Source organism: Salmo salar, chromosome ssa01 (genome assembly GCF_905237065.1).
Source record: "Salmo salar chromosome ssa01, Ssal_v3.1, whole genome shotgun sequence".
NCBI classification, from domain to species: Eukaryota; Metazoa; Chordata; class Actinopteri; order Salmoniformes; family Salmonidae; genus Salmo; species Salmo salar.
The window spans coordinates 22,078,155-22,205,008 of record NC_059442.1 but is presented as its reverse complement, the minus strand read 5'-3'; the positions used below and the strand labels follow the sequence as shown (position 1 = coordinate 22,205,008).

The following is a 126,854-nucleotide window of genomic DNA, read 5'->3' as shown; positions in this document are numbered from 1 at the left end:
GAACTCATATTATTGGCCCCTGAAGAATAATATTCATATTTTAAACCCCTATTGCACAAGCAATAATCCCACATGGGCCTAATATGTATAGCAAAAAAATATATATATATTGTTATTTAACCTTTATTTAACTAGGCCAAACCCGGACGACGCTGGGCCAATTGTGCGCCGAGCTATGGGACTCCCAATCACGCCGGTTGTGATACAGCCTGAATTCGAACCAGGGTGTCTGTAGTGACGCCTCTACCACTAAGATGCAGTGCCTTAGACCACTGCGCCACTCGGGAACCCCCATATTGCCAGTTTGTTATTTATTTTAATTTTATAAGGTATTATTCACTTGGTTGCTTCTATTGCTATAAAATGTGTGGACTAAAGTAGACCAGATGAAGTGTAGTCCGTTTGCGCGCGTGAGGGTCAAGGTGTGGACTATTGATTGCTGAGGACACACGCGCTGCTGTTAGCTAGATACATTTAAACAAAGTAAAGTTTATTCAATGTGTTTGAGCACTGACGATTTAACGGATCACCTCAACGTAGGCCGTCATTGTAAAATAATAATTTGTTCATAACTGTCTTGCCTAGTTAAATCAATTTTCAATAAAACAACATTTAAAAAATGAAGGCATGAAGGCTCAGGAAGAATGATTTAGTTTAGAATAAAATTATACAGCCAATTATAATAATCAATATTATAACTGTCCATATTTTCTCCCTGTCCATATTTCCCCCCTACAGATTTGATAATACATAATAACGACAATGTTTTAAGGTTACTCTATTATCAAATCAAACGAAAAGTAATCGTTTTTTAATTAGGCTATTTCTAAGGGTTTGTTTAAGAAGATTGAAGTTTCATAGCGCCCTCTCTTGGTTATATTTGTCCAACAATAATAGTTCGGCGCATTTGGTTATAAAACAGCAACCTTTAACATCTATCTATATAGCCTATCTTTATTTTAATGAATAAACTATATACACTCGCTAGACTATATACACACACTCACATTGACACGCCAACACAAAACCCACACACACATTCTGAGACACTACACACACACACACACACACATATATATATATATATATATATATACGCAAACAGACACAACACAAACACATTCACACTCCTTTGCTACTGCTACTCTGTTCTTTATTTTACGCGTATTATTATTTTACATTTTAGTCATTTATCAGACGTTCGTATCCAGAGCGACTTACAGTAGTGGCTGCATGCATTTTACTTACTTTTTTCCCCGTACTTGTCCCCGGCGGGAATAAAACCAATTTGGGACCTTTACATGAGCGGATGTGTGGAGGGGATATGCTGGTTTACATTTAATTACAGAATTAGCTAAATATCTTACATTACGTTGTCCAGTTGGTCATGTATAAAGCAAATTGTCACCCATAAAATGTTTTCCATAATGGCTTTCCTTCAACATTACTTTGTGACAGTCTGGCCAGTCACATTTGACCCTATTTATGTACAGACCTGAGAAGTTTGGAAAGAGGTCAATGACGTTGGCGTTGCAAGTGCCATGCTCTACCAACTGAGCCACACCGAACCTATTATCTATCCTGATGCCTAGTCACTTTACCCTGCCTTCATGTACATATCTACCTCAAATACCTTATTATTATCTATCCTGATGCCTAGTCACTTTATCCTGCCTTCATGTACATATCTACTTCAAATACCTTATTATTATTATTATTAATATCTATCCTGATGCCTAGTCACTTTACCCTGCCTTCATGTACATATCTACTTCAAATACCTTATTATTATCTATCCTGATGCCTAGTCACTATATCCTGCCTTCATGTACATATCTACCTCAAATACCTTATTATTATCTATCCTGATGCCTAGTCACTTACCCTGCCTTCATGTACGTATCTACCTCAAATACCTTATTATTATCTATCCTGATGCCTAGTCACTTTACCCTGCCTTCATGTACATATCTACTTCAAATACCTTATTATTATCTATCCTGATGCCTAGTCACTTACCCTGCCTTCATGTACATAACTCATACCTCTACACAATGATCTGGTACTTCTACTCCATGTATATAGCTCAATTATTGTGTATTTTATTTTGTTCCTCGTGTTACTATTATTATTTCTATTATTATTTTTTTAACTCTCCATCGTTGAGAAGGGCTCATAAGTAAGCATTTCATGGCAAAGTCTACACCAGTTTTATTCGGCGGATGTGACAAATACAATTTAATTGGATTTTTTTACTAACTCCCTGTCATGCAGCGAGTCATTGGCCCAGGCATTTGGGACATTGATAAAATATTTACTGTATCAAGGCGAGGACAGAGTGGTGCCAGCCACGTGCCGTTGGTTGGTTGAAAATCTATTTGACTGTACATAGACGTAAGAACATAACTATCGGTAAAAGCCATTATTAAAGGAGAGTAACCCGTGACATGTTGACGAGGGGCCAACAGACAGTCTTCTTAACTTGGCAATTAGATCGTGCATCTCTTGCTATGTTTAAGGACACGTTTACTTTCATTTATTGAGAAGCATAACATAAGCCTAAATCTGCATGGTTTGGACATTAAAAAGTATTCATTCTGTAATTAAATGTTAAACAGCATATCCCCTAAGCATGTCCTCTCATGTAAAGGTCACATATTGGTTTGTATTATAAAAACAAAACTACAACATAACATTATAATGGCCTTATAACAATGAATTTAGACCATTTCAACAAACTGAGACTTACATATCCTTTGTCCTTTGTCATGTTTGCTTGTATGGCATGAGTGCAGTAATAACTTGTCCAATAGGTGACAGAAAAGGATCCCACACTTTTTTCACATTTCACAGAAGGGTTTGTGCTATAGTTCTTTAGCGCTGGCATCGCAGTGCATTATCCCCTTACAAACTGGTTGGTATGGTCAGCTTAACATAAGGGCACATTATGCTTTGATTTTATGGAGATCTTGGATTCTATTCTCGGACGATTTGTTATTCATACCAGGTACTGGAAACTAAGGGGACAAGGCAGCTCTTGGGATACAATTATTTCTTGTCTGCCTTCATGAATGAAACATTGAATATGATTATGATACTACAGCACTTGAATTTATGTCTCTAGCCCACAGGTGCACAAGTGCACAGCTCCAGGCTTCAAAGGCCACTTTCAAACATTGTGGCCCTAAAGGACCTGAGTTGAATCCTCTAGTAATTTCCACACTAAACATGTCCTTGTGGAACTATGAAGGGAAAACCTCAAATAACCCTGGGGAAACTATCTCAAGGGTCACAAACAGAAAGTGACAGTCTGACTCCTGTGCTATCACAACACACCTTCCATCACGTTTTTACTTCCAAGATGGCGTAGCAGTTCAGACGTTCTTTGTTCTCCTCCTGTCGTGTCCCGTGTATATATATATTTACATACTTTCTTCGCATATCTTTTTACATATTTTTTTCTAAAAACTCAACCTCAAAACACTCTCCTGCAACCCGCCTCACCAATTAAAAAAAAATATATAAAAAAATGATTTACCTCAAATCTGAAATCCACAACAGAAGCTAGCCAGAGGTTAGCCATTTCACTGGCTAACATTGGAGTTCAGCTAGCCACGGTTAGCGGTCCTCAGCTATCCATTAGCTCGAAAAGCTATCGCCAATTTTTATACAGCGCGACTCAGACCAGAGCATACCGGACCTATTCTCTCTCCATATCCCTGGATTTCTACCGCAGGCTCTGGACATTTACACCTGGATCTTGCAGCGAGCTAGCTGCTACCTGAGTGACTATTGGCGAACGTCGGTCCTGGAGCTAACATAAATTATTCCGGAGCTAGCCAGCTGAAGAGTTCCTTCAGCCACTCCTGGGCTACAACCACCTACCCGGACCCGTTTTTACTGCCGATGCGGAGCCCCATCGGGCCTTCACGACTGGACCACCGACGTTATCTGCCCGAGGGAGTTATCCAACTGGCCCCTCCGTCGCGACGTAACCTGATCGCCCATCTGCGGCCCGCTAATTAGTTAGCTATCTTATCGGCTGCTGTCTGAATAGGTCTATCGGACAACTTTCTTGGGCCACTATAACTATAACTATTTTGCCAATTGGACCGGTCCCCTCTACCACACGGAACCCCACTAATCTACTGACGGAAACGCACGAGGTGGCTAAAAACAGACCTCCCTCCATCTTCTACCAGCTTGCTACCTATGGCTCGGCTAGCTGTCTAATTCTCACTGGATCCTTTGATCACTCGGCTAAGCATGCCTCTCCTTAATGTCGATATGCCTTGTCCATTGCTGTTCTGGTTAGTGTTTATTGACTTATTTCACTGTAGAGCCTCTAGCCCTGCTCATTATACCTTATCCAACCTCTCAGTTCCTCCACCCACACATGCTATTACATCTTCTGGTTTCAACAATGTTTCTACAGACAATATCTCTCTCATCATCACTAAATGCCTAGGTTTACCTCCACTGTACTCACATCCTACCATACCTTTGTCTGTACATTATACCTTGAAGCTATTTTATCACCCCCAGAAACCTGCTTCTTTTTCTCTCTATTCCGGACGTCACAGACAACCAATTCTTATAGCTTTTAGCCGTACCCTTATCCTCATCCTTCTCTGTTCATCTGGTGATGTTGAGGTGAATCCAGGCCCTGCAGTGCCTAGCTCCACTCCTACTCCCCAGGTGCTCTCTTTTGATGACTTCTGTAACAGTAAAAGCCTTGGTTTCATGCATGTTAACATTAGAAGCCTCCTCCCTAAGTTTGTTTTATTCACTGCTTTAGCACACTCTGCCAACCCGGATGTCCTAGCCGTGTCTGAATCCTGGCTTAGGAAGTCCACCAAAAACTCTGAAATCTTCATCCCTAACTACAAAGTTTTCAGACAAGATAGAACAGCCAAAGGGGGCGGTGTTGCAATCTATTGTAGAGATAGCCTGCAGAGTTCTGTCCTACTATCCAGGTCTGTTCCCAAACAATTTGAACTTCTACTTTTAAAAATCCATCTCTCTAAAAACAAGTCTCTTACCGTTGCCGCCTGCTATAGACCACCCTCGGCCCCCAGCTGTGCTCTGGACACCATATGTGAACTGATTGCCCCCCATCTATCTTCAGAGCTCGTGCTACTAGGTGACCTAAACTGGGACATGCTTAACACCCCAGCCATCCTACAATCCAAGCTTGATGCCCTCAATCTCACACAAATTATTAATGAACCCACCAGGTACCACCCCAAAGCCGTAAACACTGGCGCCCTCATAGATATCATCCTAACCAACTTGCCCTCTAAATACACCTCTGCTGTTTTCAACCAAGATCTCAGCGATCACTGCCTCATTGCCTGCATCCGTAAAGGGTCAGCGGTCAAATGACCTCCACTCATCACTGTCAAACGCTCCCTGAAACATTTCAGTGAGGAAGCCTTTCTATCGATCTGGCCCTGGTATCCTGGAAGGATATTGACCTCATCCCGTCAGTAGAGGATGCCTGGTTATTTAAAAAAATGCCTTCCTCACCATCTCAAATAAGCACGCCCCATTCAAAAAATGTAGAACCAGGAACAGATATAGCCCTTGGTTCTCCCCAGACCTGACTGCCCTTAACCAACACAAAAACATCCTGTGGCGTTCTGCATTAGCATCGTACAGCCCCCGTGATATGCAACTTTTCAGGGAAGTTAGAAACCAATATACACAGGCCGTTAGAAAAGCCAAGGCTAGCTTTTTCAAGCAGAAATTTGCTTCCTGCAACACAAATTCAAAAAAGTTCTGGGACATTGTAAAGTGCATAGAGAATAAGAACACCTCCTCCCAACTGCCCACTGCACTGAGGATAGGAAACTCTGTCACCACCCATAAACCCACTATAATTGAGAATTTCAATAAGCATTTTTATACGGCTGGCCATGCTTTCCGCCTGGCTACCCCTACTGCAGTCAACAGCACTGCACCCCCCACAGCTACTCGGCCAAGCCTTCCCCATTTCTCCTTCTCCCAAATCCATTCAGCTGATGTTCTGAAAGAGCTGCAAAATCTGGACCCTTACAAATCAGCCGGGCTAGACAATCTGGACCCTTTCTTTCTTAAATTATCTGCTGAAATTATTGCAACCTCTATTACTAGCCTGTTCAACCTCTCTTTCGTGTCGTCTGAGATTCCCATAGATTGGAAAGCAGCTGCCGTCATCCCCCTCTTCAAAGGAGGGGATACTCTTGACCCAAATTGCTACAGACCTATATCCATCCTACCCTGCCTTTCTAAGGTCTTCGAAAACCAAGTCAACAAACAGATTACCGACCATTTCGAATCCCACCGCACCTTCTCCTCTACGCAATCTGGTTTCAGAGCTGGTCATGGGCGCACCTCAGCCACGCTCAAGGTCCTAAACGATATCGTAACCGCAATCGATAAGAAACAATACTGTGCTGCCGTATTCATTGACCTGGCCAAAGCGTTCGACTCTGTCAATCACCACATCCTCATCGGCAGACTCAATAGCCTTGGTTTCTCAAACGATTGCATCGCCTGGTTCACCAACTACTTCTCTGATAGAGTTCAGTGTGTCAAATCCGAGGGCTTGTTGTCCGGACCTCTGGCAGTCTCTATGGGGGTGCCACAGGGTTCAATTCTCGGGCCGACTCTTTTCTCTGTATACATCAATGATGTTGCTCTTGCTGCTGGTGATTCTCTGATCCACCTCTACGCAGACGACACCATTCTGTATACTTCTGGCCCTTCTTTGGACACTGTGTTAACAACCCTCCAGACGAGCTTCAATGCCATACAACTCTCCTTCCGTGGCCTCCAACTGCTCCTAAATACAAGTAAAACTAAATGCATGCTCTTCAACCGATCGCTGCCTGCACCTGCCTGCCTGTCCAGCATCACTACTCTGGACGGTTCTGACTTAGAATATGTGGACAACTACAAATACCTAGGTGTCTGGTTAGACTGTAAACTCTCCTTCCAGACTCACATCAAACATCTCCAATCCAAAGTTAAATCTAGAATTGGCTTCCTATTTCGCAACAAAGCATCCTCCACTCATGCTGCTAAACATACCCTCGTAAAACTGACCATCCTACCGATCCTCGACTTCGGCGGTCATTTACAAAATAGCCTCCAATACCCTACTCAACAACTGGATGCAGTCCATCACAGTGCCATCCGTTTTGTCACCAAAGCCCCATATACTACCCACCACTGCGACCTGTACGCTCTCGTTGGCTGGCCTTCGCTTCATAATCGTCGCCAAACCCACTGGCTCCAGGTCATCTACAAGACCCTGCTAGGTAAAGTCCCCCCTTATCTCCGCTCACTGGTCACCATAGCAGCACCCACCTGTAGCACGCGCTCCAGAAGGTATATCTCTCTGGTCACCCCCAAAGCCAATTCCTCCTTTGGCCGTCTCTCCTTCCAGGTCTCTGCTGCCAATGACTGGAACGAACTACAAAAATCTCTGAAACTGGAAACACTTATCTCCCTCACTAGCTTTAAGCACCAGCTGTCAGAGCAGCTCACAGATCACTGCACCTGTACATAGCCCATCTATAATTTAGCCCAAACAACTACCACTTCCCCTACTGTATTTATTTAATTTATTTTGCTCCTTTGCACCCCATTATTTCTATTTCTACTTTGCACTTTCTTCTACTACAAATCTACCATTCCAGTGTTTTACTTGCTATATTGTATTTACTTTGCCACCATGGCCTTTTTTTTGCCTTTACCTCCCTTATCTCACCTCATTTGCTCACATTGTATATAGACGTATTTTTCTACTGTATTATTGACTGTATATTTGTTTTACTCCATGTGTAACTCTGTGTTGTTGTATGTTGTCGAACTGCTTTGCTTTATCTTGGCCAGGTCGCAATTGTAAATGAGAACTTGTTCTCAACTTGCCTACCTGGTTAAATAAAGGTGAAACCTTTTTTTTTAAATAAAACATAGTCTTGTCACGCCATCCTATTACATCATCCTATAAGCTCACCCTATAACATCATCCTATTACGCCATCCTATTACGCCATCCTATTACGCCATCCTATTACATCATCCTATAATCTCACCCTATAACATCATCCTATTACATTATCCTATTACGCCATCGTATTACGCCATCCTATTACATCATCCTATAATCTCACCATATAACATCATCCTATAACATCATCCTATTACATCATCCTATTAAGCTGTCCTATTACGCCATCCTATAACATCATCCTATTACATTATCCTATTACGCCATCCTATTACGCCATATCACAAAGCTTAGTTCTTTGGATCCTTGTCACCTCAGGGTCATCCACGGTTGCCTGAGAGGGGCATGGAAACAGAGCTGGGCTGGGGGAGGAAAACTTGGTGCTTTCTGCTCTGTGAGAAAGGCGGGACCATCTAACATTCCTTCAAACACCTAGGAGTTGTTGGCTGGAATGTGTTACTTTAAGTTTCACATTCAAAGTAGGATTTCTTTCCACTGTGCTGCATCAGTTTTCACTTTAGTTTCCACCTTTTGAGGTTTTTTTTGCATTACTTTCCTCCGAGGCTCCTTAAACAAAACACTGGGGCCAATAGGTTAAGCTTGCGAATCATCAAAATAAAATGAATAAAGATCCTCTTTCTTCGGAAAGTGATGGGAAAATGTTTGCTGGCAAGTGCCTGTGGTGACAGTAAACATACCAGAGCAGGCCCGGGGTTTGGACTTGCCATTATCTGCCACAGCTGTGACAACGCCTGTTGGCTGCAGGTTTGCGGCTTGCCCCAGTGTGTTTACCTGGAAATGAATGTGAAAAGCGACTAGACGGGGAAGGCATACAACCCGGCTAAATGAAGAGGGAGGACAGCCATAGTGATGTGATTCAGAGGAAGGGGGCAGCAGTTATTACACTGATTCATCCCACTGGGTCCTGGGGCAAACACTGGCGTAAATGGACTAAGGATTTCCTCAAATACGTACCTTTTGATATTGAGAGGAATGCGCTGAGGAATGCCACGCAATAGCCTATGTTTTATGTTTGCTGTATCTAGGGCCTGGTAATTTCATTTGTGATACTTTTCTCTTGTCATGTAAAAAGGAGGCCTAAGCTGAGTGATGCTCTGCATTGATCAAACAAGGTGACTGTCTAGTGTCTCAGTGGACCACAGGAGGAGATATCATGGGACCCAACATCTTGAGATGCTACAGTCAGATGCTCAAAATGTTAAGAGCAAAGGACTTTGAAGGACATAATACAACAAGAGGTGCAGGGTCACGTGTGGAGCGTGCTTTGTGATGTTAGCTTCTGAACCATTCTTATCTTTGTCCGTGAGCCTCTATTTCTGGTGAAATATTGTATGTACAATTGCTTGGACACAACAAACTTGCATATTGCTCCAACATGTTATGTTAAACCATTTGAACTGATGTGTATTAGGGCAAAATATGTAATATTGCCTACATATGCTCTGCTAAACATGTGTATGCAACCAACACAATTTGATTTGATTTATTCATTAGCAGAGTCAATACACATTTAATCACAGACAGAAGGCAATTAAACGTAGGGCCAAGTAGTGCTATGCTAATTAACCTGGTGTGATCCCATGGGAAGAATTGTGTCTAATATCACTTCAACCAGCCCTGATAAACTGTCAGGTACTGTCATTCACATTCACCTGCAATGCTCTAAAATCACAGGCCGCAATCAGGGCTGATTGGAAATTAATCTATCAGTTACTGGTCCATCTAATGGTAAATATTATCAAGGGATTTCTCAAAAAGCTACCTTTGCACTTGTTTTGATGCATATATATGGAATAATTGACCAGCTATTCCTTGTTATCGTCAAATGCAAATTTCATAGCTTCATGTTGTGTTTTTTTAACACATACTGTGTATTATATGATTGAGCACATAAAAGTGCAGACATTGTGATAGTTTGAAACATAACAGCTTATTCTAATCATCACAACAACTTCAGATCTCGAAATCCATTGAGCTGGATCTGAGAAACAAAAGGGACTTGTTTAGAAAACATTCACGTATCAGTTATTCATCTGCCTGTCGGGGGCATTTGGCCATTTCCTTTTCCATCAGTCCCATATCTGCAGCTGTCTTATCTGTATTCTAGGCTGATGGGGAATTTCAAGTTTGGTTTTACCTCTGACACAGCCATGGATGACCTGAGCCTCCACTAGATCCCACTGGCTCAGAGGCAGAAATGCCTCTACCATCACACCGGACTACCTCGGTTTATAAGTAACATCTGGGATTAAACACAATAGAGTGAAATTAAAAGCTGGTGTCTGTGGAGAGCTGATCTCTGTTCAGTCGTCCAGCACCCTTCCTGTATCTTCCGGTGGCCATCCATATGTAGATGTGTCATTTGTAGTGTTTACTGAGGAACATAGCGAGTGTCCCATTTGGGTAAGGAAGAAGGCTCAAACAGATCTGCCTACGTGTCACTCCAGGATCTTGGCGGTAAAGCTTCCCTGCCTGCCCAACAACATAAGTCTCCAATCTGTGTTAGCTTACCCATGAACATCCTTGGCAGTGTCTTAGTGAGCCTGTAAATTTGGCATTTTACCATCCCTGACAGCTAACAGGCCACTGGCAAAGGAGGTCCAATTACACGGTCACTCAACAGATTTGCACCTCATCAGCCTCCTGCAGCTTCGGACAAATATGGCCGTGCCTCACATAAAACACAATGGGGCAGCCACCGCTAAACAGCCGCTCAGCAGGGGAGCCCCCAACAAAACTTCCTGCTCTGCCCTTTCTCCAGGCTACAGCTGCACCAGGGGCCCTTACCCACCCCAACCGGCAAGATGTGGGTATTTCAGGTGAGCAAATATTGCCACTTGCCTAAGAGTTCAATGTCCATCCCATTCTGGGGTGCGTATTGTGCCTGCTTGCAGGAGCGTACATATGGCCCCACGCAGCAGCCCTGCCAGTGTCAAGTCATGTGAAACCTTCAGCCACAGCTGGGCTCAGCAAATCTGCATTTACCAGCATTGAGGAAATCATTCATTATCAAATCAAATTTTATTAGTCACATGCGCCGAATACAACAGGTGTAGACCTTACAGTGAAATGCTTACTTACGAGCCCCTAACCAACAATGCAGTTTAAAAAAATACGAACAAGAATAAGAAATCTCTGCAGTCGTCACAAAAATATAATGGACATTAAAGTTGTGTCACCCTCCACAGTCATGATACTGTAGTATATCAAGAAGTAAACCTGCACATTTTGCATTCTTCTGACTCCAGTGGTCAGAGATTGTGGTCAGAGTTTTTGCTATGCTATGGCATAGCAAAAACCTGACTTTAGTGACAAAACTCATGTTAATATCCAAATTAATTATTTATTCTCTAACATACATGCTACTTTATTTGCCTTTATTGAAAATGGGCATATATGCTACTCCCATGAGTCTCGTCATTAGGCTGTGTTGCGGATAGGTAAACAGGCAGGGAAATTTAAAGTTGATCTTGTCAGCCACTCGCCATTTTTAAAACACCTTTGTCCCTAATACACATACACAAAGGTGTAAATGCCCCCAGTCGTTGCTTTCAATTCTCACATGGGCCTTAATGTGAATAAAAAGATAGGGAAAATAAATAATGTCGGCTGTGAGATTGCATTAGAGATTGGAGACATGGACTTTACCTGCTCCTGTTTGTCCTCCAGGAAGGACAGCAGAAACAAAGACATAGGGAATGTTAAAAGAATACAGAATTAAACCTTTGAAGTAAACATTGTAGCGAAGTCGGTTTATTTGTCGGTTTGATTCAGTGTGTCACATCATTTTGGTTTCCCTTTGGTTTTCCAGGCTACCTGGTAAGTGTGCTTTGGTATATTTTGGATGGTTTATAATAGACTCTATATGCTAAAAAATGTTTTCACACTATGTCATTCTTGGACTGGCTAATCAAATGATGTGTGGCAGGATGGAAGGATGATGAGTGAGTGCTACAGCACAATCTATCTTGAGATGAAGATTTATTAATACGAGCAGAATGCTGTATAATCTTAAAGACATTTCTGATTAGCTTAGATAAAGACTAGGTCTATAACAAAGTGTATTGGGTCTGGTGGTGCGCTATGATATAGAGGGCAGCTGTATCACCCAGACAAAAAAATGTAAAAACCTGAGAGGGTTCCTATGCCATCCTATGTCATCACACTGAAATGGAACCAGCCCACCACAGTGCAAACAAGATCTCTCCCCAAGCCCAGACGAATCTTCTTTGTGAAATGGTTTGCTCTTTTGTTGTTTGTTTGCTTATTTGGTCTTATACCCATGGACACCCGGAATGGAGAAGGAAGGGCACGAGCCATCACTAGACCTCCACAAGAGGTGACGAGAAGTACAGTGAATCTACTGAGCAAAGCTGCTCTCAAATACAAGCAGACATGAGGTCCCCAACAAGACAGACTCCCGTCTCTATGAGCCTTTGTTACATGAAAAAATGAATGGATTTTCCCTCCAAATACTATACTTGTGTGTAAATGTGTAGACACAAAAAGAGGGTGAATTGTGTTATCTGCTGTGTAGGAAAAATATGCATTTCTCATCTAAAGTATCATGAAACATAAGGATATCATACATCACATTGTGTGCAATGTAAGCTGTCTCACAGAGGATTATGTATTTTCCTTTCGCTAAAGACAAAAGCTTTGGTATGTTCAAAATCATATCAAATGTTATTTGTCACATGTGCCGAATACAAGGTATTGTCACGTGTGCTCCCTCTCCAAACTCTAGGTCACTAGGCTGCTCGTTATGGCGCACACCTGTCACCATCGTTACGCGCACCTGCGCGTCATCAGACTCACCTGGACTCCATCATCTCCTTGATTACCTGCCCTATATATGTCACTCCCTGTAACGGTCGTCGTACGTAGTGGACCAAGGCGCAGCGGGTTGAGTGCTCATAGTGACTTTATTTAACACTGAACAAACAAAACAAGAAAACGAACGAACAGGATTGCAGGCTAAACACAGCTATGCAACAACAACTTCCCACAAAGGGACAGGTGAAAACAGGGCTACTTAAGTATGACTCTCAATCAGCAACAACGATGTACAGCTGTTCCTGATTGAGAGCCATACCAGGCCAACAAAGAAATACGAAATATAGAACATAACCCAAAACCCCCGGAATACTCTAACCAAACACCCTTCTACATAAACACATATAATAACACACCCCGAACCACATAAAACAAATACCCCCCTGCCACGTCCTGACCAAACTACAATAACAAATAACCCCTTTACTGGTCAGAACGTGACACTCCCCTTGGTTCCTTCCCCAGGTGTCATTGTTTCTGTTTCAGTTTCATGTCTGTGTGCTTTTAGTGTTTCTTGTTTTATGTTGTGTTTATTTTATTAAAACACTCACTCCCTGAACTTGCAGGATCTTACAGTGAAATGCTTACTTACAAGCCCTTAACCAACAATGCAGTTAAGAAGAATAAGTGTTAAAGTATTTACTCAAATAAACTGGAGTAAAAAAAATAGAAAATAGAAAAATAACAAATAATTAAAGAGCAACAATAAAATAAAAGTAACAAGGCTACATACAGGGGGTACCGGTACAGAGTCAATGTGCGGGGGCACAGGTTAGTCGAGGTAATTGAGGTAATATGTACATGTAGGTAGTGATAAAGTGACAATGCATAAATAATAAACAGAGAGTAGCAGCAGCGTAAAAGAGGGGGGGGGGGGGGGGCAGATGAATCAGAATTAGTTGGGTAACATAGATAATTAAGATGTCTTATCTGCATAATATGCTTATGTGATATACTTCTTATTAGAATGTATCCCTTTGGACTCTGGTGTTGGCAGTTACACTTCTTCCCTCAGCTGGGGCTCAGTCACTTGGGGCCCAGAGAGGGGGGAGGTCAGGCTTGTCTTTTACATGTCTCTGGTGCTATGCAGAATATCAGAAAGGGAAGAGGACAGGATGGAACATTGTCTTCATATGTGAATGTGTCTTTACCTATTCTTAAACCATGTGAAGGGGTGGCGTGATTAATGGGGAACCAATTACTTGTCTCCACAATGTCTGTGCGCAAGTCACTCCCTCCTTTGGCATTGGGGGGAGGTGTATGGCAGTGTATGGAACCATTGTATGTCCTCTCTGATGTTGCACTTATCCTAGGATAGTGTATGACCTAGAGACTCACTCCCCTCAGTGAGCTTGTCCAGGAGTGGGGTCAAGAGGGGGTTTGCTTGAGATGGGAGTATCTAGAGTTGACAATTGAGTTATGCCATTGGATGAGTTGGTGTTTTTGTTCTATACCGTACCAGGAAGAAACGGTTCCAGTTTGGAGTAGGAGGGCCAGACACTGGTCTATATAATGAAAACTGTTGACACAGCAGTTGCTGTCTGCTATGTATTATAGATGTCTTTCATACAAATCTTAACCTTGTGACCATTCTATGTATCTGTTGTTCATCATGTAGGTTGAGAGGGGTGTATCTTGGCTATAAAAGATCTTTGTACTTTTGTGTTGTCACTCTCAATGGTACATTAGAAATAGGGAATCGTTGAAAGTCATTGCTATTGCAAGGCTGTTATTATTAAAGATGTAGTTTAAGTATAACTCTGACTGGTTTGTGAAGTTTGTCTCTCTCCTCATTTGGTAATACAGAAATTAACCACCACAGGGGGCAATGCAAATAGTCCAGGTAGCTATTTGATTATCTGTTCAGGAGTCTTATGCCTTGAGGGTAGAAGCTGTTAAGATGCCTTTTGGACCTGGACTTGGTGCTCCGGTACCACTTGCTGTGTGGTAGCAGAGAGAACAGTCTATGACTAGGGTGGCTGGAGTCTTTGGCAATTTTTAGGGCCTTCCTCTGACATCGCCTGGTATAGAGGTCCTGGATGGCAGGAAGCTTGGCCCCAGTGATGTACTGGGCTATACGCACTACCCTCTGTAGTGCCTTGCGGTCGGAGGCCGAGCAGTTGCCATACCAGGCGATGATGCAACCAGTCAGGATGCTATCGATGATGCAGCTGCATAACGTTTTAAGGAGCTGAGGACCCATGACAAATCTTTTCAGTCTCCTGAGGGGGAATAGGTGTGTTGTGCCCTCTTCATGACTGTCTTGGTGTGTTTGGACCGTGATAGTTTGTTGGTGATGTGGATACCAAGGAACTTGAAGCTCTCAACCTGTTCCACTACAGCCCTGTCGATGAGAATGGGGGTGTGCTCGGCTCTCCTTTTCCTGTAGTCCACGATCATCTCCTTTGTCTTGATCACGTTGTGGGAGAGGTTGTTATCCTGGCACCACACTGCCAGATCTCTGACCTCCTCCCTATAGGCTGTCTCATCGTTGTAGGTGATCAGGCCTACCAACACTGTTGTGTCACTGGCAAACTTAATGATGGTGTTGGAGTCGTGCTTGGTCATGCAGTCATGGATGAATAGGGAATACAGGAGGGGACTGAGCACGCACCCCTGAGGGGCCCCCGTGTTGAGGATCAGTGTGACAGATGTGTTGTTACCTACCCTTGCCACCTGGGGGCGACCCATCAGGAAGTCAGGGATCCATTTGCAAAGGGAGGTGTTTAGTCCCAGGGCCCTTAGAAAGGTATGGTGTATGGTGTTGAAAGTTGAGCTGTAGTCAATGAATAGCATTCTCATGTAGGTGTTCCTTTTGTCCAGGTGGGAAAGGGCAGTGTGGAGTGCAATAGAGATTGCGTCATCTGTGGATCTGTTGGGTCGGTATGCAAATTGGAGTGGGTCTAGGGTTTCTGGGATAATGGTGTTGATGTAAGCCATGACCAGCCTTTCAAAGTACTTCATGGCTACAGACGTGAGTGCTACGGGTCGTTAGTCATTTATGCAGGTTACCTTGGTGTTCTTGGGCACAGGGACTATGGTGGTCTGCTTGAAACATGTTGGTATTACAGACTTAGTCAGGGACAGGTTGAAAATGTCAGTGAAGACACTTGCCAGACGGTTAGTGCATGCTTGGAGTACACGTCCTTGTAATCTGTCTGGCCCTGCGGCCTTGTGAATGTTGTCCTGTTTAAAGGTCTTACTCACTCAGCTACAGACAGTGTGATCACACAGTCGTCCGGAGCAGCTGGTGCTCTCATGCATGCTTCAGTGTTGCTTGCCTCGAAGCGCTCATGGAAGTCTTTTAGCTCGTCTGGTAGGCTCGTGTCACTGGTCAGCTCGTGGCTGTGCTTCCCTTTGTAGTGTGTAATAGTTTGCAAGCCCTGCCACATCAGACGAGCATCAGAGCCGGTGTAGTATTGACGCTTGCCTGTTTGATGGTTCGTCAGAGGGCATAGCAGGATTTCTTATAAGCGTCCGGGTTAGAGTCCTGCTCCTTGAAAGCGGCAGCTCTACCCTTTAGCTCAGTGCGGATGTTGCCTGTAATCCATGGTTTCTGGTTGGGGTATGTGCGTACGGTCACTGTGGGGATAACTTCATTGATGCACTGATTGATGAAGCCAGTGTCTGATGTGGTGTACTCAATGCCATCGGAAGAATCCCTCTGTGCTAGCAAAACAGTCCTGTTGCTTAGCATCTGTGTCATCTGAGTCACTGGTACTTGCTGCTTTAGTTTTTGCTTGTAATCAGGAATAAGGAGGATAGAGTTATGGTCAGATTATCCAAATGGAGGGCGAGGGAGAGCTTTGTGCCCGTCTCTGTGTGTGGAGTAAAGGTGGTCTCGAGTTATTTTTTCCTCTGGTTGAACATGTGACATGCTGGTAGAAATTATTTAAACGCATTTAGGTTTCCCTGCATTAAAGTCCCCGGCCACTAGGAGCGCCGCCTCTGGATGAGCATTTTCTTGTTTGCTTATGGCCTTATACAGCTCGTTGAGTGCGGTCTTACTGCCATCATTAGTTTGTGGTGGTAAATAGACAGATACAGTTGAAGTCGGAAGTTTACATATACCTTAGCCAAATACATTTAAACTCAGTTTTTCACAATTCCTGACATTTAATCCTAGTAAAAATTCCCTGTCTTAGGTCAGTTAAGATCACCACTTTATTTTAAGAATGCGAAATGTCAGAATAATAGTAGAGAGAATGATTTATTTCAGCTTTTATTTCTTTCATCACATTCCCAGTGGGTCAGAAGTTTACATACATTCAATTAGTATTTGGTAGCATTGCCTTTAAATTGCTAAACTTGAGTCAAACGTTTCGGGTAGCCTTCCACAAGCTTCCCACAATAAGTTGGATGAATTTTGCCCCATTCCTCCTGACAGAGCTGGTGTAACTGAGTCAGGTTTGTAGCCCTCCTTGCTCGCACACACTTTTTCAGTTCTGCCCAAAAATGTTCTATAGGATTGAAGTCAGGGCTTTGTGATGGCCACTCCAATACCTTGACTTTGTTGTCCTTAAGCCATTTTGCCACAACTTTGGAAGTATGCTTGGGGTCATTGTCCATTTGAAAGACCCATTTGCGACCAAGCTTTAACTTCCTGACTGATGTCTTGAGATGTTGCTTCAATATATCCACATAATTTTCTTACCACATGATGCCATCTATTTTGTGAAGCGCACCAGTCCCTCCAGCAGCAAAGCACGCCCACAACATGATGTTGCCACCCCTGTGCTTCACTGTGGGAGGGTGTTCTTCGGCTTGCAAGCCTCCCCTTTTTCCTCCAAACATAACGATGGTCATTATGGCCAAACAGTTCTATTTTTGTTTCATCAGACCAGAGGACATTTCTCCAAAAAGTACGATCTTTGTCCCCATGTGCAGTTGCAAACCGTAGTCTGGCTTTTTAATGGCGGTTTTGGAGGAGTGGCTTCTTCCTTGCTGAGCGGCCTTTCAGGTTATGTCGATATAGGACTCGTTTTACTGTGCATATAGATACTTTTGTACCTGTTTCCTCCAGCATCTTCACAAGGTCCTTTGCTGTTGTTCTGGGATTGATTTGCACTTTTCACACCAAAGTACGTTCATCTCTACGAGACAGAACGCGTCTCCTTCCTCCTTCCTGACGGCTGCGTGGTCCCCTGGTGTTTATACTTGCGTGCTATTGTTTGTACAGATGAACGTGGTACATTCAGGCGTTTGGAAATTGCTCCCAAGGATGAACCAGACTTGTGGAGGTCTACAATATTTTTTCTGAGGTCTTGGCTGATTTCTTTTGATTTTTCCCATGATGTCAAGCAAGAGGCACTGAGTTTGAAGGTAGGCCTTGAAATACATCCACAGGTACACCTCCAATTGACTCAAATTATGTCAATTAGCCTATCAGAAGCTTCTTAAGCCATGACATCATTTTCTGGAATTTTCCAAGATGTTTAAAGGCAGTCAACTTAGTGTATGTAAACTTCTGACCCATTGGAATTGTGATAAAGGGAATTATAAGTGAAATAATCTGTCTGTAAACAATTGTTGGAAGAATTACTTGTGTCATGCACAAAGTAGATGTCCTAACCGACTTGCCAAAACTATAGTTTGTTAACAAGAAATTTGTGGAGTAGCTGAAAAACATGTTTTAATGACTCCAACCTAAGTGTATGTAAAATTCCGACTTCAAATGTATATTATCCATGTTGTCGTCCAGCCACAACTCAGTGAAACATAAGATATTACAGTTTTTAATGTCCCGTTGGTAGGATAGACTTAATCGGAGCTCATCCAGTTTATTATGCAATGATTGCATGTTGGCTAAAATGACGGATGATAGAGGCGGGTTACCCACTCGCCGTCGGATTCTTATAAGGCACCCAGACCTACGTCCCCTATATCTCTGTGTCTTCTTCATGTGAAGGACGGAGATTTTGGCCTTGTCCGGTGTCTGAAGTAAATCCTTTGTGTCTGACTCGTTAAAGAAAAAATCTTTGTCCAGTACGAGGTGAGTAATCGCTGTTCTGATATCCAGAAGCTCTTTTCGGTCATAAGAGACGGTGGCAGAAACATTATGTACCAAAAAAGTTACAAATAATGCAAAAAAACACACAATAGCACAATTGGTTAGGAGCCTTGAAAATTGTCAGACTCCAGCCACCCTAGTCATAGACTGTTCTCTCTGCTACCGCACAGCAAGCGGTACCGGAGCGCCAAGTCTAGGTCTAAAATACTTTTAAACAGCTTCTACCCTCAAGCCATAAAACTCCTGAACAGCTAATCAAATGGCTACCCAGACTATTTGCACTTGCCCCCCCCCATTACGCTGCTGCTACTCTCTGTTTATTATCTATGCATTGTCACTAACTCTACATGTACACATTACCTCAATTACCTCGACTAACAGGTGCCCCGCACCTTGACTCTGTACCTGTAACCCCTGTATATAGCCTTGCTATAGTTATTTTACTGCTGCTCTTTAATTATTTGTTACTTTTATTTTTTACTTAACACTTGTTTTTTTCTTAAAACTGCATTGTTGGTTAAGGGCTTGTAAGTAAGCATTACACTGTAAAGTCTACACCTGTTGTATTTGGCAGGTAGCCTAGTGGTTAGTGTTGGGCAATAACCGAAAGGTTACTGGATTAAATCCCGGAGCTGACAAGGTAAAAATCTGTCGTTCTGCCCCTGAACAAGGCAGTTAACCCACTGTTCCCTGATAGGCCATCATTGTAAATGAGAATTTGTTCTTACCTGACTTGCCTGGTTAAATAAAGGTTAAATACAAAATGTAAAAAATTCTGCGCATTTGACAAATAAAATGTCATTTGATTTGAACCTGAAAAACTGCAGCCATCTCTTCCGGCGCCATTGAACCATGTTAAAGACATAATATGGGAGATCAACCACCTCCGTTTGAGAGACATCACAATCATTGTTGAACTGATATCTGTTACATACAGCATTTTGCGAGAGAAAGGCATTTTGGGGATCGTTTCGCCATCTACAAAATCACAATGGAACCTGTGCTTCTCTGGAGCTACAGGTCCCTGACCTGACTTTCCTCTCATGTAAAGCGACACCAAGTGGCAAGGCAATGAGAGGGTTCAATTATGTTGTTCTGCATGTGTCCCGAGGAGGGAGCCATTACACTTTATAAAAGCGCCGTAGAAATGATCACTTGGGGACTGCATCTGGAGTTGATTACCCGTATTTATATAATATATACGTACAAACCTGCTTGATCTGGGGTCTCTGAAATATTTTGAATCGTTTTGATGCACTGCCAAGCCTTCGGCCTACATCACAAGTAACGGAATGGTTGTAAACCTTGCGTGGAGACCAGAGGCTAAGGCCAATTGGTATAAATACAATGCCATTGTATGGAACACTCCTGCCATGGCTACTTCATTTTGGTAAGAAATAACTTACAGTATTTCTCTGTAGTACAGCGGGATATCGAGAACATTCAATTTCTTCCCCACCAAATAGTCCCATGATTGATAGCGTTTCCCATTTCAACCAAACCGATCTTGGGCGCGTTGCTATGCCCAGTAGATCTTACAACACGTGGATATGTATGTTACAGTTGTGCAAAGTAGAAATACTTCGTTACTGTACTTAAGTCGTTTTTTTGGGTATCAGTAATTTACTTTACTATTCATATTTCTGTCAACTTTTACTTCACTACATAAAAAAATGAAAAAAAGTCTACATTTACTCCGATACATTTCCCTGACACATTCGTAACTCGCTACAAAATCAAATCAATCTGAAGCTGGAAAAAAAAGACGAATCATGTTGGAAAAAAAGATGCAAGCAACATCGGCACGCTCATGGGGGAACTTGTTTAGCTAGGCAGCAGGCGACGACATGCAGAGTTGATCCAATCCTCACCAGTTTGGGCAAATCCAAGGGTCCTAACGTGTCAACCCCACCCATCGGGAGCCTGTTAACGTTACTTGCCAACCCAAAACAGTCATCCACAATCATGTCCGACATCGTTCTACCACCACTTCCTGATGAGGATGAACTCCCTTGGCTGTATCTATAATAAATGTTGTCTTTTCTCGGAATGAAGGATTCATCCTACCGGATGAAATGTCTGTTATGTTTACCAACAGTTCAGGAAATACTAGCCTTCAAGATCTCGCCGTCGAACTTAAAAAACAAATTGAGGTAAGCCTACTGTTAGCTAGAATAAAGTTAGCATGCTAGCTAACATGAGTTAACCTAGCTAGCCAACATTTGCTAACGTAACAAGCAGTGTTAGTTGATGTTAGCTAATCCTACACCTCAATAGTTCACTAGCAAGTAGATACCTACTTTAGCTGGCTAAAATGTGCCCAGATTCGGAAGCTTTGTTAGCTAACGCAATCTAACTAAACTGACTTGAGCTAACTAGCTACAGTAGCTAACTAGTAGTTAATAAATCTGGGTACATTTTAGTCAGCTAACGTTAGTCTAGCCGAATACATTTTCCCTAAACACCTGGTCTAGCTAGCTAACTAATGTTAGCTTTCGAATTTTAGCAAACACTCAGTTAGTTAGCCATTTTATTCCTTGTTAGTTGATACAGTTGTTCTTGCCTAGCTAATTACTGTAGACTTAAGTTATTGACGTAACCTACTAGCTAGATCAATTAACAGTTTTTTATCATTGTAATATTAAATGGTCACAAGCACTCACTTACCTAATGTTTATAGCTTTAAAAATAGTATCCTATACCTTAAGTATTTGGTGATGGTAGTTATCTAGCTAAGTAACTATTTATCTTTTCTTATTATTTCAGAGAAAGCATGTACACCATCTTAAGAAGTATGGAGAACTGACAGCAAACACACTGGAGAGAAAACATGCCCCTGAGACGCCCTCCACCATCAAGCAGAGCACATTACTGAAGACAGTGTATCAAAAATCCATTGACAAAGCTGTGGTGAAGTATGTGGTCCAAGGGCTCCAACCATTCGCTGTTGTAGAATAAGAACCATTCAGAGAGTTTGTCCAAGATCTGCAGCCTAACTCAAAGATCGTATCAAGGCCCACACTGCACTCCGGGATTGATGAAGCCTCCAAGGAAATGAAGGTGACTGAGGCCATGAGAGGAATTGACCACATCGCCACCACCACCGACTGCTGGTCTGCAAGAAGACAGAGCTTCATTGGTGTTACATCCCACTGGATAGACCCTGACAGTCTCAACAGATGCTCTGCAGCCCTGCCTGTAAACGGTTGAGAGGATCGCACAACTTTGATGTCTTGGCAGGCGCCCTAAATGACATCTATTCTGAGTTTGAAATCCAGGTTAAGATTGTGTGAACAACAACGGCTCTAACTTATTGAAAGCTTTCCAAGTTTTTGGAGAAGGTGAAAACAACGACACAGTGGAAGCAGTGTGTGGTGAAGCAGCTCAGCCAGGACAGGAAGATGGTGACGAGGAACAAGAGGAGAGTGAAGTAGTGGAGTTTGTTGATGTGGCAACGAACCTGAATGAAGATGGTGGTTTTGAGTACCAGCTGCTAAAGCACCAGCGCTGTGCTTGCCACCTACTCAAATTAGTATCTACAGTCGATGCCCTGAAACCAACATCCAGTGAGGCTTACAAAAAAGTGTCCCATTTGGCAAGTGCCAAGCACTTTGGAACAAATGCGGAAGATACACACTTGCAGCCAAAACGGTTGAAGATGCTTGTGACCTCCAGCTGCTGCGCCCAAATGCTACGAGGTGGAAGTCCTGGTTCATGGCTGTAGAAAGACTCCTGAGGATTGACAAAGGAGAGGCAGCCATCAGAGTTCTCTGCATAGACTTCTAGGTTCCAATGTAAGTAAGGATTATGTGTTTTGTCATAATTTAAGGTCTTGAATGTTGTCTAAATCTGTTGCAGTGTTTTCTGACCTTTTGCTTGGGGACTAATAATTGTTTCACATGTTGTAGCCACACACTAAATTGATCCATTTAGTAAACTACTCATCCAGCCATTGATTACTGCAGTTAAATCAGGTGAAATGGTTAGTAGTCCCCTTTGTATAGTGTTAGGAAACAGAGTATTATTATTATATATATATATTTATTATTATTATTATTATTATTATTTTATTTTTTTACAGGTTCAATCCAGCTGCACTCATCCTTCCTCACAGAGTATGCTTCTACCATGAGCCCAGTCTCAAAGGCCATCAACATCCTGCAGGCTGAAACCAATGTCCAGATGGGGTGGCTACTTCCTACTATCAACCTGCTGATCACTAAACTGGACCAAGTCAAGTTGTCCCTGAAGTACTGTAAGCCTCTGGTGGATGTGCTACAACTGGGACTGAAGAAGCGCTTCAGCCACATGTTTCACGACCCTGAGCTGATCACAGCTGCAATCCTTCTCCCCAAATTCAAAACAACGTGGACGAAGGATGACGCCACCATCAGAATGGGTATGACGACAGTATTTTATTATTCATAAACAGCTGTGTATAGTGTACATTTTGACACTTCATAGATTTGAGAACCACCCATTTAAACTACAATCCTGACTTTGTGGTTCAGTCCAATGGGTAGCCTACTTAGCCCTGTTGCTTGGTTTATATAGATGGGGGATAGGGATGGATTAATGTAGACTCATATCAACATGATTTCTATTGTCATCTTCCTTGTATTTCAGGAATGGACTACATCAAGGACCACCTGGAAGAACCCTTGCTGCAGCTAGGTGATGGCACCAGTTCATCAGATGAGGACATCTTCTCTCCCGAGTGGCCAGCGGTCTAAGGCACTGCATCTCAGTGCTAGAAGTGTCACTACAGACCCTGGTTCGATTCCAGGCTGTATCACAACCGACTGTGATTGGGAGTCCCATAGGGCGGTGTCGTTAGGGTTTGGTCGGGGTAGGCCGTCATTGTAAATAAGAATTTGTTCTTAACTGACTTGCCTGGTTAAATAAAATAAATGAAGACGTCTCAAGCACAAGAAAGCTCCAAACAGCTGGACAGATACCTGGCCTGTTCAGCTGATCATATGGAGTTGCTCAAGTCCTTCCCGGCAGTCTGTAAGCTGTCTGAGGCTAAACACACCCTTACCTGCATCAACTGGCTGTGAAAGGCTGTTCAGCATTGCCGGACTTGTTTTCAGCCCCAGGAGAGCAAGGGTAGATTCCATAAACTTTGATAACCAGCTTTTACTGAAGATCAAATCCTTCAACTTCAAGTAATGACAGCTTAATGCTAGCAAGCCCAAGGACACGGATGCCTTATGCGTTTTGTTCATTTATTAAAAAAATTCACCAGTTATAGATGTCCTTGTTACAAAGGCATGACCTGACACACTGATTTCTAGTACAGTTCCATCAGTGGTGATGTCCTTATTGCTATAGTAAGGTTGGGTGTAGTTCTGTACATGTACTTTTTTTTAATGTATAGGGTTCTATTATAGCATGTTCTTTCTAAAGCAAAGTGATTGTGATTGTCAGTGCTTATGTTTACTGGCAATATTCCTTCATTAAGGCATTCTATTTTGTCTGTAAGATATATTTTGAAGTGTTGCCTATTTGAGAATCCACATAATTAAAAAAAAATCGGAGCTCTTCTTGCATCCGTAAGACTGTTACCTTTCAAAAAAGCTCAAACCAAATAAAAGGTCTGTCTGTTTTGCTTTATGGCTGTTACGTTTCATTTTTTAACTTTTTATACTTAAGTACATTTAATATCAGGTACTTTAAGACTTTTACTCAAGTAGTATTCTAATGGGTGACTTTTACTTGAGTAATTTTCAAGTAAGGTATCTTTACTTTTACTCAAGTGTGGCTTTTGGGTACTTTTTCCACCACTGGTATTTTACATATCGGCTAACCACAAACTCAGCAAAAAAAGAAACGTCCTTTCACTGTCAACTGCTTTTATTTTCAACAAACTTAACATGTGTAAATATTTGTATGAACATAAGATTCAACAACTGAGACATAAACTGAACAAGTTCCAGACATGTGACTAACAGAAATGGAATAATGTGTCCCTGAACAAAGTCTGGTGTGGCCACCAGCTGCATTAAGTACTGCAGTGCATCTCCACCTCGTGGACTGCACCAGATTTGCCAGTTCTTGCTGTGAGATGTTACCCCACTCTACCCCACCCAAGCCCTCACCCTCCGATCCAACAGGTCCCAGACGTGCTCAATGGGATTGAGATCCGGGCTCTTCGCTGGCCATGCAGAACACTGATATTTCTGTCTGCAGGAAACCATGCACAGAACGAGCAGTATGGCTGGTGGCATTGTCATGCTGGAGGGTCATGTCAGGATGAGCCTGCAGGAAGTGTACCACATGAGGGAGGAGGATGTCTTCCCTGTAACGCACAGCATTGAGATTGGCTGCAGATGCACAATCGAGAGCATCCTGTCGGGCTGTATCACCGCCTGATACGGCAACTGCTCCGCTCACAACTGTAAGGCTCTCCAGAGGGTGGTGAGGTCTGCACAACGCATCACTGGGAGCAAACTACCTGTCCTCCAGGACACCTACACCACCCGATGTCACAGGAAGGCCAAAAAGATCATCAAGGACAACAACCACCCGAGCCACTGCCTGTTCACACCGCTACCATCCAGAAGGCGAGGTCAGTACAGGTGCATCAAAGCTGTGACCAAGAGACTGAAAAACAGCTTCTATCTCAAGGCCATCAGACTGATAAACAGCCATCACTAACACTGAGTGGCTGCTGCCAACATACTGACTCAAATCTCTAGCCACTTAATAATTAAAAACTGGATGTAATAAATGTATCACTAGTCACTTTAAACAATGCCACTTTATATAATGTTTACATTCCCTACATTACTCATCTCATATGTATATAGTGTACTCTATACCATCTACTGCATCTTGCCTATGCCGTTCGGCCATCTCTCATCCATATATTTATATGTACATATTCTATTCATTCCTTTACACTTGTGTGTATAAGGTAGTTGTTGTAAAATTGTTAGATTATTTGTTAGATATTACTGCATGGTCGGAACTAGAAGCACAAGCATTTCGCTACACTCGCATTAACATCTGCTAACCATGTGTATGTGACCAATAACATTTGATTTGATTTGACAACAAGCTCTGTCCGCCCCAGACCATGACGGACCCTCCACCTCTAAATCGATCCCGCTCCAGAGTACAGGCCTCGGTGTAAAGCTCAGTCCTTCAACGATAAACGAGAATCCGACCATCACCCCTGGTGAGACAAAACCGTGACTCAGCAGCGAAGAGCACTTTTTGCCAGTCCTGTCTGATCCAGCGATGGTGGGTTTGTACCCATAGGCGACGTTGTTGCCGGTGATGTCTGGTGAGGACCTGCCTTACAACAGGCCTACAAGCCCTCAGTCCAGCCTCTCTCAGCCTATTGCGGACAGTCAGAGCACTGATGGAGGGATTGTGCGTTCCTGGTTTAACTCAGGCAGTTGTTGTTGCCATCCTGTACCTAGCCCGCAGGTGTGATGTTCGGATGTACCGATCCTGTGCAGGTGTTGTTACACGTGGTCTGCCACTCCGAGGACGATGAGCTGTCCGTCCTGTCTCCCTGTAGGGCTGTCTTAGGCGTCTCCCAGTACGGACATTGCAATTTATTGCCCTGGCCACATCTGCAGTCCTCATGCCTCCTTGCATCATACTAAGACACGTTCACGCAGATGAGCAGGGACCCTGGGGATCTTTCTTTTGGTGTTTTTCAGAGTCAGTAGAAAGGCCTCTTTAGTGTCCTAAGTTTTCATAACTGTGACTTTAATTGCCTACCGTCTGTAAGCTGTTAGTGTCTTAACGACCGTTCCACAGGTGCATGTTCAATAATTGTTTATGGTTCATTGAACAAGCATGGGAAACAGTGTTTAAACCCTTTACAATGAAGATCTGTGAAGTTATTTGGATTTTTACTAATTATCTTTGAAAGACAGGGTCCTGAAAAGGGGACTTTTCTTTTTTTGCTGAGTTTATGTTATAGCAATCTGGTGTCAGACGGCACAGTCGATGACAGAGCACGCAATCATTGGTTGATGCACGCAACATCTGAGCAGGGGAGGTAGTGCTTTCAAAAATGTTTTTGATTTGGGGTGCTTTCAAGGCAACTGGGAAGTCGAGAAAAAACTAGGTCAATTCATGAGGTCAGTGATCTTCAGGTCGGAAAGTCGAAGTTCTAGAAACATGACAGAGTTTCGGACATTCAAAACAATTTTCTCAGTCGGAGCTTGTTTTATCAGAGTTCCCAGTTGTCTTGAATGCTCTGAAGTCAGAGATTTCCAAGTTCCCAGTTGGCATACGACCTAGTCTAACCCTACCTCATTGGCATCAGGTGATGGAGACTGGAGGGGGGAAATGTGTTCCTTTTGGACCATTCTTTAGACAAAACACACATTTGTAAATTCACTCTGGCAATTTGCAACAAAAAAAACATTTCTGCCCCCTTTCCCTGTTGGTGAATTGTGCTGAACCTAGCCCATTCATAGATGCCAACTACCTTTAGTGCCTATTGATGAAGGTATCTTCTTCCTTGGGACTTTTGCTAAGAGCCCCAACGCTTGCTCTAAACGTTGACAAGCTTCACTTGGAAACATTAAAGAACGCATCTTTCATATCAGCAATAAATAATTTTCAACCAAAATAAGTTTAAATGACTAAACACCTTAATAGGGTTAGTGTTCCCACAAGGCCTTATCTCAAATGTTACAGGGCTTGTTTACGGAAGACAGAAAAAAGGCAGGTGCCTGTGCTAATTAGCTATCTAGCGTGCTGCGAACACCTGTGTGTAAGCGTAACTGGGGAGGAATTGTAGTTCATCAACGTGGAGGCCCACAGCGTATGGATCAGTGCAAATCTGCTACAGCAAGTATCTTTATTTGAAATAATCTTTCTCTCTGATGTTACAAATATGGACAGCCGTGGCTAAAGCTAACCGCTGAAAACCCTACATAGAGAAGGGATTTTGAGAGCTATGCTGAACGCTACCGCAGCCTGATATTGGACAATTTCTTCGTGGTTTACATTCATTGTTAAATCTGACCTTCTATTCTCATTTCATGGATAACCATGCACTACCCTTGTCTTGGTGTGATGTAGTCTAAGAGTATGCCTATGTAACTTTTATTTGCTGTCTCCAGCCAAACTTTGGGGCTCCTCTACAAAGGACAGATTGGAGGTGACACCCAGACAGAGCACAGGTAAACATGGAAAATGTCCCCTTCATCCCTTTGTCTGGTTCCCAAATAGTACCCTATTTCCTTTATAGTGCACTACTTTTGACCAGGGCCCTGTCAAAAGTATTGCACTATATAGGGAATAGGGGTGCCATTTTGGACAAATGTGTTTATCAATTATGGCAGCCAGAGTGGCTTTGAGTTCAGGCTACTTTACATAACATGTGGAACGGTTACAGATGGAACGGTTGAGCTAACGTGCGCTAATGTGATTAGCATGATGTAAGTAACAGCAAACTTTCCAGGACATAGACATGTCTTATATGGGCAGAAAGCTTAAATTCTTGTTAATCTAACTGCACTCTCCAATTTACAGTAGCTATCCCAGTGGAAAAATACAATGCTATTGTTTGAGGAGAGTGCACAACAACAACAAAAACTTATCAAGGCAAATCTATATTCAAATGTAGGAACTGGGTTCTACAGTTTGAACCCCTGCTGTCTCTGGCTCCACACCACCCCGCCCGGTCATCTAGATGTGTGAAAGTTAGTGTATAAGCTAATGATCCATCATGTAAGACATTCCTGGGAGTGTGTTAACTTACATTTTGTATTACCATATCATTTTTGTATGTTCTCTATAGTTATGTACTTAAATGTATAAATTCGGCACATTTTGGCAGACTTGATACAAAATATTGTCCGGTATTGCAACGCTTCACTTGATCAATCTAAAACTTTGCACACACACTTCTTCCATCTAGTGGCCAAAATCAAAATTGCGCCTAAACTGCAATATTATATTTTGGCCTTTCTCTTGCATTTCAAAGATGATGGGGAAAAAAACAATAATTGTAAACACATGTTTTTTTTGTTTGTATTATCTTTTACCAGATCTAATGTGTTAAATTCTTATACGTTAGTTTCACATTTCCACACACTTCAAAGTGTTCCCTTTCAAATGGTATGAAGAATATGCATATCCTTGCTTCAGCTCCTGAGCTACAGGTAGTTAGATTTGGGTATGTCATTTTAGGCGAAAATGTAAAAAAGGGGTCCGATCCTAAAGAGGATTTATTAAGAACTTCTTTAGAGGGTATGAGTGGTGGCTGATGAGAGAAGCCAAGAAATTGAATCACAACATCATGCTCCTAACTGAGCCGAATTTACACATGATCTCTTTGTGGAGCTGGTGCTTTAGTGTTTAGTTGACTGTCATCCCACTGGGCAAAAACTGGTTGAATCAAAGTTCTTTTCACGTAATTTCTACCCCCAAATCTGTGATTGAATCAACATTGAATCAACGTGGAAAACTGACTGGATTTGCAAAAAGTATCAATATTTCGTAATTTTTGCACCTAAATCCAATGACGTGGTGAAATGTTTTGTTGATTTCACGTTGAAGTTACGTTAGTTGACAACTCAACCAAATGTAAATCAAAACTAGACGAACTGATGTCAGTGCCTAGTGGGATGATGTATACTGTTCGGTAGTCGGAAGTTTACATACACTTAGGTTGAAGTCATTAAAACCCGTTTTTCAACCACTCCACAAAATGTTTGTTAACAAACTATAGTTTTGGCAAGTCGGTTAGGACATCTACTTTGTGCATGGCACAAGTAATTTTTCCAACAATTGTTTACAGACAGATTATTTCACTTACAATTCACTGTATCACAATTTGTTGAGTGGCGTGTGTGACTGGGTGAATGGGGTCAGTGAGCCTTGTGTTGCCTCCCTCATCTTGAAGCAATTTCAGTGGAGCTGATAGCCAAGAGCTCTATCAAAGAGCTCCTCAGCCTAAGGATAGGAGGGGGAGGCTCAGGCTACTGCTCACCAGTAGCCATTAGATGATTGAGTTACAATGAGCCTGTCGTGATTGCAAACTCAACCAATGATCTTGCTGATGAGCAACATTTTGGAACCATCAGAGACATTTGAGACTCCCACGCACAGTACTGTATTCTATTCTGTTCTATTATACTGTGTTCTATTCTGTCCTATTATACTGTATTCTATTCTGTTCTATTATACTGTATTCTATTCTGTTCTTTCTACTGTATTCTATTCTGTTCTATTATACTATGTTCTATTCTGTTCTATTATACTGTATTCTATTATACTGTATTCTATTCTGTTCTATTATACTGTATTCTATACTGTATTTATTCTGTTCTATTATACTATGTTCTATTCTGTTCTATTATACTGTATTCTATTATACTGTATTCTGTTCTATTCTACTGTGTTCTATACTGTTCTATTATACTGTATTCTATTCTGTTCTATTCTACTGTATTCTGTTCTATTCTACTGTATTCTATTCTGTTATATTATACTGTGTTCTATTCTGTTCTATTATACTGTATTCTATTCTGTTCTATTCTACTGTATTATGTTCTATTATACTGTGTTCTATTCTGTTCTATTATACTGTATTCTATTCTATTCTACTGTGTTCTATTCTGTTCTATTCTGCTGTATTCTATTCTGTTCTATTCAACTGTATTCTGTTCTATTATACTGTATTCTGTTCTATTCTACTGTATTCTATTCTGTTCTATTCTACTGTATTCTGTTCTATTATACTGTATTATATTCTGTTCTGTTATACTGTATTCTGTTCTATTATACTGTATTATATTCTGTTCTATTATACTGTATTATATTCTGTATTATACTGTATTCTATTCTGTTCTATTATACTGTATTCTGTGCTATTATACTGTATTCTTATGTTCTATTATACTGTATTCTATTCTGTGCTATTATACTGTTTTCTGTTATATTATACTGTATTCTATTCTATTCTACTGTATTCTATTTTACCCCATGTTCACTCTAACTTGGGACGCAAAAGAGTGGCCAAATATGATTGTTACGTTTCATATAACCATGCATTACAAAACAGCATTGTTGAATACTCAATTCTGATTGTCTTGAATGGCTTTCTAGAGTGTACATTATACAGTACATTTGGTTATGCTTTGATAAAGTGTGAAAGATTGACTTTACAGACCGTATCTCAGGTAAACTTACGGTCTTGCGCTTCTTTCTGCCCAAAGGTATCTTCACTCGTGACCGGATAGGCCTTTTGGCCGTTCCTACAGACAGCATCACTGTGCAGAGGGAGGAGATCTTTCCTACAGACAGCATCACTGTGCAGAGGGAGGAGATCTTTCCTACAGACAGCATCACTGTGCAGAGGGAGGAGATCTTTCCTACAGACAGCATCACTGTGCAGAGGGAGGGGTCTTCCCTACAGACAGCATCACTGTGCAGAGGGAGGGGATCTTTCCTACAGACAGCATCACTGTGCAGAGGGAGGGGATCTTCCCTACAGACAGCATCACTGTACAGAGGGAGGGGATCTTTCCTACAGACAGCATCACTGTGCAGAGGGAGGGGATCTTTCCTACAGACAGCATCACTGTGCAGAGGGAGGGGATCTTTCCTACAGACAGCATCACTGTGCAGAGGGAGGGATCTTTCCTACAGACAGCATCACTGTGCAGAGGGAGGGATCTTCCCTACAGACAGCATCACTGTGCAGAGGGAGAGGATCTTCCCTACAGACAGCATCACTGTGCAGAGGGAGGGGATCTTTCCTACAGACAGCATCACTGTGCAGAGGGAGGGGATCTTCCCTACAGACAGCATCACTGTGCAGAGGGAGGGGATCTTTCCTACAGACAGCATCACTGTGCAGAGGGAGGGGATCTTTCCTACAGACAGCATCACTGTGCAGTGATAGGATAGAGGTGTCTAACTCACAATTGTGATCTCTACAGTGCTGTAGGGTGTACATCACTAGCAACACGCAGGCAGGCTCACACTGGTACAATCTTATTGATAAGGCCATTTTAGGACAACTGCCATTCTATCAATCCTCTCTTCTAGCTCAACATGAAAACACATACAAGCTCAGATCTCAATCTTGTTTGGAAAAAGGTCCTTTCATTACTCAGCGCCCTGGTCTTGGAATTTCCTCCAAGCCAACCTAAAATTCCAGGACCTGGTGTCCCTGGAGGAGTTCAAAGGACAAATAGATGAACAGGTTGTTGAGACATGTAGTTTCTAGTTGTCACTAGTTTGCTTTGCCTTATGTAAGGAAGCATGTTTTATTTCACACACACCACACACACGGTAGGCCGTCATTGCAAAATAAGAGTTTATTCTTGACTGACTTGCCTAGTTAAATAAAAAAAACATCCACTGTTTGTTTGCTGTTGTATTTGTGTTGTTGCCAGTGTCTTCTGTCTGTGTTGTCCGTTTTGTCTTACATAGTTTTTGTTTGTTTTGTTTTTTAAATCCCAACCCCAAGGAGGAGGCTATTTGTCTCTTCGCAGGCCGTCATTGTAAATAAGAATTTGTTGTTAAGTGACTATCCTGGTTAAATAAAATCCTCCCAATGGCCAGCGTCCCTGCACAGAGGCAAGGGGTCCTCCCAACGGCCAGCGTCCCTGCACAGAGGCAAGGGGTCCTCCCAACGGCCAGCGTCCCTGCACAGTGGGAAGGGGTCCAGCAACGGCCAGCGTCCCTGCACAGGGAGGGGTCCTCCCAACGGCCAGCGTCCCTGCACAGAGGGAGGGGGTCCTCCCAACGGCCAGCGTCCCTGCACAGAGGGAGGGGGTCCTCCCAACGGCCAGCGTCCCTGCACAGAGGGAGGGGGTCCTCCCAACGGCCAGCGTCCCTGCACAGAGGGAAGGGGTCCTAGCAACGGCCAGCGTCCCTGCACAGTGGGAAGGGGTCCTAGCAACGGCCAGCGTCCCTGCACAGTGGGAAGGGGTCCTAGCAACGGCCAGCGTCCCTGCACAGTGGGAAGGGGTCCTCGCAACGGCCAGCGTCCCTGCACAGTGGGAAGGGGTCCTCCCAACGGCCAGCGTCCCTGCACAGTGGGAAGGGGTCCTCCCAACGGCCAGCGTCCCTGCACAGTGGGAAGGGGTCCTAGCAACGGCCAGCGTCCCTGCACAGAGGGAAGGGGTCCTCCCAACGGCCAGCGTCCCTGCACAGAGGGAGGGGATCCTCCCAACGGCCAGCGTCCCTGCACAGAGGGAGGGGATCCTCCCAACGGCCAGCGTCCCTGCACAGAGGGAGGGGATCCTCCCAACGGCCAGCGTCCCTGCACAGAGGGAGGGGATCCTCCCAACGGCCAGCGTCCCTGCACAGAGGGAGGGGATCCTCCCAACGGCCAGCGTCCCTGCACAGAGGGAGGGGATCCTCCCACGCGCATGGTCACGGCCAGCGTCCCTGCACAGAGGGAGGGGATCCTCCCAACGGCCAGCGTCCCTGCACAGAGGGAAGGGATCCTCCCAACGGCCAGCGTCCCTGCACAGAGGGAGGGGATCCTCCCAACGGCCAGCGTCCCTGCACAGAGGGAGGGGATCCTCCCAACGGCCAGCGTCCCTGCACAGAGGGAAGGGATCCTCCCAACGGCCAGCGTCCCTGCACAGAGGGAAGGGGTCCTAGCAACGGCCAGCGTCCCTGCACAGAGGGGAGGGGATCCTCCCAACGGCCAGCGTCCCTGCACAGAGGGAGGGGATCCTCCCAACGGCCAGCGTCCCTGCACAGAGGGAAGGGGATCCTCCCCACGGCCAGCGTCCCTGCACAGAGGGAAGGGATCCTCCCAACGGCCAGCGTCCCTGCACAGAGGGAAGGGATCCTCCCAACGGCCAGCGTCCCTGCACAGTGGTAAGGGGTCCTCCCAACGGCCAGCGTCCCTGCACAGTGGGAAGGGGTCCTAGCAACGGCCAGCGTCCCTGCACAGAGGGAAGGGGTCCTCCCAACGGCCAGCGTCCCTGCACAGAGGGAAGGGGATCCTCCCCACGGCCAGCGTCCCTGCACAGAGGGAAGGGATCCTCCCAACGGCCAGCGTCCCTGCACAGTGGTAAGGGGTCCTCCCAACGGCCAGCGTCCCTGCACAGAGGGAAGGGGTCCTAGCAACGGCCAGCGTCCCTGCACAGAGGGAAGGGGTCCTCCCAACGGCCAGCGTCCCTGCACAGAGGGAAGGGATCCTCCCCATGGCCAGCGTCCCTGCACAGAGGGAAGGGATCCTCCCAACGGCCAGCGTCCCTGCACAGAGGGAAGGGATCCTCCCAACGGCCAGCGTCCCTGCACAGAGGGAAGGGATCCTCCCAACGGCCAGCGTCCCTGCACAGAGGGAAGGGATCCTCCCAACGGCCAGCGTCCCTGCACAGAGGGAGGGGATCCTCCCCACGGCCAGCGTCCCTGCACAGAGGGAAGGGGATCCTACCAACGGCCAGCGTCCCTGCACAGAGGGAGGGGATCCTCCCAACGGCCAGCGTCCCTGCACAGAGGGAAGGGGTCCTCCCAACGGCCAGCGTCCCTGCACAGAGGGAAGGGGTCCTCCCAACGGCCAGCGTCCCTGCACAGAGGGAAGGGGTCCTCCCCACGGCCAGCGTCCCTGCACAGAGGGAAGGGGTCCTCCCAACGGCCAGCGTCCCTGCACAGAGGGAAGGGGTCCTCCCAACGGCCAGCGTCCCTGCACAGAGGGAAGGGGTCCTCCCAACGGCCAGCGTCCCTGCACAGAGGGAAGGGGTCCTCCCAACGGCCAGCGTCCCTGCACAGAGGGAAGGGATCCTCCCAACGGCCAGCGTCCCTGCACAGAGGGAAGGGGATCCTCCCAACGGCCAGCGTCCCTGCACAGAGGGAAGGGGATCCTCCCAACGGCCAGCGTCCCTGCACAGTGGGAAGGGGATCCTCCCAACGGCCAGCGTCCCTGCACAGAGGGAAGGGGTCCTCCCAACGGCCAGCGTCCCTGCACAGAGGGAAGGGGTCCTCCCCATGGCCAGCGTCCCTGTGAAGAATGGAAACAATCCTCCACAACCACAACCTATCATCCCCATGGTGGCACCATTGTGGTAATGGGATGGTGTAGTGTATAATCCCGCTGCAGATTTCTATTCCAAGAGAAGACGTAATTTATACCTTGTCTAATTAGTAAAGATATTGCCATTGTGAGAGTATGAGAATTAGTTGTGATAGATCAAATGCCTGCTACTCATGTGAGTTTATGGCTGTAATACTTTCATGCGTTGTCTACTTAAAACAGGTTTAGCTCTAGGATTCCCTTTGACTGCCTTGTTACAGAATGTCAGAGCGAAATTGTCCTACCTCTCAACTGGTGATTGTTCTGTATGGTAACATGAGCAGTGTGGCCTGACTTCCCCCTTATTACAGATGTCCGGTATAGATATGTTGAGCATCCTGCTATGATGTCTATCACCAAGCTGGAACACTCAGAGGCCAACCCTCAGAGCCAGACTTGCAGTTGTCCGGTGTCTTAGCCTGAGATGTCTGCTGGCTCAGCTGGGTCTTTGGGATTGGAAAGGTTAATGAGGAGGTTCATCTACCTGAGGATAGAGGCATATCTGTCTGGAAGCTGTTATTAATATTATTTATAGAAACAATTGAGTGGAATAATATTTTTATCTGCGGCTTGATTTACATTGTTATTGTCTTCTTCCTTAGATTGACCGGGATCCAACTCTGCACAGATGGGTCGACAAAACTGAGCCCATGTCTGACGTATACACTTAAATTCAATTCAATTTAAAGCAGTGAAAGACTGTTGTATTTCAACTGTGAGAATGGTCCAAATCATTTAAAAACAAGCTTGCACCACCACCTCCACCGATGAGGATGTATGGATATCAGGGGAACTCTGGTAGTCTCCCCAAAGGAATGAATCCTTACTATATGAAAGGTGAATAATGCTTTATCTCCAAGACTGTACCAAAGCTGCATATCTGGACCCTGCTTGCACTTGCTATAGCTTACATTATGGCAATTAAGGTCAAAGTGATTAAACTGCTAAGTACTTTTTGTGGGATAGGAAAAAACCCAGGATTAATATGAAGAAGATGTGCTCACCAAGGGATGTAGGAGGCTTGGCTTTACCAGATGTTAAATTGTCCAATTTACCATTTGAAATGGCTAAATTGGTGAAGCAATGGGGCAAAATGGGTGCTGGCTTGGATTGGATAACAATAGAACGGGAACTAAGTTATCCTTCCACCCCTGTTGATACTCTGTTACATAGTCTTTACAGGGGAGAGGTCTGTTGATACTCTGTTACATAGTCTTAACAGGGGAGAGGTCTGTTGATACTCTGTTACATAGTCTTAACAGGGGAGAGGTCTGTTGATACTCTGTTACATAGTCTTTACAGGGGAGAGGTCTGTTGATACTCTGTTACATAGTCTTACAGGGGAGAGGTCTGTTGATACTCTGTTACATAGTCTTACAGGGGAGAGGTCTGTTGATACTCTGTTACATAGTCTTACAGGGGAGAGGTCTGTTGATACTCTGTTACATAGTCTAACAGGGGAGAGGTCTGTTGATACTCTGTTACATAGTCTTTACAGGGGAGAGGTCTGTTGATACTCTGTAACATAGTCTAACAGGGGAGAGGTCTGTTGATACTCTGTTACATAGTCTTACAGGGGAGAGGTCTGTTGATACTCTGTTACATAGTCTTTACAGGGGAGAGGTCTGTTGATACTCTGTTACATAGTCTTTACAGGGGAGAGGTCTGTTGATACTCTGTTACATAGTCTTTACAGGGGAGAGGTCTGTTGATACTCTGGTACATAGTCTTTACAGGGGAGAGGTCTGTTGATACTCTGTTACATAGTCTAACAGGGGAGAGGTCTGTTGATACTCTGTTACATAGTCTTTACAGGGGAGAGGTCTGTTGATACTCTGTTACATAGTCTAACAGGGGAGAGGTCTGTTGATACTCTGTTACATAGTCTTCCAGGGGAGAGGTCTGTTGATACTCTGTTACATAGTCTTACAGGGGAGAGGTCTGTTGATACTCTGTTACATAGTCTTACAGGGGAGAGGTCTGTTGATACTCTGTTACATAGTCTTTACAGGGGAGAGGTCTGTTGATACTCTGGTACATAGTCTTACAGGGGAGAGGTCTGTTGATACTCTGTTACATAGTCTAACAGGGGAGAGGTCTGTTGATACTCTGTTACATAGTCTAACAGGGGAGAGGTCTGTTGATACTCTGTTACATAGTCTAACAGGGGAGAGGTCTGTTGATACTCTGTTACATAGTCTTACAGGGGAGAGGTCTGTTGATACTCTGTTACATAGTCTTTACAGGGGAGAGGTCTGTTGATACTCTGGTACATAGTCTTAACAGGGGAGAGGTCTGTTGATACTCTGTTACATAGTCTAACAGGGGAGAGGTCTGTTGATACTCTGTTACATAGTCTAACAGGGGAGAGGTCTGTTGATACTCTGTTACATAGTCTTACAGGGGAGAGGTCTGTTGATACTCTGTTACATAGTCTAACAGGGGAGAGGTCTGTTGATACTCTGTTACATAGTCTTTACAGGGGAGAGGTCTGTTGATACTCTGTTACATAGTCTTACAGGGGAGAGGTCTGTTGATACTCTGTTACATAGTCTAACAGGGGAGAGGTCTGTTGATACTCTGTTACATAGTCTAACAGGGGAGAGGTCTGTTGATACTCTGTTACATAGTCTTACAGGGGAGAGGTCTGTTGATACTCTGTTATATGTGGATTTTCACATCTTAAACAAGGACACTCATCGTGGCACAATCCTAGGCTACAGATAGGAAAGAAGTCTGTGTACTGGAAACAGTGGCTATTGAAAGGAATTCATACTATAGGTGATCTGTACAATGAAGTTTTAATGTCATTACTCATATGCTACAAAATATGATGTGGGAGACAAGGGACATTTCTGGAAATATTTATTAACCGGCTATCAACAAAATCCAGCAAATAACCCAATAGCTGAGTATTTGGAATTGCCCAAACAATAAGCAGTCATATTTTACTCAATATTTAGTCATCTGCAGAGTAAAGACTGTAAAAACCTCAGAACAATATGGCAAATTGACCTTAAGTGTGAAATTGAGGATGATACCTGGTTGAAGATCTTGTCCAGCTCAGGGAGGAACATAAGGGAAGCCAGGGGGAAACTTACTCAATAGAAGATACTACATAGGTCTTATTGGACCCCAACAAGGCTTCATCAGATGTGGCTGACAAACAGTTCTCTGTGTTGGACATGCCAAAAAGACACTGGGACATTTGTACACGCAATATGGTAATGTACATTACTGCTACCTTTCTGGAAGGATGTTTTGAAATGTCTGGAGGAATGGTTGGGCTTAACAATTCCAATTTCACCGAGAATATCTCTTGGGCGATAGAACAGAGTTACCTAATGTAACAAAGTAGGAATTTGCACTGATGACTGTTGGTATGGTTACCGCAGCTAGAGTAATCCTTAGATTTTAGAAGGGTCATTCCACTCCTACTCTGAAACAGTGAATATAGTCAATGTTGGAGGTACAGTTGAAGTCGGAAGTTTACATACACCTTAGCCAAATACATTTAAACTCAGTTTTTCACAATTCCTGACATTTAATCCTAGTAAAAACGCCCTGTCTTAGGTCAGTTAGGATCACCACTATTTTAAGAATGTGAAATGTCAGAATAATAGTAGAGAGTGATTTATTTCAGCTTTCATTTCTTTCATCACATTCCCAGTGGGTCAGAAGTTTACATACAATCAATTAGTATTTGGTAGCATTGCCTTTAAATTGTTTAACTTGGTTCAAATGTTGTGGGTAGCCTTCCACAAGCTTCCCACAATAAGTTGGGTGAATTTTGTCCCATTCCTCCTGACAGAGCTGGTGTAACTGAGTCAGGTTTGTAGGCCTCCTTGCTCGCACACGCTTTTTCAGTTCTGCCCACAAATTTTCTATAGGATTGAGGTCAGGGCTTTTTGATGGCCACTCCAATACCTTGACTTTGTTGTCCTTAAGCCATTTTGCTACAACTTTGGAAGTATGCTTGGGGTCATTGTCCATTTGGAAGACGCATTTGTGACCAAGCTTTAACTTCCTGCCTGATGTCTTGAAATGTTGCTTCAATATATCCACATAATTTTCCTACCTCATGATGCCATCTATTTTGTGAAGCGCACCAGTCCCTCCTGCAGAAAAGCACCCCCACAATATGATGCTGCCACCCCCATGCTTCACAGTTGGGATGGTGTTCTTCGGCTTGCAAGCGTCCCCCTTTTTCCTCCAAACATAACGATGGTCATTATGGCCAAACAGTTGTATTTTTGTTTCATCACACCAGAGGACATTTCTCCAAAAAGTACGATCTTTGTCCCCATGTGCAGTTGCAAACCGTAGTCTGGCTTTTTTATGGCGGTTTTGGAGCAGTGGCATCTTCCTTGCTGAGCGGCCTTTGTTATGTCGATATAGGACTCGTTTTACTGTGGATATAGATACTTTTGTACCCGTTTCCTCCAGCATTTTCAGAAGGTCCTTTGCTGTTGTTCTGGGATTGATTTGCACATTTCGCACAAGTACGTTCATCTCTAGGAGACAGAACGAGTCTCCTTCCTGAGCGGTTTGACGGCTACGTGGTCCCATGGTGTTTATACTTGCGTACTATTGTTTGTACAGATGAACATGGTACCTTCAGGCGTTTGTAAATTGCTCCCAAGGATGAACCAGACTTGTGGAGGTCTACAATTTATTTTCCTGAGGTCTTGGCTGAGATCTTTTCCCATGATGTCAAGCAAAGAGGCACTGAGTTTGAAGGTAGGCCTTGAAGTACACCTCCAGTTGACTCAAATGATGTCAATTAGCCAATGACATTTTCCAGAATTTTCCAAGCTGTTTAAAGGCACAGTCAACTTTGTGTATGTAAACTTCTGACCCACTGGAATTGTGATACAGTGAATTAAGTGAAATAGTCTGTCTGTAAACAATTGTTGGAGAAATTACGTGTCATTGTCATGCACAAAGTAGATGTCCTAACCAACTTGCCAAAACTAAAGTTTGTTAACAAGAAATTTGTGGAGTGGTTGAAAAACGAGTTTTAATGACTCCAACCTAAGTGTATGTAAACTTCTGACTTCAACTGTAGCATCTTATGAGCAAACGTTTGATAGGATTACTGGTAGAAACAAGTTGTCTGGATGTCATGCACAATGTTTTAATGCTGTACAATGTTTTTTTTTTTAATTGTAAAAAGGAAAAAATAAATAACTTTAATAACAAAATACTTAAAAAAAAGAATAATTTAACTCTGAAATTAGATTTGAAGGTTGGAGAAATCTAGTTTTATGACACACAGAAACTGAGACTCAATAGTATGTAAAGAAGTAGAGTTTTATTAAGTGTATTTACTAAAATATACAAAACACTGACACCTGCCAATCCAGCGGCAACACAGACAAGAACAGGAAAATACAAATAGATCCACCTCCATTCTCCCAGAATAACGACCAGTAGAGCCTGAACCAGGATCTATGCTCCCAGTTAATAGCCCACCATAGGCTTTCGGCTACAGCTTCCTCTGGGCATAGGGACTGCTTGAGATGGACACAGGCGTTGAAATGTAGTTAATGGTCGTCAAATCAAAATGTAATTACGGGTGAAACATACTTTGGTAACTTTGGAGGAGACATAAAGCAGTCAAAAGCAGTACAGGAATGTTCATTGAGAAACCAACAGTGCACTGCACTGACATATTCCAGGAATCGGGCTGTATTCACTGTGATATTCAAGGTCAACTCCATGAAAGTAGAAGATAAGGAAAATTTACATTTTATAGAAAAACACAAAAGATTCTCACAATAGGCTATTCTTTCCAAACACTCACCAATGAGTAAAATGTGTTTCTCATCTCTCCGTTTGCTTCACAAATTCAAATGAACGGATAGAACAATGTTGTATACCTTGAACCCATGCGTGGTATTGGCATGATGAAGCCCTTGTAATGAAGGCTTGGTCCCCCATGATAAACCCCGTAGTAAGCCCATTTCTCAGTCCCTCCTGTTCAGCTGGTGTAGCCTGATACAAGGACCTGGAGTGGCCTTGGTTCAACCAAGCCTCTTTCACATATAGTAGACATCTACTGTAATACCTTGAAGGTGTGGTAGTCCCATCACCAGTTTTGCTTTCAACCCTGCTTGCTTGGAATGTACGTAGTAAATCCATTTAGTCAATGAAGTAGAGTGAGCCACAATGATAAGACTGTCATTATAAAAAACGATTAGTTATTGGTCATGGTCTGTGAAAAAACAGGAAAATGGAACATCAATAATATCAATGAGTTGGATGCAGTCTTTTGTCCCTCAGATTTTCGATTTACTTGCTTATATGATAGGTGCTCTACTAATGGCTTTGTATTGCAGCCCTTTTCACAAACTTTATACTACTCACCTACTGTAGGAATTACTGTATCAAGCTCTTACCACAAACGTCAAGTTGTGATGCAGTCAACCGTTTCTGTCCTTTGGTAGTTTTCTCCAGGGAACCTGATGAGGCAGCGCTAACTTTTCAACTTCAAATTGTTAGGGTGGATGGTAGTATAGTGCAAAAAATGTAGCCCCATTAGTAAAATATAACATACAAATGAGAGTTCCAGTTTCATACCGTCAAGGACTGTAAAAACAATCTTGGTATAAGCACAAAGTTATGTTTGCAAATACCTAAGCATTCCAATCTTTCTGTGGATACAAATCCCTTGTAAAAAGTGCCCTTTAAGCTCACTCTGTAAGCCCTTCACAGGTAGAATAGCATACAATTACTTTCACTCCCTATGTTGAGGACATTGTATTTGTTAATTGTCCTTTACCTTGCAATAATGATGCATTTCCTTAAAGGAGCAATGAAATTGAGCTTCATCATAGAATGATTCTACAACATAAAAAAAAAAAAATGTAATGTAAAAAAAGTCCTTCACCCAACGTTTTTGGTTACACTGCCGTGTCATAAAGAGAATCAGGCGCCTCCACAGTGCCACCTGTCTGTTCCCTGTGGCAGTGTCTAACCATAGAGTCTTGGGTCAGAATGTCTCCCTGTCACACAGCCCCTGCACAGGGGTGTCTGATCCTTTCCCAACCATTTTTAAAGGGAATGCTTCCAAAGTTCCATAACCTGCAGAGGTTCCTGTGGTTTTCCTCTTGACGACAACTGTAGCCTGTAAGATGTCCTCCAGGCCACTAGGGGTCCTCCTCCATATCGTCCAGGTTGGGCGCCATGATGAAGTGTTTTGGGTGGATCAGGCTGTGCTCGTCTGCATGCTCCTCCCAGCGCACATCATCACTCTCGTGAGTGATGTAACGCTCGCCACGCCGTGTCTCAAACTCCCTGAGGTCCAGCCATGTCTGGTAGTCCTGAGAGAGAGGGAGAGGAACAGGAGTTATAGCAGGGATCCAATACAATGTCTGCCCTTTTCTAAGTCACATTATGAAACATGTGGGAATGTTTTGTTAGATGTGCCAGTGCCCTGCTTACAGTATAAATTAGGCTAATATGTATTACCTGTAGCCAAGGATGGCTGAGGGACTTGTCCACACTGTACCGCTTCCTCATCTTCACTTGTAGGAGGTTATTAATGAGATCAGTAGCTGTAAGAGGAATAGAGATGTAATGTTAGTCTCGAATTGAGGTAGACATGCAACATCAGTGCTGTCTCTCTACCCACACGTCTGGATCTACCAGCGTGGGTTTCAGACCCTGTGGCTCTTTTACGTGTGGTTTACATGATTCACTGACAAATCTCCCTGCAGCCCCATCTAAATATCCCCCACATAGGCCTACACTACTGTATATGAGAAATCATAGTTCAACTTGGTGGGGGGGGGGCCCAGGACCCGAGTTTGCAAAACCCTTGTCCTACAGCAGGAAATGTGAATTATTATGTGGATTATAATTAATGGACATTTTTGTAGTGGTTGATAGATTTTTTGTAAGGGAAAATCAAGTCAGAAATGTCAAAGTGGAAAATATAAACTTTAGAAACCTTTTTAAACCTCAAATACACTACTAGTTTTAAATTTCATGCATTGCAGGAACGTTTTCCTGCAACAGTGCGATCAAATTAAGATCCTACATCTGTAGTTACGTTACACACTTTACAGAGATGTGTGTCGTCACTTAGCATTCATGCATTTAAATATTATTAAACAGCCTGCCTTCCTTCCTTCATACCTTCTGCAGAGATCTCCTTCCATGGCTGGGGTGGGTACATGAAGGCAGCGTTCTGGATCTGATCGTTAATGTCCTCGTCCTCGTTGAAGGGGAAGGTGCCACTAAGGCTGACGTAAATTATGACCCCCACTGACCACATGTCCAAGGAGCGGTTGTAGCCCTTACTACGCAGCACCTCTGGGGCCAGGTAGGCTGGGGTACCCACCACCGAACGCCTGAACGACTTCTCACCGATGATACGGGCAAAGCCAAAGTCACACAGTTTAACCTGCCAGGACAAAAACAAACACACACATGAGAATGCTACATTGTCTCCTCCACACATTTTATACACATACAATAAATATTTTACTACAAAGACTACTGGTTGTTACCTGAGGGAAGGGTTCTGCTGAGGCCAGCAGCACATTCTCAGGCTTCAGGTCACAGTGGACGATGTTCTTGAAATGCAGATGTCTCAAAGCCACCAGGATCTGTCACAGAACATAGCCCAAAGCCCATGGGTTAGCTATATCAAACCACATCATACCACACAACGACCCATTCATATAACCTTATGGACTCAGTCATAAAATATGTGTAAATAATGGGAGTTGCATTAGTATTTTGGTAGTTAACTAAGCTATTTATAGGTTGGTCACTTTCTTAGGTTCCTTATAAAGACATGATCTCATCTCTGCTGTAGTTGCTACCGCTGCATGCATGTTTATCTGTGGTCCTCTAACCACTCCACACTGCTGCCTGACTCCTGACTTTGACAAAGTCCTGATAAACCACATCAGAGCCAGGCCTGCTGCTAACTGTCATGTGCAGCTCCATGCCTAATGGACCAGCTCGTGTTTGGCCCCGGGGCCCCTCTCTTCTAATTAGCCCACAGACCAGAGCAGAGCAGCGCACCACTACGCCACCGCAGGCTGTAATCCACCGGGAGGGACACGGCGATGATGCCATCCAGACCAGCGCGCCAAGTAAACAATCCCCCCCATATCCACACACCGCAAGAATAAATAGGCCCAGGGTTGAGTCTACTACAGATTGTATAAAGAAAGGGAGAGGGAGGAAAAGAGGGAGAAAGAAAGTGAGAAAGGACAGAGAGATGGAGGGGGAGTTAGAGATGAGATAAGAGAAAAGTGGAGCAAGCAAGAATGGGAGAAAGAGACAGACCTGTGTGACCAGGAACTTGGTGATGCGTTCTGGGAGCTTGCTCTTCTCACTGGACAGGATCATCTCCAACATGTCTCCATGGAGCTTCTCCATGACAACAAACACCCTCTCTGGCGTCTCGAACATACATTCCAGGTTGACGATGCCAGGATGGTGAAGGTTCTAAACGAGGGAGCAAACCTCAGAGTCAACATTCTATACTGTACCATATTTCAGTGTCACCGTTTGAAACTCAGCAAGAATGACTACTGTATTAAAAACAAAAAATAGTGTTAAGTGAGAAGTAGGGATTTGTCTGAAGCTGAAAAAGCAAGGAAATACACGAGCACCACAATCCCTACTTCACCCATGCTCTACCAAGGTTTTCCAGCACACAGCTTTGACCTACTACAGTAGTTATGTTGGTCTATTGTACTTCAAACTATGTGGAGGCAGGATGCTTAGGATTCAAACCTTTTCAAACAGCCTAATTCATACTCTTAGAGGTGGTGTTCCCCCAATAATGTGATTTGTACAACACACAATTTAAAGTATTGGATTCTTCACACACCATACTAATCCCAGTCCGCTACCTTTTTCAATCGTTTTAAAATTATATGAAAGCATACTTTGAGCAAGTTGTTATGCTTGTAGTAATGTGATGGCTGCCTGTATTTCCTTAAACCTTTATTTTATCACAACAGTTGTAGTGTGTTGAGCACTGTCACTCATATATAGAGGTCTATAGAGCCTGTCTGCATTCCTGATTTCTGTAACCGTTAGCTTACCTGTGTAATATTTACATAAGCTCAGAAACACTTGTTTTGCAAACATGGTTCAGTTTTATCAATTGCCGTGCTGATCAATGGGCAGGTTATTACCTCTGTCAAATGACTATGTACCTTAAAGTTGTATGTATTTGTATTTATTTTTTGCAATAAAGATGGTGACGCTACAATAATACACATTTACAATAGGCCAATATCTAAATATACATACAGCCTAATGAGATACAGTGCATTCGGAAAGTATTCAGACCCCTTGACTTTATCCACATTTTGTTACATTACAGCCTTATTCTAAAAATGATAAAATCGTTTTTTCCCTTCATCAATCTACACAATATACCCAATAATAACAAAGCAAAAACTGTTTTTTAGAAATGTTTGCAAATGTATTAGAAAAAAAAAGAAATACAGAAACATTTACATAAGTATTCAGACCCTTTACTCAGTACTGTCCCGTTCTGTGAGCTTGTCCCGTTCTTGCTCCTAGACGTTTCCACGTCACAATAACAGCACTTATAGTTGCCCGGGGCAGCTCTAGCAGGGAAGAAATTGGATGAACTGACTTGTTGGAAAGGTGGCATGCTATCACTGAGCTCTTCAGTAAGGCCGTTCTACTGAAAATGTTTGTCTATGGAGATTGCATGGCAGTGTGCTTGATTTTATACAACTGTCAGCAACAGGTGTGGCTGAAATAGCAGAATCCACTAATTTGAAGGGGTGTCCATACACAGTACCAGTAAAAAGTTTTTCTTATTTTTACTATTTTCCACATTGTAGAATAATAGTGAAGACATCAACATTATGAAATAACACACATGGAATCATGTAGTAACCAAAAAAGTGTTAAACAAATCAAAGTATATTTTATATATGAGGTTCTTCAAAGTAGCCAAACTTTCACTTGATGACAGCTTTGCACACTCTTGGCATTCTCTCAACCAATTTCATGAGGTAGTCACCTGGAATGCATTTCAATTAACTGGTGTGCCTTGTTAAAAGTTCATTTGTAGAATTTCTTTCCTTCTTACTGCGTTTAAGACAATCAGTTGTGTTGTGACAAGGTAGGGGTGGTATACAGAAGATAGCCCTATTTGGTAAAAGACCAAGTCCACATTATGGCAAGAACAGCTCAAATAAGCAAAGATACAGAACATTTCAAGAACTTTTCAAGTTCAGTCGCAAAAAACGTCAAGCGCCATGATGAAACTGGCTCTCATGTGGACCACCACAGGAAAGGAAGACCAAGAGTTACCTCTGCTGCAGAGGATAGGAGTTAACTGCACCTCAGATTGCAGCCCAAATAAATGCTTCACGGAGTTCAAGTAACAGACACATCTCAACATCAACTGTTCAAAGGAGACTGCGTGAATCAGGCCTTCATGGTCAAATTGCTGCAAAGAAACCACTGCTAAAGGACACCAATAAGAAGAAGAGACTTGCATGGGCAAAGAAACACAAGCAATGGACATTAGACTGGTGGAAATCTGTCCTTTGAGATTTTTGGTTCCAACCGCAGTGTCTTCGTGAGACGCAGAGTAGGTGAATGGATGATCTCCACATGTGTGGTTCCCACCGTGAAGCATGGAGGAGGTGGTGTGATGATGGGGGGGATGCTGGTGAAACTGTCTGATTTATTTAGATTTCAAGGCACACTTAACCAGCATGGCTACCACAGCATTCTGCAGCAATACGCCATCCCATCTGGTTTGCGCTTAGTGGGACTATAATTTCTTTTTCAACAGGACAATGACCTAAAACACACCTCCAGATTGTGTAATGGCTATTTGACCGAGGAGAGTGATGGAGTGCTGCATCGGATGACCTGCCTTCCACAATCACCCGACCTCAACCCAATTGAGACGGTTTGGGATGAGTTGGACTGCAGAGTGAAGGAAAAGCAGCAAACAAGTGCTCAGCATATGTGGGAACTCCTTCGAGACTGTTGGAAAAGCATTCCAGGTGAAGCTGGTTGAGAGAATGCCAAGAGTTTGCAAAGCTACAAATCAAGGAAAGGGTGGCTACTTCGGGCCAAAGAGTTCAATCTTGGTTTCATCAGACCAGAGAATCTTGTTTCTCATGGTCTGAGAGTCTTTAGGTGCCTTTTGGAAAACTCCAAGTGGGCTGTCGTGTGCTTCCGTCTGGCCACTCTACCATAAAGGCCTAATTGGTGGAGTGCTGCAGAGATGGTTGTCCTTCTGGAAGGTTCTCCCATCTCCACAGAGGAACTTCTAGAGCTCTGTCAGAGTCACCATCGGGTGCTTGCTCACCTCCCTGACCAAGGCCCTTCTGCCCCGATTGTTCAGTTTGGTTAGGCGGCCAGCTCTAGGAAGAGTCTTGGTGGTTCCAAACTTCTTATATTTAAGAATGATGGAAGCTACTGTGTTCTTGGGGACCACCAATGCTGCAGAAATGTTTTGGCACCCTTCCCCAGATCTGTGCCTCGACACAATCCTGTTTCGGAGCTCTACGGACAATTCCTTTGACCCCACAGCTTAGTTTTTGCTCTGACATGCACTGCCAACTGTGGGAGCTTTTATAGACAGGTGTGAGCCTTTCCAAATCATGTCCAATCAATTGAATTTACCACAGGTGGACTCCAAAAAAGTTGTATAAACATCTCAAGGATGATCAATGGAAACAGGATGCACCTGAGATCAATTTTGAGCCTCATAACAAAAGGTATGTATACTTATGTAAATAAGGTATTTCTGTTTTTTTAGTTTTAATGAATTTGCTACAATTAAAAAAAAAACTGTTTTTGATTTGTCATTATGGGGTATTGTGTGTAGATTGCTGAGGAAATTGTTATATTTAATCAATTTTAGAATAAGGCTGTAACGTAACAAAATTTGGAAAAAGTCAAGGGGTCTGAATACTTTCCGAAGGCACTGTATATAAGGAAATCAGTCAATCAATTGAAATAAATGAATTAGGACCTCATCTATGGATTTCAAATGACTGGGCAAGGACGCAGCCATGGGTGGGCCAATCAGATTGAAGTTTTCCCCACAAAATGGCTTGATTACAGACAGAAATTCTCCTCAGCAGCACCTCAGACAATCCCGCAGGTAAAGAAGCAGGATGTGGAGGTCCTGGGCTGGTGTGGTTACACGTGGTCTGCAGCTGTGAGGCCGGTTGGAAGTGCTGCCATACTCTATAAAACGATGTTGGAAGCGACTTATGAGAGAGAAATTAACATGAAATTATCTGGGAACAGCTCTGGTGGACATTCCTGCAGTCAACATGCCAATTGCATGCTCCCTCAAAAATTGAGCCATCTGTGGCATTGTGCTGTCTGACAAAACTGCACATTTTAGATTGGCCATTTATTGTCCCCAGCACAAGGTTCACCTATGTAATGATCCTGCTGTTTAATCAGATTCTTGATATGCCACACCTGTCAAATGGGTGGATCATCTTGGAAAAGGAGAAATTCTCACTAACAATGATGTAAACAAATTTGTGCACAAAATTTTAGAGCAATTAGCTTTTTGTGTGTATGGAAAACCAACACTTTACATGTTGCGTTTATATTTTTGTGCAGTATATAGTATAGACAGTGCTTTTGGAATATATTCAGACCACTTCCCTTTTTCCACATTTTGTTACTTTACAGACTTATTCTAAAATGGATTAAATATTTTTTTCCTCATCAATCTACCACAATACTCCATAATGACAAAGCGAAAACAGGTTTTTAGAAATTGTTGCAAATGTATTAAAAACAAAAATATACTGTGTGTGTGTGTATAGACAGCACAATGCCACAGATGGCTCAAATATATATATATATATATTAGTTGAAGTCGAAAGTTTACATACCCTTAGGTTAGAGTCATTACAACTTGTTTTTCAACCACTCCACAAATTTCTTGTTAACAAACTATAGTTTTGGCAAGTCGGTCAGGACATCTACTTTGTGCATGACACAAGTAATTTTTCCAACAATTGTTTACAGACAGATTATTTCACTATATCACAATGTATTTCAAGGCCTACCTTCAAACTCAGTGCCTCTTTGCTTGACATCATGGGAAAATCAAAAGAAATCAGCCAAGACCTCAAGAAAATAAATAAATAGTAGACCTCCACAAGTCTGGTTCATCCTTGGGAGCAATTTACAAACGCCTGAATGTACCACGTTCATCTGTACAAACAATAGTACGCAAGTATAAACACCATGGGACCACGCAGCCGTCAAACCGCTCAGGAAGGAGACTCGTTCTGTCTCCTAGAGATCAACGTACTTTGGTGCGAAAAGTGCAAATCAATCCCAGAACAACAGCAAAGGACCTTGTGAAGATGCTGGAGGAAACAGGTACAAAAGTATCTATATCCACAGTAAAACGAGTCCTATAGTGACATAACCTGAAAGACCGCTCAGCAAGGAAGAAGACACTGCTCCAAAACCGACATAAAAAAGCCAGACTACGGTTTGCAACTGCACATGGGGACAAAGATTGTACTTTTTGGAGAAATGTCCTCTGGTCTGATGAAACAAAAATAGAACTGTTTGGCCATAATGACCATCGTTATGTTTGGAGGAAAAAGAGGGAGGCTTGCAAGCCTTAGAACACCATCCCAACTGTGAAGTATGGGGGTGGCAGCATCATGTTGTGGGGGTACTTTGCTGCAGGTGGGACTGGTGCACTTCACAAAATAGATGGCATCAAAATTATGTGGATATATTGAAGCAACATCTCAAGACATCGGTCAGGAAGTTAAAGCTTGGTCGCAAATGAGTCTTCCAAATGGACAATGACCCCAAGCATACTTCCAAAGTTGTGGCAAAATGGCTTAAGGACAACAAAGTCAATGTATTGGCGTGGCCATCACAAAGCCCTGACCTCAATCCTATTGACAATTTGTTGGCAGAACTGAAAAAGCATGTGCGAGCAAGGAGGCCTACAAACATGACTCAGCTACACCAGCTCTGTCAGGAGGAATGGGCCAAAATTCACCCAACTTATTGTGGGAAGCTTGTGGAAGGCTACCCGAAATGTTTGACCTAAGTTAAACAATTTAAAGGCAATGCTACCAAATACTAATTGAGTGTAAGTAAACTTCTGACCCACTGGGAATGTGATGAAAGAAATGAAAGCTGAAAGAAATCATTCTCTCTACTATTATTCTGACATTTCACATTCTTAAAATAAAGTGGTGATCCTAACTGACCTAAAACGGGGAATTTTTACTTGGATTAAATGTCAGGAATTGTGAAAAACTGAGTTTAAATGTATTTGGCTAAGGTGTATGTAAACTTCCGACTTCAACTGTATATTATTTTAATAGAGGCCCAGTTTCCCAAAAGCATCTTAAGGCTAACTTCATCATTAGAACCTTCGTAGGCACATTGTTAAATCTCAGAGCTGTTTCCCAAAACCATCATTACTACAGTTGCACTTGAAAACACTCGTTATTTACCGACTGCCTCAGACCACTTATAGAACAGCTAACCGGATCTCCGCTAAACATAGAATCAAGATGTTTATCTGTCTCTCTGTGACTGCCAATAACATATGTGAGAACTCCTTCAAGACTGTTGGAAAAGCATTCCTCATGAAGCTGGTTGAGAGAATGCCAAGAGTGTGCAAAGCTGTCATCAAGGCAAAGGGTGGCTACTTTTTTTATTTATTTTTAATTTGTATTTATTTATTTCACCTTTATTTAACCAGGTAGGCAAGTTGAGAACAAGTTCTCATTTACAATTGCGACCTGGCCAAGATAAAGCAAAGCAGTTCGACACATACAACAACACAGAGTTACACATGGAGTAAAACAAATATACAGTCAATAATACAGTAGAAAAATAAGTGAGGTGAGATAAGGGAGGTAAAGGCAAAAAAAGGCCATGGTGGCAAAGTAAATACAATATAGCAAGTAAAACACTGGAATAGTAGATTTGTAGTGGAAGAAAGTGCAAAGTAGAAATAGAAATAATGGGGTGCAAAGGAGCAAAAATAAATAAATAAATACAGTAGGGGAAGGGGTAGTTGTTTGGGCTAAATGATAGATGGGCTATCTACAGGTGCAGTGATCTGTGAGCTGCTCTGACAGCTGGTGCTTAAAGCACTTTGAAGAACTTTGAAGAATCCATATATGTTATTTTGTGAAGAATGATTCCATGTGTGTTATTTCATAGTTTTGATGTCTTCACTATTATTCTACAATGTAGAAAATAGTAAAAATTATGAAAAACCCTGGAATGACTAGGTATGTCCAAACTTTTGAATGGTACTGTACATCTTTTAAACTTCCTAAAAATGCATATATTCACCTTTCATTCAGAACCTAAAATTAACCTAACTTCAATGTCTGAAAAATACATATTTTAAATGTAAATTTGCTTACTGGGTTCAAATTTTTCGGTAACATACTGAAAAGTAACTTGACACCGTTGATCAGTCAGCGCAAATTTTGATTAAAATGGCATGAAGAAAATTTGATTGATGACAAAGGAGGCAGTGTACTGAATTAATGCATCATAAGGTAAGAGCTTGGGTTTGTTCTGGATGCTCTAACAGCGACGTCTCAGTCTTGTGTGTTGATCTAGCTAATTGTGTTCACTTACTACAATGCACAGCCCATGCGCTACTTGCATGTGCATTGGCCGGGTTTAGATTCAACAGCTTTTTTATCAACTACAGTTTGTGTTGTGAGAGGCTGGTCTTGGTTGAGGAAATGTAGCTTAGCTAGCAGTTGTTTGTGCTGAAACTGACATCTGGCTCCACATGATGCTAGCTAGCCAGTTGGACAGTAACATGCCTGAGTAGCGTGGCAGTTTCCCAGTTAGCAGCGTTTCCCAAAGTTCAAAAAGTTTGATGTTGACAATAAACTTTACTAAGCTAGCCAGCCAGCTTTGCTTTATGGAAGAATGTAGCTATCTATGATATATTATCAACATTGCGTTATGGTCTATGATCTATAAAGCTATGTTACAGTCTCGTTGGCGTGTACCTGTAGCTACTGGCTATAGCAGCGGGGACGTTTGCTAGCTTACTTGTTTGTGCTCTGATTTAGTCCAATATACCTAGCTAGCTAGCTTCCTTTGCTTGTAGCTTGATTATCATCCGACTGGTGTTAGCTAGCTAGCTGTTGCTGGTCCCGGTTTTAGAAATCTGAGATTCTGAAAATATATTAGCAGTGTCAGAAAATATATTAGCAGTGTCAGAAAATATATTAGCAGTGTCAGAAATGCTACAGAAAGGTAGCACATCGTTGGTTCTCTATTGGCATGTGAGAGTGATAAATTATACATTTAATTAAAACTTTTGCCCCACAAATGCATTCAGTCCAAAAAGTGGCAAGTCTAATGTTCTCTTTATGGACGCTGTAATCAGACGCCTAGATATTGAGCTAGGTTTGGGCAATACATTTTATTTTTTCCTAATGCTAACGACTGTGTTAAAAATCCGGTATGTGGTTCTCGGTAGCTTCAATCAATCCCTACTACAGTCGGCTATAATACATCTGACTGGTACGACATGTTCTATGTGGTACCTGGAGAATGGCCACTTCATTCCTCAGTTGGCTCTCCTGCTTGGTAGGGAACCTCATTTTGTCAATCACCTTGATGGCAACATCTCTTCCAGTCTTTCTGTGTTTCCCTGCCAACAGAAATAAATAAGTGTGAACCGTGTACATACAGTAACAATTATAAAAAGTATTTGGACACCAGTTGCAGATAAGGGGTAAAGAAAATCAAGCACACAGCCATGCAAAAATCTCCATAGACAAACACTGGCAATAAAATGGCATTACTGAACAGCTCAGGGACTTTAAACGTGGCACCACAATAGGATGCCACCTGTTCAACAAGTCAGTTTGTCAAATTTCTGCCCTGCTAGAGCTGCCTCGGTCAACTGTAAGTGCTGTTATTATGAAGTGGAAACGTCTAGGAGCAACAACGGCTCATCCACGAAGTGGTAGGCCACACAAGCTCACAGAATGGGACAGCTGAGTGCTGAAGCACGTAAAAATCGTCTGTCCTCAGTTGCAACACTCATTACTGAGTTCCAAACTGCCCCTGGAAGCAACGTCAGCACAAGAACTGTTTGTCGGGAGCTTCATGAAATGGGTTTCCATGGCTGAGCGCAAGCTTAAGATCACCATGTGCAATGCTAAGTGTCAGCTGGAGTGGTGTAAAGCTCACCGCCAATGGACTCTGGAGCAGTGGAAACACGCTCTCTGGAGTGATGAATCACGGTTCACCATCTGGCAGTCCGACGGACGAATCTGGGTTTGGCGGATGGCAGGAGAACGCTACCTGCTCGAATGCATAGTGCCAACTGTAAAGTTTAATAGAAGAGGGATAATGGTCTGGGGCTGTTTTTCATGGTTCGGGTTAGCCCACTTAGTTCCAGTGAAGGGAAATCTTAATGCTACAGCATACAATGACATTGTAGGCTTTTCTGTGCTTCCAACTTTGTGGCAAACGTTTTTGGAAGTCCCTTTCCTGTTTCAGCATGACAATGCCCCCGTGCACAAATCGAGGTCCATACAGAAATAGTTTGTTGAGATCGGTGTGGAAGAACTTGACTGGCCTGCACAGAGCCTTGACCTCAACCTGACCTCGAACACCTTTGCGATGAATTGGAATGCAGACTGTGAGCCAGGCCTAATCGCCCAACATCAGTGCCTGACCTCACTAATGCTCTTGTGGCTGAATGGATGCATGTCCCAAATGCAATGTTCCAACATTTAATGGATAGCCTTCCAAGATCAGTGGAGGCTGTTATAGCAGCAAAGGGGGACTAAATCCATATTAATGGCCACGATTTTGGAATGAGATGTTCGACGAGCAGGTGTCCACATACTTTTGGTCATGTAGTGTATATACAGTATCATAAAGATTGATATGTTTTGGTTTGGGTTGAGAGAATACAATTAATCAAAACATGGATATCCAGGCACATACCTCCATACACAATCCCAAACTGACCAGATCCTAGAACCTCGTCAGAGAAGATCTGGTACACCGAGCTGATATCCTACAGAGTGGAAAACGCTTTAGTATTACTAAAGTTTATTACATCTATTAGTAAAGGGTAATGCTAGTGCTAATACACATTTAACTGTGGGTTTACACTGCTATATGTTTACACTGCTATATCATCAATTGAATAGATGTCGTTGTATTGGTATGGTCTTTGAGATGCCAAATAGGTCACTTTCACTCAATGCAGAAGTATAGCACACATCAATATCCCCATTTCCCATAACAAGGGTATCTGTGACTGTCTTTAAAAAAAAATTCATACAGTTTACATGCAGTGTTTAATGGTCAATGAAGAATGCAGAAGTAAAAGAGGAAAATGTATAACTGCACACACGCACATACAGAGAAATTGTGCAAGATTGTCCGTAAAAGTTACCATACTCACCACATTCTCCTTTATCTGGCAGTTCGACACAGATATGCTGACAGACAACTCCTGTTCTGGTGGAGGAAACAAAAGTTTTCACTTTAAACAGTACAAATGCACAAAGTACTCAATGTATACCTAACTTATCAAAAACAGAGATACATTTCTCATGTTTTCACGTCCTTAAAGCCTATCACAGCTGCTTGGACTACACACAGCAGATACAATAATGACCCTTTCAAATTGATTAGGAAAGATATGTGTTATTGAACGGCATAACTATGTGTTGCATTTCATAGTAAGTGTTATGGGAGCCTCCCTGAGGCCAATATTCAGTCATGGGGTTTTAAAGTCACGTTTTACCACACAGTGGCGCAGCGGTCTAAGGCACTGCATCTCAGTGCTTGAGGCGTCACTACAGACACCCTGGTTTGAATCAAGGCTGTATGACAATCGGCTGTTATTGGGAGTCTCATATGGCGGCGCACAATTGGCCCAGCGTCGTCCGGGTTTGGCCGGTGTAGGCCGTCATTGTAAATAAGAATTTGTTCTTAACGGACTTGTCTAGTTAAATAAAATAAATTAAAACATAGTAATAGTAATAATGAATGAAAAATAATCTTATGATCAACAATGTGTGTCCTCCTGTATTTGTCATTGAGTAAGAAGCATAGTATTGCACTGTTGGGCACGAGGCTGAGTCTCTGCAGCTTGTTGTTATTTCAGGGTGGTTGGATAGCGAGGGGTAATAGAGTGGTGGGCCTCATCTGTTTGGCATTATCACCCTCACAATCTATCTGATTTACACCACAATTCATGGCCAGCTAAATGACCTCCAGGGGCGCTCATCTCATCTCCACTTTAACACAAATACATTACCAAACATTAAATCATGCCCTGGTGATTGTGGGCACTGAACCACAAGTGTGTTTATTTAATAACCTAAAGGTAAAAAAATACCACTAATCTGATTCGGCCATCTTCATTATTAGATTAAGGTGCATTACTGTATTGGATGTAATGGAAGAGGAAGGTGCATTTTAACACACACATATAATCCCCTGAATCTATGTCAGGTTTCAGGTGTCCGCCATGTGCCCACAGGTGAGCAACAGGTTGAATGTGCCACCTTGACTCTATAGCCCCTAAGATCATCATAATTATTAGAATCAAATTCATTATCATCCATCATCATCATCATAGGAGGGAAGAGGTAAACCATGGCTTCTCAATTCAAGGCTCTGCTGTGTCTGTAGGTAGTCATATCTGGTGATGTTCCTGTGTGGCTCAGTTAGTGGAGAATGGCGCTTGCAATGCCAGGGTTGTGGGTTCGAATCCCACGGGGGACCAGCTACAAAAAGAATAATGCACTCACTACTGTAAATCTCTCTGGATAAGAGCGTCTGCTAAATGACAAAAATGTCAAATGCCATTGTCGTTATCTCAAAACAAGACTGACTGCTTACTCACTTCAGAACATCACCTCACCTTACTTGACCTTAACTCAGGATTCAAGCATTTAATGGGGACTCTTTTGGCACACATATAAAAATCAAACCACTAAATTACCACAATATGGGATTAGCCATTTTATGTGCATAAATAGTACTATTTCCATCGCTCACATAATCAAATTTCATACCACCTTTCCAGTGCTAGTGCCATTATCTACAATGTGTCAAATATATGCCAATGCTACTTCCAATAGAAATAACTAATGTATACACGCATGATCAGTAGCCTAAAGCGATGTCTACCATGTTAACAGTAGAAAATGGTCCTGTACTCACTGTGGTCCTTGCTCTGCCCGGCTTTGGTGGCCACACTGGGCTGGGGCGTGGCAGGCATCAGGGCCTGCCGGATGGCCTTCTCCCAGCCCTGGGCCACCTCCATGCCCATGCCTGAAGCTGCCAAAGCGGGGCTGTCGTAGTGGACCCCGTGGTTCTCCCCTACATAGTAGACCATGGTGGAGGTGATGATTTCAAAGCAGTGTGGGTTGCTGCTCTGGGCTAGGCTGCTAAAGTCGCTTGACTGTTCCACCTGCAGGATCTCTGAGAGAGGGATCTCCTGTGAGCCATGAGGGAAGGAGGGAGAGAGACAGACACCAGGGTCATAACAGACACAAACAAAGAGAGCCATGCCATCACCGCTAGTGATTGGGGAGAGAGAGACACAGAAGACAAATACAACCATGATAGACAGAAAATACCACAGCCTAGTGAACAGTCAAACTGAGAAAGAGAAGTCACTGAATCAATCACTAGCAAGACAGAAAGTCAGATCAGATGGAAGCAGACACCAAATCCTTTGCAGAGTTCAGAGGTAACTGCTGAAAAATGCTCTTCCGCTTAGCACGCGTACCAGAAAGAGTAACCCAAAGTTAGACCAAGTCCCTTCCCACGGTGTAGTGTATCCACAGCCCCTGCCTAGTGCACAGCCTCTGTCTGACAGACCCTTACAGAAGTGGCACGAGGGACAGTTTGAGCACACTTTAAAAGTCCTCTTTCCCTCCAGCCTCACTATCAAATGCAAATCAAAGAAGAAGAAGGAAGTCCCTAGCCAATAGGAGCCCCTGCAGTGCCTCGCCCCCATTGTCCCACCCCCCGTCTCCTCTGGGTCCCCTGAGGGCGGCTCACCACAGAGTATCAGATGAAGTGGTTAGTAGGGCCGGCCCACGTGAACCAGGCCTGGGCCCATTGAAGAGAAGAGGCCCCATGATTACAAGGCAGGACACGAGAGCCCCATCTGAGCACGAGCCGCGCTGCCAGCCACTGAGACGCAAGACACGGTGACCACTGTTCCACAGACTATCGGACAACAAAAACCCGGTGCGGGGGGGTTGGGGAGAGGGGCGGGGGAGCTAGAGACAGCGTGAAGCCCCTTACCCCCATAAAAGGGTTTTGGAAACCACAAGTACAGGGGTCTCATCTTCAAAAGAGAAGCCTATATGACTTCCAAATGTAGAAAATGGCAATAATCTGATGCATCGACACACAACCACCACCGCTAAACAGATGAATGGAGGTAGAGAGAGGAGAGGAGAGGACAGCCACATGACAGGAGAACAGGAGAGAAGGAGAGAGAGAGACAGTGGGGGAAAACACCCAAGAGACTCAGAGGCTACGGTAGATATCCTAATGTGACCACTGGCTCAATCTATGGATCACACACTAGCAACAAATAAAACAGAACGACTCATATGACGAGATCTGAGAGAATAAGAAAGAACACATCGGCGAACAGCTAGTCTTCAATTAGTCTTCTGAGTGCTATGCTAAGTGGCAAGTTGATAATAAACGACCATATAAAGCTGCCTCTAAACACACCCTGAACGTCTCAATCCCAGCTGTATAAAAGACTGGGGTTTCCTCTCCACTGTTTCACTGCTGGGAAGATGGAGGGTGTGTCCGTCACAGCCGTAACACTCGGACAGTGGAGCTTTAAAACAGAATAATATTAGACGACAGCCTGGCAATTAGGTGTCTACCTACATACACACACGTTCTCTCTCACTTTCTCTCTCTCACACACACACACACACACACAGAACGTGCTACATCTCACAAAACAAAAGTTGTTAGAAACCATAGCACCATAAACACCATCCCACTGCGTCACATCTCTCGCCACAATCAGGGGAGGCGTCAAAGTAACACACCCACACTGTACAGAGGCTGGGACAGGCTCACAGTGGCAAGACTGTACTGAACATGTGGAAGCCTTTACACAGAGGGAACGAGGACTGCCTGGCCGCCTTAGTCCCAAGTGTCTAATTACACAGCTATTAAGCCCCTGTGGCATGGTAAAGACTGCCTACGCCACTGGTGTCACCGTGGAACTGTCACACACTCTCTGAAGCTGGAGTTATAGCATTTGGAAATCAGTGTCAAAATGCATAAATCAAATGCATTCGAACTTGACAACAAAAGTTTATGGTGAAGGTTTGGTAAGACATTTGAAAGAGCATATCTGATATGAGTGATGCAACTTGTTACAATGTATTGTATAAATGTGTTGGACGTCCCTTTCAGGCAGATTTCCCCAGCAAAAACCCATAACATTTTCATATACAAATACTGCTGATGACAACGTGGCTGTAGAAAAAAACTTTCACTCTGCGACCGTGGAGAAATGTCAGTGTACTGCCTGTGAAACCACAGGAGGCATGCTGGGGGATTTTCTCTGTGTATTAATGGCCCACTGTAGTTTACAGTTGCGACACAGCAGCCCCCAGTCTTAGTCACACCATTACATACACCATTACATTGGGCAGGCCCTTTTAACACACTATACACCCAAGACATTAAAACACATTTTTATATATATATAAAAAAATCTGGTTGATTTATTTAGGATCAATTCAGCGTTTGGTTGAAACCATTTGGATTTAGACAGTGTATAGATTCAGAGAATTACTGATCTGTTTACGTTGTTCTGTGACATCAATGTAAATGCAGACTCTGGTGCCCATTTCATTCTGCCATGCCTCTGCCTCTGTCAGGTAATAGATGATGTGTGGTGTTGCTCTCTCACCTTATAGAACTTGGCTCCAGTGTCGTTCTGAAACAGGCTGAGGCTCTTGGTGTCCAACCTCCAGTAGTGTCTCTTCCTCAGGTTATCTCTGCTGGTGTAGTGGACCATCCAGCCCTCCCTCACCATGGTAGAGCTCCTCCTCTTGGTCTGTTTGATGGACTGGACCACCCGCATCAGAGGGATGTTACTGCTGGTGGATGGGCTGGACACACACACACACACACACACACACACACACACACACACACACACACACACACACACACACACAGCACTTTTTATGAAAACATTTGTCACAAAGTGCTTAGCAGAAACCTGGACCTGAGCGTGAGAAGAGCAAGCAGAAGCAACAATGGCAAGGACGAAGGTCTATAGACCCAGACATGTTTGATAACTACATGGTCTATGTTTACACAACTATTACATAAGTCAAACTTAGCTCAAATATGTCCCAGTAATGTAAGGTGTCTTGCTATATAATACCTGATGGCCTTGATGGGCTCCTCGTCCTTCTCGCGGTCCAGAAAAGGAGAGTCCATATAGAACATCTTGTCGTCTGGGGTTGAAGGTTCGTCAGAGTCATCCAGTAGTCCTCTAGTGCTCTCCACATCACTACTGTCCACCTCCATGGTACTGTCAGAGTCAGGCCCTGGGCTGGCAGGCTCTGTGGACACACACGATCACACAAATATGAGTATGTCCTTCAGTTACATCTTACCATGATAAATGGACATGGAATGTGAAAATAGGACAGCAGAAATTACCTCCATTGAAGGAAACCTCGCCCAAGCAGTCTCTTGGTACCTTTGATGCACACCGCTTATGGCAATTGAATTTACAATCTGAAAAGAAAGTACAGAAAACATGGATTTAATAACACAACATGGAGCTCTAGAGGAAGAAAGGTAAAGAGGTCTAGGCAGATATGGACATAGAGACATACAGACAAACAGAGACAAAGGGAGGTGGCACCTCACCTTTGCACTGCATGCCCTGGCGGAAGAGGCCCTTGAGCAGGCGTTTGCAATACTGGCAGATGGTTGGCCGCGTGTAGGTGTGGATGGCGAAGGTGTGAGGCACCTTGACTCGCCCCAGCACCATCTTCTCCATCCAGATGGGCCGGCCACTCCACGACAGGATCCTCTTCCCTGCCTCCTGGTGGCAGCGCTGTTGCAGGAAAAGATGGGAAGGAGGCAGGGAGTGAAAGAAATAAAGGAGAGAGGGAGAGGCAGATGGAGCAAGTGTGGTAACCACAGAATGTAGGGATGGAGAGATTTGTAGCCAGTGGGAGTGAGGGAGAGATGAAATAAACCAGGGAAGGAAGGAGATAGCAAAAGAGTGAAGAAGATGAGGGATGGAGGGACCAAAAAGGACCAAATACACAAACATGGGCTAGAATTTACAAGGGTTTAATTTAATTGGCCTAATTGTATTTTCATGGACCTTTCATAAGCATTGGTCACCAAGGAGAATATTCCATCCAGCTAGCCTCAAACAAACATGTTTCATATGCTTAGGGGAGGCCATCATATCATCCAGTTAATCAAATTCAATTTGCTGTGTCTTTGTGGTGTTTCACATCAAGATAGTAAGATACTCCAATAGATTTGGCTGACAAACATAGACAATTGACAAGAAACAACAAGGCATGACCTTGTAGTTCATTTATTGCCAACTGACAAATGTGTCTCAATCGGAATAACAGTTAGATTACGTCAAAAGTGAACAGAATTTTCAGCCAATCACATGGAACCTATGAGAAAGTATGTGGCTAGAACTGGTTAGTAACTGTACTGTAGATAAAAATCCTACGGTACTTTCACAAGGGGCGTAGACGGACAATGTTGCCGCCTTGCAAGCAATAAACTGTGCTTGGGTGTAACTTTATAAGGGATTGTATTTACATAGCCCCTTTCACTGGGTCTTAAAGCTATTTGTATTGTGCAGAATGTATCTTTACCACAGGACATCTCTCTACACCAATGGAAGCACAGGTCTTACCTCCTCCGGGACTACCACCGCATGTTCAGTGGGACCGGGGAGGGGCCGGGGGACTGAGAGCGAAGGGCCCGGCAGGGACACGTTGGACAGACGTCTCTTCCTCACCCCACTGCAGTTGTTGGGGATCTTAAAGGCGCAGCGCTTGTGGTAGTTCAGCCCACAACCTGGAAGTACACAGGACACAGTGGTCCCTAATTACACATGAAGAACAAAACACATATTGTACAGTACCGGCTATACAGTCGTGGCCAAAAGTTTTGAGAATGACACAAATATTAATTTTCACAAAGTCTGCTGCCTCAATTTGTATGATGGCAATTTGCATATACTCCAGAATGTTATGAAGAGTGATCAGATGAATTGCAATTAATTGCAAAGTCCCTCTTTGCCATGCAAATTAACTGAATCCCAAAAGAACATTTCCACTACATTTCAGCCCTGCCACAAAAGGACCAGCTGACATCATGTCAGTGATTCTCTCGTTAACATAGGTGTGAGTGTTGACGAGGACAAGGCTGGAGATCACTCTGTCATGCTGATTGAGTTCAAATAACAGACTGGAAGCTTCAAAAGGAGGGTGGTGCTTGGAATCATTGTTCTTCCTCTGTCAATCATGGTTACCTGCAAGGAAACACATGCCGTCATCATTGCTTTGCACAAAAAGGGCTTCACAGGCAAGGATATTGCTGCCAGTAAGATTGCACCTAAATCAACCATTTATTGGATCATCAAGAACTTCGAGGAGAGCGGTTCAATTGTTTTGAAGAAGGCTTCAGGGCGCCCAAGAAAGTCCAGGAAGCGCCAGGACCGTCTCCTAAAGTTGATTCAGCTGCGGGACCGGGGCACCACCAGTACAGAGCTTGCTCAGGAATGGCAGCAGGCAGGTGTGAGTGCATCTGCACGCACAGTGAGGCGAAGACTTTTGGAGGATGACCTGGTGTCAAGAAGGGCAGCAAAGAAGCCACTTCTCTCCAGGAAAAACATCAGGGACAAACTGATATTCTGCAAAAGGTACAGGGATTGGACTGCTGAGGACTGGGGTAAAGTCATTTTCTCTGATGAATCCCCTTTCCGATTGTTTGGGGCATCCGGAAAAAAGCTTTTCCGGAGAAGATAAGGTGAACGCTACCATCAGTCCTGTGTCATGCCAACAGTAAAGCATCCTGAGACCATTCATGTGTGGGGTTGCTTCTCAGCCAAGGGAGTGGGCTCACTCACAATTTTGCCTAAGAACACAGCCATGAATAAAGAATGGTACCAACACATCCTCCGAGAGCAACTTCTCCCAACCATCCAGGAACAGTTTGGTGACGAACAATGCCTTTTCCAGCATGATGGAGCACCTTGCCATAAGGCAAAAGTGATAACTAAGTGGCTCGGGGAACAAAACATTGATATTTTGGGTCCATGGCCTGGAAACTCCCCAGACCTTAATCCCATTGAGAACTTGTGGTCAATCCTCAAGAGACTTTGGATGTCAGCATTGGGCTTGATACACAGCAACATTTCATACCCAGTCATCTTGAGAGATCTTAAGACATGTATTAAGACATATTTGTGATGACATCTTGAGATATATTAACAGGTCTTAAGAAGGAAACTAAGTAAATGAATACAGTAGGAAAGCACTACTTTGAATCTACCCACCAGCTTCTTTCTCTTAAACGTCCACATGAGGGCTCTACATGCAGTCATTTGATCTCATCCTTCCTCATAGAAAGCTTCAAATGCTTTTCAAAGATATAGCAGGGAATAAAATAGATCTGAGCAAATAATCACAAATCACATGCAATTCTACATTCCACAATTCCACATTTAATTGCAATTTCACTAGGAATACCAGTCCAAATCTTTCATCCTATTGGAGCGCCTGTTGCATTCTTGTCCCGGCTGGCCCTGGGGCAGGTTGTGTTATACTGAGGGACAGGCTGGATCCATCAGAGAGGGTTAGAGTAGAGCAGCAGCACATGCTTTCTAAAGAGCCTTTGAAGGCTGAGTCCAACGCTTGGCATCAGCACACTGGGCTCCATTCAAACATCTCTTCAAAGACCTTCTTTAGTAATGGGAGGAAGTCACACACTCCACTGAGGCTTCCTGCTGCACGGCGCTACCAGCCTTAATCTAACTCTCAGATTGGACCAAGAGAAGGGCATGCTTGATTTGTGTGTGTATGAGTGTACGAGTCGGGTAAACATTTGACACCTTGGCTTTCGGTTCACAGTGCACCCCAGCCTTGATGTGAGACAGAGCTTGATGTGTGTGTGTGTGTGTGTGTGTGTGTGTGTGTGTGTGTGTGTGTGTGTGTGTGTGTGTATGCGTGTGTGTATGCGTGTGTGCTTACCTTCACATTTGAGCCCCTGCCGGACGAGGCCCCATAGCATCTCCCCACAGTAGTCACAGAAGGTAGGGGCTTTGTATGAGTGGACATAGAGGGCATGGGGCCGGATCTGGAAGTCCTCTACTGTGGCTAAAGCTGCAATTCAGACACAACTTAAAAACATGGCAAACAAAACTAAAGCAAAACAAATAAACTTCAAACACAAAAACCCTGAAACCAAATAATGAAAATTACAAAAAAATGAAATAACAATTATACTACACAAAAATATAAACGCAACATGCAACAACTTCAAAGATTTTGCTGAGTTACAGTTCATATCAGGAAATCAGTCAATTGTAATACATTCATTAGGCCCTAACATATGGATTTAACATGACTGGGCAGGGGTGCAGCCATGGGTGGGGAGCCAGGCCCAGCCAATCAGAATGGGTTTTCCCCACAAAAGGGCTTTATTACAGACAGAAATCCCCCCCCCCCCACGATCACGCAGGTGAAGAAGATGGATGTGGAGGTCCTGGGCTGGCTTGGTTACACTTGGTCTGCGGCTGTGAGGCCGGTTGGACATACTGCCAAATTCTCTAAAATGACATTGCTTATGGTACGGCTTATGGTAGAGAAATTAACATTAAATTATTTGGCAACAGCTTTGGTGGACATTCCTGCAGTCAGCATGCCAATTGCATGCTCCCTCAAAACTTGAGACGTCTGTGGCATTGTGTTGTGTAACAAAACTGCACATTTTAGAGTGGCCTTTTATTGTCCCTAGCACAAGGTGCATCTATGTAATGATCATGCTGTTAAATCAGCTTATTGATATGCCATACCTGTCAGGTGAATGGATTATCTTGACAATGGATAAAATGCTCATAAACAGGGATGTAAACAAATTTGTGCAGAACGTTTGAGAGAAATATGCTTTTTGTGCATGTGGAACATTTCTGGAATCTTTTATTTCAGCTCATTAAACATGGGTCCAACACTTTCCATGTTGCATTTATATTTTTGTTCAGTATAGTTAAGAGGTTTAGGGCTCCATTTTCGGCTGGCACTACAGCTGCGCAAGTGCTAAACGCTCACTTGTTTTCAATTTCAGCATGTTAAAACTGCCGCTCTTGTGTTTTCCACCGCATTCACCAGGTTCAGCAAGTTTCCTGTCTAATATCAGCTCGCTTGCACTGATGTGGGCGGAGTGGCAGTATTTGAGGTGTGTCCTTTAAGAACAACGAAAAGCAGGTCTTAGCAGGTCAACCATGGTTGGTAATGGCATGGATTTTGTGAGCGGGAGCACAACCTATCCAGCCGTGACACACAGTGCCCTTGAGCTAGTTAAATAAATGTTAAATAAAAAAAAAAAATAAACAGCTCATGGAACAAGAGAGATGTGTTTTTTGTACCTGTAACCCTCGTATTTATTAACATAAAAAACAAAAGCTGTTTCTCATTTGGGACTCATTTAATTAAAAATCAACCAAGTATAGACCTATAGCCTCCCCTGCCTCAATGAAGGCTGTTTTTTTTGTCCTGCCCAATGTGTTCGCCAAGTAGCCAAGCCTATCAATGAAGGTTTTGGCTCGTGAGACTGCTTTGAAACGAATCTTAATCACCAAAGCTTTATTAAAAGATCAAGTTTGGGAGCAGCAAACCAGTGACTGGACATCTCCTTTTTATCTATGTGTTGTGTAGGCCTACAGTACATTATTTTAGCCAGCTTCTGTTTTGGACGTGTGTAAAAAACCCTCCATGTAGGCTACATGTGTCCATATGCCCATCATTAACAGAGAGATGAGATGATGCTGTTCACCCTTGTATTTAGAACTTATCTTCCTGTAACAATTACTTGTTTTCCATTTCATATGATTAAAAACCAAGCCCTTACTCTAGGCCTATAGGAAGGTAGTTGTTGTGGAATTGTTAGATTACTTGTTAGATATTACTGCACTGTCGGAACTAGAAGCACAAGCATTTCGTTACACTCGCATTAACATCTGCTAACCATGTGTATGTAACCAATAACATTTGATTTTATTTTATTTATAACGAAGGCTGGTTCAACAGCAATCCGCTGTGTCTTCTGACCAAGCTATTTACAAATATTATTGTTGTTTAAAAAAACGGATTGCTTATTTTTCATTAAATTTGATTAAAAACCAGCTGCCATGCAATGGAATTTAGGAGCCGTCTGCTATTTCTGGAGAAGTGTGAATGCGATCTGTAAGATGGTTCCATTACGTTTTTTTAAACATTATACTGTATTTGGGACATTCTCTTAATATTCTCTTTTTCAGCTTCTGTGAAAAGTTTGTATGTGCGTAAAACCCTCCATTGTCTGCGTTGTCTTAATATTATATGCCTACAGGGAGAAATGATGGAGCCTTGCTTATTGACAATGTTTGGCATATCCATGGCTCAACCATAATGCAATTTACAGTAGGCTAGCCCCTATATCAGTGTAAATGCTATGTTTAACAATATATTTCCATATTGAAACCAAGCAATTACTTAGAACAATGTGGACTGAAAACATGTTCAACATATTTAGCAAAGATGGGATAGGCCTGCATTTTGTTATTTTGTTTCTGTAGGCTTTTATTTATTTTATTTACCAAACTAGGCTATAATGGACTACAATGGAATTGATGACAACGCAGTACATAAAATACCATAAATACGCAACTTAAAGCAACCACATATTTAGCCATGGAGCACGTTCGGAATGGCCAGTGAGGAAACAAGCCTCCAACTTGTTTATTCATTAAAACCCAGCCTTTACGCGCCACAGCCAGCTACTGCGCCCATAATTCCTGAAGTCAAAACAGCAAAAATATTTCCGACAGCCCTGGACCTATAGCGCTACCGCTAGCTCAAATATGTACCACTGCGTTAGTTTGTCAAAAAAGAGCGCTGAGTGTACACTGTAATATAAAGACATTTTATGCTGTCTTATCAGCCGGTAATAGTCAGATGATTTACTGGACCATCGACACTTGTGTTATTGGTATGTCTGTGTGTATAAAACAAACTATAACTCAGATCTAGGGAACAAATTGTTCACATAGTGGAGTGAATGCATCCATATCAGAGAGTCTGACCTGGGAAGTAACTTAGAACAGGCAGTTATGTACAGTAAGAGATGCTGGAGGGGAAAGCTGTTCTGTTCCGAGGTCGTGGTTTCTCTCACTAGGGCTCAGTGCTATACCATCCCATTAACAGCTCAGTCCTATACCATCCCATTAACAGCTCAGTGCTATATCATCCCATTAACAGCTCAGTGCTATAACATCCCATTAACAGCTCAGTGCTATATCATCCCATTAACAGCCCGTCGCAGATCGGAGGTTGGGTTAAATAACATTTCAGTTGAATGCACTCAGTTGTTCTAGGTATCCCTTTTCCCATTAACAGCTCAGTGCTATAACATCCCATTAACAGCTCAGTGCTACAACATCCCATTAACAGCTCAGTGCTACAACATCCCATTAACAGCTCAGTGCTACAACATCCCATTAACAGCTCAGTGCTATAACATCCCATTAACAGCTCAGTGCTACAACATCCCATTAACAGCTCAGTGCTACAACATCCCATTAACAGCTCAGTGCTATATCATCCCATTAACAGCTCAGTGCTATATCATCCCATTAACAGCTCAGTGCTATATCATCCCATTAACAGCTCAGTGCTATAACATCTACTTACAGTAGGAGGCGGTACTGCAGAAACTAACAACAGGCTACAAGGTTGTCTACAACATCACCTGTTTCAGAGTGGTATGGCATTACAGAGCACACTAAAGACCACTGAGACAGACAGTCTCATTCAACAGAACAGGACCAGAGAAGACCACATCCCATTAACAGCTCAGTGCAATATCATCCCATTAACAGCTCAGTGCTATATCATCCCATTAACAGCTCAGTGCTATAACATCAGACAGTCTCATTCAACAGAACAGGACCAGAGAAGACCACATCCCATGATAACGATGCTCTTTAATCAGCGAGCTCATGGTATGGTTTGGTTTGTTTCCTATCTGGACAGAAACACAAGGTAGGCCCAGCCATTACCCAGGGGACTTTTCTCCATCTGCTGCTGTGGTTTGTGTTGGAGTGATATGAGTGAGGTAATTCTTGGAAGGGACAGTTAGTTCACAGGAGTGACTCATCTAAGATGTGAATAAGAGATCGCTATTCGCTACCAAACCTATGTGATTGCATCCCCCCCAGCACCGGAGAGAAAAGAGACAAATCTCTTTCTCACAGTTCTTTTGCAATCATTTATGCTGTTGTGGTTTTCCCATTGACCAACAAGGGAATCATAATCTTTTACGGCAGAATTTAGGTGTAAAACCCTGCGTAATGTCACTAACTATTTGTGTGTGTTTTTGTGTTTCAGTGAGTGTTTTCTCTGATCCAGTTTTACAATAAGACCAAGTTGACATACCAGTATCCCATGAAGGATGCACCAGGGACATTCTCAGAAGCTGTTGCCATGACGAGATGCAGCTCTGAACAACAAATGTGACATCTATCCACTTAGGGAATAAAATTCACTTTACTGACAATCCCCAAATACCTGGAAGAGAGAACATTCTTTGGAAGATAAAATAGAGAGAAAGAGACACCAGGAAGAAAGAGAGAGCAAAACAGATGGCTGCGGCCAGGAACACAGATGTGCGATAGATAGACATACCAAATTTGATAGGCCTCCACAGATCACCTTATGACTTCACTTCCTACTGCAGGTCCTTGGACTGTCAAATCTAAAGGTCCAAGCTTAAAAAGCAGCACTGTTGATTTCCATGTTATCATATGGACACACAGCACCTCCATATGAATAATATCTATTTCATTAACTAGCTATATAGATTAATTTAGTTGCTAATGAACTCGGGCACATTTTGAGTCGAACTTCAAAGCGTATAAAGAACTCAAGAAAGTCACATGCCACCACACTGGTCATAGCTCCCTGGCAAAAACACATGAAAGAAGGCATTCATGGGCTTTTCAAACACATTGAGGAAAAAAAACGCACAGCCTATTAACGGCCTCAACTTTATGAAATGGTTGTTGAGATGTTTTGCATCAAACACCATAGAAGATTGAGCCAATAAAGAGTTTTTCACGAGCAGCAGGCCTGACATCAATGGGATGTCTGTTTGTTTTCATTTTTGACTAATCCGGCATCACAAGTGTCCATCAGACATAATTCAGAAGTTATAGTCTGTAACATACATCGGCGACTAAAAGTGCTATAAAACAAATATGTACATCCATTTTGTATGCCATATCCTGTCAAATAAGAGAGATGCTGAGTGAGAAACAAACAGTGAGTGGGATTCTTGGACCAAACAGCCCTCTCTCCATGTCCAACCCCCTGGTTAGGGATGGCCTGTCCACTATTTCCAGTGCCGCCCTGCACAGTCCAGCATGTTTATACTCAGTGGGTCCACTACAATCACTTACTGCAGAGAAAACAAGCCAGGCCCTTTGAGTCCAGCACCAAGAGAACCCTGAGCTGTTTGTCTCTCACAGACACAGAACTGAACAACAGGTCTCAAAGAATTTATAGGAATCAATGGTGTCTTTAAAGTATTTAATTCATGTAAATTAGAAGCAACTAAGGGAAGGATAAATAGTATGATTAAAAAATTCCTATTTTCAGTGTGCCAGACTAGCACAGCAAAGCATATCGGCGCTTGCATTGCACAAGTTTGACACATGTAGATCTCCTCAGCAGATGTAGACCAACTACAAGGCTAAGACGAGGAAGCAGTGTGGGTGTAGAGCTTATGGTTGTGACAATACTCTGACCTCACACAGCCATCCAGGTGCAACACTGAGGCTGAAACCTGTCAACAGTCTCAACCCAGATGGAAGGAGACAGAGGAAACCAGAGGTCTCCTGGATACAGTCATTTGGGGCTCACTGCTAAACACCAGCAGATCAGATCCATCCGGCCGCAGAGTTATTTCATGTCTGGATCCATGCAGACAATGCTTCCAGTTCTACCCCGGAGAGAGAGAGAGGGAGGAGGGGATGTCCAGTCCAGGTGGTGGGACTGTGAGGTGCTTCCCAATGGAGACAGATGGAACAGAAAAGAATGCCTTTACGAGCCAGTGTTTGTTAGACTCAATAGTCAGCAGGAAACTGAAATCATCTGTGACAGGAAAAGAGAGGGGAAACTAGCCACCTGTGTCTCTGGAGGTGAGCTTTAGATAGGCGTGAAACAGCACTGTACAACACACAGGTTTGAATTACACAAAATGTTGTTTACTAAATTAGTACATATAAAGTCAAAAAGTTAATAAAAGCCGTTAGGGTTGAACCCAGATCAGAACTACTCACCAGAGAGCACCACCTCTATCAGATCTCCCTCATGGATATCTTCTGCTGACATCAGCCTCTGGAGGATGTTCTCAGAGGTCAGGTCATGGCGGAAGAGCAGGATCTTGTCATACATGCCAAAGAAGCCACACTCCGGGAACTGGCGAGGAAGAAACAGAAAAACGCTTGTGAGTATCCACTATATCCAGAACGCAATGGCTGGAACACTTATAATCTACTGGCTCGACCAACAATATACCCACAATAACTCATATACACTTTTTGAAATTGGCATCAGCTGACCAAGACCCTGTCTTAATAATATTCATTCAATAGTTGTTTACTCTTTCTTTTCCCCTTCTCATTTGGTTTGGGGACATTTATGATTATGTTCAATGCGGTTTGCCATATTTACTGGACAAGTGCTACTAATTTATGGTTGGCCCCCATCTGATAAATATAAGTTTATATTGTATACAGTACTGTACAGAGCTCCTTCTCTGACTCACGGAGTAATGGCTGCCTTTATACAGTCATCGTTGCCAGAGCCAGCAAGCCTGTGGTGTAGGAATGGAACGGGGGTGTGTGTGTGGAATGAACATTAGGCTGAATATCACCACAGAGAGAGAGAGAGGGAAACACAGCTGTTTAATCCACACAAGCTACAATGAGTCACACACACACACACACACACACACACACACACACACACACACACACACACACACACACACACACACACACACACACACACTCCTGCTCCCATGAACTACTTCCTGTGGCTCACGTCAGCAGTCAACGTGGAGGATGCAGGAGAATTCAAAACACACTGGCTCAGGAAGGGAGCTCACATTCAAACATCTTTATCCCCTGAAACACTGAAACAGTGGAATGCACTGATTACAGCGGAAGGAAAAAACAATCAAATGGCTATTCAATATAGCATGCCACTCTTCTCCATACAGCAATACAAGTAGGCAGAGTGCCAATAGGGGTAGGCTATTGATAATGAAAAATATCAAAACCGCTCTGACATAGCCATTGTAATAACTTTTCTAGTCGACGATGTGGAATAGTTACTGTCAGTAATCATTTAACTATTGCAGAAATTCTATCCAGCAGCATTAGGAGCAAAAGGACAACTAAGCATCTGCTAGAAAAGACAGAACTGTCTTTCTCGTCTTGCTAGCTTTGGTTCTCAGCAGGCAGTCTGGGGTGAGCTCACTTCAACAACGCTCTCCAGTAGCTGTGATGTAACCTCCAGCTTTGCAGTCCGTAAGGGCTGGGCCAGGTAATGCTCTGGACTCTCAGATAATGGCCCAGGCCGTCAGACAGCAAGCAGTGAGGGAAACAGGAGGTTAACATCCTGAGTGGAGTGACAGAGGAGCAGCAGCGTCCTGCAACACAGCCAGGAAGTAAGCCAAATCAATACTGAGTCACTTCCCGGTCCCAGACCCACAGTTTCTACACAACTTCCACTGCTCGTGTCAAGACACACAGGTTAAACACACACAGGTTATACACATACATGCACACACTCACTAAATCACTGGCGTGCGCACACCCACACACCTGGCTACAGCATATCTTCTTTTCATACACACAAATCCATTGTGGTGTCATGTAGCAAAGTGGACATTTCACAACCTCTACTGAGGTTTCTCAGTCCAACATTTCCACTGGACATGGAGTTCTGTACAAGAAAAGTAGCCTGTCTCTTGCTATGCCTGACTACACTGTATTACAGTGTAACCATGGATCTTTCACTCACCGTCTTCCCTCGCAGGGGAGGTCATGTCCTCTGCCTGGCAGGAAAACGATGCCCCGTTTCTGTGAAGGGCAGCAATGCCTTTTTTCACTCCTCTCATCTCTCCCTTCATGAAATTATAAAGTGTGTTTCCCCAACCCTTCTGCCAGTCAGCCAGTCAGTCAGCCAGCCAGCCAGCCAATCAGCCAGCCAGCCAGCCAGTCAAGAGAAGCCTGCCTTCATCAGCAGTGTATCAGCCATATTCAGATGTAAGGGTCGATAGGGGCTGTCAGGGAGGAAGAGAGCCAGAGAAGGGATGGATGGATGTAGGGGGCCATCCTGGTGGAGGCCCCCTACAGAGCTGCTTCTCCCTGCCAACATGGCTACTCTGGCAGGCTCACCTAACACAGCTGCTTCCCTGTCAGGGTCACACACAATACCCACGGAACAATGTGAGCAGTAACACAACGGCCAACGAGGCCCACGGGCACCAGAGCTGGCACACGATACAGCAGAGAGGGGAACAGCTGGAGCTCCTAAAATGCTTCTCTCCAGGGTGGTGGAGCCACGGCTGCAGGCTGACACCAGGAAAGAGGACACCAGGAAAGAGGACACCAGGAAAGAGGACACCAGGAAAGAGGACAGCGTTAGGGGCTACACTGACAAACTATGCAAACTGCTTTTAAATGAGCATAAACCAGAATTATTGTACTGTATTAACCCCCCCCCCCTAAACAACACATTCAATGTGCCTAGTTCCCAGAGCAGCAGAGCATAGCCTTGGCCCAGTCATGTAAACACTGATAAACTCCTGTGTTTAAAAGGCCTCCTTTATGCCTAATGCATATGGAACATGAAGGCTCTGTCTGTTAGCAGCTGCCTTACATAACTGCATGATCATCCAGCGCTCCCGGCTGGCCTAGGCTCTGGTCTAATCTGAGGCGGTAGCTCTTGCATCTAGTCTGCCTTTACACACAGCAGACCAGTCTGCATCTCCTCCTGTAGGCCTAATTCAGTCTGATTCAGGTCCATAGACGGAAGCGTCGCTATGGTCTGTCTAGCCTAATCCACCCATGGCCAGTACTAGGCTTCTAGATGTGTCTAGTGGGAAGGAGGGCTGAGAAGGCTGGGAAAAGGGACAGGGAGGGTGCTCATACACACCATAACAATGACCCCAGTGTTAGGGCTGCTGCCTCTGGCTTTAATGGAGCTGAGATAAGCTGGGGTCCTGTGGAGAGCAGGGAACAAAGAGATAAGATTCCTCTGTGTGTGTGTGTGTGTGTGTGTGTGTGTGTGTGTGTGTGTGTGTGTGTGTGTGTGTGTGTGTGTGTGTGTGTGTGTGTGTGTGTGTGTGTGTGTGTGTTGGCCCTGGCTGTGAAGACAGGGTGCTGAAAGGAGGGTGTGAGAGCGAGGAGAGCTCAGTGGATAGGGATCTTATGATAGCTGCCCTGCTTTCCACAAGATCCCACTTCACTGGGCTTGGTATTTTCATCGCTTTGGGATTTTAGGAGGATTACAAATGTTTATCCAAATGTAGACATTACTAAACAATATCAAGAATGTTTACTTTTACACAGCTTCATGTTTCCAAAACAACAGACACATCCTAATCCCTGTCATACTTTAAAGTGATTCATTGCATGGCTCTAGCATTGTCGCATCCTTCCGGTGTCCAGAGTGCCTTGTCAGGGTGAGGTTTTCCTCCATACGTCTGACAGGTAAAGTCCCCCCTTATCTTCGCTCACTGGTCACCATAGCAGCACCCACCTGTAGCACGCGCTCCAGCAGGTATATCTCTCTGGTCACCCCTAAAGCCAACTCCTCCTTTGGCCGCCTCTCCTTCCAGTTCTCTGCTGCCAATGACTGGAACGAACTACAAAAATCTCTGAAGCTGGAAACACTTATCTCCCTCACTAGCTTTAAGCACCAGCTGTCAGAGCAGCTCACAGATCACTGCACCTGTACATAGCCCATCTATAATTTAGCCCAAACAACTACCTCTTCCCCTACTGTTTTTATTTATTTTATTTTGCTCCTTTGCACCATATTATTTTTTACCTCCCTTATCTCACCTCATTTGCTCACATTGTATATAGACTTATTTTTCTACTGTATTATTGACTGTATGTTTGTTTTACTCCATGTGTAACTCTGTGTTGTTGTATGTGTCAAACTGCTTTGCTTTATCTTGGCCAGGTCGCAATTGTAAATGAGAACTTGTTCTCAACTTGCCTACCTGGTTAAATAAAGGTGAAATAAATAAAAAGAAAGAAATAAAATAAAACATTCCTAATCTCCAGACCCGGGGCCCTGGGACCATCCCCCTCCACTCCCCCTCCTGCCCTGCTCTGAGACCTGGCCAGCTGGATTCACCTCCTGTTGGCATTTACTGCAACACTTTCCACTGCACGTAGTTCCCATTCCAGCTGCATGCAGCTCAGGTCTACAGATTGGTACAGTTCTGTATTGGGGAAAGGGCTGGGTAGAGGGCTGTGGAGAGAGCTGGGTGGAGAGAGCTGGGTAGAGAGCTGTGGAGAGGGCTGGGTAGAGGGCTGTGGAGAGAGCTGGGTGGAGAGAGCTGGGTAGAGAGCTGTGGAGAGGGCTGGGTAGAGGGCTGTGGAGAGGGCTGGGTAGAGGGATGTGGAGAGGGCTGGGTAGAGGGCTGTGGAGAGGGTTGTGGAGAGGGCTGTGGAGAGGGCTGTGGAGAGGGCTGTGGAGAGGGCTGGGTAGAGGGCTGGGTAGAGGGCTGTGGAGAGGGCTGTGGAGAGGGCTTGGTAGAGGGCTGTGGAGAGGGCTGTGGAGAGGGCTGGGTAGAGGGCTGTGGAGAGGGCTTGGTAGAGGGCTCTGGAGAGGGCAAGGTAGAAGGCTGTGGAGAGGGCTGTGGAGAGGGCTGGGTAGAGGGCTGGGTAGGGGGCTCTGGAGAGGGCAGGGTAGAGGGCTGGGTAGAGGGCTGTGGAGAGGGCTTGGTAGAGGGCTGGGTAGGGGGCTCTGGAGAGGGCAGGGTAGAGGGCTGGGTAGAGGGCTCTGGAGAGGGCTGGGTAGAGGGTTCTGGAGAGGGCTGGGTAGAGGGCTCTGGAGAGGGCAGGGTAGAGGGCAGGGTAGAGGGCTCTGGAGAGGGCAGGGTAGAGGGCAGGGTAGAGGGCTCTGGAGAGGGCAGGGTAGAGGGCTCTGGAGAGGGCAGGGTAGAGGGCTGGGTAGAGGGCTCTGGAGAGGGCAGGGTAGAGGGCTGGGTAGAGGGCAGGGTAGAGGGCTCTGGAGAGGGCAGGGTAGAGGGCTGGGTAGAGGGCTCTGGAGAGGGCAGGGTAGAGGGCTGGGTAGAGGGCAGGGTAGAGGGCAGGGTAGAGGGCTGGGTAGAGGGCTCTGGAGAGGGCTGGGTAGAGGGTTCTGGAGAGGGCTGGGTAGAGGGCTGGGTAGGGGGCTCTGGAGAGGGCAGGGTAGAGGGCTGGGTAGGGGGCTATGGAGAGGGCAGGGTAGAGGGCTGGGTAGAGGGCTCTGGAGAGGGCAGGGTAGAGGGCTGGGTAGAGGGCAGGGTAGAGGGTTCTGGAGAGGGCAGGGTAGAGGGCTCTGGAGAGGGCTGAGTAGATGCCTCTGGGGAGGGCTGGGTAGCGGGCTGGGTAGGGGGCTGGGTAGGGGGCTGTACGTCTCCATTTTTGGGACCATGCAGCCCATGTTAGGAAAGATCATGGGGGCATGAGAACAGAGGAGGGAAGAGAACACTGTACTTAATAGATCCAAAATAGGGAATAGCCTGGTGATTGTTAAATGTATGCATGACTGTATGAATGACTATAAGGCACTTTATATGAAAGCTTCTGCTGAATGGCATATATCATATATTGATTGTGTATACAGTACCAGTCAAAAGTTTGGACACACCTACTCACTCAAGAGTTTTTCTTTATTTTTACTATTTTCTACATTGTATAATAATAGGGAAGCCATCAAAATTATGAAATAACACACATGGAATCATGTAGTAACCATAAAAGTGTTAAACAAATCAAAATATAGATTTTAGATTCTTCAAAGTAGCCACCCTTTGCCTTGATGACAGCTTTGAACACTATTGACATTCTCCCACTAAGTGCAAACCAGATGGGATGGCGTATCGCTGCAGAATGCTGTGGTAGCCATGCTGGTTAAGTGTGCCTTGAATTCTAAATAAATCACAGACAGTGTCACCAGCAAAGAACCCCCACACGTCCTCCTCCATGCTTCACGGTGGGAACCACACATGCGGAGATCATCCGTTCACCTACTCTGTCATCAAGGCAAAGGGTGGCAACTTTGAAGAATCTCAAATATAATATATTTGATTTGTTTAACACTTATTTGGTTACTACATGATTCCATGTGTTATTTCATAGTTTTAATGACTTTAATGATTATTCTACAATCTAGAAAATAGGAAAAATAAAGCATAAAAACTGGAATGAGTAGGTGTCTAGTACTATATATATATATATATATATATATATATATATATATATATATATATATATATATATATACACATATATACACACACACATACTCACAGTATATTGATCATATTGATTGGTTGCACTGAGGCACTTGCATTGGCAAGCTCTATCGTAGCTGTGTTGTTGTTAGGCAATAAAGATGACTGAAGTAACAGAGTTGCATCCAGGCTGGTTAGAGAAATGGCACACACATCTTGTGTCAGGTCCCATAGTGACTAAGCATGGCCTTTGTAATCAACACACACTGCGGGGCTAACAGCACAAAACCATTCAGCCCTACTCTGCACAAAGAGACGCAGGCGACCACACACACACACCAAAGACGCCAACATGACGAATCAATGTGTGAGGTCCGAGCGGCCCACTGGAAAGCAGAGTGGAAAAGAGCTTCACCACGGTAAGCCTTTGTTAAACTAACTAATCTGCCATTGATATGCTAAATCCCGTTAGAGGCAGAAAGAGAGGGAAGGGAGGGATGGATGGGGCAGACGAGAAATATGATACATTTCAATGAGTTCCAAAAACAAATAGTCTCAGAACAGACATGGAAAATCGAGTGTGACACACCGGTTCTGGTTTGAATGAACCCCCAGCCCCCCTGTCAGGCTGGTCAGGCTGGTCAGGCTGGTCTCTGACAAACCAGATTTACTCACTGCTTAACTGCAACACATTTCAAAAGAACACTGAATTTAAGATGCTACTGAATTTGAGAATTGATGTTGTCATAAATCACCCATCATGATTGGTGTATCTTAACATGTATAGTGATCAGTGACACCAATGTAAAACATTCCTTCAATGTGTTAAAAGGTCAAATATTTTCTAACTCGGGGAAGGAAATGGGATGTGTAGTGCATGCTCTATGCTGGTGTGTGTGTATGTGTGTGCATCTATATGTGTGTGTGTCTGTGTGTCTGTGTGTGTGTGTGTGTGTGTTAGCGTGTGGGGATCCAAAGGGTATCAGTGATCAGGGCGAGAGGAGGGTGGTAACAGGGAAACCCTGTCAGAGAGGAGAGAGGGGAGCTGGCAGGGTCTGACAGATGGACACATGATTACACTGAGGAAGGTGTGCTGTCTGACCCGGGCTGCCTGACACCTTTATGAGGCTGGCCCTGGGCCAGTCTACAGTGATGGACAGCTATAGCACAGGCTTTGTTTAACCAAACCCATGTTTCAACAAGCAACTGGTACTGCTATTTGGCTGTGTAATATGAAGGATGATACTCAAGGAGAACATGAAACCAAATAAACCAAATTAGCTAAATATGGCTGATTTAAGATGAAAACCTCAACCCTGTTATGGTCAATCCTGTTACTTTATTGCCACTCCTCTCTCTCCAGTGGTGGCAGGTAGCCTAGCGGTTAAGAGCGTTGGGTCAGTAACCGAAAGGTTAAATCCCTGAGCCAGCAAGGTGGTAAAATCAACCATTCTGCCTTTGAGCAAGGCAGGAAAACCCCCAACAACACTTGCTCCCCAGGCGCCGATGACATGGACGGAGTCAGAGGGGTTGAGTTGAATGCAGAAGACACATTTTGGTTGAATGCATTCAGTTGTGCAAATGAATTTCCTTCCCTTACTCCACTAGTAACTCTGCAGCAACATACAGAGAAGTGAGATCATGTGATTCCTGTGAGGTAATAGCCTCTACACCAGAACTAAGCATTACATGGTCAATATTATTATATATATTTTACCTTTATTTAACTAAGCAAGTCAGTTAACAACAAATTCTTATTTACAATGACGGCCTAGGAACAGTGAGTTAACTGCCTTGTTCAGGGGCAGAACGACAGATTTTTACCTTGTCAGCTCAGGGATTCAATCTAGCAACCTTTCAGTTACTGGCCCAATGCTCTAACCACTAGGCTACCAATATGTTAGGGCCACAATCATTTCAAAACCACAGAAGACTTACAGTTAACATTTAGTAGAATATTATTGGGTTGTTTCAGGAAAAGAGCACAGTTTGTGTCCATTTGATATTTTAAGTAGAAATTGTGCACCAACATTGAATTAAAAGCCTGTTTAAAAGCCACCCAAAGGACATCCAGCCAACTTGACACAACTGTGGGAAGCACTGGAGTCAATAAGGGCCAGCATCCCTGTGGAAAGCTTACAACACCTTTTAGAGTCCATGCCCAGAGGAATTGAGACTGTTCTAAGGGCAAAAAGAGGCCAAAAGCCTAAAAGCTGAATCCAGTTTAGCTGGAAGGAATAGGTGATTATTACATATAAAACCTTGAATAGAGAAATCAGAGTTTAAAGTGTTGAAGAAATTGAGTCCACATTTTAAAAGTACTGATAAGAATTGGATTGGATGCGTAGCGCAACGCTGAGAGAGGAAGAATAGAGGTGATTAATGCTAACAAAGAGGAAGAGAAACAGGAGTTGCTTTCTGTTTGACACCAGTCCGTTTCTGGAGTGTAAAGCCAGTAAACACTCTGCCCAGTAATAATACATAAAGTTAGGAAAGGCTAATCCTCTGTGTGTTCTCTCTCTCTGGTGGAATGCTTTACGCATTGTTGAACTGCCATCGCCCCATACAAACGAACATATATGTTTATCTACTGAAATGAAAAAAGACTTGGGTAGAAAAAGGAGACATTGAAACAAATACAGAAATCTGGGCAATACATTCATCTTAATGGAATTCCCTTTACCAGATAAAGTACGATAGAGAATACTCCATCTCTGAAAGTCTAGTTTAAGTTTGTTAATCAGGGGAATAAAATAAAGTTATCATCCAGGAGAGAGGACAAGGTACGGGTGATATTGAGCCCTAAATATTTAATGCCAGACTTGGACATACGAAATGGAATGGTCTCCTGCAGAATTTCTAATGCTAATTCATGAATAGGCCAAAAATATCCTCTATTACTTTTAGCAAACACTCAAATCACATTGAGTGCAGTGTTGTAGGTTCACCAAGGTGCTGAGCGCCAGAGGTGAGACCATTTTTAAATGTATCCTTTATTTAACCAGAGAAGTCACATTGAGATTTACATCTCTTTTTCAAGTAAGCTCTGGCCACGATAAAGCCCAGCACAAGACTGGAGTGTGAAACGAGGTGTTTTAATCTGCCATAATGCAGCCATTCATAGCTGTGTATGACATTGTTTATCAGCACAAAAAACAGCCTGGCCCTTCAACCTCAAACCAACCGCACAAGATGTTATTCAGTTGTTTTAGTGGCCTGGTGAACTAAGGTGTCTTGATGAAGCCATAGAGGAAGCAGACCTTAGAATATTGATTGTGGATGTGTCACTGTTGTCATGTTGTGGTGGTAAGGCATTATAGATGGAGCGATTGGTCAGAGAAGGATCAACTACAGGTTAAAGGTTCAATTCCAAATGTGACTCAGTGGCTTGAATGCAAAATGTGGAGAGGAGCAGAGCTGCATGTACTGTGTTTTTTAAGTGCAAAGGAGCAAAACTATGAATCCAAGTGAGACTGAAAGTCTACGACAAAAAGGAAAATTGTTTTGATGTCAAATGCAAAACTGTTGTTTAACTTTGTGGCACATGTCACGGACCACATCAGTGGAAAATGTGCTGAATACACAGTCCAAAATCTGCACATAGGAAAAGCTAATTGTGCTCTATGTGGCATAGGGGAAAATAATTGGAGTGTAAGAGTCACATCAAGCACATTTAGTGGAAATGGCAAACTGTGTTAATTATTAAATGAAGTTTCCCGCTGTCTCTAGTGAAATGATTGCATTGGTCTTATATTAGATGATTCATATAATTGGTCATATTATAGCACACATAGCCAAGAGAGCACTAACATAAGCCACATGTGGAAACAACAGTATTCATATCGAAACCCACCTCCTGGCAATGAAACATTTGGCACTTGGTTCTACTTAATATTATTGGTTGGACGTTATACCGTATATACCGTACACCAGGGTATTGGGAAATAGCCATGGGATGATTTTCATATACCGTCAAAACTTCACTACCATTCAAAAGTTTGGGGTCACTTAGAAATGTCCTTGTTTTTGAAAGAAAAGCACATTTTTTGTCCATTAAAATAACATCAAATTGATCAGAAATACAGTGTAGACATTGTTAATGTTGTAAATTACTATTGTAGCTGGAAACAGCAGATTTTTTATGGAATATCTACATAGGCGTACAGAGGCCCATTATCAGCAACCATCGCTCCTGTGTTCCAATGGCACGTTGTGTTAGCTAATCCAAGTTTATCATTTTAAAAGGCTAATTTATCATTAGAAAATCCTTTTGCAAATATGTTAGCACAGCTGAAAACTGTTGTTCTGATTAAAGAAGCAATAAAACTGGCCTTCTTTAGACTAGTTGAGTATCTGGAGCATCAGCATTTGTGGTTTCGATTACAGGCTCAAAATGGCCAGAAACAAATAACTTTCTTCTGAAACTGTCACGTCCTGACCAGTAAGGGGGTTATTTGTTATTGTAGTTTGGTCAGGGTGTGGCAGGGGGTGTTTGTTTTATGTGTTTCTGGGTTTTTGGTTTATGTTCTATGTTAGTATATTTCTATGTTTATTCTAGTGTGTCTATTTCTATGTTTACTTTCTTGGGTTGACCTTCAATTGGAGGCAGCTGTTCCTCGTTGCCTCTAATTGAAGGTCCTATTTAGTAGGGGTGTTTTTTCCTGTCTTTTGTGGGTGGTTGTTTCCTGTTTTGTGTATGTTGCACCTGGCAGGACTGTTTACGGTCGTTTTGTTATTTTGTTGATTTAGAGTTTAATAAAAGTGAATATGAGCACGTCACACGCCGCGTCTTGGTCCCCATTAGACGACCCGTATTACAGAACCACCCACCATGACTGGATCAAGCGGCGTGCCCGGGCAGAGATGGACACCTGGTCGGTATTGGAGTGGATGGAGAGAAGAAACTGGACTTGGGGGCAAGTTATTGAACGTTATCGGAGCCTACCAGGGAAGAACGAGAGGCAGCCCCCCAAAGAATGTTGGGGGGGGGCACACGGGTAGTTTGGCTGGGCCAGGGGTGAGCCCTGAGCAAACTCCCCGTGCTTATTGTGGTGAGCATGTGCCTGCTTCTCGCACTCTCTCTCCGGTAAGCCTCCACAGTCCAGTACGTCCTGTTCCTGCTCCTCGCACTAGCCATGTGGTGCGTGTTACGGTTCTGGCGCCTCCTAAGTCAGCCCCACGCACCAGGCCTTTAGTGCGCCTGCCCAGTCCAGTACGTCCTGTTGCTGCTCCACGCACTAGCCATGTGGTGCGTGTTACGGTTCTGGCGCCTCCTAAGTCAGCCCCACGCACCAGGATTTAGTGCGCCTGCCCAGTCCTGTATGTCCTGTTGCTGCTCCTCGCACTAGCCCTGTGGTGCGCGTCCCTAGTCTGGCGTCTCCAAAGCCAGCCCCATGCACCAGGCCTTTAGTGCGCCTGCCCAGTCAGTACGTCCTGTTCCTGCTCCTCGCACTAGCCCTGTGGTGCATGTCACTAGTCTGGCGCCTCCAAAGCCGGTCCCACGCATCAGGCCTTTAGTGCGCAGTCCCCGTCTAGAGCTTCCGGCGACAGTGCCCCGTCTAGAGCTTCCGGCGACAGTTCCCCGTCCAGTGCTTCCGGCAACGGCCCACAGTCCGGTGCAGCCAGAGGGGTGTTTTTTCCTGTCTTTTGTGGGTGGTTGTTTCCTGTTTTGTGTATGTTGTACCTGGCAGGACTGTTTACGGTCGTTTTGTTATTTTGTTGATTTAGAGTTTAATAAAAGTGAATATGAGCACGTCACGCCGCGTCTTGGTCCCCATTAGACGACCCGTATTACAGAAACTCGTCAGTCTATTCTTGTTCTGAGAAATGAAGGCTATTCCATGCGAGAAATTGCCAAGAAACTGAAGATCTCGTAAAACGCTGTGTACTACTCCCTTCACAGAACAGCGCAAACTGGCTCTAACCAGAATAGAAAGAGGAGTGGGAGGCCCCGGTGCACAACTGAGCAAGAGGACAAGTACATTAGAGTGTCTAGTTTGAGAAACAGACGCCTCACAAGTCCTCAACTGGCAGCTTCATTAAATAGTACCCGCAAAACACCAGTCTCAACATCAACAGTGAAGAGGCAACTCAGGGATGCTGGCCTTCTAGGCAGAGTTACAAAGAAAAAGCCATATCTCAGACTGGCCAATAAAAAGAAAAGATTAAGATGGGCAAAATAACACAGATACTGGACAGAGGAAGATTGGAAATGAAGTGTTATGGACAGATGAATCTAAGTTTGACGTGTTCGGATCACAAATAAGAACATTTGTGAGACGCCACATTTTTTTTAAAGATGCTGGAGGAGTGCTTAACGCCATCTGCCAAGCATGGTGGAGGCAATGTGATGGTCTGGGGGTGCTTTGGTGGTGGTAAAGTGGGAGATTTGTACAGGGTAAAAGGGATCTTGAAGAAGGAAGGCTATCACTCCATTTTAATTGGAACCAATTTCCTCCTACAACAGGACAAGGATCCAAAGCAACGCTCCAAACTATGCAATAACTATTTAGGGAAGAAGCAGTCAGCTGGTATTCTGTCTATAATGGAGTGGCAAGTACAGTCACTGGATCTCAACCCTATTGAGCTGTTGTGGGAGCAGCTTGACCGTATGGTACGTAAGAAGTGCCCATCAAGCCAATCCAACTTGTGTGAGGTGCTTCAGAAAGCACGGGGTGAAATCTTTTCAGATTACCACAAAGAATTGACAACTAGAAAGCCAAAGGTCTGCAAGGCTGTAATTGTTGCAAATGGAGGATTCTTTGACGAAAGCAAAGTTTGAAGGACACAATTATTATTTCAATTAAAAATCATTACTTATAACCTTGTCAACATCTTGACTATATTTCCTATTCATTTTGAAACTCATTTCATGTATGTCTTCATGGAAAACAAGGACCCCAAAATGTTGAACGGTAGTGTATATCTTTGAAGTTTTTGAATACATTTGAATATTTATAGCTATTTTTAAGTAAATACCTGCAGTCAACTTCTGCAATACGTTAGGACAGGTATTCTCAAACTGAGGCACCCCCAAACAGTCCATTTAGATTTTCCAACGGGGCTATACATTTGGTTGAGTAGCCTTGTTTCACTGCCAAAAATAAAATTAAACCATCTAGCGAAATAACAACACAATGTCAAATACAGGTAGCCTAGTCAAATAATTAACATCCAATCACATTAACCATTACTCTCTCATGGGAATTCCACTTGGGGTTGACTTATATTGGGAGTAGTGCCTTTCCTCAGCCACAGTGTGTTATATGTACAAAAGTACTATCTCACAACTCTATGAAACCTTCACTCTTGCGCAGACATTTAGAAACAAAACATGCCAATTTGAAAAATAAGCCACGGGTGTTTTTTGAGCGAGAATTAAGATGACTTTTGAGCAGTTAGACATGTATAAAAGCAACAGATACCATTAATAAGAAGGGGCTAGAAGCATCTTATTCGGTGAGCTATCGAGTGGCTAGGACAGGCAAGCCCCATACTATTATGAGGACTTAATTCTTCCTGCTGCCGCAGATATGGCTGGGGCAATGCTGGGGGAAAAGGCCAAAAAAACTATACAGACAATGTCTACATCAACACTGTTTCACGATGCATCAGTGACATGGCAGTAGATGTTATGAAACAATTACTGCTTCGCATACAAGTCAGTGAATTCTATGCGTTACAGCTGGATGAGTCAACAGACGTGTCGGGCCTGGCACAGCTCCAGGTATATGTCCGTTACGTTTATGGGGGGTCAATTAAGGAAGACATCCTCGCCTACAACCACTGGAAACCAGGACAACAAGTACTGGACAGCTTTGTGACATCAAATGGACTTTGGTGGTCAAGATGTGTTGGTATCTGTACTGATGGCGCAAAAGCCATGACAGGGAGACATAGTGGAGTGGTAACGCGCGTGCAAGCAGTTGCTCCCGACGCCACTTGGGTACACTGCAGCATCCACCGAGAGACTCTTGCTGCCAAGGGAATGCCTAACAGCTTGAAAGACATTTTGGACACTACAGTGAAAATGGTTAACTTTGTTAAAGCAAGCCCCTGAACTCTCGTGTATGTTCTGCATTATGCAATGATATTGGCAACGACCAGGTAACGCTTTTACAACATACAGAAGTGCGCTGGTTATCAAGGAGCAAAGTATTGACACTTTTTTTTTAATTGACAGACTAGCTTAAAGTTTTTTTTACTGACAATAATTTTCACTTGTCTGACCGCTTGCATGATGACGAATTTCTCACACGACTGGCTTATCTGTGTGAATGATCTGAATCTAGGATTACAGCGACTCTCCGCAACTATATTCAATGTGCGGGACAAAATTGAGGCTATGATTAAGAAGTTGGATCTCTTCTCTGTCTGCATTAACAAGGACAACACACAGGTATCCCATCATTGTATGATTTTTTGTGTGCAAACGAACTCAAGCTTACAGAAAATGTCAAATGTGATATAGCGAAGCACCTGAGTCAGCTGGGTGCGCAATTACGCAGGTACTTTCCCAAAACGGATGACACAAACAACTGGATTGGTTATCCCTTTCATGCCCTGCCTCCAGTCCACTTACCGATATCTGAACAAGAGAGCCTCATCGAAATTGCAACAAGCGGTTCTGTGAAAATGTAATTTAATCAGAAGCCACTGCCAGATTTCTGTATAGGGCTGCGCTCAGAGTATCCTGCCTTGGCAAATCGCGCTGTTAAGACACTGATGCCCTTTGCAACTACATACCTATGTGAAAGTGGATTCTCGGCCCTCACTAGCCTGAAAACTAAATACAGGCACAGACTGTGTGTGGAAAATGATTTAAGAATATATCCCAACATTGCAGAGTTACGTGCATCTTTTAAAGCACACCCTTCTCATTATTCACCATTTTTGATGAACAAATAAGGTTTTATATGTAAGATGTCTAAATAAAGAGCAAACCTATTGATTATTATTTGTGCCCTGGTCCTAAGAGCTCTTTGTCACTTCCCACGAGCCGGCTTGTGACAAAAACTCACACTCATTCTTATGTTTAATAAATGTATCGTATAGTGTGTGTGTGTGTGGCAGGCTTACAATGATGGCAAAAAACTGACCCTGGTGCTAGAGGGGGTACGCAGCTGGAGGTTGAATGTTTGAAGGGGTACGGGACTATAAAAAGTTTGGGAACCACTGCGTTAGGAGATAAAGCAGATCGCTTTCTTAATTTCGCCTGTCACATCATTTTTCATTGTGAAGCTTACCTTAGTTCCCCAGAACAGCAGCCAGTCACGTACGTGTACGTTGTAAAGAGCACAACAGGAGAAAGTGGGAACTGGTGAGTCCATATCGTTCTATATCTATCGGTGAGTATCTCTCTGTTGTGCAGCGCACATGAGGTGATGAAGTTACACTGGTATGACATTTACTACTAAATGTTTGCCATCAGATATCTTAGAACTGTCTAAGATGTGCTATACTCTCCAGCTGTGTTTTTGGTGACTTGTTAGTTTGATAATTAAATGGCTGAATTAATAAGGAGACGGGTTTCTGCCGTGTTTGAGAAGGCAAAGAGCTCTGGATATGTTCTGTACAGCGGCCATTTTTTCCATATGGTTCCCACTAGCATTTTTTATCTCCTCTCTTTAATTCTCCCCTCTGCTCCATGTACACATGCTGTTCTTTCTTCAGACAAGCATGCATCACAACCTTCTTCATTTGCACAATTTCTCTCCTTCATTTTCACTTGTAAATTTCCACACTCACCGAAAATGGCTACTATATATACTTGTATAACGTTATGAGCTGGATTTGCCTGTCTGCAATTAGTTTGTTTGTTTGCGCTCATTAGCATTTAGCTAAAGGCATCCATGAGAATTCGCTATTATTTGTGCTCATTTTGTTAGCATTCTGGTAATAGATGCCCAATGGCTTTTTTTGTCGTTTTCTATGCTGGTAATACCGTAAATCCCGGGATGGCAGAAGAACGGAATGACGGTATGAAAATCTGGATACCGCCCAAGCCTACTGGACACATTATACAAAGAATTTCAGGAGGAATTTGAGCAGGCAAAGAGGCTGGAAGGAATACGAACAAGCTGCTCATTTTGGAGCATAAACATGGTCTATCCACGAGCATCAAAATTACAAGACAGACTAGTACACAAGTGAAAATATAAAATTTCTGTTGGCAGACTACTGCTTTTAGGCATCTTAGTTCAGATCTTTGATGTTCATTACAAACCACTTGAAATGTCAATGTGTTTGGAGTGTTTTGTTGACCATAATGTGCTTTTCAGGGCTACCCATGACTGGTCATTTACCATGTAATTTGCTTGTCTAATTCCGCTAGAACAGTCCTCTTGATCGTGTTCAAAAATAACAACACAAACACCATCTCATTGAGCTTTCATGAAAACAAGCGCAAAATTCATCCCTCTCTCTTGACAACATTGTTTATCAGTGAGCCCCCCACCCACAATGGGGCAGCAGCCATTGTTCAGAAAGAATAGTGGTATTCATGACTGATCCATACAACACACCCGACTGCTAGCTGGATGCTACAAGCCCTGAGGACAGTGTCAATAGTGTACGAAAAGGTCAAGCGTCCACAATCCTTTGATTCTTTAGGAGATTTATGTCCATTTGTAAAGCTAATGAGTAGGCCACACTAAGCCAAGGGGTACCACAGGACACGTAAAGCACAGTAGCCTAGAGTAGATGCATGCTGCTTCCCTGGAGCTTGAGTGTGTTGATAATCTATAGAAAATGCATCTGTCCATCTTCCTATATACAGTACATCCTTTATACTGTACATGCCGAGTCAGACCGATATATAATGCACTGCTCCCATAATCTCTGAGGCCAGGCGTCTGACGAGCATGTGCCTTCCCTTACACCAAGCCCAGTAGCCAGTGGATGGAGAGAGAGCGAGGGGGGTGTGGGGGGGGTCATGCTTCCTTTCTATAGTACATTACATAAAACTATTCGCTCCCCATTTTGCAGGCTGGAGCCAAAGAAAACACACTACAGCTGGAACAGAGGGGCAGAGAGGCAGAGAGACAGCGAGCAGCCAACTGCACAGTCCATCTGCAATAGCACTATAGTCTTCATACGGTTCACGTTTCACACATACTGCTGTTTTAGAGAGTTGGTTGGTCCTGTAACTATCAGCCTCCCTCTCCCCATCTCCCTCCCTCTCTCTCTCTCTTTCCCTTTGTTTATCCATTACCCTCACACATTCTCATATTTACTTTTCTGCAGGCCATAGCAGCTACTTTCCACAGCAGGAAAAATAAACAAGAAGAAAATCCATCTTGGTAACAAACTGAGCCCAGTGCAAAGAGATGCGGTGGAAAGGAAATTCATGTGGCGGGGGAGTGTTGATGGGTTTTTAGACGTTCTTCTGGCTCGAGGTTATGACCATAACGGCAGTTCCACGTGGTATGACAATTCAGATACATCTGAAAATGAATGACAGTGTAGTCCTATGGAAAAAGTGAATATTAACAGTTTTGAATGAATCAGTGCACAATAAGGTAGTTTGTCTTAGTGAGAAGACCATGGAACTAAAAGCCACACTTTTCTAACATTTACCATGTATCTGTTCAGGACAGGATTTGGAATAAAAAGGCAGAACTTGCACATTCCACTCTGTCTGTGGGCAAAGGTCACCATAATGACAGAGTAACGTATTGTCTGAGCAACTTTTCAGAGCGCTATACTAGCTCCTTCTACAAATGTTCACAATATTTCAAGAAAAGTGTGAACACCACAACCTTATAGGTTCAGTCCACTCTGTGAGATGAGAAAAACAGAGATTGAAAACATGCCAAACCTTCATATGTAACTAATTCAGTGCTGGTGTGGCGCCCTTACCTCGAGAGCCCTGTACATACCAAGTGCTGACAAGATTAAATTACAGTGCAAACCAGGGAGCTTAGGTCTAGGCCTCTCTCAAGAACCCCAGAGCAGTGCTGTCATGAAGAGAGGCCATACACCTGTCAGCATGGACCTGCTTCCACTAGCATGACAAACCGTAGGAGCTACTCCCATTACTTCATTTACATTTGGGATAATGATACTCCTCTCTTCCTGTTCACAGCGGTCTTACTGCTTCAATTTGAGACTCTTCCAACTAAAACCCACGGACCTTTAGCCAACATTGTGCTCTATTACTGCCCTTTCAGCAGTGTGGATTTATACTCAAAACTACTCAACACTAAGGAAGTGCATTGGAGATGTTGTATCCACTGTGTCTATTAAAACCTACCCTAACCAGAAACCGTGGATAGTTGGCGGCATTCGCTCAAAACTGAAAGCGCGAACCATCGCATTTAACCATGGAAAGATGACTGGGAATATGGCAGAATACAAACAGTGTAGTTATTCCCTCCGCAAGGCAATCAAACAAGCAAAATGTCGGTATAGGGACAAAGTGGCAATTCAACGGCTCAGACACGAGACGTACGTGGCAGGGTCTACAGGCAATCACGGATTACAAAAAGAAAACCAGCCACGTCACAGACACTGACGTCACGCTTCCAGACAAACTAAACATCTTCTTTGCCCAGTTTGAGGATAATACAGTGCCACCGACGTGGCCCACTACCAAGGACTGCGGGGCTCTTCCTCTCCTTCTCTGTGGGCCGACGTGAGTAAGACATTTAAATGTGTTAACCCTCGCAAGGCTGCCGGCCCAGACGGCATCCCTAGCCGTGTCCTCAGAGCATGCGGACATTTTCAATCTCTCCCTATCCCAGTCTGCTGTCCCCACATGCTTCAAGATGGCCACCATTGTTCCTGTACCCAAGAAGGCAAAGGTAACTGAACTAAATGACTATCACGCCATGACACTCACTTCTGTCATCATGAAATGCTTCAAGAGACTTGTCAAGGATCATTTCACCTCCACCTAGGGTTGCACATTTTGGGAAATATTCAGAGGAGAGACAGAAAAATAGCTTCTATCTCAAGGCCATCAGACTGTTAAACAGCCATCACTTATACAGAGATGCTGCTGCCTACATACAGACCTGAAATCATTGGCCACATTAATAAATAGATCACTAGTCACTTTAATAATGCCACTTTAATGTTTACATATCTTGCATTATTCATCCCACACGTATATACTGTATTTTTATACCATCTATTCCATCTTGCCTATGCTGCCCGGTCATCGCTCCTCCATATATTTCTATGTATATATTCTTATTCCATCACTTTACTTAGATTTGTGTGTATTAGGTAGTTGTTGTGGAATTGTTAGATTACTTGTTAGATATTATCGGAACTAGAAGCACAAGCATTTCGCTACACTCGCAATAACATCTGCTAAACATGTGTATGACTAATACAATTTGATGTTGCCTCAAGAGCAACAAGTGCTCCAGTCCAGTCCTCAGTGGAGAGGAGATAGTCACTACTTGGTGGCCAGCTCCTTAACGAGTCCTTAACGAGAGCTGTTTGAGAGCTGAGAACTACGGTCCATTCTTTACAGATGACAGAGAGAGACTGGCTCCCTTCCCCTGGTCGTCCCGTGAGTGTATGAGCGAGTGAGTGTGTCCGGGTTCTGGGAGGAGGAGTGGAGAGGAGGAAGGCTGAGTCACAGGATCTGCGCTCTCTAAGGAAGAGAGGAAGAGAGCAGTGTGATCTGAGCAGCTCTGCTAGGCCCTGAGCTCCGAGTTATGGGCCCATGGTGATGCTTCTGCAGCCCAGTGAGCCTTGAAGATATACTATGAACACTTTCTCCTCTCTGTCTGTGGATGACAGGGGACTAGTGCCGGCCAGGTGGATCTGATTCTGAACACAGTGTAAATAATCGTATGAGGATTTTGCTTTAGGCAAAATGATATTGACGGTGATCCATAGCTTATCTCTGTGCTCTGTTAGCACAAAGAAACATAAGTCCACTTCAAAGGGTTATTCCTGACCATCTTCACTGTTTATCAGTTTAAACGCTGAAAAGAAAACAGGAGTCTAAACAAAACACAGAATACATGCAGACGTGAGTAAAATGAGGTCAACATTTTGTAAAAATCTATTTTGTTCATGATCACTTTCATTCACAGAGACAGACAGGAATAAAAGCAACTGCAGTGGACTGAAAATCCATTTGGACATTGCCAGAGCCACACAGACGACTAAATAAGCCACTGAACACACTGTACTCTTCCACTAACCGCAGGCAGCTGATTGAGAAGCAGGAGAAAACAGAGCCTGCTGTGGAAACAGGGAGAGGCTCTGGAGAGGGACTTTAGTTAAGCGCATACAGGCTGTGGAGACATTGTGACAGATCAAGCCAACTGACTGACTGGCTAGATCACTTGTGGTCGAGACAAAAGTAAACACAACATAAGTTAAACACACACGGGATCAGAGATGTTGAGAGACATTATTGTTTTGGTTTCATTTGCTTTTTAAACCTCTGTGAGATCAGATCATATCTATTGTTGCTCAATGTCACAATTAAAGTGTCATACATGTCCTTTATGTTCTCAATGGGTTATGGGTTTAGTGCTGCCTGGTATCGAGGCCCTGTTGCACTTCCTCTGCCACCTTGTTATCAGCCAGGTAGATCACTCACTGATCTGACAAACAGGAAAGGAAAACAGTGCTGAGAAAACACCTCAGAGTGCAGCATTTCCAACCTGCCCCCCACCACCTCGGGGATCGATCATATTGTTTCTGCGCACCAACAGTTCCCCCATTGTTACAGTGTCTCCATGACATCTGTGGACACTGACCTCCATTCTTCTGCCGAGACCAGTAAATGATGGTTTAACTGGAAAGAGACACGACAAATGAACCAACCTAGGGCCAGGCCTGACTCCTGACTCCTCTCTCTCTGTGGACATGAAAAGGAGTGAACTTTGCAATGGGCCAACCTGCAAGTGCCCTCAGCATTGGTGATGGCTTTAATCCATTAAGGGTGCTGCTGAGGTGGCCAGGCCAGAGAGTGCAGACAAGGTGGAATGCCTGTCTGTGCAGAGGGGGAAGTATACTGTAACTCCAAGACTGAGTGAGCAGCCGTCAGACAAATCAATGAGGGAAATGTGACATCCTTCTATAAACAGGAATACACTGAACACTGGTAGAAGATTTATGAGGGGACGTTACTTTAGTTTCTCGTTCTATATCTGTCCCCAATCATTTCACATTGGCTGTACTAAAGGAATAGATCAGCACAATTATAAATCTAAGTTTGTTTGAGGATAATTACTTTACAGCAAGGTTATTATAGTAAACAAAAACTGAAATTAAAATGAAAACTAACTGTGATTTTTTGGGGGGTTCACGGAAATAAAATAATTAACAAAATCATTTGAAAAACTAAAACTATCTTTGACTCCAAAACTTAAAAAAATTAAAACTATTATGAATTAAGTTCAGTTCTATTATTTTTTCTAAACATTGGGCAAAAATCAAATGGCGTTTTCAATCAAATAAAATGTTTTTTAAAATGGATACAACTTCAACTAAAAAAACTAGCAAATCAGGTCTGGAAAACTGACTGAAACTAAACTGAAATGTAAAAACGAATAGAAGTAAAAACGAATAGAAAAACAAAACTATAATAACCGTGCTGTACAGTATGTGCTTGAAAATCTATACACATGCACATTTATTATAATCACCGTTTGAACCCCGACTTTGGGGATTAGAGAAATACTAGATTATCTCTAGCTACCATTGTACAGACAGAGTACAGTTAGAGGATGGTGAAGGACATCTGTGAATTCCATGGCTGGGTCTGGCTCCTACCACACAGCAGGGTAGAAGCTTTTGGTGATACAGGTATCCCTCTGTTGCAGGATTCATATATAACCATAATGTAGTCTGCACCAGCCTAAAAATATTTTACATTGAAATATAAACATTTAAGCTGGTAAAATGAACCCTAAAATCAGCCTCCATCCAGAAGCAATTCCCCTAATTTACAACACTGACATGATGACTGAAATGTGAACTTGGTTTTTCTGAGAAGCTGCCGAATGTGATTTCCAGGAAGTGGCTTGCCCCATGTATATAACACATAGCTGAGCCCAAACATCCTCAAGATGAAATCTGGTTGTTCCATAGGAACATGCAGATGTGTGCTAAGCAGAGCTGGGCTGAGCAGTTCAGGACTATGGAGGAGGGGATTGGGAGAAGGGGGTGGCCGTGATTTATTTCCTGCGAGTTCCAGTTAGTTTTGGCCATTGGGAGAGGAGCACTCTCCAGTTTCCATCTGCACTCTCTCTCTTTTTCTGTTTTACCCCTTTTCTTTCACCCATGTTCTGAGTTCATCTCTCTGTCTCTCCCTCTCTCTCTCTCTGGGATTTACACAGGCCTCTATTACCTTGGCAACAACTGACCATGTTGACATCTCTCCTCCATATGACTCTAACAGGAGAATGATAAAGCAGAGAAAGTGTGTTACTAAGCAGAAAGCAGTTCTGCTCCTGTCGCTCGGACAAATCCTTTAATCCTTAATCGAATATGTTGTCAATATTAGGTGTTAGCTTAGCTATAGAAGAACATGTCTGCACGGTTTCACATTGTACATCCCTCTGACCTTTAATGATGTGCCACTCATTCTGACCACCATACTTACGTTAAGCACCACACTGTCTTTAACCACAACAGCCATACAGCACACAGTACAGTACACGGTACAGTACACGGTACAGTACACGGTACAGTACACGGTACAGTACAGTACATCATTTGAGTGTGCGTTGTGCGACTTAAGTGTCATAAGCTAATGAGGTAGTAAAAATATAAACTCAACATGTAAAGTGTTGGTCCCATGTTTCATGAGCTGAAATAAAAGAACCCAGAAATATTCCATACACATAAAAAGCTTATTTCTCTGAAATGTTGAGCATTTCTCCTTTGCCAAGATAATCCATCCACCTGACAGGTGTGGCATATCAAGAAGTTGAACAGCATGATTATTACACAGGTGTGCTGGGGACAATAAAAGTCCACTCTAAAATATGCAGTTTTGTCACACAACACAATTGTCACGTCCTGGCCAGTATAAGGGTTAATTGTTATTGTAGTTTGGTCAGGACGTGGCAGAGGGTATTTGTTTTATGTGGTTCGGGGTGGTGTTTTGGAAAAAGGGTGTTTGATTTAGTATTTCCGGGTTTTTGGGTTATGATCTTTGTTTACGTATTTCTATGTTTATCTAGTTAGTTGTATGTCTATGTTTGGTTAATTGGGGTGGACTTCCAATTGAAGGCAGCTGTGTGGTGTTGCCTTTGATTGGAAGTCCTATATTAGTTGGGTGTGTTTGTTTGTTTAATTGTGGGAGATTGTTCTTGGATTGCTGTGTTGCCTGCAAGACTGTTATTTTGTCATTCATCGGTTTGTTATTTTTGTATACGTGTTTGTTTGTTTTTTTCCTTCTTTTCCCGTAAATAAAGAAGATGAGTATACATGTCCCTGCTGCGTTTTGGTCCTCCATAACCGACGAAAACCGTGACAACAATGCCACAGATGTCTCAAGTTTTGAGGGAGCGTGCAATTGTCATGCTGACTGCAGGAATGTCCACCAGAGCTGTTGCCAGATAATTTTATGTTCATTTCTCTATCATTAGCGGCCTCCAACGTCATTTGAGAGAATTTGGAAGTATGTCCAACCGGCCTCACAACCGCAGACCACATGTAACCACGCCAACCCAGGACCTCCACATCTGGCTTCTTCACCTGCGGGAAGTCTGAGTCCAGTCACCCGGACAGCTGATAAAAGTGTGGGTTTGCACAACCAAAGAATTTCTGCTCAAACTGTCAGTAACCGTATCAGGGAAGGTCATCTACGTGCTCGTCGTCCTCACCAGGGTCTTGACCTGACTGCAGTTCAGCGTCGTAACTGACTTCAGTCTGCAAATGCTCACCTTCGATGGCAACTGGCACACTGGAGAAGTGTGCTCTTCACGGATGAATCCCGGTCTCAACTGTACCGGGCAGATGGCAGACAGTGTGTATGGCGTCGTGTGGACAAGCGGTTTGCTGATATCAACGTTGTGAACAGAGTGCCCCATGGTGGCGGTGGGGTTATGGTATGGGCAGGCATAAGCTACAGACAACGAACACAATTGCATTTTATCGATGGCAATTTTAATGAACAGAGATACTGTGACGAGATCCTGAGGCCCATTGTCGTGCCATTCATCCGTCGCCATCACCTCATGTTTTAGCATGATAATGCACGGCCCAATTTTGCAAGGATCTGTACACAATTCCTGGAAGCTGAAAATGTCCCCGTTCTTCCATGGCCTGCATACTCACCAGACATGTCAACCATTGAGCATGTTTGGGATGCTCTGGATCGATCTATACGAAAGCATGTTCTAGTTCCCGCCAATATCCAGCAACTTCGCACAGCCATTGAAGAGGAGTGGGACAACAATCCACAGGCCACAATCAACCGCCTCATCAACTCTATGCGAAGGGGATGTATTGCGCTGCTTGTGGCAAATGGTGGTCACACCAGATACTGACTGGTTTTCTGATCCACGCCCCTACCTTTTTTTAAATGTATCTGTGACCAACAGATGCATATCTGTATTCCCAGTCATGTAAAATCCATAGATTAGGGCCTAATGAATTTATTTAAATTGACTGGTTTCCTTATTCATTTATTTTTTATTGAGCCTTTATTTAACTAGGCAAGTCAGTTAAGAGCAAATTCTCATTTACAATGACAGCCTACCCCGGCTAAACCCTAACCCAGACGATGCTAGAACAATTGTGCGCCGCCCTATGGGACTCCCAATCACGGCCGTATGTGAGACAGCCTGGAATTGAACCAGGGTCTGTAGTGACGCCTCTAGAACTGAGATGCAGTGCCTTAGACCGCTGCACCACTCGGGAGCCCTTATATGAACTGTAACTCAGTAAAATCTTTGAAATTGTTGCATGTAGCGTTTATATTTTTGTTCAGTGTAAATCATCCCAAACAAATGTTGTACGTGGCAAATCAAACTACAACACTAGGGTGTGTACTGTTCCATACATCAAGGCTGTGGAAATCCCTTGATTATAATTGGTTATTGTGTTGTTGTCTGGTTGTTGTTACCCAAATCCTACTGTTTTCACTATGCTGTTTTATGCTGTTCAACTTGGGGGCTCCTGAGTGGCACAGCGGTCTAAGGCACTGAATCTCAGTGCAAGAGGCAGTCCCTGGTTCGAATCCAGGCTGAATCAAATCCGGCTGTGATTGGGAGTCCCATAGGGCAGCGCACAATTGGCCCAGCGTCATCCAGGTTTGGCTGGGGAAGTCCATCATTGTAAATAAGAATTTGTTCTTAACTGACTTGCCTAGTTAAATAAAGGTTAATAAATAAAACTTGACTCATGGAGTGTTCGCTTCTTATTAAAAGGCCTTTGTTCAGCTAATTACACAAGCAGCTGAGTTACTCTACTGCACTAACAAACCAGTAGGAAAGCTGTGAGACAGCAACATTTCACAGTACAGTATTTCCAGCTACAGCGAATATGTTCAGAACAGAGCAGGAATATCCTAGGGGTAAGGTAGAGATGTTCATAAAACTGCCTTTTGAGGAAAAGTTGTATTTTTTTCCATTGCCTTTGCCAAAAGGACTTAAAATGTCCTTCCTCTTTGCAAGCTTTATCATCCCCTCTGACAGTCCGAGAGGACCGATAACTTGAAGGCCAAGGTACACTGTAAACCCTCCATTTTACATCCAACACTTTCAATGTTTCAACTGACGAGGCAACGTTTCCCAACCTTCGCCTCCAAACATCACCACCTGTTATTTAATCCTGCAGTTACAGGATATTAAGGCATGTCAAGCACGCCATAAACATAGCTTAACATCCTATGTCAAGCATGCCATAACCATTACACAATCCTCTACAATTTGGCAGAAGTGATACAAAAACCCAGTGCTATAGCTGAAAATATTTTAATTTTATGGCATCCCATCCCAACAACATCACATCATCCTCCAAGTATGCCTGAATGGGAAGCGGAGGAATGCTTGTTGGCTGGCCTGGCAGGCTGCTGGAGACAAGTCATTCTCAGGGAGTCGTGAACCTTTGTTCCGTGGTTGCTCCCTCTCTGGCTGCACGAGAGGACTTGAGCAACACCAAACAGGAAGCGGCTCCACAAGCGGACGCTATCGCTGTTTATCCCCCCATTCATCACCCCCAGACACCCCAACCAAATAGCCAGGGCCAGGGAGACAGACCCAGAGTCTGGTGGCAGGCAGTCACAGATAGAGAGCCAAACCTGGGCCACCTGGTGCCCCTCAGGGTGGGTCATGTCACTCACTCCCTCTGCTGTGTTTCCTCATAGTCCCAGAGGAGCATGGTCTGAGTGGGTGAGGGGTGGTGCTCTCACGCCAACTGATGATACTCTAAAAAGGGTCAGCACCCCCATCATCTCATTGACTGAAGTGGAGCAGAGAGGGCAATAGCTATGCAGAGGGCTTCAGAAAGAAGTTATAATCTACGATAAGCTCTAGGATCAGGTTATCCCAAGGTCAATCTTAATCATTACGAGGTATTGTAAAAGTTCCCTTAACGGTCGGTTACCTATCTTAACCATAGAGAGCCAAAACAGACCTTGGATCAGTGAATAAGGGCAACTTCATTGCACATCCCATGGGGGCCCTGTGGTTTGGCAGTCAGTTGGATGATGAATGAGCTGCATGGAGTCCATAGAATACACAGCTATTATAACTGATTGCATTCTCTAACTAGTCAAAATGAGGGTTCAGCCAAGAGATAAATGGTCAATGCTGATTATACAGATTGAAATACCACAGGGAAACGTCTGTAAAGTTAACAACGCAAGTCAATGTGTGTATTCAGTGGAAACAAGGGAGAGCAATGACATTGTCAATCTAGGACTAGGCCAAGGACAAAGCAAATTAAAATCTAATACTAATCTGTTTTAAAAAAATTGAAGGGAATCAACTGCTCCAACAGCGTATACTCCTGACTGATGTTGCTCCATGTTTGTTGCCTGGCTCAGTGACTTACTGGTGGATCACCTACCCATTAAAAACTGTCCCTCAGTGGGGCACAGGTCTGTCCAGACTCTATCTACTGAGATATTAGAGCATAAAACACTTTCCCTGTCCGCTCCCCGGTGACACCGAAATCCTGGGTTCAACTTCATACCTTTCAGACCATCAGTAATCTAACTGCCTGTAGCTCAGTACCTGAAGCAAAGATATGCAAATTCTTGATATCATTCGAAAGGAAACACTTTTAAGTTTGTGGAAAAGTGAAATGAATGTAGGAGAATATAAGATCTGGTAATATGTACACTGCTCAAAAAAATAAAGGGAACACTTAAACAACACAATGTAACTCCAAGTCAATCACACTTCTGTGAAATCAAACTGTCCACTTAGGAAGCAACACTGATTGACAATAAATGTCACATGCTGTTGTGCAAATGGAATAGACAACAGGTGGAAATTATAGGCAATTAGCAAGACATCCCCAATAAAGGAGTGGTTCTGCAGGTGGGGACCACAGACCACTTCTCAGTTCCTATGCTTCCTGGCTGATGTTTTGGTCACTTTTGAATGCTGGCGGTGCTTTCACTCTAGTGGTAGCATGAGACGGAGTCTACAACCCACACAAGTGGCTCAGGTAGTGCAGCTCATCCAGGATGGCACATCAATGCGAGCTGTGGATAGAAGGTTTGCTGTGTCTGTCAGCGTAGTGTTCACAGCATGGAGGCGCTACCAGGAGACAGGCCAGTACATCAGGAGACGTGGAGGAGGCCGTAGGAGGGCAACAACCCAGCAGCAGGACCGCTACCTCCGCCTTTGTACAAGGAAGAGCAGGAGAAACACTGCCAGAGCCCTGCAAAATGACCTCCAGCAGGCCACAAATGTGCATGTGTCTGGTCAAACGGTCAGAAACAGACTCCATGAGGGTGGTATGAGGGCCCGACGTCCACAGGTGGGGGTTGTGCTTACAGCCCAACACCGTGCAGGACGTTTGGCATTTGCCAGAGAACACCAAGATTGGCAAATTCGCCACTGGCGCCCTGTGCTCTTCACAGATGAAAGCAGTTTCACACTGAGCACGTGACAGACGTGACAGAGTCTGGAGACGCCGTAGAGAACGTTCTGCTGCCTGCAACATCCTCCAGCATGACCGGTTTGGCGGTGGGTCAGTCATGGTGTGGGGTGGCATTTCTTTGGGGGGCCGCACAGCCCTCCATGTGCTCGCCAGAGGTAGCCTGACTGCCATTAGGTACCGAGATGAGATCCTCAGACCCCTTGTGAGACCATATGCTGGTGCGGTTGGCCCTGGGTTCCTCCTAATGCAAGACAATGCTAGACCTCATGTGGCTGGAGTGTGTCAGCAGTTCCTGCAAGAGGAAGGCATTGATGCTTTTTGTCCAGGTCTGGGAGGAGATCCCTCAGGAGACCATCCGCCACCTCATCAGGAGCATGCCCAGGCGTTGTAGGGAGGTCATACAGGCACGTGGAGGCCACACACACTACTGAGCCTCATTTTGACTTGTTTTAAGGACATTACATCAAAGTTGGATCAGCCTGTAGTGTGGTTTTCCACTTTAATTTTGAGTGTGACTCCAAATCCAGACCTCAATGGGTTGATAAATTGGATTTCCATTGATTATTTTTGTGTGATTTTGTTGTCAGCACATTCAAGTATGTAAAGAAAAAAGTATTTAATAAGATTATTTCTTTCATTCAGATCTAGGATGTGTTGTTTAAGTGTTCCCTTTATTTTTTTTGAGCAGTATATATATATAGATCTGGTAAAAGATAATACAAACATGGTATGAATGCCATATTGGGAATTTAGCCAGGACACCGGGGTTAACACCCCTACTCTTATGATAAGAGCCATGGGATCTTTAGTGACCACAGAGAGTCAGGACACCCGTTTAACATCCCATCTGAAAGACAGCACCCTACACAGGGCAATGTCCCCAAGAGGAAATAGACCAGAGGAAAGAGTGCCTCCTACTGGCCCTCTAACCCCCCTTCCAGCAGCATCTAGTCTCCCATCCTGGGCCCAACCAGGACCAACCCTGCTTAGCTTCAGAAGCAAGCCAGCAGTGGGATGCTGTGACAGACTATCCTCAAACAATAGCATGGTCTTTTTTTGCTCTAATAGCTACTGTAAATTGGACACTGCAGTTAGATTAACAAGAATTGAAGCTTTCTGCCCATATAAGACATGTCTATGTCCCGGAATTGGCTGTTGTTTCTAATGTCATTCACGTCACATTATCGCATATTGAGCAACAACTGTCCCGGTTTAGGGACACCGGTTCCGTAGATGTTAATAGAAGGCCAGCATCCCAGGGTCACCTCTTCACTGTTGCGTTGAGACTGGTGTTTTGCGGGTACTTTTTAATGAAGCTGCCAGTTAAAGAATGCCAGTTTTAATGCTTCTTTAATTAGCACAACAGTTTTCAGCTGTGCTAACAATTGCAAAAGGGTTTTCTAATGATCAATTAGCTTTTTAAAATGATCAACTTGGATTAGCAAACACAATGTGCCATTGGAACACAGGAGTGATGGTTGCTGATAATGGGCCTCTGTACACCTATGTAGATATTCCATTAAAAAAATCTGCCGTTTCCAGCTATGATAGTCATTTACAACATTAACAATGTATACACTGTACTTCTGATCAATTTGATGTTATTTTAATGGACAAAAAAATATATATTTGAAAAACAAGGACATTTCTAAGGGACCCCAAACTTTTGAACGGTATTGTATATATTTTAGTACGAGCAATTTCGGAGTATAAATATATAAACAGTACCAGTCAAATGTTTGGACACACCTACTCATTCAAGGGTTTCTCTTTATTTGTACTATTTTCTACATCGAAATAACACATATGGAATCATGTAGTAACGACAAAAGTGTTTAACAAATCAAAATATATTTTAGATTTTAAATTCTTCAAAGAAGCTACCCTTTGCCTTGATGACAGCTTTGCATTCTCTCAACCAGTCACCTGGAAAACTTTTCCAACAGTCTTGAAGGAGTTCCCACATGCTGAGCACTTGTTGGCTGCTTTCCCTTAATTTTTTGATCCAACTAATCCCAAACCATCTCAAATGGGTTGAAGTCGGGTGATTGTGGAGGCCAGGTCATCGGATGCAGCACTCCATCACTCTCATTCTTGGTCAAATAACCCTTACACAGCCTAGAGGTGTGTTTTGTGTCATTGTCCTGTTGAAAAACAAATTAAAGTGCAAACCAGATGGGATGGTGTATCACTGGAGAATGCTGTGGTAGCCATGCTGGTTAAGTGTGCCTTGAATTCTAAATAAATCCCAGACAGTGTCACCAGCAAAGCACCTCCACACCATCACATCTCCTCCTTCATGCTTGACGGTGGGAACCACACATGCGGAGATCGTCCGTTCACCTACTCTGCGTCTCACAAAGATACGGCGGTTGGAACCAAACATCTCAAATTTGGACTCATTAGACAAAAGGACAGATTTCTACCGGTCTAATGTCCATTGCTCGTGTTTCTTGGCCCAAGCAAGTCTCTTCTTATTATTGGTGTCCTTTAGAAGTGGTTTCTTTGCAGCAATTCGACCATGAAGGCCTGACTCATGCAGTCTCCTCTGAACAGTTGATGTTGAGATGTGTCTGTTACTTGAACTCTGTGAAGCATTTTTTGGGGCTGCAATTTCTGAGGCTGGTAACTCTAAAGAACGTATCCTCTGCAGCAGAGGTAACTCTAGGTCTTCCTTTCCTGTGGCGGTCCTCATGAGAGCCAGTTTCATCATAGCGCTTGATGGTTATTGTGACTGCACTTGAAGAAACTTTAAAAGTTCTTGAAATGTTCCGGATTGACTGACCTTCATGTCTTAAAAGTAATGATGGACTGTCGTTTCACTTTGCATATTTGAGCTGTTCTTGCCATAATGTGGACTTGGTCTTTTACCAAATGGGGCTATCTTCTGTATACCAACCCTACCTTGTCACAACACAACTGATTGGCTAAAACGCATTAAGAAGGAAAGAAACTCCACAAATTGACTTTTAACAAGGCACACCTGTTAATTTTACATTTTAGTAATTTAGCAGACGCTCTTATCCAGAGCGACTTACAGTAGTGAATGCATACATTTTATACATTTCAATTCATTTCATACATTTTTTCCCCCCGTACTGGCCCCCCTGTGGGAATCGAACCCACAACCCTGGTGTTGCAAACACCATTCTCTACCAACTGAGCCACAGTGAGTAATTGGAATGCATTCCAGGTGACTACCTCATGAAGCTGGTTGAGAGAATGCCAAGAGTGTGCAAAGCTGTCATCAAGGCAAAGGGTGGCTACTTTGAAGAATCTCAAATATAAAATACATTTTGATTTGTTTAACACTTTGTTCTATTACTTCATCATTCCATATGTGTTATTTAATAGTTTTGATATCTTCACTATTATTCTACAATGTAGATTAGAAAATAGTAAAACTAAAGAAAAACCCTGGAATAATTAGGTGTGTCCAAACTTTTGACTGATACTGTGAAGTTTCTTAGGAGCCAGAAACAGAGCTGCCATGTCTGTCGGCGCCATCTTGTTGATGGGTAACACAAAGTAGAGTGCCTATTTAGCAGATGTTAATGTAAGCAGCATATTTTAAAGTAATAACACTTTTAAGGTTAATGCAAACAGACAGTTTTGATTTTTTTAAAGCATTTTCTTCATATCGTATTTATGACCAGAGATCCCGAGAACTAGTTAGTGAGTATCATCAAAACCCATAAAGAACAACAACATTACACTGGCCTGGGGGAATGTGAATGTTAACTACATTCCGTTACAGAACATAAGCGAGACACTCAATGATTAATTCAATATTCACTTTGTTGTACAATTAGCACTGGTGGTTATATGGGCTTTAGCAATTTTGAATTGTTCTCAGTATGTTCCTTTTATCAAATCAAATTGTATTAGCCACATGCGCCGAATACAACAGGTGTAGACCTTACCGTGAATGCTTACTTACGAGCCCCTAACCAACAATGCAGTTTAAAAAAAATACGGATAAGAATAAGATAGCGATGACCAGCTAGCTCAGGTGTACTGAATGGGACGTGTCAGCTCAATGCAGATGTAGGATCTTAATTTGAGCCAGTTTGCAACAGCGGGAAAAGGAAATGTGAATTATTATGTGAATTACAATTAAACTGAAATTTCTGCAGCAGTTGATACATTTTTCATAAGGGAAAATCAAGTCTGAAATTTCAATGTGGAAATTACAAGCTTCAGAAGCCGTTTTAAACCTCAAATACACTACAAGTTTTGCATTTCCCGCATTGCAGGAATATTCTTCTGTAACAGAGTGATCAAATGAAGATCCTACATCTGTAGCTCAAAGCTGCTCCATTTTCTGAGAACAATGAATCTCTGGAGAGGAAGAGATTACAGAGTATTTGCATTCTAGAGGTGATGAGTAAGGGGAGGTGTGAAATGAACAAAGTATCTATAAATGTGACTGTGTGGGCAGCCAGGAAGCACAGAGAAAAATATCACGTTTTACCTCCTCTTTCTAACTACAACCCTCATGACCCCATTTCTCCAAAACACCTGATCCCTGTGACTCCACCCCTCCATTTTCTCTACCCATTAGACCTGATGGAATGAGTTCTATAATCTCATCTCTCACTCACTTAGTCTCCGATTAACTACAGACACAAATAGAGTAATCTTCATTATGGGTGTAAGACGATAATACAATAGGTGAATGTGTGAATGCCATTTCATTAACACGGGTGTCTGTGATAAGAACATCCACATATAAGAACAGTAGGGCCTACACCAGATCCATCAGATAGGAATCCAAACACACAAAATGGAGAGAGAAAAGCACAAAATGTCATTGAGTAACAAATATCAAGAGTGAGTAAGACTTATACCATACATTTTTGTCATTTGGCAGATGTTCTTATCCAGAGCAACTTACAGTAGTGAATGCATACATTTCATGCATTTCTTTTTTTTTTTGTACTAGCCCCCCGTGGGAATCGAACCCACAACCCTGGCGTTGCACACACCATGCTCTACCAACTGAGCCACAGGGAAGCTATACATAACCTTAGAACAAACTGTATGTTTTATAAGCTGACTAACCATCCACTCTAACTATTCCCCAGGTCGTTGCTGTAAATGAGAATGTGTCCTCATTCAACTTACCTGGTAAAATTACATGAAAAAAGTACATGAAAAATATATATTACAGTACCAGTCAAAAGTTTGGAGACACCAACTTATTCAAAGGTTTTTCTTTATTTTTACTATTTTCCACATTGTAGAATAATAGTGAAGACATCAAAACTATGAAATAACACATATGAAATCATGTACTAACCAAAAAAGTGTTAAATAAATCTAAATAAATGTTATATTTGAGATTCTTCAAAGTAGCCACCCTTTGCCTTGACAGCTTTGCACACTCCTGGCATTTTCTCAACTTGCTTCACCTGGAATGCTTTTCCAACAGTCTTGAAGGAGTTCCCACATATACTAGGCACTTGTTGGCTGCTTTTCAATCACTCTGTCGTCCAACTCATCAAAACCATCTCAATTGGGTTGAGCTCGGGTGATTGTAGAGGCAGGTCATCTGATGCAGCACTCCATCACTCTCCTTCTTTGTAAGGGTCAAATAGCCCTTACAAAGCCTGGAGTTGTGTTAGGTCATTGTCCTGTTGAAAAACAAATGATAGTCCCACTAAGCGCATACCAGATGGGATGGTCTATCGCTGCAGAATGCTGTGGTAGCCATGCTGGTTAAGTGTGCCTTGAATTTTAAATAAATCACTGACAGTGTCACCAGCAAAGCACCTTTAGTAGTGGTTTCTCATGCAGTCTCCTCTGAACAGTTGATGTTGAGATGTGTATGTTACTTGAACTCTATGAAGCATTTATTTGGGCTGCAATTTCTGAGGCTGGGAAATCTAATGAACTTACCCTCTGCAGCAGAGGTAACTCTGGGTCTTCCTTTCCTGTGCCGGTCCTCATGAGAGCCAGTTTCATCATAGCGCTTGATGGTTTTGCGACTGCACTTGAAGAAACTTTAAAAGTTCTTGAAATGTTCCGTATTGACTGACCTTCATGTCTTAAAGTATAATGGACTGCCGTTTCTCTTTGCTTATTTGAGCTGTTCTTACCATAATATGGAGTTGGTCTTTTACCAAATAGGGCTATCTTCTGTATACCTCCCTACCTTGTCACAACACAACTGACTGGCTCAAACGCATTAAGAAGGAAAGAAATTCCACAAATTAACTTTTAATAAGGCGCACTTGTTAATTTAAATTCATTCCAGGTGACTACCTGATGAAGCTGGTTGAAAGAATGTCAAGAGAGTGCAAAGCTGTCATCAAGGCAAAGGGGGTCTATTTGAAGAATCTCAAATATAACATATATTTTAATTTGTTTAACACTTTTTTGGTTACTATTTCATAGTTTTGATAATCTTCACTATTATTCTACAATGTAGAAAATAGTCAAACTAAAGAAAAACCCTGGAATGAGTAGGTGTCCAAATTTTTGACTGGTACAGTAATATATAAATATACAGTGGGGGAAAAAAGTATTTGATCCCCTGCTGATTTTGTACGTTTGCCCACTGACAAAGAAAGGATCAGTCTATAATTTTAATGGTAGGTTTATTTGAACAGTGAGAGACAGAATAACAACAAAAATATCTAGAAAAACGCATGTCAAATGTTATAAATTGATTAGCATTTTAATGAGGGAAATAAGTATTTGACCCCTTCTCAATCAGAAAGATTTCTGGCTCCCAGGTGTCTTTTATACAGGTAACGAGCTGAGATTAGGAGCACACTTTTAAAGGGAGTGCTCCTAACCACAGCTTGTTACCTGTAAAAAATACACCAGTCTACAGAAGCAATCAATAAATCAGATTCCAAACTCTCCACCATGGCCAAGACCAAAGAGCTCTCCAAGGATGTCAAGGACAAGATTGTAGACCTACACAAGGCTGGAATGGGCTACAAGACCATCGCCAAGCAGCTTGGTGAGAAGGTGACAACATTTGGTGCGATTATTCGCAAATGGAAGAAACACAAAAGAACTGTCAATATCCCTCGGCCTGGGGCTCCATGCAAGACCTCACCTCGTGGAGTTGCAATGATCATGAGAACAGTGAGGAATCAGCCCAGAACTACACGGGAGGATCTTGTCAATGATCTCAAGGCAGCTGGGACCATTGTCACCAAGAAAACAATTGGTAACACACTACACCGTGAAGGACTGAAATCCTGCAGCGCCCGCAAGGTCCCCCTGCTAAAGAATACATATACATGCCCGTCTGAAGTTTGCCAATGAACATCTGAATGACTCAGAGGACAACTGGTTAACGTGTTGTGGTCAGATGAGACCAAAATGGAGCTCTTTGACATCAACTCAACTCGCCGTGTTTGGAGGAGGAGGAATGCTGCCTATGACCCCAAGAACACCATCTCCACCGTCAAACATGGAGGTGGAAACATTATGCTTTGGGGGTGTTTTTCTGCTAAGGGGACGGGACAACTTCCCCGCATCAAAGGGACGATGGATGGGGCCATGTACCGTAAAATCTTGGGTGAGAACCTCCTTCCCTCAGCCAGGGCATTGAAAATGGGTTGTGGATGGGTATTCCAGCATGACAATGACCCAAAGCACACGGCCTAGGCAAGAAAGGAGTGGCTCAAGAAGAAGCACATTAAGGTCCTGGAGTGGCCTAGCCAGTCTCCAGACCTTAATCCCATAGAAAATCTGTGGAGGGAGCTGAAGGTTCGAGTTGCCAAACGTCAGCCTCGAAACCTTAATGACTTGGAGAAGATCTGCAAAGAGGAGTGGGACAAAATCCCTCCTGAGATGTGTGCAAACCTGGTGGCCAACTACAAGAAACATCTGACCTCTGTGATTGCCAACAAGGGTTTTGCCACCAAGTACTAAGTAATGTTTTGCAGAGGGGTCAAATACTTATTTCCCTCACTAAAATGCAAATCATTTTATAACAAAATAAAGGGAACACTTAAACAACACATCCTAGATCTGAATGAAAGAAATAATCTTATTAAATACTTTTTTCTTTACATAGTTGAATGTGCTGACAACAAAAACACACAAAAATAATCAATGGAAATCCAATTTATCAACCCATGGAGGTCTGGATTTGGAGTCACACTCAAAATTAAAGTGGAAAACCACACTACAGGCTGATCCAACTTTGATGTAATGTCCTTAAAACAAATCAAAATGAGGCTCAGTAGTGTGTGTGGCCTCCACGTGCCTGTATGACCTCCCTACAACGCCTGGGCATGCTCCTGATGAGGTGGCGGATGGTCTCCTGAGGGATCTCCTCCCAGACCTGGACTAAAGCATCCGCCAACTCCTGGACAGTCTGTGGTGCAATGTGGCGTTGGTGGATGGAGCGAGACATGATGTCCCAGATGTGCTCAATTGGATTCAGGTCTGGGGAACGGGCGGGCCAGTCCATAGCATCAATGCCTTCCTCTTGCAGGAACTGCTGACACACTCCAGCCACATGAGGTCTAGCATTGACTTGCATTAGGAGGAACCCAGGGCCAACTGCACCAGCATATGGTCTCACAAGGGGTCTGAGGATCTCATCTCGGGTACCTAATGGCAGTCAGGCTACCTCTGGCGAGCACATGGAGGGCTGTGCGGCCCCCCAAAGAAATGCCACCCCACACCATGACTGACCCACCGCCAAACCGGTCATGCTGGAGGATGTTGCAGGCAGCAGAACGTTCTCCACGGCGTCTCCAGACTCTGTCACGTCTGTCACATGCTCAGTGTGAACCTGCTTTCATCTGTGAAGAGCACAGGGCGCCAGTGGCGAATTTGCCAATCTTGGTGTTCTCTGGCAAATGCCAAACGTCCTGCACGGTGTTGGGCTGTAAGCACAACCCCCACCTGTGGACGTTGGGCACTCATACCACCCTCATGGAGTCTGTTTCTGACCGTTTGAGCAGACACATGCACATTTGTGGCCTGCTGGAGGTCATTTTGCAGGGCTCTGGCAGTGCTTCTCCTGCTCCTCCTTGCACAAAGGCGGAGGTAGAGGTCCTGCTGCTGGGTTGTTGCCCTCCTACGGCCTCCTCCACGTCTCCTGATGTACTGGCCTGTCTCCTGGTAGCGCCTCCATGCTCTGGACACTACGCTGACAGACACAGCAAACCTTCTTGCCATAGCTCGCATTGATGTGCCATCCTGGATGAGCTGCACTACCTGAGCCACTTGTGTGGGTTGTAGACTCCGTCTCATGCTACCACTAGAGTGAAAGCACCGCCAGCATTCAAAAGTGACCAAAACATCAGCCAGGAAGCATAGGAACTGAGAAGTGGTCTGTGGTCCCCACCTGCAGAACCACTCCTTTATTGGGGGTGTCTTGCTAATTGCCTATAATTTCCACCTGTTGTCTATTCCATTTGCACAACAGCATGTGAAATTTATTGTCAATCAGTGTTGCTTCCTAAGTGGACAGTTTGATTTCACAGAAGTGTGATTGACTTGAAGTTACATTGTGTTGTTTAAGTGGTCCCTTTATTTTTTTGAGCAGTGTATATATAAATATATATATATATATATATATATATATATATATATATATATATCATGATCTAATAAGCAGTCTAATGTATGCTATCAGTTGGATAGGAACATCTGAATGTGAATCTGAAATCTGTATTCTGAGCCAAGGCCACTCCAAACAAATGGAATCAGCAAACTACCTTTGGTTCCATTTTCCAAATTTGCTTTTGCCTCTTTCTAGCCAGTGGTACATGGGCATCCACTGTTTGTTGATACAGCCTATATGTTCAAAGACTTGTCTTATGCAGGGGCCATAACCCAAAGTCATTACCAAGAGCCACCATTGTCATGGAAAATAAACTGGCTTGAACATTACATCACGGATGGCTTTGAGAGGAATAAACCACTGAGTGGTTCAGTGTTAGTGTCGCCAGTGAGAGTACACCACAATGTAAATAGCTGATGCTACTAGATCGTGCACGCCAACCGGAGAGGCTTCACTGCTGCCGAGCGTGCTGCTGCGGTGCATAAAACTCACTCTGTGCACGAGACACAGATGTCTGCTTCACAAAAACAAAGCGTAAACAGAGGAGTATGGCAGAGAAATGGCAAACCACAGATGCTATGCATTTCAGGGCAACACTGTCTGCAATATAACTGTCTCACTGTTCATTTAAACTGTGTTCTTTCAACTTGCAACCACAGCAAAGAATACAGAACAACATTCCAAAGAGCAGTGTTAAGGAAATATGCCCCTGATTTACTTAGCAGTATTCTTGATGGAAGACTTTCCAAACTTTCTAGAAACTTGAAATTGAACCACAAAAAGACAACTAAGATTTTAGGATTTACAGTGAATTTGCTTTCTCTTGCTCAGGCCTATCGATTGCATTTCATTCTATAAATATTTGTATAAGTCAACCATTTTTCACTCTGTCATTATGCATTAGCTGCAGTAGGTCAAGTGTTATAACAAGGAAGGGATGTGTAATTACCTTTTGGTCGACTATAGAGCAGACCAGGTCTTTGACAGCAGACAGCGACAGGTCATGGTTCTCCAGGTTCACCATCTCTCTGGTCAGGCCAATCTGGAGGAGGAAGGACACTCCATGGAAAGAGCTGCGGGAGTTGGTGGGGCTGGGAGCGCTGTGAGTGTGACTTCTGTGACTCCCGTTGGACAGGCGGCTGTAGAGGGGTGCTGGGGGGCTTGGCGATGGTGAGGGAGTCGGAGGCAGGACTGGGAGTTGTGAGTGGAGGTAGGCTTTAGGAACGGACGGAGGAGTTGAGCTGCTGCAGGCAGACATTGGGTTTCTTCCAATGGCAGAGATGACGCAAAATGTAAAGTAATGGAACTGTCAGTGATGCCTTGTTAAATGAGGCACCACTGAAACACTAAGCACAGACACCTTGAAGAAACACTCAATACTCATTCTAGGAGACATGAAATGCAAGGTCTTCAAAGTATCATGAGCAGTGTTAGTCAACAGCAATAGTCAAACTTTCCTCCCCATTGACTTCTCAGACAGATACCTGGCAATCAATTCATGGACAAAGCCTATTGATTGCACCAAATGGCCTCCGCTCACTCTTCAAGGCTAGAGATGTGTGCAGTATGCACTGTGGATGCTCCGGACGTGGTAGATCGATTCCCCAACGCTCACTGCAAGAGGCGGTCACCATTCCAAACGTCATGTTCTTGAATGGTGTCCCCTCACAGTACTGGAGTCAGAAATCCGCCCTGACCACAGAAAACCTGTCACAAAACAGATGCAGTAAATGTAATGATGGTAGAATATAATGTGTTTGGGTTTGTGGAAATGGAAGTAGGCTATAAAAGTCGTAATTTTACATTATTCAACCTAACTGAACAAATTCAGCAAAAGAAATCATGACGTCAAAGCTGAGAAGGCTATGCAATAACAATACGAGCTGCAATTTACGGGAAATAAACATGGTAAGGCTAAGGTTTGCATACAATAAACAAATTGAATAATTGTAGACCTAATTTTAAACTTCGATTATATTGTTAGCAACACTTAAAATGTAGGTGCGCAAGTACAAACAATGCATCACGTTTTAGAACCATACATTAGGGCATGTTATCTAGTTATCTATTCTCATGCAGAACCAACATCTGGAATCAAGGCTTCTCAACATCCTCCCGCTTTCGATTGAACTGCTGGCAGAAAACTACGTGTCCACGAATGCCAACCAAACAAGTTATACAACACCTGGTTTTGCAGTGAAAGCTTCTTGAAATATTATTCACTATGAATTAACTATTCCAATCGTATATACACGTCTAAAATAACATAGACCTACATTACCTTCACCTTCTGAATAAGGCAGCATTGGATCCATGGACAGTGGACAGTAAAAACTTCTCCAAAAACTCCCAACAATCGAAGAAAACGAAGATTCAATTTGCCTTATCGCTAAATCATACAAATGCGCAACAATGTAACCACATGCATTTGTGCAAATGTTTAAACGCGCGCTAAGACTCACATTACCGAGTTCTCCGCTTTTTGAAACTTTCTCTTGTAGTCTATTCGTTGTTGTCAGATAGTAAATTCATGTGCATTTTATTATCGTCCCAGCTGTGACTTCTCCCCCTATTCTGACAGAAAAAAACAGGAGAAAGGTTCCTGGGGCTTGGAGTTCGATCACATATTTGCTTTATTGGGTTTCCATCGGTGAAGAGAAATATTCAAACTACAACCTCACAAATGCAATGGCTTCTCTAAAATGTTCACTTTACATTGCGCATGCCTCTTTCATCTACAGCCTTTCCGTTATTCGGGCTGATGCAGGAAAAAAACTAGTTACACGACCTCGATTGGTTCAGTTCTGAAAATAAGTTGCCGACAAAGGAGAAACATGTTAACATTCTTTACACTGTCGCAGTGTTGCTTCTAATATTGTTTTGGAGAGGATGGTGACATGCATCAGCCACTTATTGTTTCATATCCAAATATGGAACTGGCAACACATTATGAATGTATAGATGTGTAATAACTTTACAATAACACATTCGTTAACTTTTATCAATGTTCCTGAATAACTAAAAATTCATAATGAAGTAACACATAAATATATATATACGCACACACACATATTACCCTGCATCCCCTTCACAATGAATTGGGGTTATAAAAATGATACAATCTGGAACAAGGTTATATATATATACACCTTTAAGATGTAACTGCAATTTAATCTGTCAGTCATATTTGCCATGTCCAATGCAACCAGCATACATAAAACAAGTTAAGGTAGAAAAATTGTCGCTATGATGACACATTTATGAACATGTTTATTAACAAAGTCATGAATCCACAGCGCAGAACCTGTGACATTGAGTCAATACTGTGGGAAAGAGGGGTCTATCTTCTGGGCCCAGGCCATCAGCCCTCCACAGATGTCTTTAACAGTGACAAAGTCCACTTCAGAGCCTGACATCTTCTCCAAGACCTGAACTGCCTTCTGGGAGTCATTACCCAGCTTACAGATCACATATACTGCAGTATGGAAACACAAACAGATCAAATTGATGAGTAGCTTCAATTTCCTGGCATCTCACAGGATTACCACATCTGGTTGACTACGTGAGACTAGGTGAGTTGAATATATAAAATGGGCAAGAAATATTCCTTGTTTGATGCTCAGCTAGAAGCAGAGTTATGGGATGGTATTGTAATTCACTATTGGATGTGTTATGGACATATGAAACGTGAATCAATTTGAAACTTAAGGGTGTCAGGTGTACTAGTTCAACTAAAGGTCTGTGTTTACTGTTTACACGGTCATTCCCAGAATTACCAATTCAAATAGTTCATTAATAACAACATATAAACAGGCTTGCTGGAAATACACTCTGCAGAAAAAAAGACCATGATGAGTATTCAATAAAAAAAAAAGAAGCCAGCTGTTCACGATGACAGTATATTTTTGTGTTGGAAAAATAATTACCTAGCAACTCCACCTCCCATCATTGGCTGTCCAAAATAGGTGAATACTCTCACAGGACAAGGCTACACAGACTTAATTAGCACTCAAATTACCACTCTTTTGTTCAGTGAATATGGGGCTGCTCCATACACCTAGCTAGCTACTGACCTGTGTAGCTAGATGAAGACCTATTCTCAGTCATATTACCTGGGACCTGGGATTCATTCGACATCTGCTCTTTCACTCTGCCAATTCTCTCCTTCAGCACTCGGATATGTTCGCTTTTCCTGTCCTCTAAACTGGATAGAGGAATGTCTAGCAATGATATAAGGAAATGAAACATTACTTAACGCAGCTCAGAACACTTATGAAAGCACAGGGATGACTGACATCATTAACAGCAGTATCTATATCCTCCTCACTAACTCCATATCTTACAAATGGTAACTATATAGCTAGAGGAGTACAATGAGAGGAGGGCATTCAGCCAGCATAAGGATACTGAGGGAGGTGGGCAGGTGACATATATCCACCTCCACTAGAGGGCGAACATCCAGCAGGAGATGAGCAGCTGTGTTGTCCACTATAGATTTATACTCCTGGCAATAGAAAGGAGAAATTTCAATGGTTGTCAGTGGTCACCTACAACACTCACTTTGTTAGACAGTGTAGTGTTTAAAAGGTCTGCCACATGTGAATTAAAGTTGCTGGTATTTTGTGAGATGACACAAAGATGGCACAAAGACTGGTTGAGTTGCTTAGGCTAATCACCATATGCATGGCACAACTGGCTGCCTTCTTTGAGTGGAGTTGGGTGGAGTAAGTTTTTTCACATTATTTCAATTATAGGAAATAAAACTGTTTCTGACTCCATGCCTTAAATAATCTCTATTTTAGGCCAATCAATCATGATCTTCATCTTAATGGCTCAATTCTTTTGAAAACTGTAATTTAGCAGAAACCCAAACAACTCCTAAACCACCACCATTTCTGTCAGTTTTCCGTAGAAAACGTACAGTCCAGTTTTAGTCATTTCCCATTTAGGGTTGGGTCAGCTTTTAGATTTAATCTGGGTTTATGAATGCACACGAATCACAGAAAATCAAGTGTAATCATAATTATAAAACAGAAAGTAATCAACTATACTCTACCTGCACTGTTACCCTCTGGTCTTTGGAGAGAAGGCTTAGTCTTCGACACTGAAAGAAAACCCAGAAAATATTAGGTAAATATTCAAAGCAAACATTGAAACTAAAATTGTCCTATAATTGATGGAAAATATATTTTTTTAGTTGAGCTAAGTACGGAAAACTCCTTTTGACATACAGTGCATATCTCTGCTATTTATCTAAATGATGGATAATTAACACATTTTCCTGGCACAACATTCCATGTGCTACGTGTAGTTCTAAGCCGTCAAAGGTGTAGTGATGACACTCACTCTGGTCATTTTAGATTGGGACATGACACCTCCTCTTACTTTAAAATGGTAACCTCACCCCTTGAACTGTATTAAATTGCAACTCAATATGCAAGATGTTTGCCCACTTGGCCCTCTTCTCAGTGACCCCTGACCTTATCTGTGGCAGCAGACCCACAGAACTTCTCATAGTCCACAAGGTGTGTGACAGTGGGGTTCTCTCCACACACAGCACAGCTGGCCTGCTTGGACCGCAGCCTGATGGACCGGAACTTGGCATCCTGGGCGTCAAACATCAACAGCTGTTGACCACAGGAAGCTGTCACACTCGGTCAAGGAAATTAGTAAAGTATATTCAGAAACAGACCTCAAAAGGTCCAGAAATGTTACAGAATTTCCTCTCTTTTAGTCAAGCGTTATCAGATGGGCATGAAGAAAAACACTCCTTCCTTCCCGTGCTTCATCCAGTCAGCACCATGACTAAGCAGAAAGTGTTGTTTCATTGTACAGTAGCTAAGCAGTGGGGCAGTGGAGTGACTCAGGGAGCTTTCACTGGGAAGGATACAGCCCTGTCCTGAGGCGATCTTCAGGACCTCCAACGCTTGGAAGCATCCCATGATCCCTGGCACTGAGAAAAAAAAGAGTGAAACATCAACAATCAATTCCTCTCTCTACCTAACAGTGAAGACACAGATTAGAAGAGGACTCACCTACTCCTAGGATCCCTCCGTCAGAGCAGTTGGTCACCATCTCTGGGGGTGGAGGCTTCGGGTACAGGCACCTGTAGCAGGGGCCTCCACGGTAGTTATACACTGTCAGCTAGACACATTTACATTTTAGTCAGTTAGCAGACGCTCTTATCCAGAGCGACTTACAGTAGTGAATGCATAGATTTCACACATTTTTTCTTCTTCTCCGTACTGGTCCCCCGTGGGAATCGAACCCACAACCCTGGCATTGCAAACACCATGCTCTACCAACTGAGCCACACTGGACCAGACAAGAGGGGTTTACTATGCACAAAGGAGAACCAATAAACATATTCCATTTACTAGTCAGTCATCGATGTAAATCCAGTTAGGATGTGGGGACTAAAATGTAACTAGATCCTTACCTGGCCCTCCATTCTCAGGGCACTGGCAGATACTAGGGGCTTGCCACTGAGGACACAGGCATCATTCACCAGATACCGAGTGGGAACGTTGTCTGAACAGTCAGCCACAATGTCGTACATGAGGTGGATAATGTCAAGGAGTAAAAATGCAGTGATTTTCTTCCCTCAAAAAGTCAGTGTTATGGTAAATGTTTGACTCTTGGATTTGATGACATGGAAATCCTGTATGACAAACAGTAAAACCTATTCTTTACCCCCTGGAAGATAATAGAAGGCACAAGGCTGATACGGAGGATACTGTTGGATGAGCTGTAAGGCATTCTCTGGAGACAGCTGGAGGTGGTAGGGAATGCATTCTACTGTGGAGTTCAACCTGTACACACATAAAAAGGACAGACAAGGCCATTCACATTCAACCCCTGATACTCATTTTGGAGAGCAAGAACTACTGCACAAAATATAGGCTCGCCAATTCTCTTTTCCTCTGAATGACAAAACCTTAGACGCCCTCCAGTGATTTGTTTTACTTTTCCTGTTGAATTTTTTTTTCTCCAAAGTATAAATACCCCCACTTCTGCAATGTCATGAGGCATCTGGATCACCTATTGAGATGTGCCTTTTGTTAAGTAAATCAGGAGTTAAATGAGGTGAAAAGGAGACAGGAGCAGGAATTTAACATTCAATTGCAATGCCATTAATGTACTGTATGTACACTAACAAATAAGAGTGGTGACTATAGCTATAGAGTTATCTGAAAGCAAGCTATTGCTGTTTGAGTAAATGGCACCACCAAGTGGCTATAGCTATGCTGTGGAGGTTCATCACAGTACTGCAGCATCAGTGAGTGAAAGACCACAATAAGTGCTTTCGAAAATAAATAAACTGGGAAAGATAGTTGAGTATTCGTGGACAGTCAAAACAACAGTGTAATACAACCTGTGACAATGTAGTGAGATGGCAGTGAATGCACCAACTTATGGTAGGCCTACATGCCAGTGACTGACATGATTACAGTCCATCCTAGCTTTTTCAAACAGAAATTCGCTTCGTGCAACTCCAACTCTAAAAAGTTCTGGGACATTGTAAAGTCCATAGAGAATAAGAACACCTCCTCCCAACTGCCCACTGCACTGAGGATAGGAAACTGTCACCACCGATAAGCCCACTATAATTGAGAATTTCAACAAGCATTTTTCTACGGCTGGCCATGCTTTCCACCTAACTACCCCTACTGCATTCAACAGCACTGCACCCCCCACAGCTACTCGCCCAAGCCTCCCCCATTTCTCCTTCTCCCAAATCCATTCAGCTGATGTTCTGAAAGAGCTGCAAATTCTGGACCCCTACAAATCAGCTGGGCTTGACAATCTGGACCCTTTCTTTCTAAAATTATCTGCCGAAATTATTGCAACCCCTATTACTAGCCTGTTCAACCTCTCGTGTCGTCTGAGATTCCCATAGATTGGAAAGCAGCTGCTGACATCCCCCTCTTCAAAGGAGGTGACACTCTTGACCCAAATTGCTACAGACCTATATCCATCCTACCCTGCCTTTCTAAGGTCTTCGAAAGCCAAGTCAACAAACAGATTACCGACCATTCGAATCCCACCGCACCCTCTCCGCTATGCAATCTGGTTTCAGAGCTGTTCATGGGTGCACCTCAGCCACGCTCAAGGTCCTAAACGACATCGTAACCGCCATCGATAAGAAACAATACTGTGCTGCCGTATTCATTGACCTGGCCAAAGCTTTTGACTCTGTTAATCACCACATCCTCATCGGCAGACTCAGTAGCCTTGGTTTCTCAAACGATTGCGTCGCCTGGTTCACCAACTACTTCTCTGACAGAGTTCAGTGTGTCAAATCGGAGGGCCTACTGTCTGGACCTCTGGCAGTCTCTATGGGGGTACCACAGGGTTCAATTCTTGGGCCAACTCTTTTCTCTGTATACATAAATGATGTCGCTCTTGCTGCTGGTGAATCTCTCATCCACCTCTACGCAGACGACACCATTCTGTACACTTCTGGCCCTTCTTTGGACACTGTGTTAACAACCCTCCAGACGAGCTTCAATGCCATTCAACTCTCCTTCCGTGGTCTCCAACTGCTCCTAAACACAAGTAAAACTAAATGCATGCTCTTCAACCGATCGCTGCCTGCACCTGCCCGCCTGTCCAGCATCACTTCTCTGGACGGTTCTAACTTAGAATTTGTGGACAACTACAAATACCTAGGTGTCTGGTTAGACTGTAAACTCTCCTTCCAGACTCACATCAATCATCTCCAATCCAAAGTGAAATCTCGAATTGGCTTCCTATTTCGCAACAAAGCATCCTTCACTCATGCTGCCAAACATACCCTCGTAAAACTGACCATCCTACCAATCCTCGACTTCGGCGATGTCATTTACAAAATAGCTTCCAATACCCTACTCAACAAGCTGGATGCAGTCTATCACAGTGCCATCCGTTTTGTCACCAAAGCCCCATATACTACCCACCACTGCGACCTGTACGCTCTCGTTGGCTGGCCTTCGCTTCATAATCGTCGCCAAACACATTGGCTCCAGGTCATCTACAAGACCCTGCTAGGTAAAGTCCCCCCTTATCTCCGCTCACCATAGCAGCACCCACCTGTAGCACGCGCTCCAGCAGGTATATCTCTCTGGTCACCCCTAAAGCCAACTCCTCCTTTGGTCGTCTCTCCTTCCAGTTCTCTGCTGCCAATGACTGGAACGAACTACAAAAATCTCTGAAACTGGAAACACTTATCTCCCTCACTAGCTTTAAGCACCAGCTGTCAGAGCAGCTCACAGATCACTGCACCTGTACATAGCCCATCTATAATTTAGCCCAAACTACTACCTCTTCCCCTACTGTATTTATTTATTTTATTTATTTTGCTCCTTTGCACCATATTATTTATATTTTATCTCTGAACTTTCTTCAAACTACAAATCTACCATTCCAGTGTTTTTCTTGCTATACTTTATTTACTTTGCCACCATGGCATTTTTTTGCCTTTATCTCACATAATTTGCTCACATTGTATATAGTCTTATTTTTAATTTTTTCTACTGCATCATTGATTGTATGTTGTTTTACTCCATGTGTAACTCTGTGTTTTTGTATGTTGTCGAACTGCTTTGCTTTATCTTGGCCAGGTCGCAATTGTAAATGAGAACTTGTTCTCAACTTGCCTACCTGGTTAAATAAAGGTGAAATAAATAAATTAAATAAATAAATGTATCAGCCTGTGCAGGCCCCAGTAGCCTCGTGTACCTTCTGACAGCATGGGCAGCAGACTGGGCCTTGGCCTGGCCCTGGCTGTCTTCTCCATGGAGTACCTGTCTGTGCAGGTTACTCAGTTCCACCTCGTCATAGTCCAGAAGACCCACACGCCCTGGGGTTATAGAGGGATGGACACATGTTATAACAGTGTACACACACATAAGTATTGCATATCCCTAAAGGTTCACAGGTCTATTACATGTGTAGGCCTACCTAATACTTTGTGAAGTTATGCTATCCTCAAATGCTTTGTTGATTTGTATTGATTCAAGGGACTTGTTCTTCTATTTGGATGTACAGCATATGAATCATTGACCATTACTGAGGGTACAACTTACTGAAATTCTCTTTCCCCACATTTTTACCTACCAATTCCTGCTGCAGCTAGATACTGTGCCAGGGGACAGCCTAGTCCTCCACACCCCACAACCAGCACTGATGTCTGGGAGAGGTTTAGCTGACCTGCAGAGATCAAATGATGGGTTCAATAGTGTTTTTCAACAGTGTTTTACTCAAAGATTGGGTGAAAGCTGCCATTATTACCTTGTACACCAAACTCTGGCAGTATAAGCTGTCTGCTGTAGCGCATGATGTCTTCATTGGACAAGGCTGCCTTGAGTTTCAGAGGTGGAAGTGTTGTCACTTTCTCCTGCAGATCTATCAAACTGTTCTGATTTCAGTGGCGAAAGGGTGGAGGTTCAGAATACGTTAAAGTTGTTGTCATTATTTTAGACAATAACCAAATATAACATGTCAAGGGATATAAAGTCAATTGATTTGTAAGCTAGTTAGCCTCGCGAATCTATCCATCCAAATCTCCTCTTGTTGACTCAAACTAAAGAGGTCTTCCTCACTGCTCAAACTCTGAATCATATAGCTATTATAACGTGCGCTGCTGCTAAATAGCCACTGCAAGCACGAGGCTACAGCTACCTCCTGATAGTCAATGTAAAAGCTAAAGAGAGTCATAGGCCTACCTTTTCTAATGCCAGTTTATTCTTCAATGCAACTATCTCTTTTTCTTTCTCCATAAGCCGTGCCTTCAAGCAGGAAACCTCTTCCGCCATTGCTACAATACGATAGAAAACTGTCACAACGTTGCTGGCTGTTACTGTTTCAGTGATGTTTGTGGTGATTTGTAGCACTCGGTACTTCCTGGTCTACAGAAGAGGCCCAGTGTAATGAGACCACGTGCCAGTTGGAGGTGCGTTGCAGCGCCACGTTGAATGTAGCGGGTTGATCAAGGCACTACAAGCGCTGCTGTCACTGCGCAGCTTCGTTCCCACTGTTTGATTACTTTACTAGTAGGTCTATAAGCCGCTTAGGTCATTTACAAATGGGAAATGTACGTTTTGAATTCACTTTGAAAGGATATACTTACATTTTTACTGACATTAGTTTACTTTTATTATATGATTGCCATACCTAAAATGCAGATACATTTAGGGATGCAAGCTTTGTTCAAATGTTATAATCAGTAATATCATAAATTGAATTGAAGCCTTCATTAAAAAAAATCTAACATTAAACCAAAGGGAAAATTTTACAAACCAATAATTCATAAATAGACCCTCTGCTCTCTCTGGCGCCTTGGGATAAATAAATAAATAAAAACAATGACGCACTGAAGATTACACGGAGGAGCGCCTCGGAATGTTCAGTGAGAGAAACCGCGGCGATGGTTGAACGTCTCCCCAGTCCGTTTATGCATGTGTTTTATGTTGTAGGAATTTGTGCAACATTTGTCGATAATATCAATGGACAGAAGGCACAGATCCCATGGACACAAGAGAAGGTAGGCTATAAAAACACTACATTATATTGTTCAATGATTATGTGAGCATGTTCTTGTTGCTTTTATTTTAAAAAAAGTTACCTGTTTTCATTTTCTAGATTACGTTTTCTATTGCATGTATGATTGTTATAGCCTAAATTAATAAAACATGTTATTTTTCTATTGTAACAAGATTGCTGGGCTGCCTGGGAAAAATTCCCAAGGGGGAAAATGCAATGAATAGATGGGCAATGAGATAAACACACAGGCAGTATCTAGAATATTTTCCACATATTGACATTTCATATTTATAATGAATAATATTGCAAACCATTTATTTTCAAAGTGGGTTTGTAGCCTAGCTACTAAAATAGTATAATCCATGCAAAGTAACAATAAAGCACAGTCTGATCTCAAATTGTATTTTATTAGCTGTTCACTTGCAATACACTCTTAGAAAAAATGGGTTCCTAAAGGTTTTTTTGGCTGTCCCTATAGGATAACCCTTTTTGGTTCCAGGTAGAGGCCTTTTGGGTTTCAGGTAGAAGCCTTTTGGGTTCCATGTAGAACCCTCTGTGGCAGGTTTCATCATGGAACCCAAAAGGGTTCTACCTGGAACCAAAAAGGTAATTCAAAGGGTTCTCCTATGGAGACAGCTGAATAACCATTTTAGGTTCTAGATAGCACCTTATTTTCTAAGAGTGTAGATGTTGTGTAATTCCTTTGTGACGCAACGCGCTTGGCCATGCAGCTCCATGTTGTTCATCCTCTCTTCTCTTTGTCTCGTTGCTATGGCAGCACAGTCATCATCATTGATCCACCAATTGCAGATCTTGATATTTATAGATCTTAAGTCAAACCCCTTTTACCACAGGAGGCTGCTGAGGGGAGGATGGCTCATAATAATGTCTGAAACGGAGCGAATGGAATAGCATCGAACACATAGAATCCATTCCCCTGCAGCCATTACCATGAGACGGTCTTCCCCAATTAAGGTGCCACCAACCTCATGTGTGACCCATGGTGTGAGCCCATTCCCTGCAGCGTTCATCTAGGAAAGAGATATTCTAATACAAGATCCTTACGGTATTGGTTTTAAATCTCTGTGATCATAACCAGTTTACTACTCTATTGCATTGGTTAATAGCCCATGTGTTACTATGTTATTAGCCCACTGTGTTATTACCTTCTGTAAAAGGCAGCGGGTAGCCTAGCGGTTAAGAGGTTGGGACAGTAACCGAAAAGTTGGTGGTTCGAATCCCTGAGCTGACTAGATGAAAAATATGTTGATGTGCCCTTGAGCAAGGCACTTAACCCTAATTACTCCTGTAAGTCGCTCTGGATAATAGTGTCTGCTAAATGACTAACATGTAAATGTAATGGAGGCTGCTGAATGGAGAGAGAAGAAAGACCATGCTCCTTCCAGGATGAAGTCCCAGAGAATCCACACAATAATCATAATCATCTCCTCAGCCAGATCACCACATGCCAATTATACCCTGAAACAATAGAGAGCTACTGATCTTCAGAGCACAGTGTAGGCTACAAGGGAAGGGTGATGTTATTCTCTCATTCACCACCTTTTTTATCACTGTGCTGGCACTCAGTCCCGGTTACCAGGACAACAGATGATCACTGCACAAGAGGAAGGTGACCTTTGAGACCAAACGAAAACGATCTGGGTCAGTGGAATACCATCAATACCCTATTTAATGTCCATGTGTGTTTTTCCAGAATGATATTTAAGCTGAGTTTGTTATAGACAGATTCAGGACCTGTTTGTTTTCTCCCTTATTATCTCCTATATTTACATTGAAGTCATTTACAGTAGTGAGTGTATACCTTCTCTTTCATACTGGTCCCCTGTGGGAAACAAACTCATAACCCTGGCTTTGCAAGTGCCATGCTCTATCAACTGAGCCATACATGACCAACTGTAGTCTTTGATTTGATGATTGGGTAACCCTGTCGGATGATGTGTAGCTTGTCTTGATGATACACATCAGCCAGACAGAATATACAGATGATCATATAGCAAGGTGTTGTAAACAACAGACATCAAAATAACACATTGGAGCAATTCATAATGGCCAATTAACTGACAGTTTGAAATCCTACAGTACATCATGTACTGATAGATATCCCACAAAGCTACAGTATTAAGAGACCGTGATGATCTGTGCATCATCTGTATTTCCTGCCTGTTCCTCAATTTGAATGTATCACTAGAGGAGATTTCCCTTTTTCTTCTTTGAAGGTCTGCACATTGCAACTGTAGCACAATGTTCTTTCACAGTATCTAAACTGTATATTTCCTTCTACACACTGTAGATACTGGAATAAGATGGTAGTGATTAGCAATGGTATTACTTTCCCTGCATGGATGTCTTTATTGATAGCTTTGTGAAAGGTTGAAGCCTAGCGGTTAAGAGCGTTGGGCCAGTAACCGAAAGGTTGCTGGTTTAATTGCTCCTGTAAGTCGCTCCGGATAAAAGCGTCTACTAAAACGTCAAATGTTTAAATTAATCGAACTCCTTGGTTGAATTAACAACGATTAATGAGGAGATTTATTGCATTTGTGATGCCTTTTTTCAATGACAGAGTCTCTGCCAGGGCTTCTCTCAACTATAACAGCTGGTAAGGAAACCCACAGGCTGATCCTCATGGATATCAGAGAAGCAGTCATAATTCTGATTCTCTTGTCTTATCTTGTCCCTCTCGTCTCCTCTCATCTTTTCTGCCTAGATTGGCCACAAGCCCAGCACCCTCAGCTCCAGTGACATCACCAGGGTCTTGTCACACACAGACTTGAACCAGATGTGGCAGAGGGACCTCAGGCCTCTGCTAGTGTCACGGTACCCCAACTCTGCAGGTAGCCTGGCAGTGCATCAGGTCGGTATCCCCATGGCATGTACAATCAGCTGTGTGTGGTCTACTTATAACGTCATAGAGATGATTAGACTAGTCAATCAATGTAGGAGAGGGGTTTTAGTCAGTTCTTCTCAGTCAGTTACCAGGATGACGTTTGGTAAGTGTTTCCCAATGCTTTGTCTATTTAACTGTGCAACGTGTGTCTCCCAATAGCACATCAAGAGCACTCTGGGTTCTCTGAGGGCAGGCTGGGATGTTAAGGAGGACACGTTTGAGTCACTCACCCCTTACGGTCCCATGACTTTCAACAACATCATCGCTACCCTCAACCCCTCCGCCAAGCGCCGTCTGGTGCTGGCGTGCCACTACGACTCCAAGTACTACCCTCCCCAGTGGCATGGGCGTCAGTTCCTGGGTGCCACGGACTCAGCTGTGCCCTGTGCCATGATGCTGGAGCTTGTATAGGCTCTGGACCACGAGCTAAAGACTCTAAAGGTGGGGAAAGGTTGAGAATTTTCTCATATGTCCACTTTAGTCTGTACAATCATTTATATAATGTAGAATAGTTTTCTGAGCAATATTAAATCAGAAAAGTTTGTAAAACCCACTCAAAGTTTTTACACAGCTGTAGCCAAGATCAACAAAGAATTGCAGGATGTTGAGAAAAGAAAAGAGATGGAATTCACTTAGCAGTCACAGTCTGAGGGGATGGGTCCCGAGTGACAGGGACTGCCATATGGCCTGGCCAGGGGACATGTTTCTCTGACTGTGCAGATAGTGCCAAAGGCCACCATGAATACCGATTTCTTCATATAGCAGTGTTTTGTTTAAACCAATAGGTGGCAGCAAAGTTAAAAGTTCACACTACTAGTTCCCAAAGTACTGTGTGTAGTACTTTTATCTTTTTCACCCCCCTTCTTTTTCTCTCCGTCTCACTCTCTCTCTCACTCTCTCATTCTCTCTCAGGAATCCAATCCCAACCTGTCTCTCCAGCTATTGTTCTTTGATGGTGAGGAGGCTCTGTTCCAGTGGACCGCTACAGACTCCCTGTACGGCTCCCGCCAGCTCAGGAGATGGAGAACACAGCACACCCACCTGCAGCCACAGACACCAATGAGCTGTATTGTATTTCAGGTATTACAGGCACATATTTAAACACCCAAGCACAAATTCAGCCAATTCAGTGCTTATCAGGACCTAAGATTCACCTTGTTGCAGTGCAGCAGGGATGGGCTATCTTAAAATCTATCTTAAGACTCAGCAATCTTGTTTGATTTATAAACATATCTTACAGCCTTGACAAGCAACCATTAAGGAGGTGTGAGTAGTGGGATATATTTGGACATTCATCATGTCATCTACAATAAGAATATCTCAAATAAATGTAAGATGTGTTATTCTGTATCCGAGCTGTATCCAAGCTATGGAGATATAGTACTACTGTTGTTTAAACAAGTAGAGCACCTTTCCTGTCACCTTTTCTGTCAGGGAAGAGAGATAAAGGAGACTCTCTGAGAGGCTCATAGTCCTGCAGTGAGGTATGTGTGTGTTTTAGAGAGGAGCCATGCATTGGGCATGGTGCTAATGTAACACACAGAAGAACACATGATGTCATCCTTAACCACAAAGCTTCCAGGCAGTGGGCTTTAAGGGAGTTATCTCCAGGCTGTGGAGAGTTACTTTCCCATGAGACCTGGCTGGTGGAGCCTCTCACACACTGACCTAAGGGGATTCTATTTCTTCCTCTCCTCCTCTTCTTCCCTTCGTTTTCCCTCTCCCCCATGACCTGTTTGTGCTCTTAGACCTGATTGGAGGCCCTAGCCCTCGCTTTGGCAACCAGTTCCCCAACACTGCCCGGTGGCTCACCAGAATGCAGAACATTGGTGAGAGCTCACAGACTCTGATCTCTGTCATTCTGTCTGTCTGTCAGTCTGTCTGTCTGTCTGTCTGTCTGTCTGTCTGTCTGTCTGTCTGTCTGTCTGTCTGTCTGTCTGTCTGTCTGTCTGTCTGTCTGTCTGTCTGTCTGTCTGTCTGTCTGTCTGTCTGTCTGTCTGTCTGTCTGTCTGTCTGTCTGTCTGTCTGTCTGTCTGTCTGTCTGTCTGTCTGTCTGTCTGTCTGTCTGTCTGTCTGTCTGTCTGTCTGTCTGTCTGTCTGTCTGTCTGTCATTCTAGGAGCCCATCTGTCATTCTGTCTGTCTGTCTGTCTGTCTGTCTGTCTGTCTGTCATTCTAGGAGCCCCTGTCTGTCTGTCTGTCTGTCTGTCTGTCTGTCTGTCTGTCTGTCTGTCTGCATCACATTGGCCAGCTGAAGGACCATCCAAATTACATTACTTCTGGCCTGGTATGCCTGTGGGTCCGGTGCAGGATGACCACATGCCATTCCTCAACAGAGGTAAACTAACACACAACACACTGGGTCTGACACCGGCTTGGATGTGTTCTGTAGGGTACAAATGAACTTTGTATTGTGGTTTGATCTCAGGTGTGCACATCCTCTATCTCATCCCCACCCCCTTCCCCTGTGTGGTACACATTTGATGACAACGAGCAGAACCTGGACCGCTCCACCATCGTGAACCTCAACAAGATCCTGCAGGTGTTTGTGCTGGAGTACCTCAATACAAAGCCTCAAGCCCTGAACCCCCAAAACACCCCCTAAATGTTAGGGCTTGTCTGGTTCTAGTGGGACCACAGCTCTCTCTACATACATCAAATATGACAGGGATTAGGATGTGTCTGTTGTTTTGGAAACATGAAGCTGTGTAAAAGTAAACATTCTTGATATTGTTTAGTAATGTCTACATTTGGATAAACATTTGTAATCCTCCTAAAATCCCAAAGCGATGAAAATACCAAGCCCAGTGAAGTGGGATCTTGTGGAAAGCAGGGCAGCTATCATAAGATCCCTATCCACTGAGCTCTCCTCGCTCTCACACCCTCCTTTCAGCACCCTGTCTTCACAGCCAGGGCCAATACACACACACACACAAAGCCCTATCGATGCTCTGTCCCTAGCCTCCAGACTACCACACAGGATCTTCTGTGTGTCTGCTTCCACAGTGCTCTCTTTATGTTCCCACATCCCCTTCTCTTTCTGAGGAGCTATGCCTGTGCCCCACTAGCCAAGAGGAAGAAAAGATAGACATGCAGATAGACTAACAAGATAAACACTGGGGCTCCCAAGTGGCTCAGCGGTCTAACGCACTACATCTCAGCACTAGAGGCGTCACTACAGACCCTGGGTCGATCCCGGGCTGTATCACAACGGCCGTGATCGGTAGTCCCATAGGGCGGCTGTAACAGGCGTCGTATGGAGTAGACCAAGGCGCAGCGGGTTGAGTGCTCATCTTAAACTTTTATTGAGACACGTAACAAAACAAGAAAACGAACAAACGCACAGTATTGCAGGCTACACACACACACACACACACACACACACACACACACACACACACACACACACACACACACACACACACACACACACACACACACACACACACACACACACACACACACACACACACACACACACACACACAGCTATGCAAAAACAACTTCCCACAAAAGACAGGTGAAAAAAGGGCTACCTAAGTATGACTCCCAATCAGCAACAACGATGTACAGCTGTTCCTGATTGAGAGCCATACCAGGCCATCAAAGAAATACACAACATAGAAAAACCATAGAAATACAAAACATAGAACAATACCCCAAAACCCCAGAACACATAAAACAAACACCCCTCTTACATAAGTACATATCCCAACAAACCCCGAACCACATAAAACAAAACACCCCCTGCCACGTCCTGACCAAACTACAACAACAAATAGCCCCTTTACTGGTCAGGATGTGACAGCGGCACACAATTGGCCCAGCGTCGTCCGGATTAGAGGAGGGTTTGAATTGGGTAGGCCGTCATTGTAAAATAAGAATTTGTTCTTAACTGATTGCCTGGTTAAATATACAGTTGAAGTCGGAAGTTTACATACACCTTAGCCAAATACATTTAAACTCAGTTTTTCACAATTCCTGACATTTAATCCTAGTAAAGATTCCCTGTCTTAGGTCAGTTAGGTTCACCACTTTATTGTAAGAATGTGAAATGTCAGTATAATAGTAGAGAGAATGATTTCTTTCAGCTTTTATTTCTTTCATCGCATTCCCAGTGGGTCAGAAGTTTACATACAATCAATTAGTATTTGGTAGCATTGCTTTTAAATTGTTTAACTTGGTTCAAATGTTGTGGGTAGCATTCCACAAGCTTCCCACAATAAGTTGGGTGAATTTTGGACCATTCCTCCTGACAGAGCTAATGTCACTGAGTCAGGTTTGTAGGCCTCCTTGCTCACACATGCTTTTTCAGTTCTGCCCACAAATTTTCTATAAGATTGAGGTCAGGGCTTTGTGATGGCCACTCCAATACCTTGACTTTGTTGTCCTTAAGCCATTTTGCCACAACTGTGGAAGTATGCTTGGGGTCAATGTTCATTTGGAAGACCCATTTGCGACCAAGCTTTAACATTTCCTGACTCATGTCTTGAGATGTTGCTTCAATATATCCACATATTTTTCCTGCCTCATGATATCATCTATTTTGTGAAGCGCACCAGTCCCTCCTCTAGCAAAGCACCCCCACAATATGATGCTGCCACCCCCATGCTTCACAGTTGGGATGGTGTTCTTCGGCTTACAAGCCTCCCCCTTTTCCCTCCAATCATAACGATGGTCATTATGGCCAAACAGTTCTATTTTTGTTTCATCAGACCAGAGGACATTTCTCCAAAAAGTATGATCTTTGTCCCCATGTGCAGTTGCAAACCATAGTCTGGCTTTTTATGGCGGTTTAGGAGCAGTGGCTTCTTCCTTGCTGAGCGGCCTTTCAGGTTATGTCGATATAGGACTTGTTTTACTGTGGATATAGATACTTTTGTACCTGTTTCCTCCAGCATCTTCACAAGGTCCTTTGCTGTTGTTCTGGGATTGATTTGCACTTTTTGCACCAAAGTACGTTGATCTCTAGGAGGCAGAACGCGTCTCCTTCCTGAGTGGTATGACGGCTGCGTGGTCCCATGGTGTTCATACGTGCGTACTATTGTTTGTACAGATGAACGTGGTACCTTCAGGCATTTGGAAATTGCTCCCAAGGATGAACCAGACTTG

General features: G+C 43.5%; 3 protein-coding genes, 1 long non-coding RNA gene and 1 pseudogene across 6 annotated transcripts; 3 read left to right on the top strand and 2 right to left on the bottom strand.

Annotated features, from left to right (window-relative positions):
- Positions 1–20,438: 20,438 nt before the first annotated feature.
- LOC106576068 (uncharacterized) lies at positions 20,439–24,481 on the top strand. The gene is made up of 4 exons (XR_001321888.2): positions 20,439–21,018; positions 21,632–22,659; positions 22,947–23,264; positions 23,492–24,481. It is a non-coding gene; the product is annotated as an uncharacterized lncRNA (long non-coding RNA).
- A 9,536-nt stretch (positions 24,482–34,017) lies between these two features.
- On the top strand, positions 34,018–34,902 carry LOC123726709 (translation initiation factor IF-2-like). The gene has a single exon (XM_045694421.1). It carries the CDS (start codon positions 34,018–34,020, stop codon positions 34,900–34,902), a length of 885 nt encoding a protein of 294 aa, XP_045550377.1.
- Positions 34,903–40,178: 5,276 nt separating this feature from the next.
- On the bottom strand, positions 40,179–109,900 carry LOC106575860 (serine/threonine-protein kinase D3). Of its 3 annotated transcripts, none has more exons than XM_014152601.2 (18): positions 109,598–109,900; positions 108,266–109,023; positions 69,544–69,682; positions 63,200–63,331; positions 60,859–61,022; positions 59,835–60,024; positions 59,622–59,699; positions 59,341–59,521; positions 58,858–59,059; positions 56,115–56,391; positions 54,343–54,398; positions 53,877–53,949; positions 52,460–52,566; positions 44,193–44,354; positions 43,403–43,501; positions 43,029–43,296; positions 42,360–42,445; positions 40,179–42,211 (listed from the first exon to the last, which is right to left on the bottom strand). In XM_014152601.2, the coding sequence occupies exons 2-18, from the start codon at positions 108,572–108,574 to the stop codon at positions 42,038–42,040; spliced, it is 2,697 nt and encodes an 898-aa protein (XP_014008076.1). In that variant the 5' UTR covers positions 108,575–109,023; positions 109,598–109,900; the 3' UTR covers positions 40,179–42,037. The 3 variants fall into 3 exon arrangements, with proteins under 3 accessions (XP_014008076.1, XP_014008156.1, XP_045570967.1); XM_014152681.2 differs by having other exon boundaries at positions 109,779–109,865; XM_045715011.1 differs by having other exon boundaries at positions 109,604–109,851.
- Positions 109,901–109,915: 15 nt separating this feature from the next.
- Positions 109,916–118,241, bottom strand: mocs3 (molybdenum cofactor synthesis 3). The gene is made up of 13 exons (XM_014152847.2): positions 118,023–118,241; positions 117,589–117,715; positions 117,415–117,507; positions 117,037–117,157; positions 114,054–114,128; positions 113,756–113,873; positions 113,352–113,460; positions 113,207–113,269; positions 112,797–112,960; positions 112,373–112,420; positions 111,724–111,820; positions 111,429–111,536; positions 109,916–110,791 (listed from the first exon to the last, which is right to left on the bottom strand). The coding sequence occupies exons 1-13, from the start codon at positions 118,110–118,112 to the stop codon at positions 110,634–110,636; spliced, it is 1,371 nt and encodes a 456-aa protein (XP_014008322.2). The 5' UTR covers positions 118,113–118,241; the 3' UTR covers positions 109,916–110,633.
- A 482-nt stretch (positions 118,242–118,723) lies between these two features.
- Positions 118,724–124,977, top strand: LOC106570893 (glutaminyl-peptide cyclotransferase-like; annotated as a pseudogene).
- The last annotated feature ends 1,877 nt before the right edge of the window (positions 124,978–126,854 follow it).

Coding starts and splice junctions, on each gene's coding strand:
- LOC123726709 (XM_045694421.1), top strand. CDS start 34,018: ATGGCCAGCGTCCCTGCACAGAGGGAAGGGATCCTCCCAACGGCCAGC.
- LOC106575860 (XM_014152601.2), bottom strand. CDS start 108,574: ATGTCTGCCTGCAGCAGCTCAACTCCTCCGTCCGTTCCTAAAGCCTAC. Junction 53,950..54,342: donor GCCAGATAAAGGAGAATGTG/GTGAGTATGGTA, acceptor TCCACTCTGTAG/GATATCAGCTCGGTGTACCA. Junction 42,212..42,359: donor TCAGCCATCCTTGGCTACAG/GTAATACATATT, acceptor CCTCTCTCTCAG/GACTACCAGACATGGCTGGA.
- mocs3 (XM_014152847.2), bottom strand. CDS start 118,112: ATGGCGGAAGAGGTTTCCTGCTTGAAGGCACGGCTTATGGAGAAAGAA. Junction 113,874..114,053: donor GCCTTACAGCTCATCCAACA/GTATCCTCCGTA, acceptor TATCCACCTCAT/GTACGACATTGTGGCTGACT. Junction 111,821..112,372: donor ACCAGAGGGTAACAGTGCAG/GTAGAGTATAGT, acceptor TTCTATTGCCAG/GAGTATAAATCTATAGTGGA.